The sequence below is a fragment of the Callorhinchus milii genome, unplaced genomic scaffold (assembly GCF_018977255.1).
Source record: "Callorhinchus milii isolate IMCB2004 unplaced genomic scaffold, IMCB_Cmil_1.0 Scaffold8, whole genome shotgun sequence".
Taxonomy (NCBI): Eukaryota; Metazoa; Chordata; class Chondrichthyes; order Chimaeriformes; family Callorhinchidae; genus Callorhinchus; species Callorhinchus milii.
Genome location: NW_024704749.1, coordinates 16,077,211 through 16,220,799, shown reverse-complemented (window position 1 = coordinate 16,220,799; position 143,589 = coordinate 16,077,211). Strand labels below are relative to the sequence as shown.

Here is a 143,589-nt window from a genome sequence, read left to right as displayed (position 1 = left end):
GAGGATCCAGTGTTGCTGAATTTGTGAGCAAGTAGACTGGTTACCGTTCTCCTTGCACCAGTGCTGATGACAAATGATGGCAGGGTATTAGATTGCAGGGGCAGGGACATCATTTCCAGCCCCTATCCTGTCCTTGCCTAACATCTACACACACACACACACACACACAGTTTCCAGCAAAGGGTCTCCAGATAGGAATTGGTAGCAGGATCTCTGGCTCATTTCCTCTTCCGAATCCCAGCGGCATTGAGGCCCAATTGTAGCTCCAACTGAGACTGATATTCTGGGATATTCTGTGTCTGTATTGCTGAGTCTCACTCTGGATACAGTAAACCTCACATATGTCGTCGTATATTTAATATGACTTATGCAAAGCATGAGTTATGTCAAACTTGCAGAGAATATAAAGTCTTGAACGGGACTTGGACAGATAATAATAATGATAATTATCCTTGCAATTGATAATAGTGCCTTATCACGTCTTCGAGATATCTCAAAGTGCTTCACAGAATATACTGTAAAGTGAATCGACTATATTTTTTGGGTGAAGCACGGCAGCCAATTGCACACAGCAGTGCCCCACAAACAGTCGTGGATTGAGTGACCAATTTTTTCTTATTATGCACATGCACAACGATGAATAAAGTAATTTGAAGTTTTCGAAATCAGTTGCTATCAATAACCCGGAACCGACAAAACCCCCTCCCCACCCCTCACCCCTCACCCACTTCTTGTGTCCTGAGTCTGGGACTGGACCTTTCACTTCCTGTTTCATTGAAGCCACAAAAGGGGAACTCGCTCTCTGCTTTTCAATCTGCCCTTGTAAACTGTTCTGACAGTCACAGTGTTACTGCGCAGCGCAGAGTGACTGCAGTGTGTATTAAGCAGTGGAGGTAAGGTTAGGTCACTAACCCAAGGTTAGTGGGGGGTTAAGAATTAGCAAGGGTGCAAGGGTTCCTACTCTGTATCTGCCTGGGGATGGGTGCCTGTGCCCCACCCCTGAAAAGTATCCCAAGACATTACACTGCATGGAGGATGTTAAACTGAAGTCCTGACTGTGACTGTTCTTGTGCATGTTAATGATCCTGTGGCACTGCTTGAAAACAGATGGAATTTCTCCCAGTGTTCTGGCCAACAGCCCTCCACATTATGTCATTCCCTTCATGGTTGTTTGAGGAACATCGCTGGGTGCAAATTGGCTGCCACGTTGGCCTGGAAAATACGCAATCACTACACTTTGCACAAAATCCTGTGAAGCCATCCGAGATGCCCTCTCAACGGGAAAGGCGCCGTCTCCGGGGATCATTTTGTTTAAAAAGATCCCGACTCGTTTGCTCTCGCCGTCTCTCTGCTGGCAACACCTGGATTTGAATGCAAAGGACAAGTCCAGACAGACCGCAGCGCCTCCAACCATCCTCGCATCGCTTTTCACGCCCAATGTAAAGTATTCCTCCCTGGGGCTAATTTAGTGGGGTTTAAGAAGATAAGGACTTCCTCGGCAAAAGAGGACCAAGCTCCATTTCGCTCGCCTTCCACTAGCCCGGCAATCGCTTGGCATGAAGTGTCCAAAACTGTACACTGTGTCCCGAGATATTATAATAATAATAATAACAATCCTTGCATTTGATAGAGCGCTTTTCACGTCGGGAGGACGTCCCAAAGCGCTTCGCAAAACACACTGTAAAGTGAATGGACTGTACATTTGTGGGCGAACGCGGCGGCCAACGGCGCACAGCAATGTCCCACAGACAGTCGTGGATTGAAAATGACCAATTTATTATTGGTTTTTTTGGGGAGGGAATATTATTATTTTCCATAAGTGCATAAGAATTTTCCGCGCAACCGGATAGCTTAAGAGGCAGCATTTTAATTTCAGGGAAGGGTCCCTCTTCCTTACTCTTCCCTTTACTTACTCCTATTTGCTCACTGTTGCATCGCTCTCTTTTGTTTTTTATTGATTCATTTTATTGAATTCCTTTTCGATTCGGATCAATGCAGTCGTTTTTTTTGTGGGTTGTGGGGGAGAGGTGGAGAAAAAGAGAAAGAAATGGGGAGAGAGTGAGAGAGAGAGAGAGAGAGAGAGGGAGAGAGAGAGAGCAATAATCCTTTGCAATTCCTTTTCTGTGTGCCTCGGGCTACATGTTCTTCAAACTTCTGGTGAGTTTCAGTCTCCGCCCTGTTTGGGAGTTTGGAATGAGCTCAAAAAAAAACTCGTCACTGCATTTTTTTCTCTCTAATTCTCTCTCTCTCTTTATTGCATCCTCTCACTCTCTCCGCCTCTGTTCACAGCTGCTGTGCCTTCCCCCAGTAATTCGTCTTGTGCAGCTGATCTCTCTCTCTCTCTCTCTCTCTGTGTGTGTGTGTGTGTGACTGTGTGTGTGTGACTGTGTCTGTGCAACACCCCCCGACAATGCAGTGGAGGGGACAGACGATGTGGATGGCGATGTTCCTGGTTTTCCTGCTCAGACCCTCGGAAATTGCCGCCTACTTCTCGGAGGAGCGACAACCCAACGAGTCCTCTCTGCAGAGCCCCACTGTGCTGATCGCCATCGTGGCCAGAAACACGGCTCACACTCTGCCCTATCACCTCGGGGCCATCGAGAGGCTGGACTACCCCAAACACAGGGTCTCCATATGGTACTCAGGGGGGGGGGGGGGGGTGTGTTGTGTGTGTGTGTTGTATGTGTGTGTGTTGTGTGTGTGTATATGTGTGTATGTTGTATGTGTGTGTTGTATGTGTGTGTATGTGTTGTATGTGTGTGTGTTGTATGTGTGTGTGTGTGTTGTATGTGTGTTGTGTGTGTATGTGTGTGTGTGTGTGTTGTATGTGTGTGTATGTGTGTGTGTGTGTGTGTTGTATGTGTGTATGTGTGTGTGTTGTGTGTGTGTATGTGTGTGTGTTGTATGTGTGTATGTGTGTGTGTGTGTTGTATGTGTGTTGTATGTATGTTGTATGTGTGCGTGTGTGTGTGTGTATGTGTGTGTTGTATGTATGTTGTATGTGTGTTGTATGTGTGTGTGTGTGCCTCGCAAATCCCCTGTTTAAAAAGTCACCTCAAACACACATCAAACCATTAATACACTCCACGTAAGTGTGTGTTAAGTCAAAACGCCATCTGACTGCCAATTGCTGCACAAAACATTTCTTTGTCTCCACATATTAACCGACTCTGTTCCCACACAAGAAAGACACGTTCGATGGTGTGTGTATGTTGGTTGTTTTTTTTTGGGGGGGGGTGGGAGGGGGGGGAGAGAGGTGTGGGTGTTGTTTGTGTGTTGTTTGTTGTTGTTTAGGGGAGAGGGAAATATGCTTTACATTTGCAGATGTGGCAGCCACAGACCATGTAAGCACTGAGTTCCTGTGAGACTCTGGAGTTATCAGTACATGTTACACACCCAGTCAGCCCTGGGGTCCCATTCCTGCACAAAGGGAACAGAATCCACAGGAATTCTCCCTCTCTCCTCCCTCCCTAAGTTTTTTCTTGCTTTGAGAGTTTTCTCCCCCCTGATTTAACTGTTTCCTCATCTCCTTAGGCGTCTGACACTCACCCCCCCACACACACACACACACACAGCACTGAGGGTAGTTCCTTCTTGGCCATTATTCTTGTGTGAGCCTTAATACTGAATGAGCAGCAGATTGAACCTTGTTCGGAAGGAGGTGGCGGAGTTGTGGGGAGTGTTGAAGAGGCTACATTGGTGGCGATTCAAGGTCCTCACCCTCAGCTATAAATCCTTTCATGTCCACGTCCCTCCCGATCTCCTGCCTCACTCGATTGCTTGCCCTAGCCGCTTGGCTAATTTAATAATAAGAATAATAATACTCCTTGCATTTGATGAAGCACCTTTTCACGTCACCGAGACGTCTCAAAGTGTTTCACAAGGTATACTGTCAAGTGGGGTGACTGTGTATTTTGTGGGCAAAATGTGACTGCCTGTCCCCCGCTCTCTTCACACCACCTTCAGTGACTGAACCTTCATCTGCTAAGCCCACCCCCCCCACCGCTGGAACTCCCTCCTCCTCCCCCTCTGCCTCAGACATTTTATGCAGTAGCCAATTACACACACTGCGCAGCCTTTAGGTGTGTGACCAGTTGCTCTGGTGATTATTGGGGTTGAATTCATTCCCATTTTTAGCCTATGTTCATCAGTAATGTGGGTTAAGCTGTTTCATCTTGTCATCGCAAGCTCTGGGTCTGGATCAGGTGAGGGAACGTGCTGAAATCTGCTGGCTTTACCCTGGAGGGGGCTGTGAATAATAATACAGAACATACTGTAAAGTGAATTGATTGTACTTTTTCTGGGCAAAACGTGGCAGTCAATTGCGTACAGCAGCGTCCCACAAACAGTTGTGAATTGAAGTGACCAATTTATTTTTATTATTATTAACGTCTGGCTTTCCCCAGGGCAGTGACTGATCACAACATTGACAACACCACCGCCATCCTGAGAGAATGGCTGACGAATGTGCAGAAACTCTACCACAATGTCGAGTGGCGCCCGATGGACAAACCAGAGTAAGTGTCCGTATCGCCCCCCCCCATCCTTTCCTTCCCTCACCCCCCGAATTCCCTCTTCAGAAGCAAGTTCCTCGGCTCCTCTGATGTCCCAGAGGTAAGGACATCGCACAGGGCAGCACTGAGCCACACGGACCACAATGTCAGTGCCCAGTCTGTGTTGAGCTATTTGAAGTCAACTTGGCTTTGTGTCAGGGAGGGGAAAGATCAGAAGGGGAAAGAGAGATCCTGTTATCATGAGGGTGTGGAAGTGCTCTGGGACACTACCCATGTGGGGGGTGCTATATAAATGCAAGTTATTGTTGACTAAGGATGGCTTAGCTGCGTCGTAGGATCTTCAACCTGTGCCTTGCTTTAACACCTCATTGTAAAGCACAGCAATTCTGACTCTGCAGCACTCCTCCAGTGCTGCACTAAAGGGTCGGTTGAGACTACAAGCTCCCACAACGAGAACGATGAGGAGCTTTGCACATCTGCAGATCACTTTCTCTTGCTGGCAGTTTTCCAGCCTCTAACTCAGAACCACAAGGAAACATTAAACTCTGAATGGAAATCCCCTGTAGCGAAAAGAGATGGGGGGGGAGGGGGGCTGCTTGGAATAATCTACCAGGAATACCTTTTCCATAAAAACTCTTCTTTCCTGACTGGCCACACGTCTGGAGGATGAATGCTGGCTCTGAAATTCTGAAGAGCTCAATTTACCAAGGGCACAGATGTGCTTGATTCATAACTTGCACAATGAAATTAGCAACCAATGAAGTGTATTAAATTCTAATGACAGTTTAATTTGGTGCAAGTGTGGAGTTCATATCTCTCTGTTAAAGCCACCCCATTCCTGTCCCCAACTGAAGACCTGACTCGAGTCAGCAAACTCCATATTCTAGAAAATATCATCTTGTCTGTGTGTATTGTAGAAACAAACTGTGCATCATAGTTGGAGCCTGGAAATGTGTTTGTGTTTCCAGAATGCTGGAACCTATGTGTGTGTGCGTGTACATGTCTGTGTGTCAGAGCAATGGGACACGTGTATTTGCGTGTGGTGTTTTGGGTAGGTTGAGAACAGGTCAGAACATTAGCACGATTGACCATTGACTGTGTCCAATCCTTGATCGCACCTTCCATCTTGGCCCACGTAAGTGAGGTGCTGTTTAACTCCAGTTGTTGCTGCTTGTGTGTAACTCTTGTCCTCGTGCACTGCCCAAACAGGTCCTATCCCAACGAATTGGGCCCCAAACACTGGACTCACGAGAGGTATGAATACGTGATGAAACTGAAGCAAGCTGCCCTCAAAACTGCCAGAAAGCAATGGGCTGATTACATCATGGTGAGTAGAACTGGCCAAAGTCTTCTTTAAAGTCAGTCTAGACTACATGAATTTAAAGCCATGGGGCTTGAGCCTACAACCATTTGACTCAGAAATGAATGTGTTATCAACTGAGCTAGCCTGACACACAACAAAATATCCATTCTGAAAGCAGTTTGACCCACAGGGGTAAAAAGCTACTGTTCTCTTTAAGGTTTTAGAACCCGCACTTCCTATTTGAAATATGTCTCCTTATTTTCTAGTACGTCGACACAGATAACATTCTCAGCAATGACCAGACACTGAAGCTCATGATCGCTGAGAACAAAACTGTTGTAGCTCCGATGCTGGAATCACAGACAGCTTATTCCAATTTCTGGTGTGGGATCACACCCCAGGTGAGGTCCCTCAGGTTTAACACAAGCTCATTTGTGTTTTGATCACAAGATAGGCTGTTTGGCCCATTTGTTCTCCTCCTTCGAGAATTCCCACCTTACTGTCCTACCAGTGACTCCAGTTCCCTGTTGTTGCTGGCTGCCCAGTCCCCCCCGAGGGGAGGCAAAAAAAGCAGTGAAAACCTCATGATCATTTGGGGGAAATCCTTTCTGGAGCTTTGCAATTAGAGTGTGAGCGAGCTCCAAGAGAGGCCAAGCCACTAGCAACTGGAGAGCCTATCTAATGGGCTTGATAGCAGTTGCAGAATGGTGCAGGTCTGCAGTTGCTGAGAGATTCATCTGGAGTCTTGAACGTGCGGGTGCTGTTTGCCTCCCTGGGCGTAACTAATGGATGTGATGTCACCTTGTTTTGTTTTTGCGAAGGGCTATTACCGCAGGACGGCAGAATATTTCCCAACTCGAAACCGTTACCGTTTGGGCTGCTTTCCCGTCCCCATGGTGCACTCTACCTTCCTGATCGACCTTCGGAAAGAGTCATCGCAGGGGCTGGCCTTTTTCCCCCCGCACCCGGACTACTCCTGGCCCTTCGACGATATCATCGTGTTTGCCTTCTCCTGTCGAGCTTCAGGTAAGGGGGCGGAGGATGCGTGTGATTAGGAAAAAAATAGGTTTAAAGGAGTATGTTCGAAAGGACAACTCATTGGGTGTCAAGTGAAATGTCAGGTACCATTAAAGTGAAAGCTTGCCTTCAATGCAGGATTTAAGTTGTATCACAAATTGTCTGGGTGCCTAGAAGACTTGCGGGTCGCTAAACTATCTTTTTGAGGAACATTCTTCATTGAAGTTTCATTTTTGTCTCAGGGAAGCTTCCTTTTCTCACCCCACCCTCTGCTCAACCATCCTGGATTCTGATTCCACAGAGCTCCCTCACAATAACCCAATTTCCATCTCACGCAACAGTCAATAACAACAACTTGCATTTATATAGTGCTCCTCACGCAGGGTAAAGTCCCAGAGCGCTGGACAGTGACGGAGCATGACACTGAGCCGGGGAGGAAGGTTAATGGAATTATTTAATTCACACACGCAAAAATCTTCAGAAAAGATACCCAGATAGCGATTATTCTGGGTACACCGCCTCATTTTTCCCTACCCCTCCTTCACCCAGGAAGCGCTGAAGCCAATTGCAACTCCCTCACAACCCATTTGGTAGACATGATCAGATGTGAGATCCCCCTGTGCATATGTCTCAGTGCACTGAGCTGTGCATGTACTAAGCCTCTCTCCCTAACAGTCCCCATGCCTTTTCTCTATTCACAGATGCTCAGATATACATGTGCAATAAAGAACGTTATGGCTTTGTCAACGTGCCAGCCAAACCACAACACACGCTGGAAGATGACAGTCTGAACTTCATTCATCTGATGCTGGATGCCCTGAGTAAGTGAAGTCATCAATGCGCAGAGATCTCTGCGTAATGGATACCATGGATCTCACACTTGATAGGGGTGGAAGGTGGTGAGGGTGGAAAATGGCTAAGATCGAATATCATAGGTTTGAGCTTTATGAAGATGAACAAACTTGGACGGTCCGATACTCTGGGGTTCTTGTCTTAACGGGATCAATGGCCTGTCGTATGGGAGAGAAGTGGCTAACACCAGAGAATAACGTCAATTGCAAAGCTAGATTGAGGTCTTAATCGTTACGGAGGGATTCCTAGCAATGCTCTGAGGCCTCGTCTTGACAGGATCAAACCATTAAACCTCCGTGTGGGTATGTCTGGGTTTGTAGGCTGTATTCTGCTGGCTGCCTGTGGGTCAGCAATGAATACAGACCGGGGTGTCAGCAACAAACTGAGTCCATTTTCAGCACAATAATTTAATGCAGTAAGAGGGTAATTTCCGCTTTTTAAAGCACAACTAGACATTTACTGCTGTGTTGTAGTGTTTCTTGTGTTTTAGTGACTCATTTGTACTGCCAACTCAGCATTGCTCTGAACTGAGAATAAAGGGAGGGGTCACTTCAGTATTAATAATCACAATTCTTGCATTTAACATAATATTTCACGACATTGCCAAAATGCCTCAAAGCGCTTTGCAGGATTCAACCAGACTTTAACCATTTTGTATTTGTAGGCAACGGCTGTAGCCAGTTTGCTCATCAAAGTGCCACAAACAGCCACAAAGTGAATGATCATTTTCTGTGCTGAAAACATCTGTGAAGATGTCAGGAGGAGTCTGTGTTTCTGTTCTTAAAAAAAATCAATGATAATGTATATGAATATGATTGATGAATGTACGTACAAAGGTGACCAAAAAGTCGTGAAATCATTACAATGTCTAATGAGTCTTAAAGAAACGAGGCGAGAGCGCTAACCACTATGCTATGAGACTCCACTGGCAGTGTTTAGGGTGGACTCAGAGTGTAATATATAGAGGCGTTCAGGAATATATTCCATTCCCCAACACTGACGTTGCTTACTTTGAAAACCGCAGGTGTTCTGCACAGCCCAGCAGTAATAGTGGATATTCTGAGATTTCTTGTTTGCTTCCACGCTAACAGCCGTGTTTTGTCTTCATACTCACAGTTGATGGGCCACCCATGATGCCGTCCCAGTTTGTCCATCTCCCACCAAAACATCCGGATAAAATGAGATTCGATGAGGTAAATAAGGAACAGCTGTCATTTAGTTGGATTTTCAGGATAGCTGGAGTCTTGAACAGGAGAGTCGAACCTGACATGAACGCTGATATAAGATGATTGTGCATGAGACAGAGGAGAAAGTGTGCAGGACTTTTCACTTTTAGGACCTGGATTTAAATCCAGACCAATGCATTGAAAGTCTTTGTCCGTTAATTGTAAGGGTCTTATGTGCGATTGTTTTGGGGGCAATGTTAGCCCAGCTCCCAGTGACAAACCCAGTCCTTGTTCAGATGAACGTTTAAGATCCTGTGGCACTATTCAAAAAGACAAGGAAGTTGCTCCCTTTGTCTTGGCCAACAATCCTCTGGAATGATTGATCATTAACCTTACGTGGAGTCCTGTAGCACAGTGGTTAGAGCCCTCGCCTTGCGAGCAAGAAAACCTGTGTTTTCCCAGAAAATTCCCGGGCAGGGTGAAACCTTAGGTAAGTTTTCTTACTCCACATGCCTCTGTTTACCTAGCAGTAAGTCGGAACCCAGTTGATTGGCGGATCGCTTTCTGGGGGTAATGATCCCTTCAATTTAGTTACTCATTCCATGACTGTGGGACGCTGCTGTGTGCAATTGGCTGCCAAGTTTTGCCCACAAAATATCCAGTCAATTCACTTTACAGTATATTCTGTGAAGTGCTTTGGCACATCTCGAAGATGTAATAATTCGCTACGTCAAATGCAAGGATTATTCTATGGCTGTTTATGGTTGTTAGTTGGCCCGTTGCTGAATCTGTGACTGAGCTGTGTTACCGCGTATATTAGTGGCAGCCTCACTGATGTCCCGCTCTTGTTTTGTGGCAGATTTTTCTGATAAACCTCCGTCGTCGGCCCGAAAGGAGGGAACGAATGCTTCAATCGCTGTATGAGCAGGAGATTGACTGCAAACTGGTGGATGCAGTGGACGGCAGGTGAATCAGGAAGTTTAGTTCTATTGTATCCTGAACCCTCTGTAACCATATTGGCTGCTGCTTTAAACGAAAAGTACACAGCCGCGATAACTCACACTACGGGAACTGATGTGTTTTGAGACTTTCTTGATGTTATAGGTGCTGAATCAAAAGTAAGTGTTATTATGGGTTGAATGGCCTCTTCCTCTTTTGCTGAGAATGCCTGTTTCTCTGAATGACGCATTCCTGCTAGTCTCAGTGTCTGCAGCTTTATCTCTGAATAAATCACATCTTCGTGATTGCATCAACATTCCCCGAGGAGGTCAGGTTTGCTCTTGTTTATGGGCAGATCTGGATCTGTTCATGTAAATGTGGCCTCAATTCTTTTGCAAATTGAGATGTACCTCGGGGGGGTAAAAATGAGCTAAACGAGGCTGAATATAGGAGACTTCAGAAAAATCAGCAGCAGTAACGCGTGTGATCTTTGACTTTGTGTGGGAGAGATGGTTGTTACTACCTCTTCAATTGAACAGGCTCTTCTGAAGCCTGATGAGAGGATACACTGGGAAACTCTATACCTTTTTTAATTGGGACCGATGCATTGTAGATATGGGGTGTATCTCTTTCTCTGTGCATTTGTGCCTCTCTCTGCCTCTCTCTCTCTCTCTCTCTCTATGTCTCATCCACTTTCTGTGCAGCTGTCTATGTGTCTCACTCTCTTTCAGCCTCTCTGCCTTGGTATGCGTGACTCTCTCACTCAGTTTGCCCTTACCTCGATAGGGTTAAGAGTGAGATGAACAGTTAGAGAAAGCTCAGTGTAGGTGCAGAGGAAGAGAAATGTTAATTTTCTACCCCCTCGTGGAAGAAGAGACCTGACCCCCCCACCCCCACCCCATCGATACCATTCTTAACTGGAGAACTTCGGTCAGTCGCCCCCTCCCCTCGGGAAGATGTCCATCTATTGCAAGGTGCTTTTGCGGCTGTGGTCCAGATGTGATTGGGAATTTGGGTCAGAAGGGATGACTCTCACCATTCTAAAGCGGAGCATGTCCTCTCTTAGACAAAATTGCAACCAATCCTCCCATATTTTCTTGCCAACCAGACAACTGGAAACATTGAATACAGATTGGAATGTGGGGTGGAGACAGTCAGTGCCTCACAAAACCGAGCTTCAACTTTGGATGCTCATTTCAGTGTTGTATACAAATGTCATTTTGTTGTTGTTGTTATATCGTTACGTATTTTTCTTAAATGAGCTTTGGGTCCTGACTTCAACCACACTTTCTGGCAATCTTTTCTAGTTGTTGGTTACTCTCTGTGGCAGGTAACGTTTCTCTTAAAATTGCTGTTCGTGACCCTGAATTGATTGTTCTCTCTCTCTCTCTCTCTCTCTACAGTGCTCTGAACAGCAGTACATTAAAAGCCATGGGTATTGACATGCTCCCAGGATACAATGACCCATTCTCCCACAGGACCCTAACCAAGGGGGAGGTGGGCTGTTTCCTCAGTCACTACAACATCTGGAAAGAGGTATGCAGCACACCATTTTATGGCTTTCAATGTATTGGTGCCTGTGTTATCATTTTGCATTTGGAGCATCCGAAAGGGAATCTTGTGCAAAATAGGAGTCCTCCTCGTCTCGTCACATCTGAATGTATCGTTCACCCTGCAAGCCAAAGCCCTAACAGCTAGGGTGGTCCTAGCTGGACAAGTAGCTGGGAATTCTTGGCAGACAGCAATACCAATGGCAAGCTATGCGGTTTTAGCTGGTTAGACTCCAGCAGTTACCCCAACACACACTCTAGGGTCTAACCTACGCCTAATACTTTCCGGAATTAGGTAAGCAGGCTGCATCCCTCCAGGGAGGGAGAGAGAGAGAGAGCCCATTCCATTCCAACAATCTATCTCTGGGATTTCCAGGTGTAGGTGGAATGCATGGAAATCTTAGCTTGATTTGGATATTCTTAAGCACGGTGGTGGGTTTCCGCTTGTGCCAGACACCCAGCCGACCAAAAATAAAAAAAATTGTTCACTGAAGAAAAGTTGAAAATGATGGGAGCATTATTTTGGTTGAGCTGAGAAGATAACAAGGTTTTAATGTGGTCGCAGATTGTGGATCGGAAGCTGAACAATATTCTAGTATTTGAAGACGATGTCAGGTTCGAGGCTTATTTCAAAAGGAAGCTGTTGAAGTTGATGGCAGATATTCGGGCAGCCGGTTTGAAATGGGACCTTATGTGAGTAAATGTTTCGATCCGCAATGCTGTGTTTTTCTGCCTTTTCTTTCCAGCTCTGAAGTTATTTTTTTCAATATGTCGGCAGTGGAGTGTAGCATTAAGGAGTGTAGTGAGAAGCATATTTTATCAGTAGTTATTGGAGCCACTGCGTTAGCCTCCCACGGAAAGTGGAAACTGGTCCATATCAACATTGCAGCTTGCAGTCAGTACCCTTCAACCTGAATTATGTTGTGAGAGGGGGAAGGAATAATGAACTGCAAACGACTGTATCTCCTGCGCTCTCTGCTTCTGCTGTTCATCATCCTGTGCTGATATTACGACTCATCCGGGACATAAAGGAGGCCGAGAGAATTCCAGACAAATGAGGTCAAGGGAATGTATAGACCCGGTGTCAACTTCATTAGATGGAATTAGGTAACTTTCACAGTTCCATCACATCTTCATACTCTGCCAATAGTCTGTGTATGTCTGTCTGTCTCTCTCACACTGTTTCCATCTGTATTGCCTTTGTCTCCTATTTCTCTATTTTTGCCAATAAAAACACACAGTAACTACACTTTGCAGTATATGCTGTGAAGCGCTTTGAGAAGTCCTCCTGATGTGAAAGTCACTATATCAGATGTAAGGATAATGATCATATTTTTACCTGTTTTTTTTTCATTTTGTTTGTCTCTCTTTTTCTCCTCTCAGTCTCTCTTTGTACGTTTGTCTATGGTCTGTATAACCACATCTACATATCAAACACTCATTAAAAAAATTGCCACTGGAAGAGTTGGAGGTGGGGGGGGTGTAGAGAGAGAGAAAATTGGTAGGAAAGAAACAACAACTTGCAGTTATATAGCGCCCTTCACGTGGGGCAGCGTCCGGGAGTGTTCAGCAGTGGTGAGGACTGACCCCGAGCCAGGGGGAGGAAGGAGGTGACGTTAGCGTGGTTGAAGAGGAAGATCTTCAGTCGTAATCTAAGAGAGGGTGAATGGAATGCAAAATATGTAACTTTTGCCTGCATTGCAGCTACCTCGGTCGAAAACTAGTGAACCCCAACCAAGAGACATCTGTGAATAACGTCAAGAACCTGGTGGTCGCTGACTATTCCTACTGGACTCTGGCCTACGCCATGTCACTGCAGGGTGCGAGGAAACTGATCAATGCGCAGCCATTGACCAAAATCCTGCCCGTGGACGAGTTCCTTCCCATCATGTATAACAAACACCCCAAGTGAGTCTACCTTTATTCGTTGTGAACATACTAACTCTCAATACCATTGTGCCCTCACTCCCAAAATGGCCAACCATTGCCATTTAGTCAAGTGAGATGCATGGAATTCTCAGTTTGGTTTGGATACTCTTAAGCACGGTGATGGGTTTCCGCATCTGTTAGACACCCAGCTCCAAATTGTGGAGTCCTGCAGCTCAGTGGTTAAAGCACTAACCTCGCAAGTGAAATGTTGGGCAAGTTTCCTTATTCCACACCCTTCTGTTTACCTGCCAGTGAGTAGGAACCCTGTTGTTAGTCGATTGGCGGTTTGCTTTTCCAGGGGTAATAATTCTTTCAAATAATAATAATAATAAATTGGTCACTTCAATCCACGACTGTTTGTCGGACACTACTGTGTCCAAATGGCTGCCGTGTTTCCCCCACAAAATGTACAGTATATTCTGTGAAGCGCTTTGAGGTGTCTCAAAGATCTGATAAGGTGCTATATCAAATGCAAGGATTATTATCAATAACCTGGTGACACTCATTATCGTGGCTGATGTCTAGGTTTGGCCACTTAAGTGAGGTATCGGGTGGTGTCTGTGGAATTGTATCTCAGGAGACAGAAGGAAGGAGTCGAGAGTTGAAAGCTTTTAGGAGGAAGAGAGTAATTGTTATGAAATGATTTGCCTCTGGGTTTTCAGACACGGTCCAGTAACTGTTCCACACATAATGTCCATATGAAGCGGTTTATGTTCAATCTGTGGGTTGTAAAATAAGAGCGTAGAAAGCAAGGGCAATATGTACATGGAAAGGAATTTGGACCAACCGCCAGTTGTTACTACTGATAAAACCCCAAAATGTCTGGAAATTTTTTGTCAGTGATGACTAATGCAATAAATCATAGCCAGCGTTTAAATTACAGGAGTTCATCCAGGAACAGAAGAGAACAATGTTTATTTCCTCTCAAGATAAACAAGTTCTCCTTCCTTCTTTCTCTCTCCCCCCCACCAGCCCCTCTTTTACCCCACTGCCCTCAAAAAAAAATCCCTCTGTTTATCTGCCTGGTTGTGAGTGTTGCAATCAGCCCAGGATCTAAGTTCTGTGAGTAGTCAGTACCTTAGAGGGTGTTTCTGGCTGCTTCCTTAACTTGTGTGGGACACAGTTATTGGTCGGCTCTTACAGTGATCTCTTGCTCTCCTGAGAGTTTTCTTTATCAGACATTCCGCTTCACATAACTCGGGAGAGTCTCTGGACTTCCAGTCTACACAACAGTTGCTTTCAGCTTACTGTTTCCATATTTGTCTTCAACAGAAAGCTTTTCTTCCTTTCGACATTTTTCTCTCCTCCAATTTTCTCTCATCTTCCCCTCCTCCTATTCCTCCTCTCCTTCAGATATTAGACTCTTTTTTTTTCTTTCTATTGCAGTACAGTCCCATGGGATGCCAAGTTCCCTCCAGGTCCAAATCCTAGAGGGCAATTGGCACCCCATGGAATATCTCAAAGCGCTTCACATTTGCAGTCCATTGCAATGTCTGTCTGTGGGACAATGCTGTGTGCAAATTGGCTACTGCCTTTGCCTACAAACAATCAGTCACTGCATTTGACAGTGTTTACCCGGGAAGCACTTTGAGACATTCTTGATATTACAGGTCCAACGTTAAAGGCAAGGATTGTTAATTATACACCATGACAGCGGGACAAAAGGGGGTCCAGGTTCAGGATTGCAAGGGGTATATTTATGATAGACACCAGGAAGTATGCATCAATTCATGAAGAATCCAGTGCGCAGGTGCCCAGGGAAAGGGTTAAAAAGTTGTACGTTTTTGGCTGAGGTGCAGGATCTTCCTTGCAAACATTGAAAATCAAAGAGTTAAACTGATGAGAAACATGTGTCGTTCGAATGATTCATCCAGATGCATATGGGAAGAAATCTCAGTCATCTGTCCATGTTTTAGCTTGCCGTCAGTTGCAGCTCTCGCCTTCACCTTGAGCCAACACAAACATTGCTGAGCGAAAGAACAGCAAACCCCTGCGCTCATGGTAATAAAGAGTGTGGCCCTGTGAGGTGCTGCTCGATGACATCCCACTGGAGTGAAATTTCCTCTCAAATGTTGTGTGAATCTGAACTGGCAGCAAATACAATAATCTCCAAACTGATGCAGATTTTTGTCTGGTAGTGTGATCATATTTTCTTTGCAAATGATTTTTTTTTTTTTTTTTTTTTGCGCGGCGTTGGAACTGTTCTTATCCAGTCGCAGCTGCTCTGTGAAACATTCCCCCGGGTTTCCAAATGTTCCGCGTTCGAGTGGGCGGCTGTGTGTATAGAGCAGGAGACGAGGTGATCAAAAGGTCAAAGTAAAGATGATTTTCTTCAGTCTCATCCCAGCTGTAACGGGCCTGGTTGTATATAGTATTATATACAGTACACTTATATAGTCGTTACTATATAAATGGATCCCTTTCCACTCACTTTCACACACAAAATGCACAGTCAATTCACTTTACAATATATTCTGTGAAGCGCTTTGAGATGTCTCGAAGGTGTGATAAGGGGCTATATCAAATGCAAGGATTATTTTATCATCATTAATACTGTCCCTTCTTGCACTTAGGTTAGATACACCAGAGAGTAAAGGTCCTTCTTCAATATCTCACCCAGCATACTCTGGGCAAGTTAAGCACATGATAAGTGCAGAGTAAAGCTCTGCCTACATTTCCCACTGTCAGGGTGCAATAAGAATCAGATGGAGAGAAAGCTTCCTCTGTACTGTACTATCCCATCCAGCAGAGAAGGTCAGGGGGATGTTCCAACGGAGGTTGTCAAAATTATGAATAATGGTGAAAGCCTATTTTCACTGACGAGCGAGTCAGTGATCACCAGAAGATGCAAATGGAAGGTTAGAGAAAGAATTTTTATTTATATGAGGTTGTTAGAGTGGGGAATGTTTCCGGCACAAATGGATACCTTTGGTCACCTTCCCCCCTCCCCCGGCTCGGTCCCGGGATCCATTACTGTAAAGCGCTCTGAGACGCCGTCCGGCGTGGAGGGTGCTATATAAACCCAACTTGTTGTTGTTGTTGATGCTTTTTTTTAAAAAAAAAAAGGGAAATAAACGGTGTTTATTTTTCTTCTTTTCCAGTAAGGAATATAAGAAGATTTACTCCAAACGAGATCTGAAAGCTTTCTCGGTGCGCCCTCTGCTGGTGTTTCCCACTCATTACACCGGGGACCCCGAGTGGTTCAGCGACACCGAGACCTCCACCATCTGGGACGACGACTCGATGAAGACGGCTTCGGGAAGTTCTCAAAAAAATGTCAAGGCCCAACAAGCCACCCACGAGTCCATTCGCTCTGCTTCGAGGGAGGACTTGTAGCCGACAGTAAGTGAGTTGAGAACCTCCGTGTGGCATTCCGCAGTCAAAATACACAGTCAGTTGCATTGCAAGTAGTTCCATCCTTCAGATGAGTGGTTAAGCCGAGGTTCCCTCTGCCTGTTAAGGGGGGCAACAAAGATGCCATGAAACTATCCGAAAACAGAAGTGAGTTTCTCCCAGGGTCCTGGCTAACAATCCTCCAGATAAATTCTGTTGTCTGTTGACCTTGACTTGAAGATGAACAAAAGCTAAATCTTTTATTTGTTTTTGTGTTTCAGTTTTCCGAAAGGGAAATTTTCTGTTCCAAGACGAAAGATACAAATGGAAGGTATCGTGATAAACCTCAACTGAAGATTGGTCTGGTAGCAATTTTTTTTTATGTACTTCAGTCAATGCTCCTCTGTCAGATGTGGTCCAGTTGAACCTGAAGCGTTGAAACCGGGACAAATAGCAAATATGCAAAAGTCCATTACATTACTGAGTGCTGCTTTTCCATTGTGAGGACGGTGAAATGTGGGGAATGCCATCCAACACTGGACATTTTGGAAAGGATGGCTTTTCAATAGTGCTCGAATGAGGAATATACCAATGAACTACAGACAAAATGCAACCAAATAAGATGTTTTTCAATAAAAGGGGAAAAGTAGTATTGCTGCAGCTTTGTTCTTTGACCTCAGATAAATTTTAGCCTTGCAGGTTCCAGTGGTGCCCTTAGGTTGACTTTACTTCCTCCACCCTGCGTAAAATCTTTCCCTTCCTCACAACTCTAGTATCATAGCAAATAGGGATAATAAGACCTCTGTAGGGATGTTTCACTTTTGCGGTGGAACTCTGGTTGGAAAAGGTAAAATGATCTTGAGGAAGAGGAGAGGATACGAGCTAAGAACAAGAGAGAGAAAGAGAGAGAATAGTGTGACAATAAGAGTTTGGAACAAGAAACACAGAGCCTGAGATTAAAAAAAAGGGGGGGAAAAAAGGAAACGTGTATTTTCATCCATTGTGTCCCGTAAAAATGTCTCAAAGTGCTTTACAGTAATTATTGTCAAGTGTAGTAACCATTTTGTGCACAGCAAAGTCTCAAAGTCTAAAGTCAGTATATCCTTAACCTCTGGAACTCATTGCCTACATCCCTCCACCTTGCCCGCTCTCTACCTGCCTTTAAATCCTACCTTTAAACCTATCTCTTCGACCGCACTTATGGTCACCTCCCCCTTCACCCTTGCTTGGTGTCCAGCTGCTGTGAAATGCTTCGAGATGTTATCCTATGCGAAGAGTGCGGTCTGAATGCAAGTGGTTGTTTTTGCGTCGGAACAGAAAAAGATCTGATTTGGGTCCAAAAAGTGCTGTAAAAATGCAAGTTCTTTAATTTGTTTACCAAAGATGATTATTTGCTCATCCGGCCATGAGGAGCACTTTGAACGAAGGCCGCCCCCCCCCCCCCTCGTCCTTCCTTCCCCTGTTCAAAGATCTTGCTCTTTTAAACATTGTAATGGAATTGTGGTGTACTTACACTATTGGAGAGCAAGTATCCTGCAAGTCAAAGCCCTAATGGGGTGGTCCTCGCTGGACAAACAGAGGGAAAGCTTGCCCAACCTCGACATCATTGGCAAGCTGTGCCGTTTTAGTTGGTAATCCAGCAGTTTCCTAACGCGCATTCTGGTGTCCCCAAGCCTCGGCTCTTCCCAACCTGCGCCTAATACTTTGGGGAATTAGGTAAGCAGGATACATGTGTGTGTGTGTGTATGTGTGTGTGTCCCAGGGAGAGAATGCGTATTCTAAAAATCTATCTATCTCTAGGATTTCCATGTGTACATGGGATGGTTTGGGTACTCTTAAGCGGGTGATGGGTTTCTGCCTGCGTCAGACACCCAGCTGACCAAAAAGAAAGGCAATAAATCTCAGGAAATGTCAGACTATCATGGGAAGCGTTTAATTGTGAATATGTGTTCTGTATTGTTACACTTTCTGTTTTTTTTTTCCCCCCGAACTCTCATTGTTCAGCTGGTCTGAAATAAATATAAGTTAAATGTTCTCCTGGAGCTTTTCTTCTTTGCGGTCCTTTGATGGACAAGAATATTTTGTTTTTGTTTCCCCGCTCGTCTTAAAGTGCTGCGGCCGTCGTTCCACTATCTCGCACGTAAGTGGCTGTTATTCTCATGCGAGTCCAGACGACGAGCGATGGCGAGGATTAATTCAGGAGGTGAGTTGAACGTGATAATATTTGCTTTATAATCTCCAGCACTGACAGTAATGCCGTGTCTATCTCTCTCGCTCTTGTGTCCGTCTCCCTCTAATCTTAAATTAACTTTTTTTTAAAAAAAAATAAAAATGTGGTCACTCACTCAATCCACGGCTGTTTGCGGGACGCTGCTGCGCGCAACTGGCCGCTGCTTTGCGCCCACAGAATTCACAGTCGCTACACTTGACATTATATTCTGTGAAGCGCTTTGAGACGTCTCGAAGATGTGATAAGGGGCCTATATCAAATGCAAGGAATAATAATAATAATAATAATCCTCGATAGAGCGCTTTTCACGTCTTCTCGACGTCTCAAAGCCCTTCACAGAATAGACTGTAAAGTGAATTGACATTATATTTGTGGGCGAAACGCGGCGGCCGATTGCGCACAACAGTGTCCCACAAACAAACAGCCGTGGATTGAAAACGATCAATTTATTATGGTTTTGTTTCGGAGGGGATTGTTATTAGGGGCTGTGTGCGTGGAGTCAGGAAACCTGCCCCGAGGTCCCCCCCCCCCCCCCCTCCCGTATATGATACGATATATAATAATAATGCAGGGATGGCAGACAGATGTGCGTTGCGTAGATCTGCTGTGTTTTGCCGGTCACTACACTGTGGCCCCCGGTCACTACAGTGCCCCCCGGACATGGTTACACTGTGGCCCCGGCCACTACACTGTGGCCCCCGGTCACTACAGTGCCCCCCGGACATGGTTACACTGTGGCCCCGGTCACTACACTGTGGCCCTGGTCACTACAGTGTCCCCGGACATGGTTACACTGTGGCCCCGGTCACTCCACTGTGGCCCCGGTCACTCCACTGTGGCCCCGGTCACTCCACTGTGGCCCCGGTCACTCCACTGTGGCCCCGGTCACTCCACTGCGGCCCCGGTCACTCCACTGCGGCCCCGGACACGGTTGCGCTTCACGTCTCTTCAAAGGGCTTCGCGGCGCGTACCGTGAAGTGTAGTGACTGTGGACTTCGTTCGCTCAGCTTCGCTGGTAACTGAGCGAGAGCCCCTCCCACCCTCTCTCAGCCACACCCCTCCCCTGTCAGGCCACACCCCCTCCCCCCCACTCCCCCCCCCCTCCCCTCTTGTTGCTATGTACGTGACGCGGAGGGGGGGGAAGCCCTTAGCGACAGGACCGGGCGGTGGGGGCAGAGCTGTGGGAGCGGCACAGGGACCCACATGGCCCCCAAGAAGAAGAAAGACCGCGCCGCCCCCCCCGGGGACACGGAGGCCAAGAAGTCAGAGCCGCTCTCAGAGTTGGACAAAGAGTTCTATCTGATTCAGATCCGGGACCAGGAGAGCAGAGTGGCCAAGTAATCCCCAGTCACTACACTGCGGCCCCGGGCACTACACTGCCCCCCCCCCCCCCCCCCCCCCCCCCCCCCGGTCACTACACTGCCCCCCCCCCCCCCCGGTCACTACACTGCCCCCCCCCCCCCCGGTCACTACACTGCCCCCCCCCCCCCAGTCACTACACTGCCCCCCCCCCCAGTCACTACACTGCGGCCCCGGTCACTACACTGCCCCCCCCCCCCCAGTCACTACACTGCCCCCCACCCCCAGTCACTACACTGCGGCCCCGGTCACTACACTGCCCCCCCCCCCCCCCCACCGGTCACTACACTGAGCAGAGTGGCCAAGTAATCCCCAGTCACTACACTGCCCCCCCCCCCAGTCACTACACTGCGGCCCCGGGCACTACACTGCCCCCCCCCCCCCTCCCCCCGGTCACTACACTGTCCCCCCCCCCCCAGTCACTACACTGCGGCCCTGGACATGGTTACAATGCTCTCCCGTTACTACACTATCGCCGCACCCACCAACGGCGACACTGTTGCAATGTTGTTGCACTGATGTAACGTGTCCCCCTGTGTCACCCCCCAACACCCCCACACCCCCACCACCCCCACACCCTCCCCCAACACCCCCCCAACACCCCCACACCCCCACCACCCCCACACCCGCCCCACACCCCTACCCCCCTCCCAACACCCCCACCCCCCCACCACCCCCACACCCCCCACCCCCACCCCCTCCAACTCCCCCCACACCCTCCCCACCTCCCCCAACACCCCCCCACACCCCCTCCAACTCCCCCCACACCCTCCCCACCTCCCCCAACACCCCCCCACACCCCCTCCAACTCCCCCCACACCCTCCCCACCTCCCCCAACACCCCCCCCCCACCCCCTCCAACTCCCCCACACCCTCCCCACCTCCCCCAACACCCCCCCCACCCCCCCCCCCCAACACCCCCCACCAATGGAGTATTATTGTACACCTAAATAAATACGAAGCAGTAATATTCCACTCACACACACATAAGTTTACAAACTTACAAGTTATATGTTGATAAATATATTTATACATATGTTTGTAAACACTTATAAGCAGATTTATATACTTGTAAACTTATAGACAGATAAACGCTTGTGGATGAATGATTGACTCATTTAAGAGGACTCCGACACCCTCTGAGGGATAGGGAGGTGCAGTCATACAAATAATTAAAGGGGGAGATTGGGGGGGAAAGGGGGTAATGTGGACTTCTCTGATACAAGCAAACCATAGGTGAAGTCGTCCATATCTTTCTAACAAGACAATATGATGGGGTGTTTGAAATAGAGAGAGACTTAAGGGTAAGGGGAGCGTGTGGAAGATTGGGATACCATTAGCTTAGAGTTCACCAGAGGCTGTAACTTGGACCTGACCCTTGAGGTCTTGCTCCATTCACAAAATAATTTGACCGAAAATAAACCGAGCCGCTGTGATTTGTGTGCCAAGGTACCAGCGGCGACTGGACGAGCTGGAAGTACAGAAAAATGAATCGGAGGACAGTCTCACGCGCTTATCCAAGGAAATGGAGGACATCATCTCCTTCCTGAAGAAATGCCTGGATCAGAGGGCAGACGAGATCGCTGACCTGAACGACAAACTGGTGGCCCTGGATCAGGCCAAGGAAGTGGAGAAGGACGCCTATGAGACCCAGCTGTCCCATTTACGTCACGAGTGTCAGGATGCCAAGGATCAGCTCACGACAGAGAATATCGCTCTAGGTGCAGGAAATTGGGATAATTCTTTGCGATTAAATTTCCATTCTTGCGTTCCCTCTGGCGATTGGGTTGATAAAGGCTTGACATTACATTACAATAGCTCATCACAGTTTACATAGAAACTACAGCACATTGCATTTATATAGTGCCTTTCACGTCGGGAGGACATCCCAAGGCACTGGATGCACTAAACAGAGGAAATGGCAGCATTGTGTGCTATCCAGCCCTGTGATTAAGTCTGTACCGATACTTCTCTCCTCTGTGTTAAACAGCGGGAAAGCTGGCTGCAGTGGAGGAATTCCGACTCCAGAAAGAGCAATTAATGGCCAACTTTGCGACCCTTGAAGAAGAACTTAAAAAGATGGACCACGATCACAAAGGAACCATTTACGATCTGGAGAGGAGAGCGGTGATCGACAAAGACAGGTAAAGTAACACTTAAAACAAAATCACGCTTGCTGCCTCTACAGGCAGCTGTACGCTCATGTATGTGTGCGCGTACATTGGTGTGCACATGCGTGCTCACTTGCACCTGTATGCCTGATACTTTTGTATATGCGATGCATGTCTTCTGTGCATCTGTGTGCGTGTGTGTGGGGGGGTGGTATGCATGTGCATGACTCCTTTACACTCATTATCCCTACAGGTTAAAGAAGGAAATGATCTCGCGGCTTAACACGGTGGCGACTGAGTTCCGCAGAGTTTCAAAAACACAGATGTCTCAGACAACCAAGAGGACCATCCGGGAGAACGTGTCCATCAGCATCCAGCTGGGAAAAATGTCGGACAAAAGCCTACAGCTGATCAAGCAGAACGACGAAATGAGGAAAGCCACCATGACCCAGTGGACACATCTTCACATAATGGAGGAAAATGAGCGAAAGCTCATTAAAAAGAACAGCAGCAATAGAAAGGTGGCAATTGTTTCCCATTTTCTCTCCTCTATTGTGGATGCTCTCCCACAAAATTCATTAGCACTCAAGAGGCCATTCACAGAATGTATCAGTAGGATGTTCACTCAGAGGCTATCAGAAGAGCATCGAATAAATCTCAATATGTTTCCCTCTTTGGTCCTTTCTTGGGGTCCATCTCCCAGCAGAGGGTGGGGCACGGGGGAGGAGGTGTGATCTCCAGATAATGAACAAGAACTTTGTCCCATTTTTTTCTCTGCTTAACCTTCCCTCTCTATAATTCTAATAATCCTTGCATTTGATATTATGCTTTTTCATTTCACTGAGACGTCTCAAAGCGCTTCATAAAATATACTGTAAAAGTGAACTGACTGTATGTTTTGTGGGCGAAACAGGGCAGCCAATTGCACACAGCAATGTACTGCAAACAAACATGGATTGCATGAGTACATTTCTATTTAATAATGTATTTCCTAATCTGGGCACTGAGGACAATTATAGTCCCAACTGTGATCGGCTAACCCAGCACAGAGCAGGTTTAGGTATTCAGTCTGACGCAGTTGGAAGCATCGAGTCTGAAGGTTGTTGGACCATATTTTGCTAACCGAGAAAAAAAAATGTTCACAGGATTGAGTAAGAAAGTACAGTTGCATTATTGTGTGTGCGTCCGCTTTGCACTTCAATTGGAGTGAACTGTTTCTTGCTTGGTAGATTATCTCCATGCTGACTGAGAAATGTAAAGAGCAGCAGGTGTTACTAAATAAATACAAAACGGAGGAGGAGGAATACCAAAAACAAAAAATAATGGTCAAAGAACTTCAGGAGCAGAACGAGTCTCTCAGGTAGGTGAGTCACCAGCAAACCAACCCAACCCATCACTGTACCCATCCAGCAACATACCCCATCACTGTACCCAGTCACCACCCATCCTTGGGAATCCCTGTACCTGTGCCCTCCGTTCCACCATTGGTGGTCATGCTTTTGGCCACTATGCTCCAAAACTCTGGAACACTCTCCCACTATCTCACCATCTCGCCCCTTCCTTTCCCATCTTCAGATTGTGACTGAAAACCTTCTTCTTCGACCGTGCCTACGGTCAACTCCACCCAGTTTGGCATTGTGCTCTGTCACTTTAAAATGCTCTGTGACACTACACTGCGTGAGGTGTGCTGTGTAAATGCATGTTGTTGTTGTTATTGTACCTGGCCTGTAAGATAAGCCATCCAGCAACCTAGCCCTGGGTTCCAATTTTCTCCCCTACTTGTTGCACATATGCTCAGGGAGCATCGAATAAATCTCAATATGTTTCCCTTCTAGCATAGCGTTGAGTTATGTTGACGAAGAGCTGAAGAAAACTCAATTGGACCTCAAGAATAAGCTGACGCTTCTGGCGGAGGAGAGTGAGCGCCGGAAAAGGGTGGAAGAGGTCCTGTCCGATGCGGCATATGCACTAAAGGACATCCTGCTGGTAAGATTACAATTCAGATTCACAACTGGTAGCCACATGGCAGCCGTGCAATACAAGGAGCATTTATATAGCGCTTTTCGGATCTCAAAGTTCTTTACCACCCGAGCCAGGGTGTGTCTGTCTGTGTGTGTGTGTGTGGGGGGGGGCGGCAGGGAAGCTGACCCAGGCATGAGGACTTTGTGTGTGTGTGTGATTTGAAAACCTAGGAAGACGAATAGACCATTTAGGCTGTTGAGCTGTCTCTTCCATTTTGTTAGTCCAAGGCAGCCCTTTACATTGTTAGGAGGCTGCCTTGTTGCTGCAATGGGAAGATTATATCCCGCAAAGATGAAATCAAATGGGCTGAAGAGCCTTCCTAGTCCAAACTAATTCCTAAATCTTTCTAATCCCATTTTCTCTGTCTTTTCTCCATTTATACCTTCAATTCCCAAGCGTCTATCTGTCTCCATCTTTTTTAAAAAAAGCTCAGTCAATTCTGTGTCTCCTGAAAAGTGATCCGCCAATTGACTTAACAACCGGGTTCCTATTTACTGCTGGGTAAACAGAAGCGTGTGGAGCAAGGAAACTTGTCCAATGTTGTGCATGCCCACAATTACCACAGCGTCCTGAGCAGCCCACAATTCACATCATGTGAAAGCATAAGTGCAACTCTCCAGTTGCTTCTGTGAGTGTTTTTTCAGCCCTTCCCCCCTCCCTCCCCGCCCCCTCTCTCCTTCCCGTCTTCTTCTCGTGTTGGGACCGACCTGTTTCACATCTGCTTGCTGAGCGGAGCTCTCGCCAGGTTGTAGTGCTGTGCTCCTGGGATCAAATCCAAAACTTGCAGAAAATCAATCGCAGCTGTTTGGAAGTGTCTTGGTTTAGATTTTCCAACCTTTATTATATAAACTTCTGGAGCTGGTGGGAGTGCTGCCTGATTTTTCCCTCCCTGCACTCAATGTACACTCCACTGGGACAGCCCTTTACCCTGCAACGTTTTGACCCTTGAGATTGTCCACTTGAATTATAGGACTGGCTTTGCTTGTGGCTGTGAGCAGACAGACCCTCTGGATGGTGTTATTAACAAAAAAACCTCCTAGATAGTACTTCCTACAACTCTGGGTATGCATTTAAAAAAAATTCAAAACAAAAGGTTTATTTCAGGCACTCTTTCATGAAAACTATTGTGCTGCGTACATGCTATATAATAATAATGATAATCCTTGCATCTGATTTAATGCTTTATCGGGTCATTGAGAGGTCTCAAAGAGCTTCACAGAATTTACTGTGCAGTGAATCGACTGTATATTTTGAGGGCAAAACGTTGGCAACTGGACAGAGCAGAAATCTCCATCATACGTCGTCATAATAATAATAATCCTTGCATTTGATATGCAACTGTATCACATCTTCAAGACTTCTCCAAGCACTTCACAGAATTCACTGTGAAGTGAATTGACTCTGCATTTTGTGGGTGAAACACGGCAGCCAATTGCGCACAACCTCTAGATTTACATCTTGTCATTTATGAGCTGGAGAGTAAAACGTGTCCTGACCATCAGTCCTGCTGATTGTGGCTGCCCATGGAATGGAACCTTACTGTGTGTAAAATACTGCTTCATTTGCCTACAAAACAGTCGAAGCATTTGGCAATAATTACTGTGCAGCATTCTGAGATTGCTTCACAGTAATTATAGCCAATCAATACAGCTGGGTTCAGTATTTTCCCTGCCTAACCCAGAAACACAGCTCGATTGTAGCACAGACTGCTTCCCATTCTGTGCTAACTCAGTACAGATTTGGATTTGGACCTATAAACTTCTTCTGGTCTGGAAAGCCTAGTGCTGCTCCTATCACCACTTATGGAATTGTACCTCCAGTAGTTGTTGGGTGTCTACAAAATTGACGTAGAATTTTGATCGTAGAAGTCATTTATTTGATAGGAGTTCCACACGTGAGACTTTTAAAAGAGGTTGAAGCTCTTTGAAAAGAGTAAGAAATTAAAGATCCGATAAACATCTTATACAGTGCAAGTTATTTTTTCCTTTGATTTACCAACTTTCGATCAAACAACTGAGCTCATAAAAGAAAGTCTTATTAATGCCATCTAGCAGCAGAGCTCAGGACTGCATGCAGACCTGAAAGGCAAACTTTTTACTGTTACATCTCTGGGGTCTGAAATGAAGAAATCACAAAGGGATTTGTGAGGTTCATGATTGCTGATTTAAGATTGCTCATTGACTTCATGGCTTTCTGTGGGTCATTGCATTTCGCCACCAAGTTTAATTTCCTGCTCTCTTTCTAGCTCACTGTTCACAGTCATTATACTTTGCGGTAAACCCTGTGAAGAGTTTTTGAGACGTATCGACAAATACAAAGATTATATTATTATAAATAACACTGGAGGCAGGTGGGGGGTGGAAGCATTTATGCTTGGAGTACTGAGATTACTTTCCTGCATATTGGAAAACTGATCATATTTCCTTAACGGGCTTGGCTTTAACCACAAGTGTCCCGGTGCCTCCACCATGCTTTCCCTCCCAGCCAATGGCCTGACTTTAAGATCTATTGCACTGCCTTTTCCTGCAGAGTGATGATGAACTCCCAGAGACTAGAAAACTACCCAGTGCCATCATAGAGGAGCCCATTGATGCAATAGAGCAGCCCACCACGATCACAGAGCAGCCCACCACGATCACAGAGCAGCCCGTCACTGACACTGTCATCGACACCACCGCTGACACCACCACTGAAACCCCTACGGATGGCCCGGTTACAGAGAAGTCCGACTCCAAAACGTCGGTCCATGTCCAGCGAAGTCAAATGATGCACAAGCTCCTGCTGGTCCTCAACACGGCGGCTTGCATCGGGCTGGGTCCACCCCTCGGGGAGTTCACCAAACAGGAAAAGGCTTCAGTGATGAACAAACTGGAGAACATTTCAAAAAGGTACACTGTGCGTGGAGCTGAGCGAGTGACATGCCCCTCAGATCCCAGTTCCTGCTCTACAGTCCCAAGTACCAAGATCATTTTAGCTTCTGAGCATATGTCAGACCTTGGCACAAGTTGCCAACACGGGACCTTATGTAACTATTGTTCCTCTCCCTTCATCTTTCCACAGATCTGTTCAAATCTGTCAAGACATCAGAGGACCAGGGATTCAGCCTCACTATAGACAAGGAGACCTGGGCTTGGTGCCACGGGCAAAGCATCTGATGCCCAATATCTACGACAAGGTGGGATTCCTGTCAAGGACGACACGCCTGGGTTTGATCAGAACACTTCCAAAACTAAACTGCAGCATGTACAAGGTAAGTTCCCCCATGTGAGAGCCCGAACAGGCAGACAGGAGCTTGGTGTTAACATCTCATCCAAAGTACCATCCACAATGGGCATTATTCTTAAAACAGGAGATAGTTTCTTGGTCTCCAACAATCCTCCAGGTAAACTGGTCTTTACTAATTGGTGACATTCATTGCTATTTATGGGATCCTACTGGTGCAAATGGCTCCTATGTTTACCTACAAAATCAATCCCTACTCTTGACAGTACTTACTTGTGAATGGGATTTGACTTGTGCACAATAGAAAGTTCTTCATGTATCTTCCAGCAGTTGGCCTCAGAGCTATGCTGCAAACGACGATCCTTCACGAGAATACAAAGGGAGTAAAATCCCGCTGTTAATGCTAAGTGCTAGACATGTACATACATTTATCTCTTTCTTCTCTCTGTTATCTCCAGGGTTCACAGGTTTCAGAGCAGGGAGGAAAATTACTGTCGCTCAAGCCTGCATAGCTGCAGAATGCTCAGAATTAGTGTGTGTTGTATTGGAATGGTGAAATCTTCCCTTTTAAACAATAAAGAGATTGAAATTCCACATATGTGCACGAGGATTCAATTATTATCTCGGAGAGAAATGGTAACTGATCACAAATCACTCTTACATTGTGATGGCTCGTAGCAGTGCCAAGCCACCAGTGCATCCAGTTCCACTTTCATTACTTTAATTTCATTAAAATATAAATAAATGTATTTGAAATATTTTTCTTTCAAAAGCGTAGTCACTGCACTTGTAAGATGCTTTGACATTGCAGCTTGATGAGGCACTATAAAAATGGGAGTTATTTATTTCTGTTATGTTCAAATCTTTTCAATTCAATCCATTTTAATCCAGGATTTTTAGCACATTGGGCCAAATTGTTTTTTCTCAGTGAATATTGCCTGACGTATCTAAGAAGAGTTTTTTGACAAGATTACCGAGCGAACAGATGAAGGTAATGCTACGAATGTGGTACATAAACATTTTCAGAAGGCTTTTGATAAGGTGCCAACGTAAACAACAACAACAAATTACATTTGTGTAGCGCCTTTCACGTTGGGAGGATGTCCCAAATGCTGGTTTGATGTTTAAAGACGTTGGTTTGAGAGGTTTGGGAATTGAGTTTGAGCTGTCTCGACCGCTGACCTATTTTTGATACAGCCACTGGATTGGAGGGGGAAAAAAAGCATTCCATTCACTCAAGGTGTTCCTTGCCAGATCCCCCTACAAAGGAATCTTTTTTACTAAAATCTGTAGAGTTAACAGTTAGTCCTTTAAGGACTTGAAAACTCAACAAGTTCAATTTGATTTATTTCAATTCCATAAGACGAACTGCCTTTTTACCCATGTTTTCTCAGCAGAAAATCACAACGTGGTTATTTAAGTGCTAATTGGAAGTTTCATAGCCATCCAGAGAGGTCTGTCGGGGAAAGGGAGGTTGCATGAGGAGAAAAGGCGAGCGATTTCTAAGCGTCGCTCAAAGATATAAGATTAAAACTGAGATTAGATGGGCCAAAGAGTCATCTTCATTGAATCTGATTTTGTGGATTATTTTGTCACAAAGAAACAAGAAAATTACTATTTTGAAACTGTTTTATGATCATTTTTCCCCTCTTTACATGATACAAAAAGGTAACAAAGACAACAGATTGCACTGGACAAAATGACCCACAAACAGCAACTTAAATACCAGTGTCTGCCACAAGTCAATATATTAAATCATATTCCACAGTAATTTACAATACTACTCAACAGGTCTGTACACAATAATAAATAGTGCCCAAAATTATGTATAACAAGACTTTCAATTTTTTTTTACAAAAACAAAATAAAAAAAAAGCTTATTTGGAACAAGCCATAGAAACAATTTCAACACAATTTTGTTCGCAGCCAAAGAATGGCCGAATATCGTACTGTACATTAACAACAGCCCAGCACACCTGCTATTAATAAGGACTGATTGTGTGAGAACTCTTAATATGTAGTGACGTTTCAAATGTGTTTTGGCCATCATTGTGCAGTCACTGTGTTCTGCTAGTTGATAATGTCTTTTTGAGTCTTTGGTTCAATTGCACTGTGGATATTAGCGATTTCAGGAAAAGGTCTTGCTCGTCCAAAAAAATGATGATAATTCAAATCCAACCAGCTTCAAATCAGTTTCTGATACGTTGAGGCCTCTTCATAACAGGAAAAGATGAAGGCCCTTTGGAGAGTCATCCACAACTCGCGAAGCTCGGCTCTGAGATATATCAGACCGGTTTTGCTCAAAGAGTGGAGCTCCAGATCAAAAATGTCTTTTGCTTTTACCACTCCAGAATACCATAGGTCATTTGTGTTTCTGTGCGTCCCTCAGTCAACAGTTGAATTGGCTACTGACCAAAGGCTTCTATCCTCGAAGGACCAAAGGTGAGGCAAAGCCAGCTCGGATCACGAGATCAAGTTTAGGATTGCCATTGGCACTGCGAAATCAAGAGGGGGCAATCTACCGTTTCCTTTTTCTGTGAAGGTCAAAGCTTTCTTCACTGTTTGTTTTCATGATGAATTGCAAGTCTTCCCAACCATTATTTCTAACGATTACTCCTTCCAGCACACAGATGAAGGAACAATGCAATCCTTTAATATTCGCACTCTTCAACCGGCCTAGTCCCCGTTCATCCTGTTCCATTTCGAGAGCAAAAAGAGCACATTGGTTGCTCTCACTCTCTCTAACATTGTGACGAAGCAGTCCAATTGTCTTATGGAGTGCTTCCTTCTCATCCCGCAAATCCAGCCCTGGGCTATTGCCCTGCAGTCTTTCAAACAGAATCGACTGTAAGTGCCATTGAACGCTCCTTCTAGTACTCTCAGCTGCAGATGATATTGCACGTTTATTTCAAATACTGTTTGTTTTGAAAGTTTAGGTTAGTTAATCCAGCCACTGTAAGGAGAATGTCCATCTCGTGGAATTAGAAGATACTTTTAGTGATCTTCAGTCCCTTTGGTTTCATTCTGGGAAGAGTGGAGCTTGAAATATGCTTGCTCTTGCCTGGCTTTGCGTGCCCTCTTTTCTTCAGCATGAAGTCATAGTTGACCGAGGAGTTCATAGCATAGAATACATTTGCGTTATCGGGAATCTTCAGTTCTGCAAGAGCAAAGAAAGAAAATAAAGTCAAACCTTTTATCTTCTCTCCACTTTTGGTGCAAGCAGAATGGAACAGTTTAATCAGTGATAAACTGGAAGAAGGGAGGGAAAAGTGAAGTAAAATAAATCACTGGAAAAAAAACCTTCATCATTTACTAAACAAAATCGGGGATTGGAAACAAAATATTGTTTCTATTCCTGACACCAAGCACCCTCTTCTTGGCAATCCTTCCACACTGTAATTCTCAATCAAATAGCCTTGGATATACTTTATTTACTTTGCTCGTTTCTTGCTGAATCCACATCAACACATCGCCATAGTGATCAATGAATACAACAACAACAACTTGGATTTATATAGCGCCCTCCACGCTGGGCGGCATCTCAGAGCGCTTTACAGTAACGGATAATACAGGGCTTAAAAGTGGAGGGGAAGGGAGAGAATCAACTTATAATAATAATCCTTGCATTTGATATAGCACTTTTCACGTCTTCTAGACGTCTCAAAGCGCCTCACAGAATATACTGTACTTACTCTAAAGGAGACAGGTCTGTCTAACCCACACTTCTCTACAGTTATCCAAGTGACTGAACAACCCATCTGGCTCATCAATAAGTCTTGGGCGTCTTCAACCCTGTGAGCCAAGCCCTAAGAATTTCATCCCACCAATCTGGGCTGTCTTTGAACACATGTCCCAGAAATAACAGGGCATGAGTGCACCACATGCTGTTCCATGGCTCCAGACTTTCAGCACCTGTACGTACCTTTGTCTTCAGCAACTATCTGCATCAGCTCATACTCCTCAGGCCTCTCCCCATCCAGATTGTGCTTTGCCATGGCCTTCCGAATGACAACAGGCGTTTTATCCTGACTGGTTACCTGCAAGTGAAACAACATTTTAACCCCCAAAGTAGCAGAGACCCATTTTAATTCATCTTATTCCTAAACAATAATGTACAGAAATTGCTTTATATATAAAGAATCTACAGCACGGAAACAGGTAATTCAGCCCAATCGGTCCATGCCGTTCTTTATTCATTCACTCCTAACTCCCATAACCTTCTTTTCCCCTCTCCTCATGTGTCAGTCTAACTTTCTCTTAAATGCATCAATACTATCTGACTCAACCACAAACTCACTACCCTCTAAGCAAAATAGTCCTCTTAAATTGTATTTTAGATATTATAATGTATATCATACACATATATGGAAAAATATGGTTTTGTATGCAATATTCTGTACTTCAATTAGCTACCTGGGTCAGAAGGTTGTGGGTTCAAGATTCACTTTGTGATTTGGACTCACAGTTTAGGCTGATTCAATAATGGGAGTAATCAGAAGTGCTGTCCTTTTGAAGAGACATTTAGCTGTGACTGACCAACCCGTCTGGCTCACCAATAAGTCTTGGGATTTGTAGGTTTGTCTTCAACCCTGTGAGCCGTGAGTGTTCCTCACATGGACATGAAAGTTCTCATGATATTATTTGAAAAGAGAAGGGAGTTTCTCCAAGTGTCCTGACCGGCAATCCTTCAAATGAATTGGTTGGCCATTTTGTACATTGTGACAAGACTACATCTCATCCACTCCATCCCTTGGGGAAGAAGTTCTGTAGATATTCTCTTATCCCCAAGGGAATTGGAGAATCTCAAACTCAAGAACATGGATCCATCTCCGTGGTCAACCCTGGTTTCCTTCCCCCTCCTCCCCAAACATATTCGCAACCTCAAGTTGGGGGTTGGGATATATAATAATCATAATAATAATCCTTGCATTTGACATAGTGCTTTTCATGTCTTCGAGATGTTTCAAAGCGCTTCACAGAATATACTGTAAAGTGAATTGACTGTATATTTTGTGGGATCAGGAGGGAGTATAGGGCAGGGTTGATAGGGGTAGGGTGGTGACCGAAGGCACAGTCAAAGAGCAGTGTCTTGAGACAAGCCTTTGTAGGAGACAAGGGAGGGTAAAAATGCTTACAACAACAACTTGCATTTATATAGTGCCCTTCATACCGGGTAGCATCCCGGAGTGCTTAACAGCGGTGGAGTCTGACCCTGAGCCAAAAGGAGTGGGGAGGTGACCGTAAGCACGATCAAAAAGGAAGGTCTTTAGGCAGGATTGGAAAGTGAGGAGGGAGGGGGCGAGGCAGAGGGATTCGGGCAGAGAGCTCCAGAGCTTCGGGGCGTAATGATTGAAAGCTTACCAAAATGCTCTTGTACATGTTGCCGTTGTCCACGTCCAGACTGACTCGAATGATGCAGCAGTCATCCACCTGCTGGTTATAAAGTGGTAGAGAGAGTGTGGAGTAGCTGGATATTCCAGACACCGAGCGCTTGTGCGTCCGGGAGGACGTTATGGGTGTGGAGGAGACTGAGGAAGAGGAGGCACTGCTTGACCCTGAGCCGATTCCAGACGTGTCCAGTGAGGACTGGGACGTCGATTCCCAGAACTAAAAGCGAAAATAAAACGAGGTTTATAACAAACAGGGACAGAACTGGTACAGAAGTCTCCCAGTCCGACCCACTTTTGGGGGAGTGGTAGCTGCCGGTGCAAGCCCAGCACTGGTTACCACTTAAAACAAAGAAAAGGTTTGTGCAAAACTAGGGAACGGAGTTGAGTTTGACAGAAGTCAGGTCACGACTGCAGGGGTTTTACAGTGAACATCTCTCTCTCTCTCTCTCTCTACCTGTGACTCCTACGTTGCCAGTGTGCGCGTGCGTACCAGTATCCGTCACATCTGAACAGTGCCATCCGATCAAGCTTCCAATCAACCCGACGCCATTCACAGCGCCAGAGAAATTACAACACAAAAGGCAGCAATTTGGCCCATCAAGTTCGTCAGTTATCTATTTTAAATCGCGAGCCCCCTGCTCTCTCCCCGTATCTTTTTATATTGTTTATCGTGATTCAACGCAGAAAACTGCTCCAACATGCCATAATCACAAACTCTGGAAACTAGCTCCCCCTCGTGTACACAATATAATATGTCAGCTCCTCTCAGAAGCCATCTTGTGAACATATTCGTGGGAGTGGGCACAAAACTGTCCCAAATGTGGGTCTAATAATTGACTTAAGATCCCCCGCACACCCCACTCACAGATTCATTTCACACAGCGCCCTTTTGACTCCTAGAATCACGTATTGCTTTACCTATTGTGTGTTGGTTGTGGGTTCAAGCCACTTGTTGGGACTTTGAACTGACATGCAGCGCTGGGGTGAGGTGCATTGTTGGATGTGTCACCCTTTGGATCAGAAGTCCTGTCTGCCTGTTCAGGTGGACGTAAAAGATCCCACAATACCATTTGAAAAGAGAAGGGAGTTTCTCCTGGTTGCTCTGGCCAATATAGGTCATTGGTTGTTTGTGGGACACTGCTGTGTGGAAATTGGCTGCTGGGCTGGCCTACAAAATCACTGCACTAATCGTATATCCTGTGAAGGGCTTCGAGAAGTCCTCCTGACACGAGAGCGCTGTATAATTGGGGCCGCGCTGAGCCAGCCTGGTGTCCTACCTTTTTCTCTTGGGAATCTGGTGACTCAGAGATGAAGCTGATGTTGATTTCCTCAACGTCGGAGTTGCTCGAGCCGGCGGACGTGACGCTGACTGAATCCGCCCCGTCTCCCCCGCCCAGGTACGGACCGTACTTGAGCTGCTCACAGGATCGGGACTGGGCTCCAGTGCTCGGGGAATCTGCAGTCGGAGCTTGCCTGCTGTAATAGGCCAACAGCAAAACAAAGAGTTAATAATCCCAAATCATCCGAAACTCAAGAGAGAGTTTTGAAGTGAGCAACGACTGACTGTACATGGGGCAATCCATGCAAGTGCCTGCAAACACACAGTCACTGCTTATCCCTGAAAACCTTGCGAAGCACTTTGAGAGGTTTGCTGTTCCAGGTGCAATGAAATACACGGTCAATTCACTTTACACTATATCCTGTGAAGCGCTTTGAGACGTCTCAGTGACGTAATAAGGCGCTATATCAAATGCAAGGATTATTATTATTATTATCACTATGTAAAATGCGAGGAATATTATTATTTCAGGGACGCACCTCTAGTTATATTTCGGTTATTTTATTCTGACCCAGATCAGCACATGCTAACACCACAGCCTGAAGATTGTCTTTTGCTGCTCTTCACAGATCAATTCCAGACTTGCCGATAGATTCTCTCTGCCCCCCCCCACCCCCCCACCCACACAGCCCCGGACAGGCACACAAAACTCACATCAATACAGCACGAGAATGAACAGGACAAGGATTGCACTCACTCGCTCCAGCGTTTAATGATGCCTGCATTTTTCTTTGCCTTCAAGGTGTTGCTCGCTGACTCTGCCAGAGGCTCGATTTCACAAGACTGATTGTAGCTGTCAGAATAAAATGCAGAGTTGAGGCTACAGTTCAGCGCTGTCTTACCTGGAAACACTATTAAAATCATCCAGAAAGCCAATTACCCTTAATGTCTAATGGTAAACAATGAATTGGAAAGAGCCCAGAAAATAGGAACCTTTCGCAACTCTGGGTATTGCACCACAGAGACTGTAAATGACTTGAATGTCACAGCCAAGACTGATCTGGTCCTTGACCAACATTCTCATGTGATTACTTTCCATCTGGGGGTGATGGGGTGGGGGGGAGGGGGCGGAGGGAGCGAGGGGTGTCAATGGTAAGCAATTGGGAGAGGGAACCCCAGGTGATTTTTTTGCCTTCCCTAATACGGTAGGCTCCGAGGTCAATTGTAGCCCCCTCGCCCCACCCCTCCGCCCGGTCCAGTCCACTCCACACATTCCAAACTCAACGGCTTCTTACCTTTCAGCTTCGCTCAGCCGCTCCACGCTTCGAAACCACTCTAGAAAGCGATGGTCTTGCGTGAAGGAATAGTTATTGCAGGCCGACTGCAGCAGCTTGATCTGGGCAATGACTTCAAACTCCTGTCAATGAAGCAGTTGGAAAACCCATTGAAACCTCCGTAGCATATCGCCGAACTGAAACTCAAACAGGCCATTTGGCCCGACTAGTCCAAACCTCCACTCCTTCCCATTCTGCTATCCTATACCCGCCATTCCCCTTCTCCCTCACATATACATCAAATTCCTTCTTAAATATTCTTTTGATGCTTTCTGCTTAAACCACAGCTTCTGGCAGTGAGTTCCATATTCTCACTACCCTCTGCATAAAGAACTTCCTCCCTTGTAGAGATACAACACCATATACATTTAGTGTCTTTCAAGTTGGGGGGATGTCTCATAGTGCTTTCCAGCATTGTTATGGGCACTGAGGTGTTGGGAGTAAGGAGTACAGGTCTCCCTCCTACTTCCTCACTGAGATCACAGCTCACTGTGCAAATAGACAAGGGTGTGAATACACAACAACAACAACTTGCATTTATATAGCACCCATCATTCAGGGTAGCATCCCAGAGTGCTTGACAATGGCCGAGCATAATGCCGAGTTGGGGAGAGGTGGCCATAGACACTGTCAAAAGAGGAAGCTCTTTAGGCGTGACCTAAAGATGGGGAAAGGCGGAGGGATAGAGGGAGAGTGTTCCAGAGTTTCAGGGCTAAACACAAAAACAAAATAAACACAAAAAAAATAAACACAATATATGTTGGAGCACAACTGCGATGTGCCGAGAGAATACTAATTCCTACTCAGGTTCGGTTTGGACAAGGCGCAAGACAACAAGGTATGAAAACATTCCTCACCTTCCTCCTTTTCTCAAAGTTGATCAAGCCTCCCTGTGAATTAAAAATCCACAGAAATTAGCAAAAATACAATGGACCAAATTATTTAAATACATCTGTTCCAGGGGATGATCTGTCAGTAAGGCATAGGATTTTCATACTTCCCATTTCAGAGTAAAATAATAAACTGCAAAAATAAATTTTAAAAAATTTAAATGTTAAATTGCTGCTTTTTCAAACTAGGTCTAAAAAAAATTGTCGCTGATAAATAGGATTTCTGTTCCCACCCTGGATATTCCCCATTTCAGCTTGCAAGCCAGAAATTCTTGGGTGAACATGGATGGCCCTTTAAGAACACAGCTCCCAACTGCTTGCAGCCCAATGCCTCACTTAATACAATAATGTCTACCATAGAAATCTGCATTGCAATATTCTCTTAACAGCAACCATGGTAATTAGTTCTGCAGAATAACAGCCCTCCGAGTCATGTTTCATCAAACCCATTAATACTTCTGATCCAGAAGAATATTCGATTTGCTTACTTACGTCCAAATGATCCTTCACTGCTGTATCCAACATAACCAGGTCGGTGAGGAACGTGCCCAGATAGGGGATTGTACCCTGCATAACACCCTACAAAAGCACAACAGACCATTACGTACGGATCCGAGTCACTCAGCTCCAACAATGCGCAATTGGCTGCCGCATTTTGCGCACAGAACACAACAGTCCATTCACTTTACAGACGTGATAAGGCGTCGTATCCACTGCGAGAATTATTATTATTATTATCTGCATTGCCACGCTCTCTGTCCAGCACTTACCAGCTCTTTCTGCTGCTGCTGTCGTTTCTGGGCTCTCTTTGGGTTGATATCAAGAGTGGCAAACTTTGACGTCCCTTCCTGGAGTTGGCAAGAGTGGGGGGAGAAGAAAGGGAGAGAGAGCGAGAGAGAGAGTTTAGGAAAAGGATCCATACAGTGCTATCACAAACCCGTTCTCTAACAAGGTTCTGTTGCAGAAAACCATGTCCTCTAGGTGGTGCCATGTGCACAATCTGCGACATTTCCTTTGGGGTGGAAAAGACAACAGGACTGAAGATACATTGGTGTATCCCTGGTAACCGAGCCATCGGGGTAAATATTTGCAGGGGTGACGTGTTGCTGGCTCACAAGCAAAGCGTTATCCTCTGTCGCATCTGGAGGTATGCACATTCCGTTTCAGACATATTTTTTCAATTACGTGTTAAACTTGTTGGAACATTTTTTTTGAATATTGTTAACGTTTTCTAACTGCGATAAACAGTCTCGAAGCCATGCCGAGGATCTCGCCGGCATAACTAAATTATTTTAGCGTATAAAAATGATGTAAGTAAACTTACACACACTCGGGTCTAACTTTGCGATATTTGTTTACTTCCCCCAAAAATTAACCGCCATTTCACACAGGACTGTAATTACTGTGAAGCACTTTGAGGCATTTTGACATTACAGTCAAGTTATTTCAGTCTAGAATGTCAGAAACCAGATCCAATTAAAACAGAGAGAGAGGGTAAAATAGAATATATATATATATATCTACATAATTTTTTAATTTGGATTATTTGGGAATCAGAACCCACAACTAAAATGAAAAAAAATTTTTTTTTGTGCAGTGCATACAGATGTTTGAGATGTTAAGAGCAGAGAGGATTTCCCTTTCCTTTCCCCACTCCATTTTATCTGCTTGAGGAATGCCTGCAGTTGACGTCTATGAGTCACACCTTAGTCAGCTCTGTACAGAGGGAGTTCCTTTTCTCCTTATCAGAGCTGCCAGAGGGAGCTTTTTCAATCCTGCTAGCTGCTGAGAGATTCCAGTGACTAACGTATAGGGGTTAGCCTGGTGCAAAATAATTTGCTTACTACACTTAATGCTGATAAACATTTGCAGCAATAGGCAATTCATACTTAATCCCCGTCCTAATCTGCCCCACCATAGGCGGGTAGGTTTTCCCAACACTCTGCCCCTGTACATTGGAACTCTATCCCGGAGCCCCTCCGACTCACTCCCTCCTTCATTCTCAAGGAACATCTCAAAACACGCCTCTCCCATCCCATGTCAGTCATCTTGCCCCTCTCCCTCCCAATCACCTCCCATCCTCACCCGGCATTGTCAAGTGCTTCGAGACGTCCTCCCGACATACAGCCTGCTGACTATCACTCTCTCTGTCAATCTCCCGTGTTTTGGGGAGAAAAACATTTGGAAGGAGGAACTGGGAAACCCGAATTAGTAATTTAAGGGGACACCAGTGCCGCAACCCAACCTATTTTATCTCACAAGCGCACAAAGTGGAAACTTGCCGTGTGAGATACCATTTGGCTTTGGTGTAGTCAATGAGTGACAGCTCTTCAGCCTCTAATGCATTTGCCAAGCACTTTCTTTTTCTTTTTTTTGGCAGACAATGCTCTTTCCCCACGCCCCCCCACCCCACACCCCTGTCAAATCTGTTTAAAAAAGTAAGAATAAATTGGTCACTTCAATCCACAACTGTTTGTGGGGACGCTGCTGTGCGCAATTGGCTGCCGCGTTTTGCCCACAAAATATACAGTCAGTTCATTTTACAGTGAATTCTGTGAAGTGCTTTGAGACATCTCGAAGATGTGATAAGGCACTATAAAAAAATGCAGGGATTTTTAAGACGGAGGCTCCCCTTTAACTTTCCTCTTCTTTCCCTCTTCCACTCCAAAAAAACCCAAGAGAACACCCACAAACTCTAATCTCTGCAGGCTGGGGGTGGGGCTGGTGGGTGTAAGTGAGCGAGGCTTGTTCAGGTAACCTTTGCTCAGTTGCTGCCTGTCTGTCACCACATCCTCCCCAGAAGCTACGGCCGTTGCACAAGCTAAATCCTGACCTTTTTGGGTAAGTCCTAGAAACCACTGCTCTCTTCGCTGACTCGAACAACACTCTATTACACTGGCTCCTCCTAAAAGTTCCTTTTTAAGTCAGATTCCCCCCTCTGCCCGTTTCCTCTCCCTGTCCCCCCTCATCCCCATCATCCAGGATTCGACTCTCACCTTGATGAGAAGCTCTCGACTCAAGGAGTGGTTGTTGTCATCTGAGAAGATCTCGGACAGCTCTTGGAATATCCGGATGTTTTCCCTGCGCGATTCACAATCCAGAGCAAACACATGTTAAAATATCACCATTTCCAACGTCTCAGGAGACCATCCCATTGCCAGTGGCTCTATGATACCCAAACACAACAACAACAACTTGCATTTATATAGCGCCCCTCATACAGGGTAGAGTCCCAGAACACTTGTCCCTGCTGTGTGAGCAAGGTATTCAGAACCTCACGCTAATGCACATCCGGGGTCCAACCTTCCCATTGAATAGAGTTCAGGAATGGGAATCTGGTCTATTTTACTCCTGCCTAATGCAAGGGAAAAAAGTAGTGGGGGGGGGGATGGAGGGTGGAGCATACTAAAGCCAATTGTAGCCCTTAACCCCAATGGGGTTCCTGTCTGAGTACAGTTAATTCAGCATTCAAACCCATCTGTGCATGCCTCCGTGCTCTGTAAAGTCCAGAGCTGCAGAGAGCAGTAACCATTCCGAAAGCTCGTCGTTAGGAAATTTAACACGGATATTAATCTTGTTTCCCTAACAGCCTGGGGGAACAACGCATTTGGATTCATTCTTCAAACCGGCTGTATCTTAACAAGAGATTTTTTCTAAATAAATCAGCCCAATTAGAAACAATACTCAGCAAGGGGCCTTCCTTATTTTTAACCCACTCGACAGTAAATTGTTGCCAGCTCCTTCCTACCTCGACACTTCATCCCAGCTTCTCCTCAGCCTGTGGACGGAGTTACACTGCAAAGCAGATAGGATGGCTCGCAACGACGAGAAGTTTTTCAGGATTCGGCACTCCTGTGGTGGAGAGAGGAATAGAGGAATTAAGAGATCAAACTGGAACCTTTTAAACTTGCAACAGTAACAGGGAAGTGAACTGAACATAGACAGGGCACTCGTGTGATGTCGTCCAGAGCATTGCATACATTGCTGGTTGTTGTGTTAGTATTCCCCCAGGTCGGCATCAAACACCGCCATTGTTCAGCGCTCCAAGACACTACCCCGTGTGAAAGGTGCAATACAACTTTAAATTGTTGTTATCTTTGCCTCATCAACAGTGATCAAGCCTTCAGCCATTCCTTCCAAAGTCCCTCCCTCAATTCCTCTCTATCCATCTTCAAAAAAACATGCACAGCGCTGTAGTAATACACTATCTTGGGATTGGAGAGAGGACAGTAAAGGACAGCTGGATTGACATCAGGAATTAAGCACTGGAATTACAGGGAGAAGCATGACAAGGAAGTCTGTCTAACAGGCAAAATATACAGTCAATTCACGTTACAGTATATTCTGTGAAGTGCTTTGAGACGTCTCAAAGATGCGATAAGGCGCTATATCAAATGCAAGGATTATAGGTAAGATGTCGCAGACTCAGCTAACTGTTTCCCTCTTAACACAGTTAATGCTGAACCAGAGTTTCAGTGCCTTACCCTGGCCACCTCTATCCACCGCTCGATGATCTTGGCTCTCTGTTGAGGTTTCAGCGTCTTGTCAGACAGGCAGGTTGCGATCACGCAGTTTGTGACACGGTTAAACTGAGTGACGGTGGCGCGGATTGAGGGAGCCAAGTGCTCCTTCCCTTTCTTGTCTCTCTGGGACCAGATGCTCCCGAGACAGTGATATGGAACCACTTTCTTGAACAACTCCTGTGGGGTAGAAGGGGAAGAAAAAATAAAGCTTGGGTCAGTTAGGGGAACATAATTGGAGGTAAAACACAAGCTCTTGAACAAAAAGCAAAGTACTGCACATGCTGAAAATCTGGTATAAACACAGAAGTTGCTGGGAACACACAACAGGTCAGGCAGCATCCACGGAGAGAGGAAAATGAGTCTTAAGCTCTCGAAGCCATTTCCCCGACAAATGTTATGGTCTCCACCCACTTATATGAACTCCTGAGAGAGAGTTCAGTCAGGAATACTGTCCTAGTTCCCAAAGGCTGCTTTGGATTCAACCTCCACCCCGTCTTGTCTAAACATATGAAATTGTTTCATACATTTCTGAAGGGAAGTGGGCGTACTGCAGACTGGAAGCAAGCATTCTGCACCAGCATAAAGTCCTCTGCACAGCATCGAGATGATTGCTTGCAGCAGGCATTGAACCCGTTCAGCGGAAAACTAAGACAACAATAAGCATCACAGTAATGCATTTTGACTGGATTTAGTAATAATAGTTAGTGCATTTTGATAACCGCAGGGGTGGAAGATTTCATATTTTTGTTAAACATTGACTGCTTCCGGGGGTAATAATCCCCTTTAAAAAAAATCACTCATTCCACGACTGTTTGTGGGACACTGCTGTGCACTATTGGCTGCCACATTTCACCCACAAAATGCGCACTCAATCCACTTTACAATATATCCTGTGAAACGCTTTGAGACGTCTCAACGACGTGATAAGGCACTGAGTCAAATGCAAGGATTATTATTATTATTATTTCTCTGCAGACTCACCGCATCCATCAGAGTGAATTGCTCTGCCAGCACACCAGGAAGGAAGGAAAGGAAGTCAGTCTTTCCCTCTTCAAACCCGTTCTCCTCCAACATAGGAAAGGTGCAGCTGCTCTGATCGGCCACTGTAAAGAGACAGGCAGGAGGAATATAAACCCTTTCAATACGTTGCCAGACGTCGTATACCAATCTAGGAGCAGCTCGAATTGCTGTCCATCCAACACGGCAATCCCAAAGGGAAAGAGACTCTACTATCAATTGCTATCACTAGGCGTCTCCACAATTGACCCACTGCCTTAGGGTCCTCACCCCTTTCCTTCTCCTAAAGACGGTGGCTTGTTTTGCAGTGAAGTGGTCACGGGTGTTCACAGCTTCACTGATTGAATGTCAGCGTTCTTCGGATGGGATTCCACACTGCGAATGTGGTGGGTTATTCACAGAGTGTGAACGCGTGGGTGGGTACATGACAAATGAGTCACCAACATCTGCAATTAGATTCGCTACTGGGAAGTGTGTGTGTGTGTGGAGGTCAGGTGAGGACTAGCCTGGTAGCACTCACTGTCAAGCCTCACACATTGGAGAGCCAGCAATGGATTGAACCTAGCAACCAAAAGTGGGTTAGAAGAGTAAATCTAAGAAGTTTAGTTACAAAGTCCTACCTTCCGGGTCCAGCTCAGCTTCGTTATGTGTCTGAAATGCACAGAGCAGGTTGTGGGAGCGGCGCTCAAGGTCTGAGCCTGGAAACATCTGACGGATGTAGGTGGACAGGTGCTTCAAGCAGGAAAAATCTGGTGGTTTTCGGAAATCTTCGGAATACTGATCGAGCCAGGCACCCAGGATTGAGGAGAGGGTGCTGGAGGGGATAAAGAGGGAAAGGGTTAGGAAACAGCCTGCTTCAAATGAGAGGCTTGGCTATTGGGGAACGCATTCCCGGTCAGGCCAGCACAAAACCCAAGTGAAACATCCAGTAGTTATAAGGACATCCCCCCACTCCATTCCTCTCTACCCGCACTTCCTCTTCATCATCATCCTCACTGACTCTGCCCCCCTCCCTCCACACACTCTGCCCCAGATGAAAGTTCATGTTGCAGTTTTGCTTCCTCCCCTCTAAAGTCAATATAACAAAACTTCAGAGCGCACCATAGGGCCCACAGTTTATATCCAGGGTCAGATTACTTTAAGAATGGTGTGGTTTCCCCTTCAGTTCTATTCACTTTTCAGCCCTCCCACCCCCACATGTTTTGGATAGAGATTAGCTGCCACCACAGTAAACCAGTGTTTCAGCATTCTGAGCTTCTTGACACTAGGATTCAGCCATTCTTACTTCTTTATTTCTATTCTGTCTTCTGACGTGAGCTTTGACAAGTCTCCATTCAAGTGATGTAGGTTTCCATACCTAGAAGATACAATACAATACCATATTACATTTATATAGTGCCTTTCACGTCAAGAGGACGTCCCAAGCCACCTTAAGATGACAGAGGAAGGTCAACACAAGGAACAGAGCTGTGCTGTCATCTTAACAGGAGCCTTTTTTTTTACATTGATGCTAAAGTGAAGCAAATGTTTAACTGGGTGGGTTTACGCAATTAGTAGCGCTCTTGCCAGTGGAGCAGAGGGGATGAGGGACAATTTACACCGTGGAATCAAGAGGTGAAAGGCCAGAAATCAACCCACCTCATCACCAAGGCCCCTTTGCTTTTCAGTTCTACCCCTCACCCCTCTCATTCCAGCCCCATAGCCAGACTACACTCAAACCAGCCCGTGGCCATTGCCAGCTTGCCCACACAGCACGGTTACCTGTTGAGCAGCAGGTCCAACACTTGTTTGGTTGTCGCGAAAGCCCGGTACGTGCAGAGGAAGATGGTGACGTAGGTGGAATCGTTGCCTTTAAACGCCGACACCAGGTACTCCACGAGTTTCTCCAGAGTCCCAGCTTTGATGGTCCGCACCTTGCAGGTTTCATACAGGCTCATCGCAGATTCACTCTCGACCTGCACAAGGGGAGAGAGAACTGGTCAGCCAGCAGCAGCTACAGGCACTTCAAAACCAAGCACAGTGCATTCCCTTCAATATAAGGAGGGATGGGCTGGATGGTCCCTGAGAGAGGAGGCAGGCTGGTTGGTCATTATACATCCAACATGGGATAGAGTGCGAGAGAGAGAGAGAGAGAGAGAGAGGAAGAGATATCTTGCTATACACTCCCACATATTGATCACAGAGAAAGACGATCATTGAGAGACGAGATTTCCAGGGAACATCCCAACGGAGGTTAGAATAATAACTATAATCCTTGCATTTGATATAGTGTTTGATCACGGCTGAGAGACTTCTCAAAGTGCTTCACAGAATAGACTGTAAAGTGAATTGACTGTATATTTCGTGGGCGAAATGGTTATGGTGGTGGTGGGAAGGGAGGACAAATATGAATCACCGGAACCCGGGAAGGAATTTTTCATTAGTAATCATTCTCCCTGGGAGAGATGTCACCACCGTCAAGTCCTATTTAACATCAGTGAGTTTTTGCCCACCGCTCAGTTGGAAACGCACGCTACATTGCCTTCTGTTCCAAGACGTGATCATCAGATGTCAAGTGAAGCAAACCACGGTCTGTGCTGGATTCCCTGTGCATTCTACGTGCACCAAGCTGCAGAACGCTGTCAATGAACAGGCCTGACAGGGGGAACAGTGAGGGGGTGGGTGGGGGTGTAGGTCGTCATCTGGCTTAAAGGAACATCCACTGTGGTAAAACACTCCACTGGTTGATTTGACCTGCAATTTTGACATGCAATCACTTAGCTGTCCCTTCTCTCTTCTCCACAACCCCCCCTGCTGTTGCCGATTATCAACTAATTTGACTACAGTTTGTTCAGCTGTATAATCAGCACATCACACATGACGCATTCCATCCCACAGTCTTTTATTTCAAGGTTTTATTGGAAACCTTTTATTTGCACCAGACGAAGGGTACGCCTTGCCATCACACTGCAATGTGTCAGCACCATTATAAAAATATGCAGAGGATCACCCAATGGTAGCAAGCACAATATATGGTCACTGCACACTTATCCCTCTCCAGGTCTCAACCAGTGGCTGCTTAAACCTCAGCAGCCGAGTTCCCACTCCCTCTGCATCTCTCCCCCCACACTCCCATCCCCTCTGCCCGGCCACCAGCTGCCATTTACTGCACAGAAACAGGCCATTTGACCCATGTTGGGTTTGTCCTGGTCCTAGCTACATCACCGGCTTAACCTGCTCTTTCCATTACCCACACCGTTCAATATATTCTTTTTCCACTCAATAATGCGTATTCACTTCCCCTTTAAATACAGTCAATAAATTGCTTTCAAATCGTGCCAAATGATTGCACATTCTAACCCAACACCCCTCAGTCAGCGGAAGGATAACGTTTCCTTCTGGTGATTTTCCTCTCAAGTGATACCCTTCTGTTACTGACGACTGGAAATAGCCTTCCTGTCAAACCAAGCATCATTTTGAGCATTTCTAGGAGGTTCAGCCTTCCCCCAATCTTCTCTGCTCCAGGGAAAAAACAGTCAACATTTCATTTCAGTCTCATTTAAAGTCTCCCCATGTCACTGCTAAAAGCCAAGCTGCTGAATCAGCAGAAACTAACAGGCCAGTTCATTCAGTCTCCTCACCCCTGCATGTAACACTCAGGCTATTTGTGTGCAACATTAAGACTAACCTGCCTGGCTTTCCCATGTAAAGCTTACACTCGCCTCCTTCCTCTCCTGTTTATAATTCATGAAGCACTGAAGCTGAAAATGAGAATTAACCAGGGAGAGCTCGCCCTAGTGGGAGCGCTTTATTCCACTCCGCCAACAATAGAGAGCTAAGCTACACAACAGGATCAGTTTCTGGACTCAGGGCAAAGAGCTGCCAGTCACAGGACCTTGGCTCCCTCAGTGTATGAGCAACCTCATACACTAACAGAACTTTCACCTATAAAATACACAGTGAATCCACTCTACGCTATATCCTGTGAAGCTCTTTGAGACAGCTCAATGATGTGTTATATTACAACAGAGCCAGAGCACCGTGTATACGAAAGAAAAAGGAACAGAAGGGCACGGGGGAGGCTCAAGTGGAGTATAGCACACACTAGTTGGGCTAAATGGCCTGTTTCCGTGCTACAGATTCATTGTAAACCTATGAAGTGGGTGGTGGGACACTGGATGGGTCGCTGTAAAGTGAGATGAGTGGCGTGTCCATGCACAACATTATAGTCCTGGCAAGTCACTTTACCCGACTGCCAGAATATCGTGCAGCACCCTTCATTGCCAGAGACAAGCGGTGTTGGCACAATGTCCCTGGGATAAATTCAGCTGCTTTTCGTGACGGGATGGAATGACAGAGCGGCTTTGCATCGCTTACAGAGAAAATCGGGGCCAAGCAGGGAGCTGTTCAGGAGTACAATTGCACTCCGACTGCTCGCCATCCAAAGGTTACAAGAGTCCTTAGTTACCAGGTAAACAGTGTCTCCCAACAACATGGGTGAAATGGCAACTGGGCAGATTACCAGGAAATGATGTGGTTGTTTGTTTAGACTTTATCCAGTTAAATGAAAATGATTCACCAGCCTCTATTGTTCCCTCGCAAATCGTGCTGGGATACAATTACACAGACACGCCTTCAGCACATCACCTCAGTCGTCACTCTTAACGTACATGGCTGGACAGTGAGGATTCAGTCGTGGGAGGGTGGGTGGGGATGGGGGGGCACGGTAAACACAGATACTGTCCTGAATTGAGGTCCAAACAAGTGCATTCTCCAGCCTGGAGTCTCAGTCTCAAAAAATATGCAGTGATTAATATACAATCAATTCACATTACAGTATATTCTGCGAAGCGCATTGAGATGTATCGACGACTTGATAAGGTGCTGTAGGAAATGCAAGGATTTATTATTGTCATTATTATTATCATCATTATCCTCTCTTCTCACACTAGCCAGGGTGACGATCGAGAAGAAATGTAGCCCAGATTGGCATCCGGGGTGAGATTAGTTCAACGGAGGGTGATAATGGGGTGCGGCAAGGTGGGGAGTGGTGATGCATTCAGGGTTTGGCGGACAGTGATACGAGAGGACGACTTTTCAGGCCAGAAATGCAACGCGATCCACAAGGAGCCCCTACCCCAAGCCATCGCTGTCCTTTGTTTGCTGCCTGATGCACCTGGACTTTTCTGAGTGTTATGGTGTAGATGGCTCCCTCCTCCGCCTCCTCCCCGATGTCCTGTGCAGCGCTCTGAAACAGGAACAACAGGTAAATGGTACGCACACACTCGCACACCAGAAAAACCAGTCAAGATAAGATCCAGCCTGCAATCATCGGACCACAGAATGTTACTGTGCAGGCACTGAGCATCGGGTCACACGTTTGCACAGCCCCTATTTTGGTGAATTCCAGCCTCAAATTCTCCTGCTTGCCTTCTCCAAGCAGCCTCCCCACCCCATCCCCATCCCCCCACACCCCACCCCACTCGGGCTCTCCAACTCGCTGGACTGCATTTAGCTCCGACGTGAGAATTCCGATGTGATGAACCAACAGTTTCACGGACCAAGTCGCCGAGAGTCCGAATCTCACATTGGCATTATTCCGTTTCAGTTCAAAGGGAGGTTACTGAAGTCAGAAGCCTCAATAGCAAAAGGGGAATAAAAAAAAGACACAATTCTCCCACAATATATACAGTCACTTCCACTTTGCAGTAATACTCTGTGAAGCGTGTGTGGGGGAAGAGGAAAAGAGGTGAGGAGAGAGATGTTCTAAAAGGTTTTCTGATGCGTTTTACAAAACAACACCGTGTTACCCCTTGCTCTCCTGGAGGCATCGATTTACGTTGGGGTACACGTGATCGGCTTCAGTCGCCTTCTTATGCCTTGTCCCAAGTTGCTGTTCTTCATGTGAAATCTTTGTCACTGACAAGATGATGTGCCCATGGAGATTACACCTGTGGCCAATTGTAGGGCTTTACTGCCACCCTGGCTGAGATCACCTAAACTCAGCACCCACTTGTTCTGTTTGGGTCAGTCCCACATGAAGCAGAAGCTTCATCTACACAACTGTCAACCTCGACAACAGCAACAAATTGTATTTATATACCGCCTTTCACGTAGGGCGGACGTCCGAAGGGGCTGGAAAAGAGGGGAAGGGGTTTGGATCAGCCGGCAGGTGGCATCCATTATTTAGACACTCAGAAACCTACCCATCGTAAGAGAAGCTGGTTGGTCGCGGTTACAACAGTTTACGAGATTCCAACAATAGGCCGAAAACGAATGATACAGCATTAAAAAAAATTCCAAACTGCACAAAAAAAATCCCTTTTTTCACCACCACCACCAATATCACCAAAATAACGAGTTATTTTTAGATTCGGGTTTCATCACTTTCCCACTTCTCCTTTCCTGTTACTGACTAGATTTGTTCCGATTTGGCCTGTTTTCGTGGGGTTTCCTGTATTGCGTTACCGTGACATGTGAGCTTGAACATCGTTGATTCCTCCTGGTATAATGCGGCTGAGTCATTAAAGCATTTTATGAATTAGACTTTCCCTTTCTACCCTTCCCCGCCCCCCAAGTGAAGAAAATTCCCTCCAACCGCTTCCCTTATTTTTCTGCTTTTCAAAAAAAATCCCATTCAGAGATGATGTCCTTTGTCATCGATTCCCCAAATAATTTATTCCATCAGCCTGGCCAGATATCTTTCAATCCTCTATAATTTCCCTCCTTAATCTTCTCTGCTCCAGTGAAAAAGGGCCCCAATTTAGGCAGGTTCACCATTTGTAGATTGCTTCATTTACCCAGTATGAGAACAATGCATCCCAATGGAGCTAATCATCTTCCTGTGCATCATTAACAGGGCTCCCTCAGATCTGCATGCAATACTCCTGGCTATGTATCAAATCCCTAGACATCCTGCACTAATGGGCTATTTGACATTGGCAAGTCAATCTTCATTAGTCACCAACAGGCCGTTCTAGACTCTGTCCATTAATAACTGCTCTCCGTTTCCCAGTTGCCCAGACAATTGCTGTCCACTCTGTCAATACTGCACTGCGCACTGGAAAGAAGGGTTTCCTCCCTCCTATTAACCTTTCCTGGCATCTTGAGCTTAGAGTCATTGCCCCACATATATGTCCATCCGCAGGCAAGGGAGGCATTTTGGGGGATGAAGTGGAGCTGCGGTGCTATAGGGGTTAACGTGTGCTGATGTGTAGATCTTCTAGGGGTTAACATGGAAATGTGGTCTTCTAGCGGCTAACATGGTCTGAAGTGAAGGTACAGTTCTCTAGGGGTTAACATGGACTGCATATTCTCTGAACAGCCTTTCAAAGGGCTAAAGGGAACTGAATGAGTGCCAGGAAACTAGGTCAGAGTCTGACCCAAAGACTGTAAAGCTTCTAAGCAACAGTATATTACACTTGTCACAAAGACCTTTCCTCTCCCCCTCCCCCCATAATCACGTGCTTATCCACCCACACACATACACACGCACACAGAAACCTTCCTCTATAACATTCCCTTGCAGTCATTTGTACAATGTTCTGTTTGGAGAAGCAGGTGGCAGATAGTGTGCAACAGAGGTGCTTCCTGAACCTTTCTGCACATACGAATAAAAGGCTTCCCTTTTCAAAGCAGCCTTTATTGTTGTGTGTTGAAGGTGAGTGTCAGCAGGGGAAATCACAGCCGAAGCTGACCTTACTCAATCTTCACACACGCGCACACACACACACACAGCCCAAGGAGGTCTCTGGATAGAGATTAGGAGCTGGGAACTCAAGCTGATTTCCTCCTCTCCAACTTGGGGCACTCTGGGGAAATGTAACTGAGTGTAGATCTGGCTGACTCAGCACACTCCCTCCAGGGATTGAAACTGGGAGCTTGAAGGTCTGTACGGCTCACGCACGGGATCATCTTTATTGCAGATCACAATTTACTGGTGTAGCTTTGAGACCAGGGCGCTGGAATCATTCAAGAAATAGCTTGACGCTGTAATGGGAAGACAGTAGGGCGGGTATTCTGGAAGGAGGAGATTATATTAGCCAAGATTATATTTCCCATCTAAATCTCTCTCGTGATTGTTTGACTTCGATGAGCACAGAGAAGAAAATTGATACACCCAAACCATTGGAAAAATATGTCCCGAGGAAGGTAGAAAACATACTGAGGGACAAACCTGCTATAGCGGCCTAGACAACAAGAACAACATTTGTATAGAAGGATAGAAAACTTTCTCGTAACATCTCTCACAAGGAACAGGGTCCTGATCAGAACATGTTTCAATACATACATGAAAGCAATTGTATTCCTTTTAAAATTGGAACGAGTGCAGCCCGAGGCAGGGCTTCTTGCTTCATGTTATTTTTACAGCCTGTCTGACCAGTCGGTGTTCAGTCACCAAAAGAAGTCAGCCGGAGGACTGACTTCATCAGGTACCCACAAGATATGAGGGTTATCCAGTACCCCAGAGACTGCTTAGAGAAGATCATTGAGAACAATCCCCAGTGTTAAGAGGGAATGAGCTGCGAAAAATATACATCCTAGAGGGATTGTTATACAGCAATATAAGGTGCTTAATGAGATTTGAGAAAGTAAACCTCAAACAATACTTTCAGATATGCCAAGGCAGCAAGACAAGAGGTCAGGGTTCCAAAGGACAGAATAAGAAGTACTACTTTTTAACACAGATGATAACGAGTAGCAGAAACTGTTTAGCAGAATGGGTAAAAGAGTCAGGATGTTGATCTCATTTAAGAAAACAGCTCGATGCTGTACTAGGGAGACAGTAGGATGGGTATTATGGAAGTACGAGTTCAAATGGGTCAAGGGCCTTCTTCATCTGAACCACTTGTGTGTTCTAATGAGAGCTAAAACAGTCATGCAACCTTCACCCGGAACTGCTGCATTTAGAAAGTGTCATCTCATCTCAGATTAAATTACCTTGTGTTAATCAGATCAGTATACACTTCCTTGAAGCTCCAGTTAGTAAGAGCTTCTGGCAAGTGTGAGACAGATGTGGAGAGATCCCAGGTTCAATTTCACATCTGTGCTGAGAGAGCTGATCTCAGCTGAGGGAGCAGTGGGAAGATTGCAATTGGCCTCAGTGATTCTGGGCCGCAAAAGGTTTTGCTTGCAAAGGTAAGAGAATAAGCAACCACAATCAAATGACGGTGACACTTTCACTTATGAAACGCAGTTAGGTTCGGTGGTAACACAAATTCTTCTCCTTTGAGATGTTGGCCTGACTTTTGTCATTGCCAGCACAACAAGCTCCATAGGTCATTAAGGGCATCCCTAATGAATGGCAGCTCTGTGTCAATGGCGGATGCACAAAAGGTCTATTAATATACACTATGCTGTGGAATCATCCCCTCTTCTCCATCAGTACAGATTCAGATGGTTTCATTCATAGTGGTCATTGGGCAATTGTTGCCTTGTACAATGGATGGATGTATAAGAGCAGCTTTCTGAATGCATTTGCTCAATGGTGTATTATTAGGCAACTCTACTCAGTGCAACTAAACAGGCCTGGGCTTTCAATGGAGAACAGAGGCGCCGAAAAGAAATAGAGGCACGCTGCAGTTTTCAACACTCACTTTATCAGAAAGACGCAGGCTGGTGTCAATGAGATACAGTGGCTGGGTCAGCCTGTATCACGTGCAAATGTGCCAAACAGAGGAGAGCTTCTCTCTCAAATCCCAGTCAGTTTTGTCGCTAAAATTCCTTTAGCGTTAGGGAACAGCGGACCCTTCCTTTTCCAAGGATTCTAGGGTCAAAGCTGCAGAGATGTCAAATCTCCTTGTTCTCTCACTTAGCCACCTGCACCCAGTGGATCCACCAACTACTTGGAAACATTAACAGTGAGTGGGAGGGCAGGTCTGTCCCATTTACTCCTCTTGCTACCTCTCCCGAGCCATGGAGCACACTGAACCACGCTGCTAACTCTACTCCCATCTGCCATGACTCACCAAGCATCAACTTCCCCTCATATTCAGTGTTCTCCTGGCTTTCTCTGCTCAGTCACACTTATGCTGGATATGAGTCAATGCTTCCTGAGTCATGAGCTGGCTTTTCAAGATGTTTAACATAGAGACACGTCACATAGAGACAGGCTATTTGGCTCAACTAGTCCTTGCTGGGTTCATACTCCACACAAGCTCCCGCCTCTCCCCTCACCGATACCCCTCCATTCCCAGTATAAACCAACACGTTCTTGATCTCGCCTGTGTGGTGGTTACGTGGGGATCTGGATGGTGTTGTTGTTGTGTTTGAGAACCGGAGGGGGAGGAGGGATAGAGGGGACAAACAGCTGCGCCTCATTCTCATCCTCACCCAACAACCATCCACTCTCTTCCTTCCAGCAGCAAGATATGAAATAATAATAACACTTGCCCTATCACATCGTTCAGACGCCTCAAAGCACTTTCACAAAATATATCGTAAAGTGGAGTGTGTATATTTTGGGACTAAATATTTTGAACCCTGCACCTTTCAGGGTTTGTCGGCTCAGCATCACACCAGGCAACGACTTTTTACCCAAAGAGCTACCAGAACTCACTCTCCTTATTTCACCTCAAACCACATGGTATTCAAAAACATTCCTAATCCGAGAATTGCTGATACCTTTCCACTTCACGAGCCAAGTGTCCCCTCGGTTGAGCAGTTGTCATAGAAACTGTGTGCGTGTTGACATATACAGTATTTATGGCGGGAGAGGGCCATATTCAAACTCTTTTACTTACCTATCACCGCAGTGAGTCAGAGAGGAGCACATTCCATTAACTAGAAGAAAGCAAGCTTTATATTGGCCCGTACACACCTTTCATTGTTCACGTCTCCTGCGAAATCCCTTAGAATGGGGGCGCGGGGCTCTCAAGAGTGTGGACTGTTCGATTCTAGCTGTACACTGATCCTGTACTCACCCCGTGCCCGCATACAGCACAAAATGTCCCTGAATCCGAGCCCCCACAGACCCAGAGGTTCTGAGGCTCTGATCAGCCAAGGTAGCTGACCTTACATAGCTGGCTGAAGTGCCTCCTGGATGTGGGGCCATCCAGTGAGTTCCTGATGGAAGGTTGGCACTGAGTGAGGACACGATCAGGCTCGGCTGTGATGTCAGATCACACGCCAACCCTCACCGTATGTGGTCAGCCGTGAATAAATAAGACTTGTCCTGACATTCGATTCGGCGTCTTTCACGTCAGGAGGATGTCACAAAGCATCTTGCGGCAATCACTGTGAAGCATAATGACTGTATTTGGCTTGCAGCAATGTACGCTGGCCTGTGCTGACTGGAGACCAGTGGAATTATACCCCAGCACATTCTGGAGTGGATGGGAGGGAGTGAGGATAATTTTCTTTCTAAAACAAGAGATGTTAAATCCACTATCAATCCATTTTCTGCTTTGTTTTCTATGTGTGAGCTTCAAGCCACTCCCAGTTCTGGTACAGCAAGGGTTACCCGCACTTCTGTTGAAGGGAAACACCCAAACAACGTTAACCCCTTGTTGCCTCTTTCAGATGCAGATTGACCTGCTGTACTTTTCCAGTGTTTCCTGTTTTTAATTCCATTCTATTTGTCACCCGAGACACATCCTCCTTTGATTCCTTGCAAAGATTGGAACGTGGTGCCAGTCACAGCTGAATTCAGAGTGATTTTACTCTAAAATCATAGGGAATAGGATCGAGATTTTCCCCCTCCCCACCGCCCACCCTCCCCCTGTCTCAAATCTCCAGCCCCCCCCCGTCTCCCAGTTTTTCACAGAACTTAAAACTACAAATGTTAACATTTAAAAATTTTAAAGGAAAAAATCAGGTCTCAGTCTATTTGGCTCAGTTGTAAAGATAAGGTTTCTGTCAATCATCGGGGGCGGGTGGGGGGAGGGCGAGCTGTGTAAAGTTCTTTGAGACATCCGCCCAACGAGACAGCTTGCTTCACAAGTGTATTGCATAAGTGTGTTGTTCGGTTGTTATCTATGTGGTGAGCACAAACACAGACACTCTCACTTGATGGTTATTTCTTCCTCACAGCTGCTCAGGGCAATTTCCCTGCGAACGTAGAATCTAACAACTTATCAAAATGTTTCCGAAGCCCCAAGGTTAATACCGTACCTAGGCCCTGCAAAGGTTTAGAGTGACGTTTTATCTTGGAACTGCAAATTTTCCGAGGCAGTGTCGTTTGAGACAGTAAAGAGAAGTCATGCAATTAGAGAACATCAGTAACTGGGAACTTCTTTGGTTGAATTCTTTTGCTGCAGCTCAAATCCAGCAAGTGAGACGGAAAGGAATGTCAACTCACAAAACCCTCAAACAGACTGTAACATCTGGACTGCCCTTCGTTTAAAGGGATGGGATGTAAAATGATTGGCAAAAAAATGTGTGTGTGTGTGTGTGGGGGGGGGGGGGGGGTTGTGGGGGGAGGGTTGAAGAAGAGCAATGTGTCTCTGCTCCTCCTCCCTCCTCCAGTGACTGCTGACGTGCAGGGAGAGAGTTCCAAGGATGTCTCTCTCGCGCGGGAGTGAACCTTGTGATGTGGGGAGGGACACTGCAGCCGGACCCCATTGCTGTCCTCTTTCGATATTCACCCACATTCATCTTTCAGCTGGGCAATGGGGATGGGTGTGAAATCTCTGAATGATTTACCTCTCTCTAGCCCAGGGGGCTCTTATTGTCACCCCAGGAAGTTCACCTACCTCGCACAAATCAGGGACCTTCTGTCATACACCAGCCAGTGCGTTTACTTAGTGAGCCATCTGGGGGTCAAATCTCATCTCATCAACAACAACAACAACAAATTACGTTGGTAGTGCACAATGACATTCACACCCATGTCATACAGTAATAACGTTTAGCCCAGTGGCTTTGTAATTGTGAAAGATCAAAGGGAAATTGATCCCCTTCATTGAAGCTCTTACATGAACAATTTGAAGCTGGATATAAATCCAGTTGTAATACAGTGTGCAATTTCATCACGACGACAAGTCTTCACTCAAGAGTCACATCTCCAGTTGCCAACTATATCCGGAGATCAACTATATACTTTATTAAAATAATAATCTGGTCACTCGATCCATGACTGTTTGTGGGGACGCTGCTGTGCGTAATTGGCTGCCACGTTTCGCCCACAAAATACACAGTCAATCCACTTTACAATATATCCTGTGAAGCGTTTGAGACGTCTCAACGATGTGATAAGGCGCTGTATCAAAATGCAAGGATTGTTATTATTGTTATTAGTTGCCAAGCCAGAGTACCGATGCTGACGTCACGTCAACACGTTTGCTCAAATGCAAACCCGAGCTAAATTTATTCACGATGCGGAATAATCCCAGCGGGAATTGCGAAATAAACAGGATCCAGATTCGCGATTCTGGAAACTCCGAGAGAGAGAGACTGCCTCGAAGTCATAAACGTCTGCAACGACGTCAATCGATAGAAGCTTGAACGTACACAAAGAGCCACGTTTTCATAAAAGCTATAGAGTAGGCCGTCTCCAGAGGTTTTATAAAAGCATCACTCTTTGACTGCAGAGCGCCTTCCCCCCCCCTCCACCGTGAACCACGATGTAGTAGTATTCTCAGGAAATGCTGTGGGTGTGTCCCACTTCTTGTATTGTATCAGCTTATCTAACCAACGTTGGAAACAACCGCAGCGATAATAAGTTTTCTGACTTGCCATCACACAAATTTAACCACTCTGGTGCACTCAAAAGAAGCCCCTTCTATTCAGTATTAATCCTAGAATTTGATAAAGCACCTGTTTTCAAAACATCTTGAAAGCACTTCACAGGATTCACAGCAATGTTCCACAAACAGCCATAAAGTTAAAGGACCCAGGTTTATCCTGGGGATTGTTTGGCCAGGACGCTGCGAGAAACTCTCTTCTCTTTTCATGCAGTTCAATGAGATCTTTAACATCCACCTGAACAGGCAGACTGAACCTCGATTTAATGTCTCATCTGAAGGACGGCACCTCTGACAATAATAATAATAATAATAATCCTTGCATTTGATATAGCGCTTTTCACGTCGGGAGGACGTCCCAAAGCGCTTCACAGAACACACTGTAAAGTGAATTGACTGTATATTTGTGGGCGAACGCGGCAGCCAATTGCACACAGCAATGTCCCACAAAGTGCCACAATACTAAATAGTCACGTGAGCTATTAGCCCTCCAAATAGCTAAGTAACATTCAAACCAATCACGCCAAAACCACTGCTTACCCGAATTTGCGCACACATCTTAAAAAGAGCAAGGTTCTTTCAAGCACTTAAGACAGCGAATAAGGAGGTTAAAATTAGATCGGGCAGGATTGTCATTGAGTGACTCTCGTCTGTTGAGGACGGGATTAATTTTGTCTGAAATAGCCTCCCGGCCCCCTCCCCCAGCCTAACAGCCTGCTGATCCTCACCGTCTGCTTCCCACGTACGTAACAGCAGCAGCCACCAGTGCCCATGGAACCTTATCCCAGCTTGAACCTGAAACAGGAGACGGCTCCTCATTGATTGATGTCACTCGCAGTGACAAAACCCTGTGATATACGCAGCTGAGAGAGTCAAACGGTTAATACAGAGCAGCACCGAGCAAGAGAGAAGTGGGTTTGAGTCCTGATTAGTGCTGAGGGAGCAGATATATTGGTGTAAAATCAACCTTCTCTTCGATTTCATCGGCAAAGTTTAATTGACTAGTTTGATTGATGGAATAATAAATAAATCTGGTCAATCAATCCACGACTGTTTTGTGGGACACTGCTGTCGCGTTTTGCACACAAAATACACAAGTCAATCCACTTTACGCTATATTCTGTGAAGCGCTTTGAGACGTCTCAACGAAGTGAAAAGGCGCTATATCAAATGCAAAGATTATTAGTATTATTAACTGTCCTTAGTGTCTCTGGGTCAGGCAGGCAGGGAGAGAGAGGGGGAGGGAAGGTGGGAGGGGAATAAAATTCAGTCTCGACCTGCGAACAAAGGTGATCCAGTATTGTTGGAACCTGTGCATTAATAGCCATTTAAAGGTGGGTGGGGGAAGTGCTCTCTGGGCATAGCTGGGCAAAATAGCGCTGCCATCAGCTGGTTTCAACCACATCTGCAGCAAATCCCCAGCCACTCAATGGAACAATATACTCGTCAGGCAAACGTATCAACTGGCTCATTTTGGAGCACTTTAAACCAGTTCAGAGTAAACACACTGCAATCTAAATCTCCAAATCCCATTTCCCCGTCCATATCTTTTGATCACATCCTTTTAGAAGGTAAACATCAGAGAAGGGCAGACATGAGTTTTCCCCTACAGAACATAATCAATACAGCAATAATCCTTGCACTTGATACAGCGCCTTATCATGTCGTTGAGATGTCTTAAAGTGCTTCACAGAATGTACTGTAAAGTGCAGTGACCTTATATTTTGTGGGCGAAACGTGCAGTCAATTGCGTACAGCAGTGCCCCACAGACATCGTGGATATACAGTCACTACACTGTGCAACAAATCCGGTAAAGGGGTTTTGAAGAGTCCTCCTGACTTGAATGCAAGGATTATTATTATTACTGCTATTTTAATAATTATTATTATCTCTAAACTGGATCAAATGCAAATTCAATCACGGTCCCTTCAGCTCTGCCAAGCTGAGTATGGAAGTTTCTAATAATAATAATAATATTATTTATTATTGTCTATATAATAACAACAATAATAGAACGCAAATGTAATGGATTATGAAGTTTTTGTACGGATCATTTCTGCGTTGCAAATGCCCAAGAGCGACAGAGACAGAGTAAGGGAGAATCACAACTGCATTGCAAAGTGCCAGAGAGAGAGAGAGAGAGAGAGAAAGAGTGAGTTAGGGAGACCTTCCTACCTCGGAGTGGGGCAGATCGGGATCCAGTTGTGTGAAGCTACTGAGTAGCACGGGGCAGCGATTGCTACCTGCCACCTCCAGCCTGACATTGTCCCACACATTCCTCATCCGCCTCGAACTGTCAAACAGCTTGTGCCGGGCAGCCGGGCTCCCCTGCACGGCATTATGCAGCTCCGGCCACATCAGGTAAACCATAGGAAGCAGGTAACACGTGAAATAACGCCAACAAGAATCCCCCACTTCCCGTCCTCTTTAGAACAGCAGGAAAAGACCCATTGCTCCCACTGTTGCTCGCGACTCAAGGGCACCTCGTCTCGGGGAAGCCGCAGCGTATCAGCATTGCACGTTGACAAAACTGCTTCACTTAAGAGTGGGAGTCTTAAAGAGACCACGCCTGCCACTCAACGCAGCTCCCCTCCCTCTCCCCCTCCCCGCGGGCCGGGGCATGATGTCACCGCCAGGCTTCCTCTAAACACAGCACTGGATTTCCAGACAGCCGGACCAAGTTGAATACAGGAGCTCAAATTGTACCGGAGCTTTCCTTTCTGAGTCACGATAATAAATCAGAAATTCAACTGCGCTTTTGTTTTGCGGGCACCGACCAGTCTCCGAGAGATTCCCCGGGGAAATGCTGCGGAGGACTGCTTTGTGGGCAAGTGCAGTAATGTCCCCAAACACGGACATCCACCCGGTGAGTGGCCGTTCTATCTGGACGACTGCTGTCCTGGGCGCTGGACGCTGGGAGGAAGCTCCTTCTCTTTCCCAATAAGGTCGTGCCATCTTTCGCACTTTGACATCCACCCAAACAGCCAGACGGGGACCCCAGTTTAATGTCTCAACCGAAGGGTGGCATCTTCATCAATGCAGCATTGCCCCCCACCCCCGCCCCGGCAAAGCACTTGATTCTCAGCCAAGCCTCTTGAGTTTAAGTTCTGGTACCAGAGACTGTGTCCACAGTCCTCCTGGGTGCCAAGTTTCCAATTGTAGCCACCTTTCTAGAGGAAGGTTGTGGTAAGTGGCAAATCTCAGTTGCCATAGGTGTTGCTCTTGTGCAGCAACTAATGGACAGAGCAACAACGACCACAACAACAGCTTGCATTTATACAGCACCCTTCACATGGAGTAGAGTCTTGGAGTGCTTAACAGCGGCAGGCCTGACTCCGAGCCCTCACTGTGGGCAGAAAATGAGGAGGAGGAAAAATCAGCGAGTTTATTTCAATTAAAATTAAGTGTTTTTTTTCAAACTAAGTTGACAACTCTTCATAGTGCTCGTTTTCATTTACTGTTGTGTTCAGCTGCAGACTCTCCTCTTGGAACATATTTTGTTTGGAACAGTAAATGGCTGGAGACCAAAGATTACACCATGTCCCTGGCTTCTCACCACAGTCACATGCTTTCCTTTTCTGCAGATATACATTTCATCTTGAACTCCTCTTTTAAAGAGCTCCAGTTAGGCGTCAGCAGTCTCGCCTCTGAGCCGGAAGGTTGTGGATTCAATTCCCTTCCAGGTTGGGCCTATGAAATCGTACAGTCTAGGCTGACGCTCCAATGCAGTGCTGGGGGAGTGCTGTAGTATTGGAAGGTGCCATCCTTTTAATGTGGTTAAACTGAGGTCTGCCAGTTAACAACAACAACTTACATTTATATAGCCCCCTTCACGCGGGGTAACGCCCCAGAGTGCTTCGGGGCGCTACCCCATTAAGGTGGGTGTTAAACCAGTTAAGGTAGGCGTTAAACATCTGTCTGTTCAGGTGGATTTTAAAGCTCTAAGGGGTTCCCACTCATGATCCCTATCAAACTATAGTCGGGATTCCTGCACTTGGTCGCGTGTCCCGAGGAGAGAGCAATGCCACGACTTGATGTAATTGCTGACCTCATAACTGAACCTTCCTCTATTGACCAATCTAAACAATAAACCAGACACGTTAGCACAGGCAACAAAGACCCGTACGTTGCTTTGGGAGCTGGGTACCGATCAGAGCGGAGCCGGATGCCAGGGACTGGGTAGAAAATAAACCAGCCAGGATTCCCACTCCTGAACAAGATCCAGAGACTGCCCTGCTGGATGGCGCACAAGTGGGTGAGGGGTGTGGTAACTGGGGGATGACAGCGAAAATTCATGCTCGGCTAGAGTAGGAGTCACGGTCGAAAAATTGCAGCAACCCTCCCAGACCAGGTGTAGATTTTGTGAAGAGTGGCCACTTGTGCTGACAGCACAGGACAAGGCAGCACCGGAGAGAGTAAAACAAGTGCAACAGCGACCACTGCTATCACAAGCATTCCTGGCATTCAGGGAGCACGCAGCGTGACAGCTGAGTGAAGACCACAATATTTGGCAACAAGAGTCTGTATCAATACAACAGCTCATTCCAGGCCGCCTTATTCCGGGGAGGAGAAGGGTGAGTAAGGGGGTTCAGCTGCTACTTAGAACTATGCAGCAGTGAGAGAGAAAGAGAGAGAGAGCAGATGGGATCTTTAACAGGGACGTTCGTCAGCCAACTAGGAATGTGTAGGATCTGCCAGTGTTCACCATCTACCCAGGGAGTCACAGCTCTCAGTAGAGCATTAACCGGGACAATGTTTTGTGCTTCAGATAGAAGGCAAGGCACCGAATCGACTGTACTTGAAATGACTCTCATGCAATTGTAATGGATAAGGGTCGCTCTGCAGGTTTCTCTCTCATCCGTTCATCCTTAAAATAATACTTTGCACACGGCATCAATGACCTGCAGTAGTTACAACGGACGGTTTAGGGGGAAACGTTTCAATAAACCTCCTGAGAGGTTTGCACTTGTTTGTAGTTGTGGCTAGGCCACATCATCTGCAGTCCAAGTTGAAACACTGGTGAAGTATTCCCCTAAACACAAAGAGTTTATATAAAAAACAAACGAAAATCTGCCCGCAAGTTTGAGTGGGGAATTGCCACACAATGTTATGTGGAACTGAACAGGAAAGTCCCCCAAGTTCACATCCCCTTCTGTACTGAATTAGATATGTTTTTCATTTGTTTATTTTGCAACTCCCTCTGTTTAGGGGAATCCCTCACTTGTGCATCCATTTCTACTATAGTTGTTGTAGCCACAACTGCAAGTGCAAACCTCTCTGACGGCTTATCGAGACTTTTTCCCCTGAGCCATCCACTCTAAGCTCCGCACGCCCATCACACCAGTCCTCGCCAAACTTTGGAACTCTCTCCCTCAATTCCTGTGCCTTGCTGCCTCCTTCTCCATTTACAGATCACTGCCGAAGACCTTACACTTTGACCATTCTTAGGGCCACCTCCTCCCTCTCCCGGCTCGGCATCAGGCACTCTTAGCACTCCGAGACGCTACATAAATGCAAATTGCTAGTGTGGCTCTGGCTATTGTGGAAAGCGGATAATCAATGAGCCAAACACCCTTCTTCACCCAAACTTCTCATGATCTCTTGTGTAGGCAATACTGCCCCCCTTTCGGATCTCCTCCCCCGAACCCTCCCAATACACCAGCTCCACTGCTCTCATTCTGCAATGCAGTTGACACCAATTAAACCTGAACCCACTCCTCCAGATTCAGTGTGGAACAAGGGCCGAGACTCAATGGAATTACAGAATTAGAACTATAGTACCATTAGATACAATAGGATCAAAGTAGCTCAAATACATTACGAACCAGCATTACAATGGGACACTTACATTTCCTTTATAAATCCTCAGACAGCTTATAATACTCATGATTAGATCAAGGTAGCGCGAGATCAAGGTAATGCAGTGTCAGCACGTCCATATAGCTTCGGTTTGCTACAGTAGTGAAGGTCACCTTTCAGTCCCTGACAGCTGTTAAGAGCTGGCAGATAAATGGGTTTCCCATTTACGGGCCAGCCCAGCCTAGGGTCATCATAAGCTAATTCTTATTTGACAGCGTTACATCTTCAGAGTGGTGGGTTGGTGGTGAGGATATCCAAAGCACTCTTCCTCCATTCAGTAACAATAACGGCAGCTTGCACTTACACATGAAAATGAATGTCTAGACTCTTGTGCAAAATATAATCAATTGGAAGCAAAAGTGGATTTTGCTTATATAAGCAAATGCGATGGCTAATCTGTGCCGACATCAACCCATAAAGAACAGGATGAATGGAATTCTTAAGAAAGAGACATTTTTAAGGAATTAAAGCATTGAAGATGCAATCAGAACAGAGTACGGGGCAAGTGAAAGAAATCCATCGACCTTGGGGCCGCTCTGCACATTGGGGAAAGGACAAACCTTTATTGTTTGAGTTGCCGGTGTAGTACCGCAGCCAAGGACATAAATCATTAAAAATAAAAAAGGCCATTTGCTAAGTGCTGGATCTATTTTCTCCTATATAGAAATCATTTCAAATTAGTTTTGCTTTTCTCCCTCCATATCTTCCCGCTTCCTTCCGCCTCTCCTCCCCGTTCCCGGACAATAGCTGATAGTTTCACAGTAACATCTGGCATTTGTGAAGCGTGTTCAAAATCCTATACAAATGACCAGGATCTCTGTCTCTGTCGTTGCTTCCCTTCTCCTTCCCCCGTCAGTGAGTGTATTTGGCAGGCTGAACTGATGTTGGCCCCCGAAGCAGAGAGGAATTACGTTGAAACTTCAGGTTTCCATTCCGATAATTGGGATTTGTTGTTGTTGGAGGGATTGGTGAGAGTCTCGGACGGATCCCAGAAAACAATAGTTTGTGACACTTCTTCCCCTCCCGTCATTTAACTCTTGATTATACTCTTTTTCCCTCGCATAGCCTGGTGAGTCCTGCAGGCTATTCAATCACCTAACTAGTCCCAATTCAGCATTCCTGTCTCAATAGGTTCTGGCAAAACTGTGATGATTCACTTTCTGTGACAAGGAATTAGATGGGGAGAAATTCCACAAGGTTTACTATATCTGCAAAGTTTACTATAATGCAAGGATCTGTTGTTAATTATGTAGCTTTCAGAGCGTGTGTAATTCAGCAAATTCTTAAATACAGCCGAACCCACAACCTTCTGATCCAAGAGTGCTATCAACTGGGCCACGTTGATGCACAACCTCAAAATTTGGGGGGTGTCAGCTGGGTATCTGACATGCGGAAACCCATCACCACGCTTAAGAGAACTTCAAAAGATAAACTAAATCTACCCCCAATTAGAATGGCTTCCCACGGTTTCCCGCTAAACTCTTCAGACTCTGGCAATCACGGATAATTGATTCCCACTGACAGCCATCAGACCAATATCTGTTATTATGCAGCCTCCCTGGTGTGATCTGAAATCAGATTTATCCCATTACTGAGACCAATAAGCCAAGCTTCCTCTCAATGCCTCAGCTGGAAGTCCAGTTAATAATATTTCCTGCCTGCAGTGGGGTTCTCACAAGGAATGTCAACATGGCAGGACTTAGTAACAAGCTCCTTGTGTTTTATAACCTGCCATTTGAAGTGCAATCTCTGTGGAATGACATAGAGCAGGTTTAGCTCTGGCCCCAGGTCACCACTCAGGGTACATTAAGAGATGGTGATCGCACGCACAAGGGCTTGGCTGCATTGCCATTCAGTTGTTTTGTCGAACTTTGCTGTTGCAAAAATAACTTTCGAGTTTGCCTAAAAGATTACTGTAAAAGCCCTTGAAGATGTTTCGACGGGATAAGGCGCAATCTTTCACTGTACAGAGACACCCTGCTGCAAAGGGTAAAGATAGGGGCAAAACTAGTCTCTGAGCTCCCCCATCCACAACAACAACAACAACAAGATCCCATCCATCCCCAAACCTTAATGTGTGAGCTCAGAGATGGGCGAGGGTGAGCGGATACCTGTGGAATGGCTCCCCCCAGTGTCAGATGGGAGAGTCAACGAAAAAGGCCACTTACCTTATTTTTGATGCAGGACACAAGGGGAGGAGTTGCGAGACACAAGGTGAGGGTTAATGTGGAAGATGGGGCGGAGCACAGGAAATAATTCAAAGAGCTAGATTTTCAGAGGGTACGCCCTATGATACACTCAGTAAAAATCTGTGAAATTGGAAACTCCTTATCTCAGATTACGTGATAAAATGTGATTCATGCCAAAGAAATGCATTATCCATCAGAGAATCTGACTGCCTCAGGCCATGAATAGGACCTCATCACACGTCCATCACACACCTCACCAAAAAGCCACACCTGATGGTTGCTAGGTTCAGGAACAACAACAGATTACATTTGTATAGCACCTTTATTATAATAATAATAATAATAATCCTTGTAATTGATATAGAGCCTTATCACGTCTTCGAGACGTCTCAAAGAGCCTCACAGAAAATACTGTAAAGTCAACTGACTATATATTTTGGGGGCAACTGTATATTTTGTTTCACGTTGGGAGGATGTCCCAAGGCGTTGGACGGTCAGGGATTTGGACCCAAGCTGGGAGTTGGGATCAGGGTGAGTGGAGGGCAGGGCAGGTAGGGGTAGGAGGGTGAGGATTGCACTTCAAATGGCAGGTCAAAGAGGAGGGTCTTGAAACGGCCTTGAAGAAGGCAAGGGAGGGAGTGAGGTGAAAGGTCTGTGGAATGGGTTGGGAGAAGAGAGGCTAAAGGCTCGACCACAATGGAACCACTAATTGACCAGCCAAGACCACGAACCAAGACACTCTTTATTACCAATTCTCCACTTTGAAGTAGAGCAGGAACCCCCTCACCCCATCCCACCCTATTCAATCCCTTTAGCTGTTGATGAGAGTTTCACCAAGGAGGAAATGTTTCTGTTCTGAAAAGGTAGAAAAAGAAATAAGGGAAAGGGTGGGGACAATTGAAACAAATCATCCTGTGCGCTCTGGTGATCAATACTCAATGTTAACTCAGCCTGAAATTCTACACAGCCTTACTGTCATCATCGTCTTCAGTTCTAAGACCATGCAGAATTTACAACAACTAGCACTTACATTGCAAGGATTATTATGATGATGATGATTATTATTATTATTACATAGCGCTCTTGACTCATTCAGGGCAGCGTCTCGGGAGTACTTCTCAGTTTAGTCTCAATATGTAAACTAGTTTTCTGCCAGGCTTTTTAAGGCTTATTGGAAAACAATTACGGTCACTGCACAGCATAAGCAGTGAGTGTTTCTCGAAATTACCAACCCACACAATGTTAATTCCCAAAAAATTCCCAGATTAGGAGGAGGCTAATTCGTTCCAGAGTCCCTGGCGCTATTGCCCTGGAATCAGATTCAACAGCAAAGCAGCAGGAGAGGGAATTTCTTACAAATTTTGTTAGCAGACAAGGAATGAACTTCCAAGAAGAGGTTTTGTCGATGGTATTATATTCCCTTCCGACATCAGTCCGTGTGGCAGCACAGAGAGTTTGGTTGATCCTGTCAGTCTGTCTCCTGTTTATCCTATTATTCTGTTAGTTGGTAGCACTCTTGCCTCCGGCTCAAAGGTTGTGGTTTTAAGTCCCAAGTGGAGACTTTGAGTCATCCACTCCAACATAGTGGTGGAGGAGTGCTGCTATGTTGCACCCGCCGTAATTCAGGTGAGATGTTAAATCAAGGTTCCGTCTGCCCATTCAGGTAGACATCGAAGATCTCCAGACACTGGGAGAAACTCCCTCCTCAATATATCCAGAGTCCCTAACCGGGAGTCAGAGCTTTCTAATAATAATAATAATTCTTGCGTTCGATATCGCGCCTTATCACATTGTTGTGACGTCTGAAAGCGCTTCACAGAATATGTTGTAATGTAGATTGACTATGTATTTTGTGGGCAAAAGAGATTCAGAGAGAATTTTCTTCGGGGGGGGGGGGGGAGAAGAGACCATTGAAGGAACATATATTGAGTAAAAGCGGGTACCCGCTCCTCATCTGACCCAGCCCCCTCCTCACCCCCCCACCCCACCCGCAAACCAGCATCCTCTTCCTTCCACAGGCCGAACACTGGCCTCACTTTCTCGCCCACTCGATGACCCCCTTTCTCTGTCAAAGCACTTTAGTTAATCACCGCATGTGCAGCACTTGTTTACTACCAGGTCCTACATTCCTGTCACAGGCCGCTCCATAAATCCCAGTTGTCAAGTCCGCATATTTTCTCTCACCGGAATTTCTGAGACTGCAGACAGCCCGGTCGGAGGTAAAGTCCATTGTTTTGTTGCCCGTGAACATCACATGATTCCACCAGCTCCGAATTTCCACTATCAAATATCACAGCAGCCTAACTACCAGACAAAGACTTAACTCTTTTGGGTCTGCTGCAGCTCAAGTCCCACGCACACTAATGATACTCGATTTCTGACGAGCTTTTACTTAAATCTGTTTTTCTCTAACAATCCCCCAAATAAGACTGGTCGTTTGTTTCACAGCTGTTTATGGAACATTGTTGTGCGTAAATTGGCTACCGTGTTTGTGTATGAAATACAGTGAGACACTATCCTGGACAGTAAAATCTTGTGAAGCGCTTTGAGACGTCTTGATGATGTGATGACGCTGTATCAAATGCAAGGTGCTTTATTACTGAGAGGGTCACTCAAGCCCAAGTGGCCACTGATCACGCGTGAGCCTTGACAGAGAATGTCAGTGGGTTATTCAACCACGGAAATCTCACAAATGAGACCTAATTATAAAACCAGCTTTTACAAAAAACCACAATCGCTTTTAAATGAAGAAAATCTCAATTTATAGAAAAAGAGAAAAAATAGTGGCTGGTCCAGAAAAGCAAACGTCGCTTCTTAAAGCGCGAGGACTGATCCGGGCCGAGCAGAACCAGCTCCAATTCAGAAAGCCTCCGTTTCTCACTTGGCGTCCATTCACACAGGAGGAGGCCATTCAGCCCGTCATGTCTGTGCCTCGCTAACTCTCTCACTGGATCCATCTGCTCCATTTCCATTCCCCTGCTCTTTCTGCCAAACCCTTTGAACGTCTTCAACCCTCAAGTGTTTTAATCAATCAAAATTCCTGTGAAGTGATGGAGCTGACTTGCCACTGCATTGACAGCTGCTGTCCTCAAGGACCAGGCGTTGAACAGAGGTACTGTCTACATGCACAGGCGGACGTTAAAAGATTAAAAGGTTCAGTGACCCTATTTGTAAAGACAAGGCGACTTCTCTCTCCCAGTGTCCTGGCCAACAATCTTCCTGATAAACTGGCTATCACTTCCAGGCTGTTTGTGGGCATCTGCATATATGTGGAGAAGGGAATAGGAGGTTGCGGAAGAGAGAGATAGGGAAAGCAGATTTGCTTGGGTAGAGGCTTATGCAACATGACTTGAAGCATAAATGACCCAGGGAGAAAATTCGCATCCCTTGTGTAATTTTACAATTCTGTAGCACGTGTCCCACTGGATTTGTTTTGACGGCTTCTCACAGATTTTATTATCAGATTTTGTTATCAGTAGTAGCAGTAATAATTATCCTAGAACTTGGTACGGTTGGGAGGGAGTCTCAACAGCGCTTCATCGGATTTCCTGGAAAGCGTAGTAACTGTGAATTTTGTACTTTGCAGGTGAACTCGGCAGCCGAATTTTGCACAGCAACATCCCACAGAAAACTAGGAGGTTAAGCTGCAACATAAGGCGAGCGGCAATTCTGAAGCTTAATTCGGTGGTGGCGGAGGGGGGGGGGGGTGGGGGGGGAAGCATTATATTCAGAACAATGACATTTTCCTGTTGATTCAACAGTACTGAACAAAATCCAGTATTTTGCTGGAAAACATAACTCGTAACTGAGAGAGAAGAAACCTTCTGCAGAGAAACCTTCCATATACAGTAGGGAGGAGTGGTACATTTAAAACATTTTTTTCATACAGACACACACACACACACACACACAGGAAATCCTTGGGCATGTTGGATTGACTTTGAGCTGTGGTTTGTCACCTTGCCTTACAGCCACTGCGCATCGCTGGCTCTGTTGCAGTGAGAGCTCCCTGCTCTGTATGCAAGGAGCGTAGCAGAAGCTGATAGGAGGGTCTACCGATGCAATACCTCCTGTGCTGCTTCATTCAGCCAACGCTGGCATCGATCCAGCTATGACCTCACCCACCCACCCACCCACCCACCCATCCTAGGGGAACAGCTGCTTTTCCGTGAAGCCTGGGATTCAGAGGGTGGACTTAATGTTTCTACTAATATTCCCGAGTACCAAGCAGCAAGTGTGTCTTTTAAATGAAATAGTAATAATAATAATAATCCTTGCATTCGGTATGGTGCCTTTAGCGTCGGGACGACATCTCAAAACACTTCACGGGATTTATTGTAAAGTGTAGTCGCTGTGCGTATTGCGGGCGAATGTGGCAGCCAAAAATACGCATATGTGAAGCATTCATTTCTCCCCCTCCCTCTCCTACCACACCACCCCCCCCCAACCGTAGAGGCTGATAATTCGCAGGTTCAATCCCAGATTTTAGCTGATCTCAGCCCGGACAGCAGGTGGAGCTAGAATTTCTCTCACTGCCGCTGGGCTGGGAAGAGTAAGAAAATTCAGGCAGAGTTACCACAGTTGATACCGTGGTTACCACCTTTCTCTGAGAAGGTGGGTGGGTCGGTGGAGGGTGGGGGAGATAGAAAGAAATACAAACCTTGCCGACACCCAGTGTCAGTTAAGGGAGGAAGCAGAGGGCACCTGTGGAAATGCCCCTCTGTACCCCAATGTAAATTGAACTCCCTCCCCACCCCCTCAACCACCCACCACAGGAGCGAAAAATAGCGTCACCTCTTCAACAAGGAATGTGCTGCTAAACATAATCTATAATACACAGTCAATACAATTTCTGAAACACACAGAATTATTTTGATGTAAACAGTTGCTATATCAAGTGCGAGAAGCACTTTACTTCGACACTTTGAGACGTCCTGCCGACGTATTCTATTACTTTTATCTCCAGCCCTACACAGCCATTCTAATTCCTTAAATTAAGGTGGGATTCCCCACAAAGCGTGCATTATTTAGCAGCAATTAAGCTCTGAGCTCAGTTACAGAGAAGAACCATTTCACTCCCAACTTATTACACTTTCACATGGCTCAAGTCATTGCCACTTAATGCAAATAAATGTGAATGTTACTGTCACTTAATACAGATAAATACAAGGTACTATTTATAGGAAATAATAATAATAATCCCTGCATTTGATATAGCACCTTATCGCACCTTTGAGATGTCTCAAAGCGCTTCGCAGAACATACTGTAAAGTGAATTGTTCTGTAAAGTGAATTGACTGTATATTTTGTGGGCAAAAGGCAGCAGCCAATTGCACACAGCAGCGTCCCACACACAGTCGTGGATTGAGTGACCAAATTATTATTATCATTATTTATTTTTGAAGGGATTATAGTAAGACTAGGAAACACGAGTACTAACACGGATGCGGTAGAACCTGTCAAAAGGGGGAAGCTGAAAGAGATCCTGGGGTGTTAGCTAATTCATCACTCACTATGACAAAACCATGTGTGGCAGCAATAAACAGGATACTGGGCTATATTGCATAAGTCAGTTGAGTTTAGATTCCCAGACATCATACTCAGGCTGTACTGTGCTCTGGCCATACCACACCTAGAGTACTGCATACAATTCTGATTATTGCAACATAAGCGGCTGCCCAGGTCCTTGCGATATCACAAAGAAAAGCAACGAGGCTGATCCAGTGTAGGAGGAATCAGCTATGAGCAACATTTAGACAAGCTAGGACTCTTCAGTCATGAGGAATATGACTCAGAGGATACCACATAGAGGTGTATAACAATAGTCATAATCCTTGCATTTGGTATAACGCTTTATCACGTCTTCGAGGCGTCTCAAAGCGCTTCACAGAATATACTGTAAAGTGAATTGACTGTATAATAATAATCCTTGCATTTGATATAGCGCTTTTCACGTCGGGAGGACATCCCAAAGCGCAGAACGGTATATTCTGTGGATGAAACGCAGCAGCCAATTGAGCACAGAAGCATCCCCACAAACAGTCGTGGATTGAAGTGACCAATTAATTTTTTTTAGAAGGAATTATTACCCTGGGAAAAGCGATCCACTGACCGACTAACAAATGCAACAACTTGCATTTATATAGTGCCCTTCACGCTGGGTAGCATCCCAGAGTGCTTCACAGTGGCGGAGTCTGACAACTGCGATCGAAAAAGTAAATTCAGAACTTTAGGTTGTACCAAGACAGTAGAAAAAGAGGATGTAGGTTTAGAGCTACAAAGGGGTCAATGTTTTGAGGACAGATACAAGAACGTTTTTCTTCTCAGATGGTAATTAATGACTGGAACAAATTGCCAGGAAGGGTGGTTTAGACCAAGACATTGTTTTAAAAAAAATCACTTGATGCTGTGATGGGAGGACGGTTGGATGGGTATTATAGAGGGATGAGCCAAAGGGCTTTTTTCATGCAAACTAATCTTGTGATCTTGTGATTTCCAGAACCTTGCTGTTTCCACAGCTCATGTTCCTCTCCTAGCGCAAGATCAGGCACTACAAAAACAAGTAGAACAAGACCCTGTGACCCATGAGAGGCTCAGTTCAAATCATAATCCCTGGGGGGTTTAATATCATCTCAACTTTTGCAGCTTTGAAATCACTCCTCAGAAAGGGGAGAGATAACTACACATTCACACACACGAGAGAGAGAATGGAAAGGAAGGACACACAACACACACCCACGCACAGTTAGAAAGAGAAAAAAGGGAAGAGACACAGTCGAGGGCGACTAAGAGGAAGGAAAAGAGAAAGTTCTATATGCAGAAATATGTGGCTATTTGCATAGTGCCTTACAAATAACCCTTGTATCTGATATAGTGCCTATCAGCTCATATTATCTGAAAGCACTTCATACTGTAATACTCACCGACAGATGCTCAATACTAGGCTGAGATTTCTGAATCCCTCCACTCTACTCGGATCCATTCACAGGCATAGGATTGTCTTTCATTAGCCACTGTTATTGTGAGGGTATTTTACCACTTGTGATTCATGCCACAGGGAAAAGTGATTCAAATGTGCTTTTCAACCAAGATAACAACTTTGAACCAGAGTCAGGAGTTCTCCTCCTCCTCCTCCTCAGCCCCTGCCCTCACTAGGCTCCTCACCTGAAGGTGTTGACTTGGGCTGGGGTTCGGTCCTGCTGTAAATCACCCCAAGTGGCCACATTCACCAATAATAATAATAATAATCCTTACATTTGATATAGCGCTTTTCACGTCGGGAGGACGTCCCAAAGCGCTTCACAGAACACACTGTAAAGTGAATTGACTGTATATTTGTGGGCGAACGCGGCAGCCAATTGCGCACAGCAATGTCCCACAAACAGTCGTGGGTTGAACATGACCAATTTATTATTGTTTTTGTTTTTGGAGGGATTATTATCTTGCCCTCAGCTGACATCCACACACTCTCTACAGGAGTCAGACCTTGGCTTAGTATGCAGCATACTATTAGAGTCACTCAATTCCACCTGACCTCATTTTCAGCACTCTCTGTACCACAACCACGACCTCTCATCCGATATCCATCGGTAATTCGTCTCCCCCACTAAAAACCTGATAAATCATTCACCCACCCCATTCCCATAGCCCTGTGTGCAGTGACAGTGAGCTTCCCACGTCACTTGGCCTCGGAGTCACAAGCGTTGGAATATGGGGGAGTTTAGGAAATATTTCTATTTTCCACCAATTTCAGTTGTTTTTTTTTGCCTCTTGCCCCACTCCACCCACTTTCCCAAGGACCACTTGTCAATCAGGTTGGGTGAAATGAAATGAGCAGTTTCATGTGTTCTCTTCTGTGAGTTCAGCACAAAAAATTGGCACAAATAGCCTCTCCTCCTGTGGGGAGGGCAGACAGCACCTTACCCTGGTTTATCACAGCCAGAGTGAGAGAGAAAAAGAAAATGAGAGAGAGAGAGAGACACACACACATACTGGTGCCTGTAGAGATGGCCCAATCCAACGGTTGTCAAAGGATAGTTTAACTAACCAGAGAACAGAAAAAGTGACAGCGATAACACACACACACAGTGACAGACAGACACATCACACACAGTGACAGACAGACACATCACACACAGTGAGACAGACACATCACACAGTGACAGACAGACACATCACACACATACAGTGACAGACAGACACATCACACACACACACAGTGAGACAGACATATCACACACAGTGACAGACACATCACACATAGTGACAGACAGACACATCACACACACACACAGTGATAGACACATTACACACAATGACTGACAGACACATCACACACACAGTGACAGACACATCACACACAGTGATAGACAGACACATCACACACACAGTGACAGAGAAACACACACACAGTAACACACAGAGAAATACATATAGTGACAGAGAGAGAGAGACAGAGACACACACACACACCCACAGTGTCAGAGAATGAGAGGGTCAGCGAGAAACAGAGAGATCGGGCAAAGAGGAGTGACTGAGTGGGTGAGTGGGTGAGTGAGTGAGTGGGTGAGTGAGTGAGTGGGTGCGAGAGAATGAGAGAGAAAGAGAGGAGAAAGAAAGAAAGAAAGAGAGAGAGAGAACAGACCCACAAAATGTCCGCACTTCCTAATTTACACACACACGAGAATGTAACTACAGCTGTAGCTTTGGGCTGTAGTGCAGGTGGTGACCCCCCGAGAGACACAGGGAAACAGCGACATGTCAACAGCACAGACCCGACCCCCCCCCCACACCCCCACACACCGCATACACCCCCACACACCCCATACACCCCCCCTACACACACACCCCCACACACCCACCCCATACACACACACCACCCCCACACCACCCACCCCATACACACACACACCATAAACACACTCCCCACACACAACCCCCGCCCACACCCCCCCATACACCCCCCCCCCCACACCCACCCCCATCGTACACACACACACACCCATACACACACCCCCCACCTCCCGGCGTTGGGAAAATCCCCAAGTGAACGAATGCAACAAGGAGAGGAATTCCCCCCTCCCCACACCCCCCCTCCCCACACCCTCCCCCACCCCCACACCCCTCCCCTCACCCCACACCCCCTCCCTCACCCCCCCCCCCCCCCTCCCCACCCCCCCCCTCACCCCCCTCCCCACACCCCTCCCCCCACCCCTTCCCCCTCCCCCTCCCCACACCCCCCCCTCCCCCCCCCCTCTCCGCCTGTGAGCGGAGCAGTGAAACCTGTCTGTGCTCTCACCAACGCCCCCCCAACCCCCACTCACCCACTCAGTCCGCAAACTCGGTCCCCCTTTTATTTACCACCTTCTCGGATTACAAGAGCCGCTGTGCAGCGTTCACTCCCAACTCCAACTGCACTCACCGTCTCCAGGAGATCAAACACACAGATCTTCACAGACTGCACCAGAGCAGTTTGCAAACTGAACATGGATTTGGTCTCCATTTCCCTTCGCTGGTGGGTGTGTGCGGACACACAGTCACTCGCACACACACTCACTCACTCACTCACTCACGAGAGTTGTGTCTCAATTCCGGCCAAGGGTCAGGGTGTGGGGGTGTGTGTGTGGGTGGGGGTGTGGGGGTGTGTGTGTGTGAGGGGGTGTGTGTGTGTGGGGGGGGGTGTGAGGGTGTGTGTGTGTGGGTGGGTGTATGTGAGGGTGTGTGTGTGGGGGGTGTATGTATGTGTCTGTATGTGTGGGTGGGTGTGTGTGGGGGGGGGGGGGTGTGAGGGTGTGTGTGTGGGTGTATGTGAGGGTGTGTGTGTGGGGGATGTATGTGTGTGTGTGTCTGTATGTGTGTGCGAATGAATTGCACGTCCAGAGCCAATCCCTCTGTGGCTCCAACTCTCCTCTCACACAATGCGACACTTCTCCTCGGAAAGCGGTTCCCGACAGCAAACCTGTCGGCTCCGGGCGGTCTGTCAGGGCTTCCCCGGAACAGCGCCCCCCCAGCACTGCCCCCCCCCCAGCACTGCCCCCCCCCCAGCACTGCCCCCCCCCAGCACTGCCCCCCCCCAGCACCCCCACCCCCCCCAGCACCGCCTCCCCCCCAGCACCGCCCCCACCCCCCAGCACTGCCCCCACCCACCCCAGCACACCCCCCCAGCACCGCCTCCCCCCCAGCACCGCCCCCACCCCAGCACCGCCTCCCCCCCAGCACCCCCCCCCCCAGCACCCCCCCTCCCCCAGCACCGCCTCCCCCCCCAGCACCGCTCCCCCCCCAGCACCCCACCCCCCCAGCACCGCCTCCCCCCCCAGCACCCCCCAGCACCGCCTCCCCCCCCCAGCACCGCCTCCCCCCCAGCACCCCACCCCTCCCCAGCACCCCCCTCCCCAGCACGCCTCCCCCACCCCCAGCACCCCACCCAGCACCGCCTCCCCCCCCAGCACCCCACCCCCCCTCCAGCACCCCCACCCCCCCCAGCACCGCCTCCCCCCCAGCACCCCCCCCCCCCCAGCACCCCCACCCCCCCTCCAGCACCGCCTCCCCCCCCCACCCCACACGCCCCGTCGCGTATTTGCATTTCCTCTGCAATTCCCTGTGGCAACTCATTGCTGTTCCCGAAAACTCGCCAACATCCCTCCTCGGGACGAGCCATCTCCACTGAGGGTGGGTGGATGGTGCATTTTTAGTCTTTGGGGTCAGACACTTCACCCGAGTTTCTTCTCAAACATCACCCCCCCACCCATCCCTTTAGACCACGTTTACACTGGGAGAGAGAGAGAGAGAGAGAAGGAGGGGCACCACCAATTATTATTAATAATGGTCATCACTATTAATAATCATTATTCATTACCACTAATCATTGTTATCATAAGAAAATATTCGGTAAATGCATCGAATAGACACACACCGGCTGCGTATTTTGCGGGCGAAACGCGGCGCTCCCGAGGGGGCGCGGTGGGGGGGGGGGGGGAAAGGGTTCGGTGACGGGTTATCGGAAGTGTCGCGTTAGGCGGGTGTGCGCCAACAGGTAAGTAAACACGGCCAGAGATACTGGCCGCACGAAGACTGAAGTGGTCCCGATCAGTTAAGCCAGGAGTTGCGCTGTCAGCCGGAACGTTTCGGCCACAAAATATAGTCAATTCACTTTACAGTATATTCTGTGAAGGGCTTTATGAGACGTCTCGATGACCTGATCAGTCGCTATATGAAATGCATGGATTAGTATTATTGCTATCAGGAGTTTACCATATTGAAGGCAATGAGAGAAAAGGTGTGTGTGGGGTGTGTGGTTCGGGGGGTAAGCAGGACTATATATATATGGCTCTATTGGAGAGTTGGTGGATCTGAGAGCCTTGGACATGATGGACATGACTGTAAGACTGTATGATTGTACAAGCTTCTGGAAATGGCATCACGACTGTTTAGTTTGGACCAACTCTTAGTTAGTTACAGTTGGCTACAGCAACAACAAAATTACATTTACGCAGTCAGAAGGACTTCCTAAAGCGCCGGACAGCTACGATATTGCAACCAAGCTGGGGTTGGGGATCACGATCGGGGAGGGTAAAACACATCCTTTTACACACTGACCCAATGTTTTCACGTGGCTATGTTCTCACACCCGATGGTTGTGAGATTACATTTCGGCACTGTACCTCAGCTGCTGGCGGAACCTAGAACGTGCACCAGACTTCGATTGCTCAGACAACTGGGCTGGTCACCACACACCCACAAAAGCCCTAACGGAACAGACTCTGTTACTCGGCTACTCTTGAAGAAGATTACTGAATATTGGCCAAGAGCCGCTCTTTGGCTCGAATTTCAATCTGAGTCCTGCAGACCTCGTCTGGCTCAGTCAGTCATATCCATTGCCTCTGCAACAGCAGGTTGTGGGCCTCAAGCCAAGTCTGACACCAGCTCTCGATTCCTGAGCTCAGTGTAGGCTCACACACACACACACACACACACACACACAAAGTGCAGTACTGGGGGAAGCGCTGATTTGTCATTCGGATGAGCCACTAAAAGTGAGACTGGATTTTTATAATGTTTGTCGGGTGGACGACTTTTTAAATTGATGTTGCTGGGGGGGAAAAAAAAAAAGCAGTGAGAAACGGGACTTGAAAAATGTGACATCGCTGCATCATCCCCTGGGAGCGAGGACTGCAGTAAGTTGGAATCTTCCAATTAAAACTTCACCCTGTTTTGCTTAAAATTAGATATTTTTGGTCATTGCCAAAGAACTCTTTGGGGATCACCGAGCACCTCCAAAATTGTTCTCACTTGCGAGTCAGCGAGTCTTTCTAAACAGAAGATAAGACATCCTTTCAAATGGATGTTCGGTAATTTTTTTCAAAAAAACAACATTGATTGCATCTGCAAAGGTCACAGCCATCGGGTGTGAGTCGGGATCAGAACATAGCCACGTGAAGACATTGGGTCAGTGTGTGAAAGGGAGTGCCATTTAAAGGGTTTAACAGGGCACACCAACCACAACAACTCTGTCATTTATATATAATCCTTGCATTTGATATAGCGCTTTTCACGTCGGGAGGACGTCCCAAAGCGCTTCACAGAACACACTGTAAAGTGAATTGACTGTATATTTGTGGGCGAACGCGGCAGCCAATTGCGCACAGCAATGTCCCACAAACAGTCATATGGATTGAAAATGACCAATTTCTTATTGTTTTGGGTTTTGGAGGGATTATTAACACAAGCTAACTAGCCAATTGTTTGACACAGGATTTCAATGCCACGCACACAAATGTCCCCGGCTGCCGCCAGCGCTGGACAGAGAAAGAGCATATTTCACGAGACTTGCAGAGAAATGCGATAGGAGTTTTCTATCAGCCTCTGGGGGAGCCCGGGATAGTAGCACATAAGCTGAGCTATCAATAAACAAAGCCTAGTGATGGGCTTCCCCACACACCTACTACCACTGTCTCTCAGTTTGTGCAGCAGCGACAGAGGAATACCCACTCTGTGAAAACACAGAGAAAGAGGCCGCAACAGCAGTCATCTACTCTTCTGGGACATAGACATATAAAGAACATTTAAAAAAAAACATACCTTTGACATCCTCTTCTCTGGAAGTTATAGATTCTGTGTTTATTGGAAAAGAGAAGGGAGTTTCTTGGCCAACAATTCCTCCCGGATCAATTGATCCATGTTTGTGTGGGGCACAAATCTTTTTGTTAAAAAGATTTCAAGCAACAAAGGGGAAAATTGTATTAAACGGTCAGTCTTTAATAATAATGCTTGCATTTGATTTCGCACCCTATCATGTCGCTGAGGCTTCTCAAAGCGCTTCACAGCGCTTTACTGTAAAGTAAATTGACTGTAATAATAATAATAATATTTATATTTTAAGCTACAAATACTCTCAGTTGTAACATTTTACGTGGAACAATAAAGTTACAGTGTTACATGAATAAAATAATGTTAGAACTGTATTCAAATGTTTTGTATTGAAATCTACATTTGTAACATTAGAGCACTGTTTTGCTGAGTTTTGTATATTATGATTTACAATTGCAACATCGTAATGATGATACTGGTTTTGTACGGTATTGCAATCTACCTTTGTTTAACATTGTAAGGTGCTGTTGCTGAATTTTCTGTTACAATCTACATTTGGTAGGTTCCCTCTAGCGTCAAATGGCAGTACTGATGGATTCCTCAATTAGTGTTGCTTACAACCAAAAAAATAATTCTTGCATTTGAAAAAAAACGCCCTCTCACATCAACGAGGCATCTCAAAGCGCTTCACAGAATAAACTGTCAAGTGGATTGACTGTACACGGCATTTTGTGGGTGAATATAAAATATATAAATAAGCAAACTATATATGTGTAACAAAAAGAACAGACAAATTATGTTATCATGCTGCAACATAAAAATATAACATGATTGTAATGTTACAGCTGGAGGTATCTGTAACTTAAAGATTGTGACCATGAATTACACTGCCCTTTGCTCTTTGAAATCTTTTAACAAAAATAAAATAATGTGTATATATATATATTATAACTAAGCATTCTGAGATGCTACCCTGTGTGGAGGGTACTATTATAAGTGCGCTGTTGCTGTTGAACTGAAAAGGTAACGCTTTCAGCAACGATCTATGGACAGTGCTCAGTACCAGGAGACCTGGACAATTTTCAACTGTCTTAGCAAAGATTCGGGGCCAAACCTGAAACTTCCTGGTCTGTATGAACCAGTTTCACCCTAAACACTGGCAGGGAGGAAATAGTTAATAATTATTAATAATAATCCTTACATTTGATACGTGCCCCTTTCGCATTGGGCAGATGGCCCAAAGTGTTTCACAGGATATACAGTAACATGTAGCGACTGTGTTTTATGGGTGAATGTGGCAGCCAATTTGTACACAACAATGTCCCGCAAACATGATCAATTTTATTTGGAGGAATCCAAGAGAAAATCCCTTCTCTTTTTGAATATTGCCACAAGATCTTTAATATCCACCTGGACAAGGAGACTGGACCTTGTTTTAATGTCTCATCCAAAGGATGGCACCTTCAACGATACCCCCAGGACTGCATTGGAGTGTCCCCATGTGAGTTCCAAATCCCAATTTGGGGCTTGAACCCGTAACCTTCTAACTCAGAGACAAGCGTACTACCAACAGCATTACAATGTTATAAAGGTAGATTGTAACACTGTGCAAAACTCAGTAACAGCATTACAATGTTATTTCTGCAGTCCTGTAGCTCAGTGGTTAGAGCACTCGCTTTCCAAGTGAGAGACCTGAGTTTAATTCCAGGCAGAGGGCGAAACCTTGGGCAAGTTTCCTTACTCCACACAGAGCCCTAATAATAATCCCTCCAAAACCAAAAAAAACAATAATAAAATTGGCATTTTCAATCTACGACTGTTTGTGGGACATTGCTGTGCGCAATTGGCTGCCGCGTTCGCCCACAAATATACAGTCAATTCACTTTACAGTGTGTTCTGTGAAGCGCTTTGGAACGTCCTCCCGACGTGAAAAGCGCTATATCAAATGCAAGGATTATTATTATTATTATTATAACAAGGTGCAAAACTCAGTAACAGCATTACAATGTTGCAAAGGTCAATTACAATATACTAAACTCAGTGACAGTGTTGTAAGGAATCAGGCTGACACAGTTTGGAATCCATCCCGTATCGGAATGAAAGTCTCTTCCATCAGATTGCGGTAAAAGGACGTCTGCAAGAGGGGTTTGGGAGCCAGTCTCAGTAACTAGTAGGCGTGAACCCAAAGTGCAAAAGTGAGTTAAAATCAAGTATTCTTAGAAGCCGCAAACTTACAAGTCTAGTAGGGGCGCTGTTTTGGCATTGCTGCTGCAGGGGCCGCTGTTCCAACGCTGTCCCCAGTCAGGGAGGAGTATGGTTCCAGCGTTGCTCCAGCAGGGCTCTTGCTCTCACATTACACTGCCGGTAGTATAGAGGGAGCTCCAACCTCCACCCAAGATATTCTCAAGCCAAAGTTTGATACCAAAATCGGTTCCCATGATACAAATGATTCATTGTCCGGGACTAGTCATCCATTATTTGAGCCCTAAACATGTCTTTGAAGCACTAAAGTAATAAATTAAATTGAATGTGCCTTGTTCTTGTTGTATGGATGTCTGGTAGATTGGATTGGCCTCTCTTGTGAGGCCTCACTTCTTGGCGTATCACACAAAGGAATGGCCACTTGAGTAGGAACTAATAATCCTAATAGTCATTGGATTTGATATAGCACCTTATCATGTCATCAAGACATCTCAAAGTGTTTCACAGGATTTACTGTAAATTGTAGTGACTCTGTATTTGTAGGCAAATGCTGAGACTAATTTGCACACAGGGTTATGCCACAAACAGCCATAAAGGCTGAAACCAAAACCTGAAGGTGTGTTAATAATTCAAACGAGTAACGTTTTATTCCACTAATATCAACTACATATATATATGGAAAATGGTAAAGTTTAACAATCTACATTCAAACCATATAACAACACAATAGTCCGCAACGTACAATGACATGGATATACAATAACAGTTTTGTACTCCAAACAAAACAATAAGTTCGAGAATCACTCGTGCTGCCTACCCTGACTTCTGGATTTCAAATGACCACATACTATTATTACTTCTATATATGGCAGACAGAACCAAAAACACTACTTCTCCTTTTTCACTTCTAACGGTCACTTCTTTGCTGGAAGTAAATTCGCACTGAGTTGAGCAAGAATTTCTTCACTCAAAATGTGGTGAATGTATGGAGCGCCCTACCCCAAAGGTCTGTTGATGCTCAGTCCTTGAACATATTCAAGACTGAGATAGATAGATTTCTTATTGCAGAAGGGATTAAGCGATATGGGGATAAGGCAGGGTTAGGTTATTAGCTGGAGTTAGATTAGAAGATCAGCCATGATTGAATGGCGGGGCAGGCTCGAAGGGCCGAATGGCCTACTCCTGCTCCTACATGTTATGTTATGTTAAATTTCCTCACCCCCTGTACACATAGATAGATACAGTAGAATCAATATCGATTCCACTGGGAAGTGTGCTGACCCTCTACACAACTCCAACTGTTCCAAAGTTACATCTTTCTTTTATGTGTTTTTAATTCCACGTCCTCTTGTCACAGAGATAGCCCCCGCCCTTTGCAGGCTGCTTTGCACAGAGAGGGATATGGACAACTTCTGGCCAGCCTTCCATAGCCTGCTTGTTTCTCAGCCTTGAGATAAGCAGGTGTCTGACGCTGCAGCCTTTTCTTCCTGTGGTTCATTGTTTTTACATCTCTGCTCAAAAATACATTTGCTCATTATCTCAGAGAAGTGAACATCTTTCCAGGAAAATACGAAATGTAATCAAAAGTTAACCTCAACCCGTCCAGCAAAGCTACTTTCAACTATTTAACTATCAAACCTTCTAGAACATTTGATTGCTGTTTGAAATACACCAAAGCACCCTGAGGTGATACTAATAATAATAATAATCCTCGCATTTGATATAGCGCTTTTCACGTCGGGAGGACGTCCCAAAGCGCTTCACAGAACACACTGTAAAGTGAATTGACTGTATATTTGTGGGCGAACCCGGCAGCCAATTGCGCACAGCAATGTCCTACAAACAGTCGTAGATTGAAAATAACCAATTTATTATTGTTTTTGGTTTTGGAGGGATTGTTATTAGGCTCTGTGTGGGTGGAGTAAGGAAACTTGCCCAAGGTTTCGCCCTCTGCCTGGAACTGAACTCAGGTCTCTCGCTATGCAAAGCGAGTGCTCTAACCACTGAGCTACAGGACTCTACAAGTCAGTCAGTGTAATTCAACAAATGAGTAATCAGCTTCAGGAAATATCAGAGAAAACTGAGAGGGAGGAGAATGAGACAGTTGGAATCATCTCAACAGAAGAAAATCTACAACAACAAGTTGCATCCTGTAGCTGGAGTTATTATTATTATTATTATTGCATTTATATAGCGCCTTTCAGACAAAACATCAATATGCTGCCCCCCCTCCTAACTCCTTAGAAGTTTGATAGCTTTAGCTTCAACATAGAGAGATGAATTTATCTTAATATGCCTAAAGGCCCTCCCCAGTGCTAGAACACAAGAGTCACTGCAATTCCTCCCATCTCAATTGAATTAACTGAAGGGTTAAAAAAAACAATTCACTTCTCTCAGAAATCTGCTGCCTAGGCAACTATTTAGTTTCCCTATAAATAGAGCCACTTTGGATTTAAGTATGTGCTTAAAAGAATGAACCCACCGGCCCGCAAAATATACAGTCTCAACACTTTACAATATATCCTGTGAAGTACTTTCAAGTGTCCCCCCAATGTGAAAGGTGCAATATTAAATGCCAGGATTATTATTAATTGAACAGCATACCACAGGTAGGGTCTAATGACATACCTGAGCATTGTTGACTTGGACACTGGAAGAAACTTCTCTTTTCTTTTCAAATAATGTTATGGGGATGTTCAACATCCACCTGAATTGGCTGAGGCGACCATAGTTTAACATCTCATCTGCAGGACGGAATTCCAAAAAGGCAGTACTCCCCAATACTACACTACAGTCTCAGCCTATTCTGTATTCTATCCAATAGCTAGGCCTCAACTATCCTTCCAGAAACCCTTCTAAAACTAGGCATCTGATTCACTATTGCCCTGTTGTCCATTCTTTCAGTTCAGATCTAACCCCAAATGGCCAACAACAACAAATTACATTTGTATAGCGCCTGTCACGTCAGTAATTGTACATTAGACTTCTTACCCTCACCCTAACCTGGCCCCAGTATTTGCTTGATCTAAGAATGGATTTGAGATTTGTCACACTCTGTTAGCTCCAATGTCCTACTGCAATTGGGTCCTCAGAACTACTCACAGTACTCCAAGCGTGGGCTAGCCCGTGTTCTGCCAGAAGAACATGATGGTCGATGTCTGGAATTCCATTCCAGAGTCCCTCCAACTTGCTCGCTCTCCTCATTCAAGGCACATCTCAAAATGTACCTATTTGACCACGCTTTTGATCATCTTTCCCCTCTCCACCCTCCCTCGGTCCCAGTCCTCGGTTCCTCTGGCTTGGGTGCCCACCCAGCACTGTTAACCGCCTTAAGATGCCCTTCGATGCCCTTCGATGTGTAAAATGTAATTCGTACTGTACTGTAAATTTAATATCACTTTGTTTTTGTATTTACTCTCACCGTGTTATCAACCCAAGAATCCCCCTTTCCTTTTCTATCTGTCCTTCCACCCATTAATATTCACTGAGTGAACAGCACCCTCACAACATTCAGCGTCTTCAAGGCAGGAGCGTGTTATTAGATATTTTTCTTGTGAAATAAATAAATGATGCTTTGTTTTTTTCAACGACTGGGTGCAGGGTACCGTGCATCAAACCGAAAGAAAATTATGAATCAACAGGATTTTTCGCCCTCCCCCCCCCCACCCACCCCCAAAAAAAAAAATCAAAGCCACCAACAAAAAATCCAGGTCCAAATCGTGCATTTTTATTTCAAAGGGACCATCGCACCTGCAGTTGAATGGTCGCCAGTAAAATGGTCAGGAAGTGCGGAATGGGTTTGCATTTGAAATGCACCGACTATTGTGTGTCAGGAACCATATGACCTCATTGGGCACTGTGGATCCTCCACACGATTTCACGGGGAGTGGGAGGCGCTGAGCACCAAACACAACAGGGCTCCGGCTTTACACTGTACCCGCTCAACCGCACACCCCAAAGAGCGCAGAGGTGACACCCTTTACCATAACCACTGGGCATTCTGTTATGCAACAGCATCTATCTATCTATCTATCTATCTATCTATCTATCTATCTATCTATCTATCTATCTATCTATCTATCTATCTATCTATCTATCTATCTATCTATCTATCTATCTATCTATCTATCTATCTATCTATCTATCTATCTATCTATCTATCTATCTATCTATCTATCTATCTATCTATCTATCTATCTATCTATCTATCTATCTATCTATCTATCTATCTATCTATCTATCTATCTATCTATCTATCTATCTATCTATCTATCTATCTATCTATCTATCTATCTATCTATCTATCTATCTACCTGTATATATATATATGTTAAAAATGATGTTGCTTTGCAAAACCTCCTTTTTTATATAGATATATATCTATATAAAGCTATTTCCAACCATTAGCAACAACACAATCACAAATAAGGCACAAACTATAAAGGCGGCGACTAATGCCAACCCCCGAAGTGGTTTCAGTAGCATTTTAAACGCGAGGCAAAGCTTTGCATTTGCTGCAAATCAAATCCAATAGCAGAGTCGACAGCTTTTGGGTGAGTGTGTACGTGTGTGTGTGTGTGTGTTTTTTTAAAAAAAAACATGAGAGGTCCGCAATTTTCGGTACATTTAGCAATTTTGTGTAAAAACGGGGGAAGGGGAAAAAAATCACACTTACCCGAGGATCCCATCTCATCATTTCCTCACCATATCTCCCTCTGGTTTACGCAATGCCGATGGCTGATTCCTTTCAAACGTGTAATTGATTGAATTGGCAAATGAATGGTGGTCGGAATTTCTCTCTCTGTGTTTTATACACAAACAAAACAAGAGACTGGGGGTGGGGGGGGGAAGGGGAGAGAGGAGAACTCGTCCCTTTTACACGGTTTGCATTGGGTGAGGATTGCTGTACAGCAACTGAAACACAGCTCATAAGAGTCTCCAAATCCAATGGCTGTGGTGGGGGGAGAAAAGCTCCAGTCAGTCAGTTTCTCGTGAATACAACTAAAATGGCCATGTTGCATATGATGGAGGCGGGCACAAGCTGGGGGGGGGGATTGCGTTTAGGAATGGACTTTATTCCTCGTTTTATGCACACAGATCCAACATTTAAAACGGGGGGGAAGGAGGGGGAGAGTAAATGGTTACTGAGTATTGGACAACAAGCTGCACAGTTTCTGCGTCTTTCTTGGATTATTTCTGCTCAGACGGCTGCAGATTGTGTGAGTGACACAAACCATCATCACGACAAATGTTGCTTCTCTCCCTCCTCTCTCTCTCCCTCTCTCTCTCTCCTCTGCCCCCCCCCCCCCCCTTCACCCTCCCCTCCCGGGGGGGGGGGGGGGGTCTCACAGGTGGAATGATCCCGACTCTCCCTGGCACCCTCTCCACCCCGATCCAAAGCAGGAAAACTGGGATCAAGGTCAGACACACATGTCGCAATGAATATTTTAACAAAGAAATAAATATATATATATATATATGTGTGTGTGTGTGTGTGTGTATTCAAAAGCCTGAGTGTCTTTCTCCAGTGTTTTGGTGGATGATGTGCCAAAAATAGAACCCCCCACGTTACGTAAACAAATTGGGTCTGAGAAGACCCATCTGTTCACAGGAAAGAGGGAAGTACAGTGTGTGTGTGTGTGTGTGGGTGGGTGGAGAGGGGGGGAGGGGGGTGCGGTGTATTTTATGGGGGAAATATTTCATGCAAATACGAGGCTGATATCATTGAAAAGCAGCGCCTGTATTGAGGGGTTTGCACTTTTGGCAAATTTCGACTCTCAGGAAGTGGTGTCGGTTACTGTAGTCGTAAGTGCAAAGGAAACGTTTTGCGATTGAGATCGGGAGGGAGACTGAGTGTATTGGTCGATAACCATAAGAGCTTTTAGTTGTACTTTCCAGACTGTCCCCCCCCCAAATAAAAGAAGATCAGAGCTGAACGTTGCGGCACTGATGGGGAACCATCCCTGAGCTCCAAACCCAGACATCTCCAGTTATTCCAGTTTCTCCTTTGAGGCTTTTATAGTTCCTCGAACCCGTTGTTACTCAGTTCTGTTTCTTTGGGGGGAATCATCACTCGCGGGGGAGGGGGAGAGGGAGAGGGAGGAACGTTTGATTAACTGCTGAGCAGAGCTTCGTGACCGATCTATTTTCAGAAGGAAACACAGGTGAGTTGAGGTCTCGCAGTCAGTCGCTTCAGTGCACTGCGAGTCGGGGTTTTTTTTTCGGGGTTGAAACATTTTGGGTGAAGAAATGCAAGTTTCTGGCGAGTATCTGGTGTCCTCTTTCTCTTCCTTTCTATTTCTTTTTCTTTTTTTCTTTCTCTCTCCCTCTCCCTCCCTCCCTCCCTCCCTCCCTCCTCGAGAGACAGAAAGGGTGAGTTCTAAATGAGAAGGTGTTTTGGAGGAGCAATGTTCATGGCTAATAATAATAATAATAATAATAATAATAATAATAATAATAACCTATTTGCATTGGGGAATCGATAAAGTCCGCAGCAGATTCGGGTGCGGCGGCGGTGGCGTTAAACGAGGAAGAGAAGGTGCGGCGTCCGGAGGGTAATGGAGGGATGTTGTTTGCATCGAATTATCGGCCGCACCCGACACCCAAACAGCGGGTATGGAGGCCCTGCTCTCGGCTCTCTGCCCCGGGGGGTGGGGGGTGGGTGGGGGGGATGTTTAGGCGATGGTTCCAAGTGATGGAGAGGTGGTTTGTGGGCTGAGAGGAGATGAATGCACGGATTGCTGAGCTGATACCTCCACTCCAACACCCCCCCCCCCAACAGGGAGGGAGGGAGTGGGGGGGGAAGGGGTTGGGGGTTTGGGGGAATGCCCCGTGACCCAACCGTGGCTGGTGTTGTGTCCCCCATCTCCAGGTCTTCACTGGGTCTATCCGCTTACTCCTCTGGTTCCTTCTACGCCTCACCCCTTCTCTTGCTTCCTTCAAGTCCCGTCAAAGACCTTCCTCCTCGACCGTGCCTTCGGTCAACCCCCCCCACCCCTATCCCACCCTCCCTGAACCCAACCTCAAGTTTGGGTCAAACCCAACCTCCAGCTTGGGTCCAAACCCCCCCCCGATTGTCCAGCGCCCTGGGACGTCTTTCCTGCACGCAGGACACTATAAAAGTGTAATTTGTTGTTGTTTTCAAATCTGGTCTCGAACCAACAGTCAAATCTTGCTCTCACTCGGGAGTGATATTAGGGGTCAGTGCAAATAAATGGTCCTCATCATTGGATTTGTGGCAAACATGGGAAGCACGTGTCCGCCTGTCCTGGAAGCGAATTCTCCTTCCTTAACAACATCCGCAGCCTTGCTGACCCCAGACCCTTGCTATGTGGCCGATGCAGCGGCGTGGGTGCCTCTAGGGTAGGGTCTGAGATGCAATGGGAGCTTCACCGAATGCGGACTTCAGTCCATCAGCTACACATGGATTGGTGTTGAGCCGTCTGCATTCTATCGATAAGATCTGTGAGGGAGCAAGCGCTGGTCTGTTTACTCAGCTCAGGACCCATCAGTGAGGTGGATTTTTAGTAAAATGGGAATAGTGGATGTTGGAAGTCAGTGAGGGGGAGTTCACACCAATGCTAATGTGCTGCTGCACAATGTGGAAGTGGGTTCAAATTCATTTCAGGCATGTTTATTTACCCAAGTCTCTTACATGATTAAACTGGCACCTGGTATTGGACTGGGATACCTAGAAGCTTAAGATATTTGACTTTTGTAGGTTTTGGAATCAAATCGAAAGCTTATTTGCATTTGACCGAATGGATCTATTTTGATCTTTCAAAACTGCAATGGATTTTTGCTTAGAGGAAAACCCACTGACCAATGGCCATTGATCAAACCAGAAAACCTTCTGTTTGTCACAGATCAATTCACAGAATACGTGGCAGAAACAGCACAAAAGAACCGGGAGCGTATATAATGGGTCGGCTCGCGTTTGCAGCAAGACTCTTATCAATTAGTAAGTAGACTTTTGAACTTTCAATCAATGATAGTGTTTTGTGGGTGGGTAATGCAAGCATGAAATGAATTTTAAAGTATACGAGATTATTATTAATTATTAACTGAATGCCTTTCATTTTACCAAATATTATTCTATTTGCTCGTCACACCACACCCTGCTCCTTACCACAACAATAAAATTGTTTATATAGTTTATGGACGGGAGGACGTCTCAAGAAACAGGGAGCAGTATAAAATGGTAACCAATCGGAGCAGTAACTTTGGTGAAAGAACTCATTCCTTTGAATCCATGATGCAGATCAGCCATGATCATATAAAATGAATATTTATCATCTGCACCCATGCATATTGATACTGAACCTCCCTGCTCTGTTAATTATCTTCCTATATAATGTTTTTTGTAGCGGTCAGCCAAAAGGCAGAATAGGATTGAGGGGTTTAATGGTTAATTACTATTTCTACATGTCTGTCTCATCCTACTCGTAGGCATTTCCAACAAGTTGCTCAGTCACTACAATTTCCAGACTATCCTCTGAAGCACTTTGAGATATTCTCCAATCTTGAAAAGCACTACATCGAATATAAGGATAACTTTTAGTATTATTATTATTCTCAAAGTGTGAGGTAGTACACATGAAATGGATGTTTAGTAGTTGAGATTAAGTTATAAATGGGGAATCACTAGGAGGAGTAGATGAGCAAAGAGATCCGTGCAGTTCAAATCTGTAGGTTTTTAGAATTTAATTTACAGGTAGAGAAAGTAGACACAAAGGCAAATGTTCAGTTTGGGAACCCAATTGTAGGAAGGATGAACTTGGAGGGTGTCCAGCGAAAGTTTCTAAGATTAGTATCTAGGCTGAATGGAATCAATGGGGTCGTTTTGGGTTTAGTTTTTCAACCCCATTCAAAATATTATATATCTCTTTAAGGACTGAGATGTCTCCTTTCACGTCTGAAGAACCTTAGCTTGTATAATTGCTTCAATGGGCAGGTAACTGAAAGCCTAGGAAATAGGAACTTTGTTTCACATCAACAACATTACCGTACACAACAACAACTTAGATTGCACCCTGAAAACTTTCCTATTCGACCATGCATAAAGTTGTCTGCCCTTTCTCTCTAGCTCAGGGGTTGGCAATTATTTTGGCTGGCGGGCCACTTCTCCACTCCTAGTTTTAAGATACACTTATTTACTGCCTCCAAAAAGTCTTCTCCAGTTTTCATATCTTTAATTGACTGCATTGATGCCAATTCTTCTGTGAGCTCAAAATGTTTGGAGATACCTCAAATAAAAATTATCAACCGAGCTGTGTCTTTGACATCACAACTCTCATCGAGTGCCAGTGAAAAACATGCAAAATTCCTTACTTTATTTTGTAACTGCACATACAGTTTCTCAGAGATAGTCTCGACACGGCTCACAGTAGTTCACCTTGACAAGCTAATGTTCTCGAACTGGTTTTTCTTGTCTAAGGCAGAGTCAACCACATATTCCTTTGTAACTTCCCCTTCAGAGAATGGTTTGCTGGTTTTGAAGATTTTGTGTGCAATCACCTAACTCACTGTTGTAATCTCAGCCTGGGCGTGTGTTTGAAAATTTGCCAATCCGTACATTTCTGACGTCAGCCTGATTCAACACTTAAGAGAGCGGGTGCACAACTAAGCCGTGCGACTGGCTGATGTTCCCAGTCAGATTCAAATGCAAAATTTGTGCGACTTTCTGGGACTGAACGAACTATAATTTTTTCTATTGCTAGACACAATGACGGGCCAGATAGAATCATTTGGGTGGGCCGGATATGACCCGTGGGCCGTATTTTGTCCACCCCTGCTCCAGCTCGACATCAAACTCCACCATTGTTAAGACGCTATTCCCAGTGAAGGCCGTTATGTAAATGCAAGTTGTTATTATTAGAACCTTGGGTCTGACTCTTACACAAAGTATTCATCCATTTCAATCCTCTGGCTCTAACTTGCCTATCAACCCTGTGCTTCATAGGTTTCAAAGGCTCTTGAGCCTCAGCAAGGCAACTAATAAAATAGATTTTGTGCTAAATCAGCCTCTACTTCTTACTTCACCAAAGAGGATGTGTAATGAAAGACATCCTGGCCTCCTTCTGTGATTTATATGAACCCCCAAAAGGATGAAGCTGTGAGGACAACTCATACCCAGATTCATACCCATAACTTTCTGCCCCAAATACACATTGATTGAGTTATTTAGGATGTGTTTTGATACTGTACCATATAATGTGGGATAATGAATTATTAACACATTATAATTCTACTGAGCCAACTTCCTTTTATTTTACAGTAATGGCTGCCATCATTCTATTACTTTTGTCACTGTCTTATTTACGGTAGGTGTGTTTAAAGTGTCAATGATTAAACAATAATCCTTGCATTTGATGCTCGTTGTTTGCTCCTCGCCCGTGCAGCACCCTCTACCCACTAAAGCCAGGAAAGGTAACTGTCTTTGGGAACATGGCTGTTTGGAAATTGTCTGCCATGTTTAACAACAAAACAGAGTTTGAGTGGGAGTCTGAGAAGGCTGGGAGATGGGCGGGGAGGGTGGCAAGGGGGGAGGAGAGAGATATCTAAAGACACCGTCTGGTAGATCTTTAGAAAGGTTTGAGAGTGGAGTGGAGAGGGAGGAGAGTTCAAAGAGGACTCAAAGAGAAAGACATCCAAGGAGAAAGTTTGTGAAAGTTGAGGCAAGGTGGCTGAAAGCTCACCCAAAAAAACAACATCTTTTCTTTCTTTGGTATCTTAACAGATATTTTGAAGAGTACAGTTTTTGGAAACTATTTCAGTAAATATAACGCAAGTCAGTAATTGGGAAGAGTCGTTTGTTAACTTTGGGTTTTTAACTCCCTCCTTGGCTTCAGTCAGTGAAGGAATTAATCAGCATTAACAATGATTTGTATTGATTGGGAAAGTTCCAGGTAGGATCTTGGGAGGTGCTAAGTTAATAGGCTTCAGTGCTGCTGGATTTCGGAGAGTGAGTGGGGCAAGTGGTTGAGCAAATCAGGTCAGTGATCCCCATTCTTGATGGAATGGAGGCAGTGGAGACTTTCATCCAATCAGTCTGGGCTGGAACTGAACCCAGGTCCCAGAGGTGAAAAGTCAGTGCTAAACCACTGCCCTGCTCACTCTCCTAACCTTTTAGTTAATGGGTTCCTTTACTGTGAATATAAGGTGACATTTCCAAAGTAATTTTGCATCTCAATGCAGTTCATACTGTAGCTCATGTTAGGATAGAATTGTGGAGAATTAGGCAGACCCTTATCAACCTGTCCCCTCCCTCCGCTCATCAGGCTCCGGTCTGCTCCATGTCCCTTGCCTGGCTTGCCCCACCATCAGAAGTCGGGCCTTCAACCTCTGCCCCCACCCTTTGGAACTCCATTCCACAGTCCCTTTGCCTCCCTCCCTCCCTCCCTCCCTCCCTCCCTCCCTCGCCTCCTTCAAGGCACACTTCCTCGACCGTGCCTTCAGCCACCTTCCTACCCTCCCTGCCCTCCACGCTCCCTGATCCCAACCCCCACCCGCTTGGGCCCTAGTCCCTTATCCCTGCCTGTTCAGCGCCTTGGGATGTCCTCCCAATAATAAAGGAGTGTAATAAATGTATTTTTGTATTGCATTGTATTGTAGACATGGCCCAAGACACACTCTTGACTATATTGTTAGTAAAATTCTAATTTGTTTTTTACCTTTTGATTCAGGAATACCGAACCAGCACTGTGAGTATCTGATCCTGTCCGAATGGCTTACTCCTGCTCCTATTTCTTATGTTCTTATGTTCTTATCAGGCTCCGCCCTGCTCCATGTCCCCCACCATCAGCATTCCAGCCTTCAGCCTCTCTGCCCCCAACCTCTGGAACTCCATCCCACAGACCCTTTGCCTCACTCCCTCCCTTGCCTCCTTCAAGGCACATCTAAAGTCCCTCCTCCTCAACCGTGCCTTTGGCCACGCTCCTACCCTCCCTGTCCTCCAACCTCCCTGATCCCAACCCCCCCAACCTGCTTGGGTCCTAAACCTAATCCCTAATCCCTGACTGTTCACTGTCTTGGGATGTCCGCCCAACGTGAAAGGAATTTAACAAATGCAAGTTTATATTGTAGACATGGCTCAAGACACACTCTGACTATATTGTTAGTAAAATTCTAATTTGTTTTTTACCTTTTGATTCAGGAATACCGAACACAATAGACCACCGGCACTGTGAGTATCTGATCCTGTCTGTCTGCTACAAACCATAGGGGTTACAACTTTTCACCAATAATGGTTAAGATTACTTACTCCAAATCCCCCATTACTCTCATTGTCCACTGTCTGGTATTGAGGGGAACTGAGGCCAACAATGCCAGCAACAACACCGTGACCAGTGGGCAAGTCAGTGACTTCATTGAACAGGCATTGCACAAGCCATGTGTCAGAGAGGAGAAAGCAGTCAAGGATCCTGCTTCTGATCAACATCAAGAGACCCCCCACCACCCCCTAATCCTCTCCACTGCATAAGTCTGGATGTAGGTATTGGTGGATAGATTTTTATTAGGTAAGGATATCAAGGGATTTGGGGCAAAGGCGGGTTATTGGAATTGAGATACAGATCAACCACGCTCTTAATAGAATGATGAAACAGGCAGAATGGCCTACTCCTGTTCCTATGTTCCTATAATAGAATTATGTGTAGAATTATAGAATTATAATAGAAATACTCTATGTGTTTTTATCTTTAAGAGTCAGGAAAATCCAACGAAATGGACCGCAGACACCGTGAGTATCTGTGCCTGCCAAAACCACACAGTGGATTTCAGGTTTTCCATATTAATTACTCCAAATCCTCTGCTACCCATATTGTCCACTCTCTGATATTGAGGGAAATTGAAGCCCACGCCAGCAACAACACCATGATAATAATAATGATAATAATCCTTGCATTTGATATATAGTGCCTGATCACGTCATTGAGAGTCTCAAAACACTTCACAGAATATACTGTGAAGTGAATTTGACTGTATATGTTGTGGGCGAAGTGATCAGCAATGATCTGGCATTGAACATGCCTTGTGTTAGAGCGGAAAAAGCAGCCAGGGCTCCTGCTCTTGATCGATCAACATCCAGAGACCCTTGAATTGTGGAGAATCAACTAAATGCTGTACAGGAAGTACAATATTTGTCTTATGTTTCAGAATCGAGGTAGAACAACCCTTCGCATTGAAGGCACCGTGAGTATCAGAGCCTTTCTTTTTGCCATAAACCATAGCTTTTCAGCACCTGATAGCATATGAGCCTGACTCAGCTGTTGGCTGTTGCACCTTCGAGTCAAGCCTGACATTATATTGCATTGCTGACACTCAGCGGCTGAGCCAGGTTTTGCTACCGAGGAGATGATGGGTAATTAATGGCGCCACTTTCCCATCACTCTTCACACTGCCTCATACCTCCCACTCAAGCTCTCTTACCGTCGCTCTCGTTTCTCATAATACGCTTGAAAAGCCGCCATATGTACACCTAAAGGTCATTCCCTTATTACCTCCACCGCAACTGACACTGGGGAGTCTTTTTAATATCTTTCTCTTCCTCTAATTTTCTCTCTCTCTCTCCCTCTCACAGACAGTCACTTTGATTCTCTGCATGTCTCTAACTCTACATTGTACAAATAAACTTGTACAAGTACAAGAATAAAAACACTTAAATCATGCTACTGATCACAGTTTTTCTTATTCAATTTAGGAGGACAGACGTAATGTTAGTGACCCCCTGGCTGGCACCAATAATTTGGGAAGGTTCCTTTGATCAGAAACTTTTGGATGCAACATACAAGCCCCTAAACTTTACCATCGGAATGACTCTCTTTGCTGTTGCAAAGTAAGTAGAAATTGGTGTATCATTTGCCCACAAAATATATAGTCAATTCACTTTACAGTATATTCTGTGGAGCATTTTGAGACGTTCTCGAAGACGTGATAACAGCAACAACAAAATTACATTTCTAAAGGGCCTTTCACGGGAGGAGGACATCCAAAGGCTGGACAGTCAGTGTTTCAGACCTGAGCTGGGGGTCGGGATTAGGGAGGGTGGAGGGCAGGGGTGAACCAAGGTGATTGAAAGCACGGTTAAGGAGGAGGGTCTTAAGATGGGTCTTGAAGGAGGCAAGGGAGGTGGCTAGTATCCTTACTCCACACAGAGCCTAATAATAATCCCTCCAAAAACAATAATAAATTGGTCATTTTCAATCCACGACTGTTTGTGGGACATTGCTGTACGCAATTGGCTGCCGCGTTCGCCCACAAGTATACAGTCAATTCACTTTACAGTGTGTTCTGTGAAGCGCTTTGGGACGTCCTCCCGACGTGAAAAGCGCTATATCAAATGCAAGGATTATTATTATTATTTGGCTTGCAGGGTTAACTGTAGCTGTGTAGAAAGAATCCATGACCCCAGCTCCACTATTAACAAGGTCCAAATGGTTTAAAACTTTGCCGCTCATGTACTCACCTATATCAGGCAATCACATCACCTCCAGTGGCTCCCTATTGCTCACTTTACCCCTTTGCTCAGCTGCCACAGGTCCACTGCATGTCCCGAGTCCCTCCTGTACACATTTGGTTGCCGTGCTTTCGGCCACTTTGCCCTGAATCTCTGGCACTGCTTGTCTTAATCCCTCTATCTTGCCCCCCTCTTTGCCCATCTTCAAATCACATCTGAAGGCATTCTTCTAAGACAGTGCCTTTGGTGATTCTCCCATCCCCCTTCCAGCTCGGAGACAAACTACCCAGCGGTTACATGCTCCGAGGCACTATCCACGTGAAGGGTGCTTTACCCATGCAAATTGTTACTGTCACTTTCTTCAGCTCAACGTTTCGAAAAACCGAGGCCCTCCTGATTGGCTCACGTCAGCGCCTCCGCACCTCAGGCGCTGACACCATCAGCATCCAAGGCTGCACTCTCCACCTCTCAAAGCCAGTCAGGAACCTCGGCGTTTTGTTCGACCCTGAGCTGTCCTTTCTCCCTCACATCCGCACCACAACCGGCACCGCCTTCCATCACCTCCGGAATATCGCCAGACTACGGCACTACCTCACCCCTCACGCCGCTGAAACTCTGGTTCACGCCTTTGTCACCTCAAGGCTGGACTACGGGAACTCTCTCCTCGCCGGCCTTCCCGGCACCTCCCTCCACAAGCTGCAGGTCATTCAGAACTCTGCAGCTCGTGTACTGTCCCGCACCAGACACCGCGACCACATCACTCCCACCCTCGCTCGCCTCCACTGGCTCCCCATCCCCCAGAGGATTGATTTCAAGATCCTCATCCTCTCCTACAAGGCCATTCACGGCCTTGCTCCCTCCTACGTCTCCAACCTACTATCCCCCTACCTACCTGCCCGTACCCTCCGTTCCTCTGGCTCCGGTCTGCTCCACGTCCCCCGCCCCAACCGCCCTACCATCGGTGGTCGGGCCTTCAGCCTCTCAGCCCCCAGGCTCTGGAACTCCATCCCCCAGTGCCTTCGCCGCTTCCTCCCTTTCCTCCTTCAAGGCCGGTCTCAAGACCTTTCTCTTTGACCGTGCCTTCAGCTCCCCTCTCGACTCTCTTCCCCCTCCTCGTTCCCTCCCTTCCCTCCCCTCACCCTGACCATTTCCCCGCTCCTCGCTCCCTCCCTTCCCTCCCCTCACCCTGACCATTTCCCCCCTGCTCGGGTCATGACCCAACTGTGCAGCGCCTTGGGACGTCCTCCTGACGTGAAAGGCGCTTTATAAATGGAATCTTGTTGTTGTTGTTGTTGTTAATGCCCATTTTGTTCCGCAGGTACACCCGGTTTCTCAAGCCATTCTTGGAGTCTGCAGAGAAACACTTCATGCAAGGTTACAGAGTAAATTATTACATCTTCACAGATATCCCTGAACAGGTTCCTCGGGTTGAACTCAAGCCAGGTCGATCCGTGGTTGTTTTTAACACAGTCAAATATTCCCGCTGGCAGGAGATCTCCCTGCGGAGAATGGAAATCATCAACAAGCACATCATGAACAAATCAATTCGGGAGGTGGATTACCTCTACTGTTTAGATGTAGACTTAATATTTACCAACCACTATGGTGCAGAGACATTTGCGCCATTAGTTGCTGTATTGCATCCTGGATACTTTAACATCCTTCGGAACAAATTTCCATATGAACGCAGACCAGAATCTCAAGCCTATGTGCCGAAAGATCATGGACACTTCTATTATATTGCAGCGATGTTTGGTGGAACGCTGAATAACATTGTCGATGTCACAGCTGCGTGCCATCAGGCGCTTCAGGTGGACAAAGTAAATGGTATTGAAGCAGCCTGGCAGGAAGAGAGCCACCTCAACAAGTACTTGGTGACCAATATGCCGCACAAGATTCTTTCCATGGAATATCTGTGCAACAGTGAGGCTCCCACGCCTGCTTCGGTTAAGGTCTGCCGATTCTCCACAGTCAAGAAAAACCATGCAGAAATTAGGGCGCAGAAGTAATGGGAAAGCTACTGCATGTACTGTGATTACCAAATTGGATCTTATAAGGAATCACCAGAAATGCAATTCAGGGAAAAACACTTTTTGTTTAGGTTGGTTTGTAAAGAGCTTTGGAGATTAGCTTGGGTGTTATCAGTGCAGAAGGCATAATACTAAATAGCTGGGGGAGATTGTAATAGGATTGATTTTGCACACTCTGGGAACAGTGCACTACCAGGAGCTGAATGACTTTTTTACTTTTTATAATAATAATAATAATAATCATCCTTGCATTTGATATGGCTTGTATTCTTCTAGTTATTTGTCGTCATTCCACCAATTATTGGATGAAATGTGGGTGTTAGTGGGGTTGGATGCTGGTGTTCAAGCCTGGAATTTTGTGCTTTGGAATAAAATAAAATTAAAATAAATTGTGTCATGGGTCATAATTATTACACCTACAAAAATCACTACTTTACAACAACTTGCATTTATATAGCACCCAACAGGCCGGGTAGCATCCCGGAGCGCTTGACAGTGGTGGAGTCTGAGGCCGAGCCAGGGGGAGGTGATTACAAACATGATCAAAAAGGAAGGTCTTTAGGCAGGATTTGAAGGTAGGGAGGCAGAGGGATTGAGGGAGAGAGTTCCAGAGTTTCAGGACATAATGACTGAAGGCACCGGCGCCGATGCTGGAGCAGAGGGTACGAGGGACAAACAGGAGGCTGGAGCTAGCCGAGCTGACGCAGTAGGTCGTGGAGACGGGTACGCAGATTGGATAGGTAGGGAAGTGCGAGGGCATAAAGGGATTTGAAAACAAGTGAAATTGTTCCGTTTGGTAATTGGGAGCCAGTGGAGCCTTGCAAGGACTGGTGTGATGAGGTTACAGAGTTTTGCGCGGGTGAGTATATGGGTAGTGAAGTTTTGGATTAATTGAATTTTGTGTGTGGTGGAGCTGGGGTGACCATCGAGGAGGGTATTGGAATAGTCTATTCTCTTTGACCGTGCCTTCAGCTCCCCTCTCGACTCACTTCCTCCTCCTCGCTCCCTCCCTTCCCTCCCCTCACCCTGACCATTTCCCCCCTCCTCTCTCCCTCCCTTCCCTCCCCTCACCCTGACCATTTCCCCCCTGCTCGGGTCATGACCCAACTGTGCAGCGCCTTGGGACGTCCTCCTGACGTGAAAGGCGCTCTATAAATGGAATCTTGTTGTTGTTGTTGTTGTTGTTGTAGTCTAGCCGACAAAGGCGTGGACCACTTTCCACGCTTTACAAGGCAGAAATGGCATTCAGGTGCTGTAAAGCACTTTGAGATGTCCTCGTGACATGAAAGGCAAATGCAAAAATTATTATTTATTCGTTATCTCCATCAATGCAACTTTTGCCTTGAATCTAAGTGCAAAGGCTTGGGGACCACCAACTGCACATTGAGCACTGCTGGATACTAATCTGCTGAAACAAAGCAATCTATGATTGCAGAGCGCTGGTGAGCTTCCTGCAGCTTGTCTAATTACAACAAGCAGCATGAAGCTTGCCAGTCAGTTTGAAATGCCAAGCTGTTTTTGCTGGTAAACTCCTGCAGTAACACAACGCACTTCTCTGGGTCTTTCTCTGAGCCTTTGCCAATCTACACCTAAAACATTCCAGAATTATGTGACCAAGGTTTCTTACCTCTGGGAGAAAGCGCACACCTCATTCCAGAAAAGCAGAAACTTACCAAGGCGCAGAGGAGTATGAGTTGTTTGATTTGGATACTCTTAATCAGAGTGCTGACTTTTCCAGTTTGTCAGAGAACCTAGAAAAAAACAACTAGAACCACTCTACCAATTAGTGAGGGAAACAGGAACCAAATTAAAAAAAAATAAAATAAAAAAAAAATAGGAAGTATCCCGGCCACCAGTGACTGCCCTTGCCTCTGCTAAATCATTGTTCTACTCCAAGACAATCTTGGAGGCTAAGGACAACCCTAGGCTCCTCTTCGCAGTTTAAGATCCTGGTCCTCACCTTCAAAGCCCTCCATGGTCTTGCTCCCCCCTTACCTCTCGGACCTCCTAACCCTCCTACCATCCTGTCCGCTCCCTCCGCTCAGTGGGCTCTGGCCTGCTTCACATCCCCCGCCTTGCTCGCCCCACTATCGGCGGGCGGGCCTTCCGCCACTCTGCCCCCACCCTCTGCAACTCCATCCCACAGGCCCTCTGTCTCTCCCTCGCCACCTCAAGACCCTCCTCTTCGACTGTGTTTTCAATTTCCCTGCTCCCCCACCCCGACCCCCAGCTCGGGTCTGAAACTCTGTCCGTCCAGCGCCTTGGGACGTCCTCCCGATGTGAAAGGCGCTATACAAATGTAATTTAGTTGTTGTTGTTATAGGACTTGGTTATAAGTCTTCTGATTAGTTATTAGGCAGGGGTTTGATCCCTCACGAAGTGGATGCAAGGTTTGAGAAACTCTTCACGGTGAACAAAATCATTCAGTTCATATTTTTTCCTCTTACCGAGTCAGGCTGGGGAACATTTTTGAAAGGAAACAATATTAGGTTTGCCAGCTTTGTCAGTTCAACAAAACTGGTTGTGCTGAACATTTGATTTGCCTTTCATGTCACGAAGATGTCAGAAACGGCTTCACTGCACATGATTGTGCAAGGCGAAACCTTGGGCAAGTTTCCTTACTCCACATGCCTTTTACTGAAACGTTTACTACAGTACAGTGTAGAGTTAGAGACATGCAGAGAATCAAAGTGACTGTCTGAGAGAGAGAGAATGAGAGTTAGAGAAAAGAAGACAGAAAATGTGTCAGCAGAAGATAGAAAATGTCTCACGCCGAGTAATAATCCCTCCAAAAACAATAATAAATTGGTCATTTCCAATCCACGACTGTTTGTGCGACATTGCTGTGCGCAATTGGCTGCCGTGTTTCGCCCACAAATATACAGTCAATTCACTTTACAGTCTATTCTGCGAAGCGCTTTGAGACGTCGAGAAGACGTGAAAAGCGCTACATCAAATGCAAGCATTATTATTATATTATTATTATGAATGCCATTTCTGCCTTGTGAAGTGTAGTGATTTGACTGTTGTAGATGAAATAATTATGACCCTTGACACAATTTATTTGAGTTCAATTACATTTCAAAGCTCGATTTCCAGTGCATCCAACTTCAATGCCGTAATATTGTGTTTCATTGTTGCTCAGTTGACAGCCCTCTCACCTCAGAGTCAGAAGGTTTGGGGTCCAAGCCCATGGTCTAGGCTGACTATAGTGCAATGCTGGAGGTGCACTGTATTGGTTCAGGGGCTACTCTTCAGATGAGACTTTTCTGCCTGCCTGTTCGGACGGATATTAAGGATCCCATGGCACTATTCCAGGCAGCGCGAAACCTTGGGCAAGTTTCCTTACTCCACACAGAGCCTAATAATAATCCCTCCAAAAAACCAAAAACAATAATAAATTGGTCATTTTCAATCTACGACTGTTTGTGGGACATTGCTGTGCGCAATTGGCTGCCGCGTTCGCCCACAAATATACAGTCAATTCACTTTACAGTGTGTTCTGTGAAGCGCTTTGGGACGTCCTCCCGACGTGAAAAGCGCTATATCAAATGCAAGGATTATTATTATTATTATTATTTGAAAAGAGAAGGGGGTTTTCTTCGGGTGTCTTGGCCAACAATCCCCCAGATAAACAAAACACAAAATACTGCAGATGCTGGAAATCTGAAAAGAAAAACAGACGTGGTTGAGAACTCTCAGCAGGTCAGGCAGCATCTGTGGAGGAAGCATTTGAGTCAATGTTTTGGTTCCACGACCCTTCGTCAGAACTAGACATTGACTCACTTTTCTTTCGCCATAGATGCTGCTGAGTGTTCCTAGCTACTTCTGTTTTTGTTCCAATCCGCCAGATAAAAGTAATCATTCACTTAATGGCTGTGGTGGGACAATGCTGTGTGGAAATGGGCTCCCTCTAGTGTTTACCTGCAAATATAGTGAATTCTACGAAGGGCTTTGAGATACCTCCCCCTGGTGAGAAGCGATATATCAAATGCTACGATTATTTTTATAATCCTTATATCAAATATAGTACTTTTTCTCATCAAAATCCCACAAACAGCCAGAATGTGAATGATCAGTTTAATCAGGGGCATGGTAGCCCAGGACACCGGGAGAAACTCACTTCTCTTTTCAAACAGTCCTTTAATGTCCACCCGAACAGTCCTCCCTTCCCTCTTCCCCTCTTTCAGGTCACGACTGCAGACCTTCCTCTTCGACTGGGCTTCTGGTCACCTCCTCCCTCCCCTTTGCTCAGGGTTAAGCTCCGGCACTGTTAAGTGCTCCGAGACGCTGCCCACTACATAAATGTAAGGTATTGTTGTTGTTATTGTAGGGTTTTTTCTTTGGGGTGAACAGCAACCAAATAGGAGGTTTCCCAGCCACCAATAACTGGCCTGCCCCTCTAATCTACTGTTGATGAGAGACCAGCTAGCCTGGCCACCAATGACTGGCCAGGCTAGCTGGTCTCTCATCAACAGTACACTGAAGAACTGAAGGTTTCCTTGCCTCGAGAACTGGACTACCAAGACTTGCCAGTCTCGTCACCTTGGAGACAACTCAGCCCCAAAGAGAACCTACAAGTATGGTCACTAATTGGATATTAGACATTTACATGGTTATAAGTCTTCTAATCAATAATACTGCCACCAATAATAATCCTTGCATTTTAATATAGCGCTTTCACATCTCAAAGCACCTCACAGAATATACTGTAAAGTGAATTAACTGTATATTTGTGGGCGAAACGCGGCAGCCAATTGCGCACAGCAGTGTCCCACAAACAGTCATGAATTGAAGCGACCAATTTCATTATTGTCTTTGTTTCTTGAGGGACTATTATCAGACATGTGGATTAAGGAAACTTGCCCAAGGTTTCGCCCTGCCGGGAATCAAACCCAGGTCTCTCACTTGCAAGGCGAGTGCTCTAACCACTGAGCTACAGGACTCTTATAATTAATTATTAGGCAGGATGTTGATCCTTCGCGAGGTGGATACAAGTTTGAGAATTCCATACAAACCCCCTGATACCCAAAGCTATTCAAGGTGTACTTGGAAAATAGTTTGCCTCCCCTATTATTCAACCCACACCTGCAACCCTCTGATTAAAGCTCCATTCAATAGCCACCCCACACACCATTTTCTAAAAGGAAATAATAACACATGTCCAGCTTTGTCATCAGCACTCACACAATACTTAAAAGAAGCAAAAGGTTTGTCATATAATATCACACTCCCTATGGAGCTCAATTTTCCCATTGCTCTCTGCTGCTTCAATACCATTTGCTTTGTCCACTTGAAGTGCCTGATGACCTCAGATGTGACATCTACAATAATAATAATAATAATCCTTGCATTTGATATAGTGCTTTTTTACGTCTTCTAGACGTCTCAAAGCGCTTCACAGATAAACAATATTATCCAATGTCCCACTAAACACCATTGCTATATAATGGAAATGACCCCGATCTTTTGGAACATAGGCTTGAGAGTTTGGTCTGTGCTAATAAGGAAATTTGTTCCGGGGTGTTGTGTAGAACCAAGGCTGTAGAGCAGCAACCAATTCCCCAAATGTTTCTGCACTCCAGGGAAGATAAAATACCATATTCATGTCTAAACAGTAGAGATAATCAACCTTCCCAATTGATCTGATTATGATGTGGTTGTGGATGGTTTCCATTCTTTGCAGGGAGATCTCCTGCCAACGGGAATATTTGTTGGTGTTAAAGACAACCAGGGATTGCTCTGGCTTGAGTCCAACCTAAGGAACCTTTTCAGGGATATCTGTGAAGATGTAATAATTTACTCTGTAACCTTCAAGACCCACCTCAAGACCCTCCTCTTCGACTGTGCTTTCGATCTCCATACTTTCCCCCNTGCCCTCCATCCTCCCCCACCCCAACTCTGTCTGTCCAGCACCTTGGGACGTTCTCCTGATGTGAAAGGCGCTATTCAAATGTAATTTTATTGTTGTTGTTGTTGCATGAAGTATTTCTCTGTAGATTCCAGGAAAGCCTTCAGAAACCGGGTGTATCTGCGGAACAAAGTGGGCTTCAGCAACAATTTGCGTTTGAAGTGCAAAACAGTTGCTTCGGGAAATTTGAGGTGAGAGACAAAAGGATCAATGAGAATTTCAGCACTGTTTGATGTAAGATAGAGGTGAGGATGGGCGATGTGGCAGAGGTGGACGAAGGCAGTGAGATAGGAAGTATAACTGAGGGTTGAATATGAAGCCAAGATAGTGTACAAGTTCGGTGAGTTTTAAGAGTTAAATATTAATAATCATGCAGATGTCAAAAAATTAATAGCTTGATTTTTCTTCAACCTGAGGCAGTGGTATAATGAGGCCGGCATCTTCTGATTTATTGCAAGAGGTCATTCTTTATTTGTGAAGCTAAGCATCGAGTTGGCAAGGTATTCGATACGCCCCAATTCTCTCCTTTCATCATAGCAAACACACACACAAGCACACATTTGCATTTGTTGTACAGGGTTACTGGATAACAATTGATGGCACCACCTCTGGTTGACTTTTACTCTCCTTAATCCAGGACTAATTGCTGCCGCAGCCAAGACCGATTAACCTGTATTTTTCATTCTGTAGGGCTCACCACCACAACACACCACCACAGCACGTGTCTGGCAACAACAAAATGTCAAACAGGTTGAATAAAATTCTTGTACGCCACCAGTGCATTAACTGTACCATTGTTCTGACTACCTTGTGTACTGTGATAGCACAATGTGATTTTCCTCCTTTGGGGTGAGTTGAGGGGGTGAGGAGGGGTGGTATGGGGTCTCCTTGGAGTTGAACTGGCTCCAAGGTCATGTGTTTGGCAACGGAATGTCAGAATCAAGCCAACCCTCTGTGGCGGTCTTGGTAGTCCAGTTCCTGAGCCACATAGTCCACATTATTCCAGGAAACTGCTGATGACAGCAAAGCCAGTCTTCGAGACGTTCAAAAGGCTTCACAGAATATACTGTAAAGTGAATTGGCTGTATATTTTGTGGGCAAATGATACACCAATTTCTACTTACTTTGCAACAGCAAAGAGAGTCATTCCGATGGTAGCCGCTTGTATGTTGCATCCAAAAGTTTCTTAATCAAAGGAACCTTCCCAAATTATTGGTGCCATCCAGGGGGTTACTAACATTATGTCTGTCCTCCTAGATTGAATAACTAGATTGAATAACTTTCATCAAGCAAACAAGCACACATTTGCATTTGTTGTACAGGGTTACTGGATAACAATTGATGGCACCACCCCTGGTTGACTTTTACTCTCCTTAATCCAGGACGATTTGGCTAATTGTGGCCACTAATTGCTGCCTCAGCCAAGACCAATTAACCTGTATTTTTCACTCCGTAGGGCTCACCACCACAACGATCAGCAACATGATTTAAGTGTTTTTTTTACTCAAAAGTTTACTACAGTACAGTGTAGAGTTAGAGACACGCAGAGAATCAAAGTGACTGTCTGAGAGAGAGAGAGAGAGAGAGGGAGAGAGAGAATGAAAGTTAGAGTAAGAGAAAGATAGAAAATGTGTCAGCAGAAAATAGAAATTGTAATAATAATCCCTCCAAAAACAAAAACAATAATAAATTGGTTATTTTCAATCCACGACTGTTTGTGGGCACCGCTGTGCGCAATTGGCTGCTGCGCTTTGCCCACAAATATACTGTCAATTCACTGTACAGCATATTCTGTGAAGCGCTTTGAGACGTCGAGAAGACGTGAAAAGCACTATATCAAATGCAAGGATTATTATTATTATTATATAGCAGTGTCCCTCCCAGTAGCCTTTAGGTGGCAGCTTTTCAAGCATATTATGAGAGAGGAGAACGACGGTAAGAGAGTTTGAGTGGGAGGTATAAGGCAGTGTGAAAAATGATAGGAAGGTGGTGCCACTAATTACCCATCGTCTCCCCGGTAGCAAAACCTGGCTCCATCACCGAGTGTCCTTCCAGTGTGATACGGCGCTATATCAAATGCAAGGATTATTGTTAATCTCTCTCATGTGTATATCTAGCTTCCTCTTAAACATATCAACACTATGGGTCTCCAACCGACCGATCACTGCAAGGTGACAACTGGTGCATGCTCAACGAAAGCAAGAGGCAGGAACTGTATTTACCACAGTTTTAATGTTAAAGTTTATATTTTTAAACTGAGGTCCCGTCTGCCTGTTCAAGTGGATGATAAAAATCCCATGGCACTATTTGAAAAGAGAAGGGAGTTTCTTCCGGTGCCCTGGCCATCGATCCACTTAATAAAAGTGGTCACTCACTCTATGGCTATTTGTGGGACATTACTGTGTTCAATTATGCTTCTGGTTGGTCTACTTTCTTTGAGGGATTATTATCCCCAGATAGCGATCTGCCAATCGACTAACAACCGGATTCCTTCTTACTGCTAGGTGTAAGAGGCGTGCGGAGTAAGGAAACTTGCCTAAAGTTTTGCCCTGCCCCGAAATCAAACCCTCTTGGCTTGCGTGGCGAGTGCTCTAAACAATATGCTAGAGAACTCCACAAATGATCAACTGATCAAACCCCTGTTCACGCCACGCCCGTACTTTACTTTGCCCTGAGGCTTGCAGTGATTTTCGCCGTTTGAGATCATTTTCTGTATCACCCAATTTCAGGTAGTGCTGAATTGCTCAAGGGGTAGTGCTTAGTTGTTGTGTGGAAAAAGTGGCTGGTCATTATCTGCTCACAGCCATCTTAACATTCCACTGAGAGAGGGGTCAGAAATGTTATCCAATCTCCATTAGCAGCAGTTTCCACCTACCACACCCCGATGATGTGTTGATTCTCCTTTTAATAAATCGTTAATTCCTGTAGCCTGTTTTTGGAGAGGAAAAAGGAACCTACGCTTTTAGTTTAATGTGCCAAGGTCTGCAAGGAGGGAGACTTCCTGCAACGGCTTTGTTGATTAGAATTTTTTTTGCCAACAAAGAACATCCCACGTTCCAGTCTTCTTACAGAAAAAGATCAAACAGCCTTTACGGATCACAGGAGTTGCAGTTTTCATTTAATAATGTTGACGGATGTGAGCCGAGTTGGTCTGATTCATTAAAAACATTTAAGGAGAAATGTAAAAGGGTGGAGGTGGGGACAGGAGAATGGGATTGAATAGATAGCTCCTTCAGAGAGCTAGCAGAATGGTAAGTGTTGTAAATTTGTAAGTTTCAATCTGAGGGAATGGCGTTAATGTGCTATTTTTTTAACTACACGCTTTAAAGCGGTTTTAGTAGTGGGTAGTTTATTATTCAGTAGTTTTTTTTTTAAACCACATTTCACTTTTCAAATTTTTTTTATCCACGCTCTTTTCTCATTGCCTGTGAACTCTTTTGTTCCTGCTGTTGGTGCACTTCCTCACACTTACCAGCACGCGACTGCAGGTTACCTCAGCACGTTTTTGCACATTAAAATGATAGATCTGGGCAAATTAAGACAAGGAGTAAAACATGGAATCATAGGAATTCGGAGCGTCAGAGCATTAAGGTAATGGGAGGTGCAGAAAGACTGAAAAAAGCTCAGCTCACTAACACATGAACCCTTTCATTAGAATGAGAACAGGAACTCTTTTAAATGGAGTGTGAACTTACTGTGTTGTATAGTACAGCATATAGTAGTACAGTCAATTCACTTTACAGTATATTCTGTGAAGCGTTTTGAGACGTCTCGAAGACATGACAAGGCGCTATATCAAATGCAAGAATTATTACTAATGATTATTGTTCTTATATCCTTCAATGAGATCCGTTTACCATGGTGTTTTATTCCTATCCGCTCCCCCCCGACTTTTGGTGGACCTGACTTAAAAATGCTCAATCACAGCAAACAACTTCTGCCGAATAAGGAAGGCAACAGACTGTGCCATCGGGGTCAATTTCTCTTCTTCTAATGGGCTGTCGCCCATTTGCTTGCTCAGCACAGCATTGTGCTGCACAAAGAATCGGGGGATAGCAGTACTTATATGGTCAAAGCTCATGAAGTTACCATCAAACCATGTGAATAGGGAAGTTCGGAAGGAAAAACAGAGATGAATGAGCTCTCTGTGTACACAAGGATTGTGTGGAGTCCTGTAGCTCAGTGGTTAGAGCACTCGCTTTGCAAGTGAGAGACCTGAGTTCAGTTCCAGGCAGAGGGCGAAACCTTGGGCCAGTTTCCTTACTCCACACAGAGCCCTAATAATATTCCCTCCAAAACCAAAAACAATAATAAATTGGTCATTTTCAATCCCCAACTCGCCCACAAATATACAGTCAATTCACTTTACAGTGTGTTCTGTGAAGCGCTTTGGGACGTCCTCCCGACGTGAAAAGCGCTATATCAAATGCAAGGATTATTATTATTATTATTATTAAGGATGGGAAAGCTATCTCAATTTTGGTTCATGTGCCTTCCTAGCATTGACTCTATTGCAACCAGAACCACCAAAGAGATGATAATGGACATTAAAGATATTCCAACAAAACTATCTGAGGTACATGGCTGAACCTACAGTTTCTCCTGGAAGTATCGAGCTCTAGTCTTCTTCCAGCCAGCCATTTGTGTGTCGTTCAGGCTCACCTCTTGATCAGAAGGTTGTGGGTTCAAGCTCCATGTCGGGACTTGAACTTACATTGAGATGACACACCAATGTAGCACTGGGGCGATGTTGCCTCGTCGGAGGTGCAGTCCTTCGGATGAGACGTTAAACTGAGGTCCTGTCTGCCTGTACAGATGGTTTTGAAGATCCCATGGCACTATATGAAAAGGGAAGCGAGTTTCTCCCAGTGTCCTGGCAATCAGTCCCTCAAATAAAATTGGCCATTCACTTCATGGCTGGTTGTGGGACATTGCTGTGCACAAATTGGTTGCCGAGTTCACCCACAAATAGACAATCACTCCAATTCACAGTACATCCTATGAAGCTCTTCGGGACGTCCTCCTGACATGAAAGGCGCGATACCAAATGCAAGGATTATTATTTCTCGTTCAAAATCAGTTTATGGTTATTCCAGACGCACACTGAGTACAATCAGCACCTTATTGCTAGTTGAAATGCTCATTAATGTTTAACAAGACCTTCCTCTTCGACCATACCTTTGGTCACCCTCCTTCCCTCAGCCCCTCCTGATCCCAACCCTCAGCTTGACTGCCCAGCAGCTTGAGACATTCCCGACATGAAGGGCGTTTATACAAATGTAATTTATTGTTGTTGTTTAAGGCTCTATCTTCCCTTCAGCTCTGCTGTTGACCCACAAAGATACAGTTGCCAGAAACAAACACGAACATTGAGGAACACCTCACTATCTCACTAACTGCCCACTCGTTTATTTTCACAATATATCACTTATGCAGCCGTGCGTTCAAACAACTTGCAGTTTCGGCTCTCTTAATACAAAAGTCAGATCATAGCTGTTATTTGAAACTTCTTTGATACTTTTTTTTAATATGTATTATCATACATGAATATTGTAGCGGCCCCTGATCCACCCAATAATAAATCCCACACAGGTCATAGCACTCATATTTACCAGGGCTCCACAAGAGATGGGGGCTAACATTCTCAAAATCAGCCAACAAGGGTTTGCAGAGGTTAATGAGCTTTCTGCATGTACAAGGAATGAAAACCAATCTCAATTTTGGTGTAAAACTCAGGAAAGTTTCAAAGTTGTGAAACAAAAGGTGGAAGTAATGTGTACGATTCCCTGGGTTATCTCTACTTTGCAGTCACAAATCTACTGACTGAGAGCTTTTTTTATGCCAGAGAAAGGAAACATACATCTCCGTCTGGGCATTTCCTGTCTCAACTAAAAGTGGTTCTGCACTGAGGAATGGAATAAGCTTTGGGGATTTTATTGAAGACCAGGTCAGGTGACAACTGAGCTGAAACAGCCTGCACTCCAGTTTTAGTTAACCCTAGGCTGGCCTCTTTGATTGATGCAAAATGCAAAATGTACTTAAAATGCTTAAAGCTACTACCGAGGGTGATACAATGGCACAGAACTTTGAATCTTCCACCGGTTGCCCTGTCGTGGGGACATCACAGAAGGAAATGTAGGTGAATCCTCAAGATGCTGACATTAGACGCAGAGTAGAAATTATTTTTATTGAACCCTAAGATCAGTCGTAAGATTTCATTGTGAACCACGTGATTGTCTTGGTTTAACAGCATTACTGTTAAGACTACCTGTCAAGAATCCAGCAATCCTGGAGTTAAGGATAGATGTAGTAGCCAAAAAGTTTGGTTGTCAATGGTGGTGTGGAGGAGTTGGGTGACATGCAGCAGCCTTACTTTTGCAGAGGGAGTTGGGGTGGAGAAAATTGCCGAGGTCGATTGGGGCCATGCACTTAAGCGTGGTCAGATACCCGAGGACCAAAAAAGAACGGGACATGGATGTTATGCACCGAGGAAATTCCTATTCATTACTTAAGGATTCTGAATTCAGATTGTGTTTCAATCCCAGTCTAAAGGCATTCAGTATCTACATCAGTGTGCCACTATCTTACATTAGGTCACTCTTTATTTAATAGTTTAATCACCAGTGAGTCACATCAGTCATGTTCCAGAGGAGGATAGTGTGTCCTTGAAACTTGATACAGGATATGATCCTGCACAGGGTATCCTCTTTGGCTGTCTGAGATGGAAATGTTGTTTGCTTTACTCAAACCACCTTTACACACAAACTTAAATGGTACCAAAGAAAATCAGCCTTTTCAAAAGTATTTGTAGGTCATTGATCTGTTGGCATTGTGCTGGCTGTACAACTGTTCATATCCTCATATCCTATTCATCTTTTACCCTGACGTACTCAAAATGAAACTTCCAACTTAAAAATATACAGAATCTATTTATTGGTGGTTTTGCTCAAAAAGAACAGGGAGTGTCCTGGTCAACAATCCCCAAGAAAAAATAATCACTTTATGGCTGTTTGTGGGACATAGCTGTGCACATATTGGCAGCTGGATCTGCCTACAAAGTACGCAATCACTACACTTTACACTAAAACCTGTAAAGCACCTTGAGATGTCCCCGTGAAGTGAAACATGCTATAACAAATGCAAGGATTATTATCGTTAACTATTGCAGTTTGAAGATTCTGCTTGTGGCCTCTGTATATTTTGCATTAAGGACTTTATGGCAAGACGTAGTTTATAAAGATTATGTAGCCATGGGATACAAGAATGAAATAGATTAGGAAAATGGGACATTTTCTCAAAAATTCCTTGCAAATCAGTTTTAATCTATCCGGATTCCACAAATGAAGGTCAACCCTCCCCCTCCAAAGCTCAGCCGTTTGACACATTTCCGTTTCCCATTTGAACCAGATTTTAATTGTTCTTTAAAAAATAATACTGTGCCCCCGACTCATATCCTGTTTGTTGCCGGTAAAAAGACAAATGCTGGATTCTTAATTGTGAGGTTCAACATAGAATTCAATCTGCATCTTTAAACTTGTTTTCCGACTCTTAAAATCGAAATTAATCCATGCGTGAGCTAGGAATGCCTGATTTTTTTTCATCAAATGGACGTATAGTATAACAACAGTAACTTGCAGTTATGTAGTGCCCTTCACCTGGGCTAGCGTCTCAGAGTGCCTAATAGTGCTTAATAGTGGTGGAGCTTGATGCCAAGTCAGGGAGAAGAGGCTGGTGATCATAGCCATGGTCAAAGAGGAAAGTCTTCAGATCTGAAGACAGGCAAGGAGGGGGCAAGGTGGAGAGATTTAGGCTGAATTATGGAATGAGGGACATGTAGAAGGCCAGAACCAGTTGAGTGAAGGGAGCGGGTAGAGGAGTGAGGTGCAAGCAGGTCGGAAAAAGTATGGAGGAGCTGAGGTGTGACTTGATTTGTAAGTAAGTGTGAAGTTCTTGAAATCGGAGAGTGTATCAAACGAGATGTGCACTTAGGCTGGCAAATTAAGTTTAATAGAGATTAGTGCAAAGCACCACATAGAGTGAGTACGAATAGGAGCACGTGCACTCTCCACGGGGGTAGATTCGATCAAGGGGGAAAGTGAAACGAGAAGTAGGCGTATTACAGTAGTTGGGTCATTGCTTAGCAACATGTCGAAATAGTATGAGCCAGCAATGTAAAAAGGCATACTAGGTTATACTGTCAAATGAGTTCAGTTCATATCTGCTCAAATCATGGAATGTTGCATCCAGCTCTGGTTACTGTGATAGAAGCGGTTTAACCAGAGTCTAAATTCAGTACTGGTGAAAGCAGTGATCCTCAGTACTATAGGGGTGAGTTATATGGAAAGATTAGATACGGGGGTGGGGGGGTAGGGGGAGGTGCTGCAGCTTTTAGAAGAGGGGACTTTCTGGAGTTTATAGTGAATGGAATTAACAAAGCAAACCCAGGCAATAGTTTGAAATGTATCAAGGAAACTAGGAAAAGTCTTTTTGCTCAGACGGGTGTCTGGCAAATGCGGAAATCCATCACCGCGCTTAAGAGTATCCAAACCAAACTGAGAATTCCATACATCCCCACCTACACATGGAAATTCCAGATATGTTTGTTAGAATGGAATGCGCGCTCTCTCCCCGGAGGGATGCTTACCTAATTCCGGCAAGTATTAGGCGCAGGTTGGTAAGGCTTTGTGACCCCATAGTGTGCGTTGGGGTAACTGCTAGAGTCTAACCAGCTAAAACCACACGGCTTGTCTTTGAGGGCACTGCCTGGCAAACTTTGCAGCTGCTTGACTGGTTAGAACCAACTCTATTCGTTAGGGTTTGGGCTTGTGGGGCTCAGTCTCAGGGCGTACTAATCTGAAACACAGCGATATCTTCACACACACACAAAATTAGTATCGGGACCAACTTTATATTCCTGTTTTATTCCAGCCAGTTTCTCCCGCTGTCTCAATTTTGCTTGCAGAATCAATGTATTGACGGGCTTGAGTTGACTTGGGTTGGAAGAGGAGCGAGTCTGATGGGAGAGTAGTAATGTTCTGAGCCCAGATAGACGGCTGATTCCTCAGATTTAATGATAATAATCATCCTTGCATTAGATACCGTACCTTGTCACGTCGTTGAGACGTCTCAAAGCGCTTCACAGAATACTGTAAACTGGATTGACTGTGTATTTGAAAGCAGTGTCAGAGCCAGTGTCAAAGCTTTTAAAACAATCTCATCGAAGAATATCTCGACCACCCACCCACCCACCCCTGCCTTACCTCACATTGCCCACTTTTTGTCCTTTCAAATTTTGCAACGAATCATTAACGTGTATCAAGTCCATGAATTTACCAAACACATCTGTAGCGGTTTAGAAATCGTTTCTTTTTTTATATACAAAAAGAAACCGTAGCAAAGCGGAAAGGAGTGTAAAAAAGTTGCTGAATTACTAGTTACGTGTTTGGACTGTGTGTGTGTGTGTGAGATTAGCAGCTAACAGGATGGCTGTTTGTTATAACAAGCCTTTATCAGCCAAGAGCAGGTAACAGGAATTCCGGCCCCAATTGTCTCTCGTTTCTGATTTATAAACCATCCGTCACCGGATGGAAAGCATAAAAATCAGGGGCTGAAAGTTGTTTTCAATCATTCCCAGTCCTGGCATCCAAGAGGCGAGAAAAAAAAGATCTGATCGTCTTAAATTCAAACTGAAAGGGGAAGGGAGGAGAGACACACACACACACACACGCACAGAGAAGAAATGTGGCTCAAAGTGATAAGAAAGATGGCTGTTTGGAACCAAAGAAGCTCTCCTGGCCTGAGAACTAAGGTTAGTTGAAAAGCTGCAAAAAGCAACGCAAAATATCTTGTCTTTTTCTTTGATACTTTGTTCTAATGAATAAGAGATGATCCTCGAAATTGACGTAGCGCCTCAAAACGCTCCTCGATTACAACTAACCCAAGGGCGTAGTTTATCTAAACCTGAACTGCAAGTTGTGTAACGTGGAGAGGAAATCAGTAGCAAAAAAGGAGCCTTGGGGTAAAAGGAGCCTAACGCTCGTTGTGTGTTTAGTTTGATGACTTTACCATAACTTTATTTTTTTTGAATAACATCGTAAGCCTCAACGAAATCCATTTTCCAAACCGATGGGTTTTGAATCCGCAGGTCAATGTGTAGAATTCCAGTGGGAGTCTCAAATGGCTTTGATGGTAGATGTAATTGTTTTTGGACTGATTTCAATATTAGTTTCCAATTCCCGCAGCAGTCAATTCTTGACTTGTAACCAGTCTAAATGGTTTGATTCAATAAACTCTTTAAGCACTGAGGTGTAAGGTCCACTGGTTGGACTCTGGCGCCTCTGTTTGACGGATCGCGCTTGCTTTTCTTGCAGATTGATGGCCAGACCTGACCCATTCACAGCACCGACCAGAGCAAAGGAGAAGAGAGAGACCCAAGCCCTACCAGTGCTTTCATCCCCTTAAAAAAAAGGACTTCGCACACTGTGACTGTCGAGGTAACAACTTAGCATAACACTGTGTAAGAGAATTAAATAATAATGTAGTATTATAAATAATAACAAGGTACAAGTTGTCAACAAGTACAGATTTCCCTTCACTCCGACTAGCAATTTTTTCTACTATCTTCCACCCGCTTGTGCATTTGTACCATAGCTCAATGTCCACGCCCTAATGTCCAAGCCCAGCCCTGGCACACGAGCCACCCTTTGGCAAACTCCTTTGTTCCTTTCCTTTGATTCCTAAGTAACTCTTAACTGGGGAGAAATTCCACCTGGGTTTAGATTTTACTCTTGATATGTGTCCAGAGTGTCAGGAATCTGGGAAATTCTGAAAGGCAGCTGTAATTTTGAAGCTGTTTCACACCCCCACCCCCACCGTATGTTTCATTTAAGATCTACAGAGAACCGACTTCACAGTCTTAGATTTTGAACCTGCTGAGATCCAATTCCCATCTGTCGTTCTTGAAGCGTTCTCAGCCTTCCCAGCTCTGTGACCTCCGCAAACCCTGGCCACTCCTTTCGCTTAGACACCGACCTGCCTCATGTTCCCAGTCCCACCCATCCTGCCATCGGCGGACGGGCCTTCCTGCCCCCACTCTTTGGAATTCCAGCCTGGCGTCCCCCCGACCCCCTCCCTCCCTTATCTCGTTGAAGGTTCATCTCAACACCCACCTCTTTACCCACCCCCCAGTTCAGATGCAGAGCCAGTATTGTTAAGCACCTTGGGATGTCCTCATGTGAAAGGCATTGTATAAATATATATTTGTGTTCTATTTTGAATAGAGGTTTTATCAGCTGATTTCCTCTTCTAATGTATTATGACTGAAATGTTTGAGTGGGAATTTCCCATTGTTGTAGGGGAGGGGGAAGAGAGGAAATACCACAAGGAACACTTGATGAATTGCCTTAAATTATATTAAAAGATACAGGGAAAATGGGATTAATGTTCAGACAATTTAGAGACAAAGAGCAGTGGTGCAGACATGACTGATTGAATTCTGGTCTAAAATATTAAATGGGGCAAAAAAATTGCAAAACTTGTAAATGGTTCTTTTAATTGGAACACCAGCTGTGAACATCCCTCTGGTCTACTCTGAAATGATCTTTTGCTGATCATCCTGGAGGCTACAAAGAATTATCTGCCCCGTTGAGAATTATTTTGTTACAACTGGGAAACTAATTAATTTACAAATGTACAGATTTCGGGAGCCCGACACTCACAAAACAAGATTGCTTGCCTCGATGGCCCTAAGAATATAATAATCCTATAATACTAATCCTTGCATTTGATATAACGCCTTATCACGTCTTCGAGAAGTCTGAAAGCGCTTCGCAGAATATACTGTAAAGTGAATTGACTGTATATTTTGAATAAGGTATTCGAAGGAACATCATGCTTACTGTGAAGTAAGCCACTGTGAAGCAGGAAGACGAACACACTCGGGAACTGAGTTCAGCTCATCAACTCAGGAGTGATCCAGATTCAAGAATTCAAAATGTCTTGAGAACATCATCACACTCGGTAATCCTTGAAATCTAAGATTGAAATCTTAACTCGTGCATTTTAAACCGGGTTAGCATCATTTGAAAGCACAAACTGTCCTGTCTTCACATCTTCAGGCTATTTTGGCACAGTTCCCGTGGAACCATTAGAACGGCATCTGCTTTTTTTTTGTTAAGCATTAAACTCCCACTGCTAATAGATTAAATGGAAATATGTTTCTAATAACTACTTTATGGAAGCTAACCAGGCAGAAAGTAATGGAGATCAGACAACTCAGCAGACAGTATGCTCAGTGTCTCTCTCTTGAAATCCCGAGCAGAGGGGGAAGGGGCGTAGCAGCTTTGTGGATTCAATTTCACAGATGCAAAGAGTCATTGACGAAATGGAAAGTGGGGGTTCACAGCTGGAGGGTAAGAACTTAAAAGTATTGTTACGGCTCTATGGTGGTTGCGGGGGGAGAAACGACGACCACACTGGTGGGATCACACTTGAAATTGGGGGAAATCTCAGTAACGTAGACCATGAATGGTCTATGTGGAAAGGACACTATCATTGCTGCTGCTTTCTGAATCTTCTCCTGTTGCATCCAATCCTGGCCTTCTCCAGACAGGACAGTGAAGCCAACGTTGGTGACAGCCCATTATTACTTTTGGTACGCGCTGTGACACTTCAAACTCGTACCGTGAGTAATAATGCACAGTGGCCAACATCTTCAACGCTCAGGACTTCAGCCCTTGCACAAACCGAGTGCCATGATTCGTGGTTCTGCCTGGAAACGGGCCCAAGTCACGATGTCTCTTTCCGCTGCACTGCTTTACAAAATGACGCTTTCAGTAAGTTCCGCGCACCAGGCCAATTGGAATAGTTTGTTAAGCTGTCAACCTTCTCAGGAAAGGAAACTCAGGGAGTGGTGGAAGAACAAAATTTGCTTGTAAAAAAAAAATCTTTTGTGAAGCAAGATCTGATAAGGATCTTAATCCTTGAATTTCAAATAGTACCTACAGCACTGAGTGCCTCAAACCACTTCACAAAGCTTTTTGTAAAGTGCAGTGACTATATACTTAAAGGTGAATACAGTAGCCAATTTATGTCTACAGTCAAGAGGGATCTGTTGCCCGGGACACTGGGAGAGAAACTTCCTTTGCTTTTCTTTAAAATAATAGCGCCGCATGATCTTTGTCATCCACATGAACAGGCAGAGGGGGGGACTCAAATTACCGTCTCATTTCAAGGATGGCTGCCACCTGCTCCAACACACCGCTCTCCCAACGCTGTATTCGAGTGACAGACCCGGGGATTTCCAAACCATCAATCATCTCTGGGTGGCGCTTTTCGCACACGATCAAAAAACGACAAGCGGAAGGAGCGATCGCACTGCGACGCTGCTCCAGTCAAATTGGGAAAAAACCGAGCCAGGCGCCAGGAAATATCTCTCGCACCTGGAAATAAAACTATTATCTTTCATGGTAAAACTGCGGTTAATAGCACACCGGCCTCTCCTCTTTTTTGATCGTGTGTAACAGCGCCGCCTGGTGGCGACCGACTGGCCAGAGCGCCCCGCCCCAGACCGCAGCTCAAAGTTCCCAAATGCGGAGGGTGAACATCTTTCACGTTATAATAATAATAATAATCCTCGCATTTGATATAGCGCTGTTCACGTCGGGAGGACGTCCCAAAGCGCTTCACAGAACACACTGTAAAGTGAATTGACTGTATATTTGTGGGCGAACGCGGCAGCCAATTGCGCACAGCAATGTCCCACAAACAGTCGTAGATTGAAATGACCAATTTATTATTGTTTTTGGTTTTGGAGGGATTATTATTAGGCTCTGTGTGGAGTAAGGAAACTTGCCCAAGGTTTCGCCCTCTGCCTGGAATTGAACTCAGGTCCAATGTCACGTCAGGAGGACGTCCCAAGGCGTTGGACAGTCAGGGATCGGCACCCGAGCTGGTGGTTGGGATCAGGAGGGGTGGAGGGCGGGGAGGGGAGGGGTAATACAACATAGAGACCTGGGTTTGATTCCCGGCAGAACGAAACATTGGGCAAGAAATAGCTTGAAACTACACTGCAGCCTCCCTGTACCTCTAAATATCTTTCCTATATTGTGGCATCAAACTGGTGCCTACCTAATGCCTTGTAATTCATTAATTTCTTTTAATTTGAATTCAATATTTCTGCATATAAAACCCGATTCCTAATTTTTCTCTGCTTTAACATTATATTTGTATAGCGCCTTTCACGTCAGGAGGACGTCCCAAGGCGCTGGACACAGTACAGCATTTCAGACCCGAGCTGAGGTAGGGTGTCGGAAGGGGGGGGGGAGGGTGATGGCATGGTCGAAAAGGAGGGACTTGAAGGAAGCTAAGGAGGGGGCGAGGCGGAGTGACTGGGGGTGGAATTCCAGAGGTTGGGGGCAGAGTGGCTGAAGGCTCTCCCGCCAATGGTGGGGCGGGTGGGTCGGGGGACAATCTCGGTCCTCGCACTCCCCATTCGGGACACATTTCCATTTTCTCTAAAGTGTACTTCACATTTTTCGGTATTGTATTCCATTTGTTGGTACCCATGCACTCTGCTAACCTGTCCATATATCTCCTCTCCTGCCTCACTTTCTGTTAGATCAGAGATTTTGGTGCATCTCACCCGGCGCAGAGAAGCAATCAACACCCTCCTCTCAATTCCAGATGTGGGCCAAGTTTCCTTGTTGACAGAACAACTCCCAAGATCTCAGAAGCTCAGGAAAGGCTTTTAAAGCCCAGTAACTATCGTTGCCTTTACTGGAAGCATGCTCAAGACCTAATAGAAACCTGTCCCTTGTTCCCTATAGTTGAACAATTCTGGCTGAGTTAAGAGTGGGTTGGAACAGAGTGGGTTGTACAACAGTTTGGTAATTGTCATGACCTGACTATTATTACTGAACATTCTGACTTGAGGCAGCAAGCACAAATTACCAGGTTACGGAAAAAATATTCTTTATTAGTTTAAGTCAAAAACGAGGTAGCTTAAACATATGAACTGCTCGAAACAATTTACAACAGAATTTGTGGAAGTCCACTAATTATATAACGCGTAGAATTAATTCAGTCTCAACGATCTCCACAAGCAGTAAGTTATCTTCTGCAGCAGGAAGCACCCTGTTTAAACAAAAACTCTGGAGCTCATGTTAAGTGCAAAGAGAGCCTTAAAACTCGACTGGCACCGGCCTCCTGCTCGTCCCTATCACCCTCCGCCCCACCATTGGAGGTCATGCTTTTAGCCACTACGCCCCAAAACTCTGGAACACTCTTCCTCAATCCCTCCGCCTTGCCACCCCCTCCGCCCCGTCAAGTCCTGCCTAAAGACTTTCCTGTTCGACCGTGCTTACGGCCTCCTCCCTCCCCCCGGCTCGGAGTCAGGCTCCGCCACTGTTAAGCGCTTTGAGACGCAACCCTCCGTGGAGGGCACTATATAAGTGCAAGTTGCTGTTGTTGTTTACTGTTTCCATGGGGAAAATCTAATTGGATAACAACATTAAAATCCTCAATGTCAAATAAATTGTAAAAGAATGCCTATACCATTAAATAAACTCCTGCAGTTTACACTATATAATAGAATTTATGTTTATATGGTGCCTCACATCGTGAGGCTGTCTAAAGCCCTTCATGGCATTATTTGGACACCTGAGCGGGGCATGGGATGGGAAAAGATGACAAAGAGCGTCAACTGGGTACATTTTGAGACATGCATTGAAAGAAATGTGCAGTGTTGATCACCCTAAATTAGCTATCTATGGGGTACCCAAGGTGGTGGGACAGTTGTTTAAATCGTACAAAACATCGAAGAGGTTATCCAAACACAAAAACAATTAACTCACCTCCGTCTTCTGTTTAGTTTTCCTTCTCCTGCACAAGAATGGCATGCACAGTATCGTTTGGGTCTCCCTAAAAACAAATCAATGTTTCAGCGGGAAAAGGACAAAGTTGTAGACATTATCTTACCTTGATTTGATACCATCCCATACAGTGATATCCTTCAAGCAAGGACCCATTGCTTAAAAAAAATCGCTACGTGTTGTGGGAATAGCTTTCCCTTCCATAGGAATATATTCTATGATGAGACGCTGACAAGAACATTGAGTTAGTGAGCTCGAGGCTTATGGAAAGGTTTGTTCCTTCATTTCATAACACTTTAAACATGCTATTTCACTACTGGCTGTGCCCAATTGATCAGGTGTGACATGCTATTGTATTGTATATTCATTTTTGCAAAACAACCTGTCATTTTCAGGACTTACATTTCTAAACTATCGTCATCTTCATCGAGGTCAAACATTTCTTGTGAATATTTAAGGTCTGTGTCCAATTCCTAAAGGAATAAGAGTTACACTATTGAAGCTGAAAATTTATAATGAGCTGTTTTTCTCCCTCTCCTCCCCACTTGCTCAGTCCTCTGCCAATATCACATAATTCAGAGTGAGAGGTACAGACTCTTATCCCTATTTAGTTATTACAAGAGGCTCAGAAAGCACGACCCCTTTCCCCCCACCCTTGTTTACAACCACAAACTACATCTCACTACACTGTATTGTACCACTTTCAGCCTTTCCGCCCCCACCCTATGGAACTCCATCCCACATTCCCTTCACCTCGCTCCCTCCCTTGACTCCTTCAAAGCACGTCAGAAAACCCTCCTCTTTAACCGAGCCTTCGGCCACCCTCATACCCTCCCCGACCCCCAGCTCGGGTCCAAATCGCTGACTGCACAGCGCCTTGGGACGTCCTCCTGACGTGATGTAATTTTGCGTTGCATTGCAATCTTAAGAATACAACAGTTGATTTTTGTCTCGGAGTAATCAGGTTTGACTCAGCTCTAGCACTCCTGCATTCGTTGTGGACCACGTCAGAAGCAGCAGCCACTTTTGACCTGATTTTGTTTAAATGGCACAAGTGAAATATTCATATTTCTCCAATTTGTTTTAAACAAAAAGTAATAGATTTGGAGCCCGCTGTTAGCCAGAGATCCAGTTATCTGCAGGGCTCCCACTTTCTAAGATAGACAAAAAATAAATATTTTCAATACAAATTACAGAATAGGTAGAATATGAATTAAGATCTCCAGCCAAAAGAACTTGAAATTCTCCATGCTGCTATTACATAAAGAAATAAACTACTCGTGTCAAACACAGCAGTTAAAAAAAACACAACAAATTAAAATCATAAATGCACCCAAACCTTCCATTTGTGAAATTTACCTGATAATCTTCCAGAAAAAATTGAGTTATTTTGTTCTTGCAGCGAACCTATATATACACATATATATAAAAAAAATTCTGAAATTGAGATGTTTCTTTGTATTCGTTTTTAACAGTTATTAACATTTTACATTGATTGATTTCTTTTCACTAATTCCTCTCTCCTCCATCTATAAAAAAATTATATTTTGGAAATCATATTTTCGTGTCACCATACAATGTTAGGGAAAAAAAGACTCAATAGTTATTTTTCCCTCAATCCTTGGGCTCGGGAGTGTGAGTGCGCACACGTGCGCGAGAGAAAGAGATACCCATTTCAGGCCTCTCCTCTCCAACCGTGCTTTCGATCCTCCTGCTTCCCCCCCTGCCCTCCACCCAATCCCGACCCCCAGCTCGGGTCCGAAACATTGACTGTCCACCTCCTTAGGAAGTCATCCCGACGTGAAAGGCGCTGTACAAATGTAATTTTGTTGTTGTATGGGGTGTGTGTGTGTGTGGGGGAACGTTCCCACTCCAATGTCAGACGGCAATGAGACTACAGACTTTGAGGATAATGATCATGTAAGCTCACTTAGGAAAGATTAAAGAGAGCAACTCAATTAAATTGGGAAACTGCACCCACTCACAGCAGAAGGAAGAAAAATAAAGGAATGCAACACGTTCTGAGAAGGGAATAGGATGAAAAGTTGCAGAATAACCCAATTCATTACCTCAGTCTTATCCTTTACGAGTTTAACTTCCTCCTCTCCTTGTTTACACTATAAAAAAAATTAAGTTGATATGAACAGTGTCTCTTCAACTACATTTTTCAAGTTAAAATTTTGCAAATTACAGTAAAATACATAAGGCCTGGACGAGATTCTGATATAGTGAAGAAACAGTGCAGGGACACAACCTGCTCCAAGAGTTACTACAAGATTATAAGAGAATATTATAGTAGAATAACAGAATTTTAAAAAAATTACACATTTGGAATTCCACCTGGTCTCAGCCAATAGGACTATTTCAACAGCAATAAATTACATTTGTATAGCGCTTTCCACCTGGAGAGGACGTCCCAAGGAGCCACCAAATAGTGAAGAAACTTTCAGCCTATAATTTAAGATTGCACAGAATTGTGCAACTGTGGTCAGCACGAAGCAAAATATTAAAAATGTGTCATTGGGCAGATTCCATGTTGTCACACCATTCATGGTTCTCCAGATTGAAATTCACGATAGGTTGAAGCAAGGCAGAATTATTAGCAAATAATGACAAGCAGCACAAGCACAGACTGTACTCTTTAGGATCAGTCCTAAATAAAGATAAATTCATTGCATAGAAAAAAGGTGCATCAGAGTGAGCGAATTGAGCTAATTTTACATTCATTTACTCCCAATCAAATATTACCAAAGTAATATTTGGTGTTGGATGAAATTCTGTGGAAGCCAGGGGTAGCAAGACTCTTGGTGATAGAGGTATAGTATATTTATTTTCGCTATCAGCATTGTTTACTGAATGCAGTGTTTAAAAGTGGCCGGCCAAAATGCCAATCATAGGGCAAAAAAGAGTTGAAAAGCATGCAGTTAGCACCATCTGTATTTACAGGGTTGCCCTTACATACGGCATCATAAGCAAAACAAAACTTTGTACCGTCTCACATACCATTTGCGAACTCCAGCTAGTTATTATAATGTATGTTCCAAGTGTGTATAAACAGAACATGGACTAGATTGATTAGATATCAAATAAAGTAGTTGGGACCATCCTCTTCAACCCAGTTGAAGATTATGATCAAAGTAAGCACTTACTGGCATTTTCTCTTCAAATTTATCCATTAGTTCAGTGGTTACGTTCATCTGCACAAACATAAACAACTTATTAAATCCATCATAGGACACAATTTATTAACTGGAATTTTCCAATAGATTAAAACCCTCTGAGAGTTGGTGTTCTTCTACCCATTCGACTGCGTAAACAATGTTCTGAAGACTTGAGGGTTAAAGCAGTAACTTAAGTTAACAGCATGCACCATGCCCAATGAATAAAATAAAGAAATTACAACACACTTCTGACTGTCCATCTTGGTACTATTGTAATACACACTATTCATATGAAATCTTACATAACTGTGTGGAAAGAAATGGACACAAAATAGTTAGATTTCATACTCTATTTACCTGATACAAATTATGCACTGCAAAAACTTCTGTCTCTTTTTGTATATTTTTTTTATAGGAAACACACGTTTCCTATAAAAAAAATAAACTGCTTGGCAATTTTCAGTTTAAACTGAGCATAGAGTTGAACATAATGTTTCAGGGAACAACACAGAACAGTAATCAAAAGTGGCTTCAGTCAGGCAGGAGGAACCCAAAGTAAATGATAGTAAGAAACCAATTCAGAGGGTTCAGACGAAAACCTTCTCAAAGCAGATCAAAGCATTTTGGGCTCATAGCACTGAACATAAGGCCTGCTGTTTACTAGACTTGCATATCTGATATTGTCAAACAGATTTCAATGCACTTGGACATAGGTATGAACAAACATAAAAAAATGAATGCTGGATATTTCACAACATCTAAAAAAAATAAGGTAATTATCTGGTGATGAGTTTTCAATCAGAACACCTAAATGTTAAACAATCTCTCACTTTCAGATCTGAAAGACCTGTATTCAAGTGCGTCAAAATCTTTTATTGGTGCTTCTGCTCTGCAAACTGACTCCTAGAGGACCCATTTTTTCTTCTTGGGTTGTTTCCCCCCCAATATTGGCCACATTAACTGGTGCACAGATGGAGTTACCTGAATTTAGCATCCAATTGGTGAATACCTACCTCTTTAATGGCCATGTCCTTTATAGTACATTCATTCACCACTTCTGTGAAATTGATCTGGGGACAAAATAATAATAGTATTCGTTGCATTTCATAGCGGCTACAAGATATACCATTTTACCACAGTCTGGGTCCATGCAGGCTTAGTAACATAATAACAACAACAATAATCCTTGCACTTGATATAGCGCCTTATCATGTCTTTGAGACATCTCAAAGTGCTTCGCAGAACATACTTTAAATTGAATATATATTTACTAATCAGCGTGTTCTTTAACTGCTGCCCCTACTGCAGAGAATGGGAAATAACCCTGAATCAGTGAATATTCACCTCGATACTTAAATCCTTTATTGGAAGCTCCTTCACCATCTCAGTCAGGTTAACCTAAAAGTAAACAAAGTTTTTTTTTATTCAAAGTATTATTATCTTTGATAATAGAGCCATATCCGGTTCACTTTAAGCCATTTTGGAACATTTCAGAAAAGCAAACTTGAAAGCATAGTTCAGGAAAACATATCTTCGCAGTAATTCTAGAATGTGCAGGAAATGTTGTGAAGGGTTTACGTTACACAATTGAACTGAACCATCTTCTGAAAACCAGAAAAAAATTAACCATCAACAATATATCACTTGCATAAAAATGAGCAGATGACTTCAATCAAGCAAATGGAGAAAATGTTTCTTCACACATAGGCACCGTCAAAGTGATAGGTTTCTTGGAGGCTTTTAAAGACCGAGAGGGGACAAGGCAGAGGGATTTAAGAAGGGAGTTCAGAGGATAGAGACAATAATAGTGGTTGAAAGATTAGTTGCCAATGGTGGTGTAGGCTAGGCTGACACAGAAAGAAAGACCACTTCAAAGAGGTAATTGCATCCATTGATCTGCATCTCAGGATGAGTCAATGTATCTGAAGGAAGACAAATTATATTCCTCACCATTTTGTCAGTGTTCACTGACAGGCTTAGAAAACTGTTTTCCAAATGTTGTGCTCCTTTTATTTCCTCCCTTAAGTCTGCATAAAGTTGATGGTCATAAGCTTGGAATTGAGTGGTTGACACACTGGCACTGGAAACAGAAGTGATCATCTTTACATATACCCTTTACAACTCAATATTTTAATTCACAGCCGTACACTCTCATATGGTACATTAGTTGCACATCAAATTACATTACTTTAGTGTAGTATCTGACATAGCTATGTAAATTCACCCCAATATTATGATGGAAATGACTCATCCTAGGTGATGGTTCCAGTTATCAGTTGTCCTCTGGTACCTAAACCAATTTGTTCCATGTCAGATATATGTAGGCGTTTGAGTGGACGGGAAAGGAAGAAAATCAGTTAAGCTTTGATCCATTTTTACCCAACATGTACCTACACATGTATTCTAGCAGGGTCCCTGGATTGTAATGGAAGCAGGAACCCAAGCTCCGTCAACCCATGAATGCTCTAGCAAATTGCATCAATTCAGCGACCAACCTGGCTGAGATCAATCAAGTCAGGACAGACCAAGAATTGAACCCAAATCATTTCTGATCTGGTCCCTAAACCCGTTTAATTCATTCAGCTAATCTGGGTCAATTTTCCTTTTAAAAAGGTTAAACTGTTGCATTGTAAATATTGTCTTTTACAAGTGTTAAGCTTGTGTTTCTCAGGATACTTGCAACCACAATGGGTTATCACACAACCATAAATTATTCAGACCTCAGCAAAAGTAAAGCAAATTTTAATGCAGGGGCATGATAATGAGAAGCATCTACATGTAGAGCTCTTATGTGACATTACCTTTCAACAGCTCTTTGAAGCAAGACTAGTTCCTCGTGACTTGCATCCTCTGGTGTTCTGTTATTATTTGTATAACTAGCTTGCTTCACATCACCTGGCTCAGCAGCAAACCTGGAGATATAAACACATGAGAAACGTCTGCTGCCAACTACATGTTAAAGGCGAAGCTGATGCAAACGCACGATTTCATCTGACTAGTCCACTTCCCGTTAATATATTATTAACTCCCAACATTTATACAGGCATGCTGACTATCTGCATATATAATACCACAATTTGATTTTAAATTGTACAAGTGCATGAAGTTACAAACTAACTGCCCACTCTGTCTGATTCAGCATTGCAAGGTTAAGTATTAATCAATATATATTTTTTAAAAAAGGTATAGTGCAGGGTTATAGATGAAGATTGAAAAAGTCAGAGAGATGGAAATAAAAACATCAGAGCAATAGAAAGTCACAACAGAGAATAATTTCTCAAAGTTAAATGGTAATACAGCAGTAATACCCTCAGCTTATATAGCCATTACAATAAGTATTTGCGAAAGTTGCATAACTATCTAAAAGTTTCTATTCTACTTACTGATTTGCTTCCTCACCGGAAACATTTCCTGTTCGAATGGTAGCACTCAAACTTTCTGTAAATTCAAACAGAGTTAAATTCCACTATTAACACCCTAATTCAGAGTCTTTTAGATGCCTTAATCTGCTGGTTTCAGTGCAGTTAGCTTGGAATACAGTATGCATAAACACTAGAGAGAGGGTTCCAAAAGACCTAAAGAAAGGAAGATTAAGCACATCTACTGTCTAGTACTAACACTGAACTACCAGGTTGTGCCATATCCAGCGCTGATGAACCATATTTATCTGCACAAGCAGGCCTGACAAAAATAGTGATGCGAAAGTGCGCCCACATCTCCAGGATGGTTATAATACAACAAAATAACAACAAAAATTATCTTTGTATAGTGCCTTTCACGTCAAGCGGACGTCCCAAGGCGCTACATTGCAACCTAGTAACCAAATATGCAGATACACAACTTCAAACATATGTACAACTTCTAACATACATCTTGTAGGCCAACCAAAACGTTTGGTCCCCACTGGCCTAGACTATGTGAATTTAAATAATAATAATCCTTGCATTTTGATATAGCGCTTTTCACATCTTCTGGACGTCTCAAAGTGCTTCACAGAATATACTGTAAAGTGAATTGACCTTATGTTTACACACATGCTGACTTGGGGCTTGAACCTACAATCTTCTGACGCAGAAGAGAGAGTGATACCTGAGCCAGGTTGACCTAGTGACAGAGATGGGCTTGAGGCACAGATTGCATTTAAGTACTTATATACCCTGCCAAAATAATTAGCGAGGACCGATTCTTACCTTCACTGACGGACTGGATGGCATTACCCACTGTAAAGCTTAGAGTATCTTCTGAGCTGTTTGGGAAATATTCTTCTGGCCTGTACGGCAGAGATGGGCAGCTCCTACTAGATGTGTAGTCTCTCATAGGCAAAAAAAATCCAGCTTCCATATAGTGCTGGAGCAGAACCTCCCATTTACTAAGAGGTACTGTAGGTAAATTCAAAGGGAGGAAGAGCCTATTCTTTTCATAATGAGGGATATCTCTCAGTATCCAGTTTTTGGAATCTGGCAGAGTATCCATGCTTTTACTTTTTCGCAGTGATTTCACAACACTACTCGATGATTCCTCGTGAAATCTATTCCACATGGAACTGTGGCCTCGATCTTCAGGCGCTTCCATGTTGGTACCTACTTCCCTGTTAAGGCAGGAGACGGCAAACGTTAACACGCAACCCTGTTCACGTCGGGCATTACGACAGGTTGGCAAAAACCTCACTTAATACTTCAACGCTGCCGTAACATTCAGGGAGGGCGGGGATTTAAGATAGTTGTCAAAGGAACCATTGGGGAGGGAGACGATAAGAGGTTTTTTTTCTGGAACGCGCGGCCTGAAAGGGCAGCGGAAGTAGATTCGACAGCAACTTTCAGGGGGGCAGCGGATAGGTATTCGGAGGACAAGTTTGCAGGGCCGTGGGGAGAGCGGGGGGTGGGTGGGGTGGGGGGGGGGAGTGGGACTAATTTGGACGGTCCATTCGAAGAGCTAACACGGGCGCGACGGCCCGCATGGCCTCCTGCTGTGCTGTACCATGCCACCACGCGAACGTGTGGGGGAGGGCGGGGGGCTTCCGTTTACAAATGCCTCCACATAAACCAAAGCAGACGCTCCCATCTCCCCCCCCCACCCCCCACTGCCATCACCCCACTGCCCCCCCACCCCCCACTGCCATCACCCCACTGCCCCCCCACCCCCCACTGCCATCACCCCACTGCCCCCCCACCCCCCACTGCCATCACCCCACTGCCCCCCACTCCCTCCCTCCAATACCGCTGTGTGTGTCGACATTCTTCTACGTGTCAAACACTTTGCCAGAATTATTAAGCAAACCCGAGCCCTAACTAACTAACTAACTAATCGACTAACTAACTGACTAACTAACCGACTAACTAACTGACTAACTAACCGACTAACTAGCTAACTGACTAACTAATCGACTAACTAACTGACTAACTAACCGACTAACTAACTGACTAACTAACCGACTAACTAACTGACTAACTAACCGACTAACTAGCTAACTGACTAACTAACTAACTAACTAACTGACTGACTGACATCCCCCTCCTCACTGGGCACCACACATGGCGGCGGCGGCGGTTTGACCCCCTTTTAATAACCGCCCAATTCGAAGCTTCCCGACACCCACCGACCCACCGCGCCTCGAGCCCGTGTTAATAATCCCCGGGGGGGGGGGGGGCGAGCGGCTGCCGGCGGCCAAACTAACCGCTCGCTCCCTCGCTCCCGCCGCCTCTAATCGACAAGCGACCTCGAGGCACCGCCGCCGACCGCCCCGGCCATGCGCTCGGCTTTCCCGCCGGGCACCGCGTTCAATGGCGCCCAACCGGCGGCCCTCGCGACGTCAGGCGGGCGAGTCGGTGGCGTCACGCACGCACGCACGCACGTGAGCGGACGAAGGCGGGCGCGGTGACGTCACGCACCCGGCTGGGCGGGCTCGCGGGGGGCGGGGGGCGGGGGGGAGTGACGGCACACACCGGGTGGGCAGGGGGAACTGATGTCACACACCAAATGGGCAGGGGGAAGTGACATCACACACCCGGGTGGGCAGGGGGAAGTGACGTCACACACCGAGTTGGCAGGGGGAAGTGATGTCACACACTGAGTGGGCAGGGGGACGTGATGTCACACACCGGGTGGGCAGGGGGAAGTGACGTCACACACCGGGTGGGCAGGGGGAAGTGATGTCACACACCGGGTGGGCAGGGGAAGTGACGTCACACACCGGGTGGGCAGGGGAAGTGACATCACACACCTGGTGGGAGGAGGAAGTGACCTGCAGGGAGGGTTGATGTCACACACCCGGAGAGGGATAGCGAGCCATTCGTTCCCCTGGATGGTGGGTGATGTCACGCACCTGGAGGGAGGCCGCCACCACATACCTGATACAACTCGGGCTCCGATCGCAGTGGAAGCAGGAACGTGGCGCGACGTTACACCCGGGTCCCGCGTCTGTTCAGGCGAACGTTAAGGATTCCACGGCCACTGCTCGGACAGAGAGGGGACTTTCTGCCGGTATCCTGGCCGGCGATACACCTGGATAACCAAAACAAAATTAGTCGCTTCACTCCGTGTCTGTCCGGGCGACGTTGCTGTGACCGACGTTGGTTGCCATGTCTGCACCTACGAAACCCACAGTCGCTCTACTTTGCATTTTGTATATTCTGTGAAGCCTTTGAGACATCCTCCTGATGTGAAATGTGCTGTGGCAAATATAAGGATGTATTATTATTATTATTATTATTATTATTATTTCCAATGCACGTTTTATGGAAATTTAAAGCGTCAGAGTGACTCTTCCCAAGTCTAGGTGAGAGCTCAATGAAACAAACACAAGGCTAGCACAGTTCAAAGTCAAGAGATATAATTTATGTGCTTCAATTGCTGATCCCATCGATCGCTAACTTCTAAAGAACCCGTGGGTTGACCACACAATCCATACATTCTTTAAATTGATATACAACTGCAAAACATACATTCATACCTTCCCTTCTCCCTCATCTCTTCCTCTTTCATTCTCACCATGAGCTCCTCGTGGATGAAGGGGAAGAATTAACTCCTCAGCCTCAATGAGTTTCCGCTTTTCCACCACCAGTTGCCTTTCTTGGGGTTTTATTACCAGCACTCAGATATTTAATTATAAATAATAATAATAATCCTTGCATTTGACACAGTGCCTTATCATAACATTCAGACGTCTCAATGTTCCTGAAGCTATGGAACTCCCTCCCTTAATCCTTTCGCCTTCCCCCCCCTTTCCCCATTTTCAGGTTGCGCCTGAAGTCCTTCTTTTTCGACCTTGCCAATGGTACCTTCCACCCCACCCCCCGCCTACTGGCTCAGCATCGGGCTGTACCATTGTTAAGCACTCTGGGATGCTGCCCAGCATGGAGGGCGCTATAAAAATGCAAGTTGTTGTAGTGAGGGTGATCCTAATATTCTTTTTGGCCAAGGTGGTTATCTCAGTAATTAGAGCGTGTATGAATTGTATGTTTGCTTGGCACTCTTCGAGATAGTTGCACTGTTTCATGTCTTCCAAGAGCATCCTCTGACCACTGCTGGATGCAGTAACTCTCCTTGCTATTTCTTTCCAAGCTTCTTTTCACAAGTTGGGTTTCTACAATGTGACAAGCAATGTTGAAGAGATACCATCTCGGCTCTTTGTCTGGTTTCACAGTCTGTCATTGTACATAACACCCTTTCCAATGAGTTCTGCTGTTGGTTCTGATTCTGTATCCAACTTTGTGGGACATTCAACGTGAATGGTAATAATAATCATAACAATAATAATCCTTGCATTTGATATAGCGCCTTATCACGTCTTTGAGACATCTCAAAGCGCTTCACAAAATATACTGTAAAGTGAATCGACTGTATATTTTGTGGGCGAAACGTGTGATTTTGTAATCCTCCCAGTTGATATAGCATCTATAATATATATAAAATAGACGTTATATCAAATGTAAGGAAACGTTTCTTCTCAAAGTTTCTGTAAACTGCAGTGACTGTACTTGTAGGCAAACAAAACAGCCTATTTGTGTGTGGAGCATTGTCCCATAAACAGCTGTTGAAGTGGCTTCTGAGGCCAGAAGAGGGCAGGCCAGCACAATACAACGTAAGGCAGTGCAAGGCAGATAGGCTCTGTGACTTGCAGGATCGAATTGAATGTCAGTAAGACAGCAGACTCAAAAGAAGCCAAAACCTCAAAGAGTTTGAGGAGGGTGAGTATTGAGAGCGATTCAAGGTTTGCGACTCATCTCACTTACCCCCGTTTACACCCTCTGGATTTTTATCAGGATATTCCATTCCAATGATAATCCAATAATAATCCTTGCATTTGGTATATCACCGCATCACATCGTTGAGACATCCCAAAGTGTTTTACAGGATTCTACCGTGAATTGAAGGGTAGTGTATATTTGTAGGTAATGAATTTACTTATGATGAATTTCCTTTCCCAAGATGGTGTTACTTCAACCTATAGTCAATGTAACTATTGTATATATAAAGTTGTGCATAAACAGGACTGTATGCAAAGTGGTAAATTGCCAATAGGGGTCAATCTTGTAACTCAATTGGTATTTTAGTCAAATCTATGAAAATGGAACAAATTAATGTCTGTATAGAGATGCTGTCTAAATAGGAAAAAAAAACCTTGAGCATTCTTGCCTGAAGGCAATTTTCACAGGTTCCAAAACAACATAGCTTACATAGTCGAAAGATATGACTGGTCTTGTCTGCTTTGACAGATATTTTTTAGACTTTAATGAAAAATGAATCTGATGGAATTTCAGCTGAGGTTTCAGGATAATGTATTATTGGCAATTATCTGCCTTGAAAAAACGCCAGTATAATCGATCCCTTTAAACATCCACATGCTCAAAGGAGGGTCTGAAGGAGGCAGAGAAACCGAACAGCTTGGTATTCATTCTCATTAGCATTGTGTACTGAACTATGACTCCATGATTTCAATAGTGTCGTGTGGTATTGGGTTGAGAATTTAGCAAATACCTTTTGAATAAGACACTAAAATGCCCAGATGAGTGAGCTGAGGAGATTGTCTCAATTGCTCTTGACTCACTTATCCATGCTGATTTGGACTTTTAACACAGATCCTGTCCTAGGATTCGTACCCATTGACTTAAAACAGGAGTTACTAATTGAGTAGGTTTATCAAGAGGTTCATCATCGCTCTTCATCAGATGAGCAACGCTGCAGACATGAGATGTGAGGTGAAACACCAAACCGGTGGAGCATTTAGGATGCAACAATGAAACAACGAAAATAAAGTGATTGGAGTTTCTTTTCCAGTCTAGGCCAGGCCGATGGAAAAGGTGGAAACACCTATACTCGAGTCAGAGTAAGGCAAAACTCACAGAAACGAACAAAATTCTCAAAACCTGCCTCTTTGATCGTGCTGTGGGTCATCTTTCCCCTACCCACTCCCCTCGGCTCCCACCCCCAGCTCAGGTGCCCATCCAGCACTTTGAGATGTCCCTCTCGATGTGAAAGATACTGTGTAAATGTAAAATTGCATTGTATAAAATTCCCATGTAATTCACACGATCTGTGAACAAAAACAAAACAATAATAAATTGATCATTTTCAATCCATGACTGTTTGTGGGACGCTGCTGTGCGCAATTGGCTGCTGCATTTCGCCCACAAATATACAGTCAATTCACTTTACAGCATATTCTGTGAAGTGCTTTGAGACGTCGAGAAAACGTGAAAAGCACTATATCAAATGCAAGGATTATTATTATTATTATGAATGTCACATTGTTATAATGTGGGACTGTGGAGTCCTGTAGCTCAGTGGTTAGAGCACTCGCTTTGTAAGTGAGAGACCTGGGTTCAATTCCAGACAGGGCGAAACCTTGGGCAAGTTTCCTTACTCCACACAGACCCTAATAATAATCCCTCCAAAACCCAAAACAATAATAAATTGGTCATTTTCAATCTACGACTGTTTGTGGGACATTGCTGTGCGCAATTGGCTGCCGCGTTCGCCCACAGATATACAGTCAATTCACTTTACAGTGTGTTCTGTGAAGCGCTTTGGGACGTCCTCCCGACGTGAAAAGCGCTATATCAAATGCAAGGATTATTATTATTATTATGAATGTCACATTGTTATAATGAAATTACCAACTGCAGGGAAAGTCTGAGTGCTAATCTTGTATTGTTTTTAGTCCTTAATTGAAATGTTCCTTTGTCATCAAATGGGGTGGCGCCTCCAGTAAATAAAGCCAATTATCTGCGAAGGCACCAACTGAATTTATGATACACTTGTTGAACAGTTTTAAATCCTATAACTTTCTGCAACAGGAAACGTTTCCAAGTCTGCAGTGCGTTCTCACAAAGTATGCAGTCAATTTCAGGTTGGACTCAGAACACAGAAGCTGAATTTACAGAGAATGCAACACCTTGATCAGATTAGTCTGAATCAAAGAGCAAGAATGCAGCGCTTTTAAGAAAGGCTGTCTCAGAGCTGTAACCAAAGCCAACCTGAACCTGTTGCTTTCTCTTGCTCACCAAACTGTTGCTCGGCATCATTAACCTAACTGATAATGTGGGTTAAATGTGTTTGTGGCAAATGATATCTGACTACAAGAGGTTCTTGTTCAACCAAGCTAGTCTCAACACCTCACTAGGCTTCAATGCTACATCACTGTATTGGAATCCTTGACATTTCAGGATTTTCTCCTACTTAAACATACCGATTTATTCATTTCGGTGCGATGACCATTTCGATCTGTGGTGTAAAATCATAAGGTATGTACAATTGAGCCCGGGTTTTTTTTACTTAACCACGGAAGAAAAATAACCTTGGCTTGACATCATTGGAGTTGACATCAATGCTCCCTATAACAGATGGCATCTAAAGTGGACCTTGACTTTACAGAAATGGAATTCACTGTGTGTTGGTATGACTGTTGTGGTATTGATGGAATATGTGGATGAATCAGAGTGATGTGTAAAAAAAACACACTTCACCAAAATGGAAGTCTGTTTTGTGAATACTCTGAACATATGGACAGCAATGAAACATTTAATAAAGAACAGTGACGTGCACGTGAAATGTGCAGCATAAAAGGATTTTAATCATCTAACCACAGAGCTAATATAATAAACAGTGTGGCGAGCGCAGGAAATATTGGGCAAAATCAAAACATCTGAGTGAGGTTCAACTAGAAGGTGTGATATGGGTAAAGAGGGAACAGTAAACAGGGCAAGATGTCATTATTGATTTGGACACCCAACTAGGATGGAGTACATTTCCGGTGGTGGATTATTATTGTTGTTAATCTTTTCTTGAAGTATAAATCGCAAAGAAGGCATTGTGGATTTTTTAATAGTAATAATAATCCTTGCATTCGATATAGTGCCTTATCACATTGCTGAGACGTCTCAAAGTGCTTCACAGCATATATTGTAACGTGAATTGACTGTGTACCTGTATTTTATGGGTGAAACACAGCTGCCAATTGCACACAGCAGTAGGTCCCACAAACAGTTGTGGATTGAGTGACCACATTTATTTTTATTGTGGTATTATTACTGCTGGAAAGCGATCCACCAACTAACAACTGGGTTCCTATTTACTGCTAAGTAAACAGAGGCGAGTGGAGTAAGGAAACTTGCCTAAGATTTCTCCCCACCCAGGAATCGAACCTGGGTCCTCTCGCTTGCGAGTGCTCTAACCACCATGCTCCAGGACTCCACAAATTTTCAGTGGACATTCTCGCACGTGGGCTATAGTAGGTCTGAGAGAACTTGCGAAGTTAGTGCTGTAACCAATACAATGGCCCTGTTGGTCGCATTTAGTACATGTATGTTAATTATCACCCATGATAATTAACACATCACACGTTGCGATTTTCATTCCCAACCCCAGCAAAGATGTAAAAGATTGAAGCAGAGACAGAAGTTCAGAATAGAAGTGGAGAAGAGTGGCAAAACGAACGGATAAATTGTAAACATTTTGCTGTAGCCTCAGATTGAGAATGTTCTTGGATAAACATGAGTGAGACAAAACCACAAACAGAATGGAACATTTTTTATTATTTCCGTGCTTTTGCTTGTTTTGTTGGTCTTCGCGTTTGTGTTTGTGTAAATGAAAATCTGTAAGCGATTTAACTGAAAGGCAGAGTACAGGGAACATCAGAAAGAAAGCAAAAAATCTGGGTTTAAGCTTTGTGTTAAGTGGACTCAGGCTTGCAATGTTTCTTTGCTTGCAAAAACATTTCAGTGTGTCTACTTTTCTAATTTTCTCCCCATTGGCATATACCTCGCCTCCTGCTCCCTTAACTCCTCTTGCGAGAGAGTGCTTTCATGGTTGCTGGTTGCCCTCTGTTTTCCCAGCCCAAGTGGTCATTGCGCAAGTCTGAGTCTTGGCAGTGAGTATTGGGCAGACACTCAATTGTAGAGGGCATCACAGTCGAGGATGATTTCTCCTCACCTTCACCTCACCTCTCCAGATACACACACATACACACAACACAACTGCACTACCAGTAGAAGGTATTGTAGCGTTTTTTGTAGCAGGAAGCCTGACTGTGTTTTGTCTTCCTAACCTTGGGAAGACCAGGGCCAATTTAACCTCCTCGGCGCTTAGACCAGCAAATTCAACATCGACCAGAGTGCAAGCTAGTGAGCAACCGGTCTGTAAACCACAGCCCTATTTAGTGAACCATTAGCCTTTATAACAACAACAATAACTTGCATTTATATACCGCCGTTCACACTGGGTAGCGTCCCGGAGGCGCTTTACTGTTTAATGCCTTGTAAGAAGGCTGATAAGAGTTTGGTGAGGTCAGAATTGGACTTGGCTGTGATTCATTCCCCCCTCCTCCTCCCGCCCGCCTCCGCCAACTCCAGGAGTGGAGGCCGACGTCAGCTGAGATGAGCCAGGAGAGGGCGTCACAGTCGAGGATGATTTCATGGAAGCAACGTTTCACCTTTCTTCTATTTATTGTGCAATTCATGCTTATTACTAGTGCGCTGCATGTTTTGCAATAGATGACATACTGGTGCTTGAGCTAAATCAAATCCACATTTATTTCCCCCCTCCTTTTATTCAATGAGCACCTTTTGCACTCACAGTTGAGTCACAGAACAAGCACGCCAGGGGAACAGCGAGGAAGCCGAAGCGCAATTTGTTACATTACATTAGGACCGATTTCTCTCATTATTTGCAATTATCGCAGATAAATAGTTCAGTCTCAGGCCTTGCTCTCCCTCCCTCCAGTCTGCTCCCAGTATTTTGTAATGTGCTTTTGTTTTGTGTGCCATTATGTACAGACTTAAGCCTCTGGGTACTAAATGTTCTTTTCAGCTTTTCAAATCTGTCACATGATATCTGTGTGAGTTATTGTCATTCCTTAAGGTTCTTGTGATAAATGCTTCAGAATGGCAATCATGGCCAATCATAAAGCATATCCAAACAGGCACAGTACCTCTGCTGTCTACAGCTGTCCCGAGGACATGTGATCAAACTCGCAGTGTAGCATGGGGGTGGCGGGGGGGGGGGGGGGTGGGGGGGTGGGGGTGGGTTGCAATGCCGAGAAGATTGAAGGATTTGCAATTTGACAATTTGTGCATTATCTACACTGGAATAGACCAGCAATAAGAGATAAGAGAGCCACTTCCCCCACCACCACCCCCCCCCCCCCACCCACCCCAAGCCCCACACACACCCCCTGCCCCTACCGGTCAAGATTTACTCTAGTTTCGTACCATTTTAGGCCATCCCCAATTTGCTTAGATCTGCAGCTTGTGGAGGGAAGAGTTGGGAAATCTGATGAATAGAGGAGTTGGTGTACTCAAGCTTGGACATGATAATAGCAAGGATAAAGAGTCCCGGTGGCCTGAGGGTGATTTTGTATTGGCCTCACCAATACCAACTTGGCATAGCCGCACGTTCCAGCTCCAATATCACAGACACAGCTTCCTCAACTTTCACGTGTCAGTTTTCAAAGTTCAACTTGTCCCTTTCCTGCTCTACTGTTTGACTGTAATTTCAACGTAGCTTGTGCTGCTCTGACATAACGGCTCCGACATCTTGCAGACAGCTTGATCCATTGACAAACGCCAGTTCATTTGCTAAAAAGGGCAAACAGTGCAGCAGTCTTACAAATGTCACACCGGAGTTAGCACTGGCACTTACACTAACCATGCAGGGCACAGATAACAACAACAACTTGTGCCCCTCACCTCACGCAAGATAGCGTCTCAGATGCCTCTAATCTGTAGCAGTTGCCAATGTTCGATAAGATTTTACCCCAAGAGAAGACATCACTTCCCATAAAATAAACATTTCACTCGGCATTTCACTCATTTGTTAGGTGAAACGTTTAGGTCTTTCGAAAATGAATCATATCTAGAACATTTAAATGTACTACTGTGGTTTGAGTTGCTAATTCTACACTGTCACACTGCATTCTTTGAATGTTACTGTCAGCAGCCTCTCTGTATTTTGTTACTGTTAGATTGATCATCGGATCTCATTCACAGATGCGCTATTTATATGATACCTCTTGTAATTCACAGAGACTCATGATGGATTGAACAGTTTGTCTTCATAACTGCATTCTTCTCTTTCCGACTATAATGTAATTTGGCAGCAAATGGGAGGACTGTTGCTCCAGAACATTGCATTCCACTCTTTAAGTGAGTTTCCAATGACACTGAGAAATGTGGTAGATATAAATATGGACCTTTGATAGAGTACCACAGAAGAGATTAATATCCAAACTTAAGAGGCAGGGTATTAAAGGTGAAGTGGTAGAATGAATAGGAAAACGGCTGAGAGACAAAGCACAGAGAATCAGTATCAATGGGTATTTCGCAGATTGGCAAGGTATGTCTAGTGCTGTGCAGTAGGATGCGTACTAGGACCATTGCTTTTTGCAATATAAATTAATGACGTACACGTGGATTTAGAAAGGGCTGTGTCCAAGTTTGCTGCTGACTCTAAATTGTAAGAAGGATTGTGTAAGGTGTTAGGAGGACATTGCTAGATTAGACAAATGGTCAGACAAGTAGCACATGCAGCTGAATGCAGGTAAAATAACAACAATTGATATTGCACCTTTCAGGTCAGGAGGACGTCTCAAAGGGCTTCCCAGGATTCACTGCAAAATGTAGTGACTGTATTTTGTAGGCAAACAATAAACGTGACGTACATTTTAGAAAAACAGAATATGGAGAGGAAGTTTAGCTTAAAAGGGCCTAAATGGAGTGGAGGAGCAGAGGGATCTGGAAGTAGAAATGCTTAAATTACTTACAGGTATACAAAGTTATCAATTGCATAGGACGTTAGATAGGTTGCAGTTGGAATGTTGATTTTAGGGTTAGGGTTAGATATAACCCTAATGTCATAATGTCATATAAATGGAGAGAGGAGAGAGGCGCAGATTCACAGCTGGGTATGAGACAATATACACATGGAAAGCTGATAAAATTGATTTATTTCAGAGTCCTATAACGTATTGGTTAGAGCACTCGCTTCGCAAGTGAGAGGACCTGGGTTCGATTCCCAGACGGGGCGAAACATTAGGCAAGTTTCCTTACTCCTCACACCTCTGTTTACCTAGCAGTAAGTAGGAACACAGTTGTTAGTTGATTGGCAGATCACTTTTCCAGGGGTAATGATCCCTTCAAAAATAAATAAATTAATTAAATCATAAAAATAATAATAATTTGGTCACTCAGTCCACGACTATTTGTGGGACACTGCTGTGTGCAATTGGTTGGAAACCGGCTATTCAGCTCACTAGACCATGCTGGTGTTTACAGATTGCATGAGCCTCCACACCTCCTAATCCCCTCTCCCAAACCCGTCTATTTCGTTGTCTCTCACTGTGCGGAGCTCTGAGGGGCTAACCCAGCAGTTGTGTAGGTCAGAGAGTTGTTGGGTTCCACAATATACACATAGGGAAGTAATTGTAACTCACTATCAATGTAATTCAGGAACTACTTGAGGAACTCAAGTCAACCAGTTAAATATTTATCTTCTCAAAACCGACTGGGTGGCCTACTCAAATAGAAGACGATACTAATACTTTTACGACTTGCATGTTTGAATGCAACCCACCAATGGGATGGAAATCTTCGCAACATGGAAAGGTCCTATGGGTTTGAAATAACTTTAAGTAAATCTCAGCCTAGTTCTAATGGACAGACTCCAGTGCGCATTATATGGTACAAATTGGCCATTATATTGCGAGTTTGCTGGTGGAAGCCACAAGATGCACGAATGCAGGAGAGGGAAATATCACACTTTACAGTAAACCCTGACGTGAAATGTAATGCTGTATCAAACGCAAGGATTATTACTATTAGTGCAGTTTGCAAACGCAAACTATTAAAACGTTACATCATTCACAATAACAACAAAATTACATTTGTAAAGTACCTTTTACGTCGGGAGGACGTATCATTAAACACAGGTAAGAACAAAACAAATCACTTTAACATGCTTGAGCAATCCAAATAAGAGAGGGAAAGAATGATATTTTCCAGTGGTGAGAAGGTCATACCCCCCACCCACATACACACACACACACATACACATACTCCATGTCTGTCAAACAAAGCAAGACCCAGAATTAGAGACAGACACTAAGGATATAATTAGCTTTGTGAGTTAATGGGTTTAATTTTTTTCTGGTACAGTATATTGTAAATTGGGATTTACGTGTTTATTTTAAAATTAGTCACTGTGGAAAAGGTGAGCGTATGATCTATGGTCAGAGGAACCGCTGTTGGATAATTATGCTATTTATAGTGATTGTACATTTACAGCTATGTTTGGATGAAGATGCGTTTATCACTTCACTCTTGCTAGCTCTTTAACTCCAAGCACTGTCTCCTGAACCAGCTCCAAGGTGACATGCCTGGCAATGGAATGTCGGAATCAAGCCCACCCTTTGTGGCTGTCTGGATAGTCCAGTTCCTGAGCAGTTCCTGGTGGTTCCGCAGTATTCCAGGCACTTCCCATGACAGCACGGTGAAGCTGGGGACACAGACTCACTGGGGACAAGGATCCTTCCAACTTAGCTCCTGTTAAACCAAAGCCCTAACGGGTAGGGTGGTCCTACCTGGATAAGCAGCGGGAAAGCTTGCCAGACAGTGATATCAATGGCAAGCTATGCAGTTATTAGCTGGTTGGACTCCAGCAGTATCCTAACAGACACTCTGGGGGCCCCAAGCCTTGGCTCTTGCCCACCTGCCCCTAATACTTTCTGGAATTAGGGAAGCAGGATTGAGTCCCACCAGGGAGAGAGTGCACATTCCACTCCAGCAAATATCTCTGGAATTTCCATCTATCGGTGGGATGTATGGAATTCTCAGTGTGGGTTGGATACTCTTAAGCATGGTGATGGGTTCCCTGTGTGTGTCAGACACCTGGCTGACCAAAAAAAACTCTTTGACACAGTGACTCTCAATGTAAACACATTGTAAGAGGGACCTGACCTTTTGATACTGTGCCTTTGGAGCAGGGGGTGGTGGGGGCTGAATAAAAGTCCAGGTTGAACACATAAAATGAACAGGTAATTCCTGTTTTGTGAAATACTGTATGTCCAATCTGTCATTGGATTGTTTAAACTTCAAATAGTGATCTCTCTCTATAGTTTTAGTGGGTCTGTTGGTTTATTTTTGGTATTTGCGAGTTCTTTATGTTGTTGTGTTGTGTTTTCCTGCAGTGTTTTGTCATCTCTACTGGTGTACTGCATGCTGCTGTGTTTTGCAATGTTTGCTTGTGTGCCTAGCACACTTTGTTGTAATTACTAGTGCATTTAGCCACAGTGTCAGGTTATTTTTTGATGTGGATGTGTTAAATAGATTTTGCACATTGCTTTTGTAAACGAAGACTGATCCCTTTTCAAAGTCAGTTATTTTTGGCTGGGGAAACATTAACGCAAATAGATATACATAGAGATATGGAGTAAAGTTGATGGTGTTCCCTTGCATCAATTAAGACGAGAACTGGCTTCCAAAACCCTGTGGCTTTCTGCTTTCAAAACCTGTCTAAAGAACCATCTCTATGATTGCTCCTTCAGACGTTGCCCCCTATGTCTTCTGTCTCTCTCCTTGCTCAGCTCCCACTCAGTATTTGTAAAGCGCTTTGGCACATTCTCCCGACCCGAAAGATATAAGTGCAAATTGATATTATTATTGGCCTGTCTTTAACTCAGTTCACCCTCATAGATGCCATCATTCCTCATACTTAACTCTATTACAGCCAGAATTTCCACTGATTCCAAACTGCTTTTTTTTTAAAAAAACTTGAGCTGCTTATAAATGACTGAGAACCAGCAATATTAATACACAAAATATAATTTCCATTGACTACACTGAGTTTCGAGCCAGCCCTTTGTTTAATATATGAGTTATTTCAAGGTATTGCTGACATGTTTAAGACTCACTGAAAATAAACTTTTGAGAGATTATGGTTAGCCTCATCATTCCTCATCTATTTTATTTATGCAACACTTGGGAGAGAAATTCCACCTGGGTCGAGATTTACTCTATTGATGTAGCACTTCAGTGCATCCAGAATTTGGCAAATTCTTAAACTACAGCCTTAACTTTAAAGCTTTTCAAACTTCTTTTTGAAGCAACTGGAGAAAACCGGCTTCACGGTTAAGACTGAATTCAACAATTTGCCAATTTCTGTACTCTGTAAAATGAATACAATGAAACTATAGGCCCAAGTGGAATTTTTCCCCGACTATTAGTCGTGTTTTGCATGCCAAAATGTGTCCTGTTAAGTGCTTCAAGCATTTTAATTGAAACAATTGTGTTTAACTCAAGCCCATCCATTCTTAAATTCAAGGGGATTCCTTGTACCAACAAGGGTGTGCGCTAGCAATCTTGTACTGTCCATAAACCTTTGTCCACCCAGTACTGATCCTAAACCACTAGCAATGGACATATATCCTATAGCACTAGTTATAAGCAAGAAACTAAAAATATTGGCAAACTACATTACCCAGTTCGTATTTGGTCACATTCATTCAGCTTCATTCAGAACGGCGGAAAACTGATTTCCGAATTGAGACTGAGTTTAAGAATTTTCCACAATTTTGAGCGATGTTAAAATTTTAAGACAAGATTTCCTTACCGGCTGACACTTGGTGGGATTTCAGCCTTCTGTTGCGTGCTAATTATCATCAGTTCTGATCGTTCTGGCAGCCTCAGCTGATTGAACCAGATACCAGTGCTGTGACTCTTCTTGTACTTACCTGACTTGGCCAGAGTGTGTCATCAGGAGATTGAATTAACCTCAACTTAAATTGGGGAATCTAGAAAGCGGAGGTCAGAAAGATATAAGGTTTGGATCGGTTAGTATGTGGGAACTCAGCCCAACACATGAACGTTCCAACTGTATTTTAATCTGTACTGCAGATGAGGGACAAAAAGTGTGGTTGATTGAATGTGTGTAAAAGAAATGAAGGGATCAGCCTGGTTCAATTGGGAGCACTCTCGCTTCTGAGCTAGAAGGTCGTTGATTTAAGTTAGGACATTGAACTCATGTAACCTAAGGTGACACTCCAGTGCAATGTTGCACTGTTGCAGGTGGCATTCTTCTGATGAGACATTAAACTGAGGTCCTGTCTGCCTGTTCAGGTGGGAGATAAAAATCCCATGGTACTGCTTGAAAAGAGAAGCTAGTTTGTCCCAATGTCAAGGCCAATAATTTGCCAAAATAAAACTGGAAATTGGTCATTCACTTCATGGCTGCTTGTGGGACATTGCCGTGCGTACATGGTTTGGCCATTAAAAGTTGTGGAGTCCTGTAGTGTAGTGGTTAGAGCGCTCTCCTGGCAAGCAAGCCAACCCAGGTTCGATTCCTGAGCAGGGCAAAATCTTAGCCAAGTTTCCTTACTCCACATGCCTTTGTTTACCTAGTAATAAGTGGGAACCCATTAGTTGTCAGTTGATTGATAGATTGCTTTTCGGAGGTAAAATTTCCCCTTTCCCCCTCAAAAAAAGTACATAGTCAATCCACTTTACATTTAATACTGTGAAGCACTTTGAGACATCTCAACAATGTAATAAGGCGCTGTATCAAATCAAGGATTATTATTATCTTCTTATTACAGTTATTGAGCCTGACAGGTTGAGGGAGCTACGGGATGCACAGGTTTTCCCCAATCGATTTTAAAAAAATCCAAAAATTGACCAAAAACAAAGTACTTAAACATCATCAGAAGTGCAGAGAACAAAGAATACAAATTTTTGCTCAGACACGGTGGGGTGAATGGAATTCTTCTGCACAGAAGAAGTCTAAATTTCTATAGTTTTACCAGTGTTCAACCTACTCGTGTTGGTTTACACTCTTATTAATCATATGATTCTACAGGGAGTTCAATCCCTGACAAAGAACCTGAACATTCCAGGTCAATCCAACCTCATCTTTAGGAGGACGTTTCCAATGAGGATGGAACATGAGCAAATGTGCTTCAATGGGAGTTGAAGGAGTTCCCCTCCGAATTTCTCTTCGGAATCTTTGGCACCCAATTTCCTGGCAGTAATGTATGACAGTAGCTGATGATATGAACGAGCGCTCCTATTGTAACCAGAGATTCTGTGTTTCTTCTGCAATTAGATGCTGTGTCGCTTTTCTCACTTGCTACTGTTCTGATATAAAAGTGTTGGGCTTTTGAAGTGCAACTGCTTGTCAAGGCCAATAAACCACAGGACAAACATTGGGAACAGATTAGAAACTCAAATCCTTCCACACATCCAAGGAATGCAACCACCCGCCTGGTACGCCATAGAGAAGAGAATTTATTTTACATAAAACTATCAAGTCCTTGAGAAAGAACATTGAGAATAAATGATCGACGCTGGACTTAATCCCACTTCGTAAAATGGAGCGACCATCAATTGGTCTGATAAGACCTGATCTAGGTCTTGTTAGGATCAACCGTAGTCTAATTTTAATTGCCACCCACAATTTGAAAACCTGACTTAATGTGAGCTGACTGTCCCCCTGCCCTAAATTTCCCTTCTGCTCTATTATATTTGAAGCAATCCAGATGTTGGGTTTCTGTAACATTTATTCAATGGAGCGTTGCAAAATAGCATTTGTGATCTCATTTGGGGCATAAATAAATGTGCTCTTTTTAAGACTCGCATTTAGAAAGGCAAAGCAATAATGACCCCCCATTTAATTCCCACATGCTGGGCGAACCTTCCCATCATGTACCAAATAGCCTACACAAATACAGTCGCTGCAATTGCCTGCGAAGCGCTTTGAGAAGTTTTGATTTGATGGGTATGACATCAAATACAGGATTACGATTAAAGCAGTCATCTCTGATAATCCCATTGGTAATGTGACCTGATTCGATGACAAGATAATCAATTACCGTAACAAAGCCTGTTTCAGAGAGCCTGTTATCTGTGTACTTCCATCCTGTGGCATCTGACTGCATTTTTCAAACACCTTTCAGACACAATGGAGAGCGGTTGAAATTGAACAAAGCACGTTATTCATGATCAAGTCCCAAATGCTTGAATAGTGGCCAGGCTATGGATTGTAACAGGACTGCTTGTACTAGGATTATTGAAGGAATCCTACCAAACATTCTGCTCTCAGTGCTTCCTTTACTGACATCTGAACCTCTTGCATGTAAGGATAGCCCTGTCACTCAGCAAACACTCATCCAGTACTATCACATCCTTTAATGCTCCCAATAAATTGTTCCACTGGTTGAAAACCAAACCAAAAAGAAAAATTGGCTTATAATAATATGATTATTATCTACCTCAATTATCCAACTGTGGAGCTGAAATTCCCTTCAAATTGGCCAACTATTCAGATTTTACTCCAATATCAGAACACCGAACATTCTTGCCTTTCACTGCCTAAAATTTGGAACGTGCTCCATATGTGTATTCGTGTCTGGCCACAATGAGCTATTTGTTTATAGAGTGTTTCTTTCTTGTGTGTCGAGTAGATTGAGTAAGTCATCTTAGTCACAATAAAAGGCCTGCTTTTTGCTTTGTACTAAATAGCAGCATGCATTGTATAGTGCCCTTCATGTCGGAAAGACGTTCCATAAGGAGTAAAGCAGCGGAGCGGTTGGAAAGAGTGTGGTTATTCCTGAATCATGGAATACTCCTCTTACGTTGGCTGAGAAACGTCTGGATTCCTATTGGTAATTTTTCTCATTTTACTCAGAACCCTTAAAACTGACAGAGAAAGGAGACTTTCATCCTAACAGTCTGGGCTGGATTCAAAAGCAGGTTCCAAGTGGTGTCCTCATCCAATCCCCTTTGTTCTTGGGTTTGCTCATTCAATGAAACCGGATGAGTGTGGTGCTAATATTAGGCTTAAATATAAGCAATCCGAGGTACTGTTGCAATCTTCAACTTGCTCAGTGGTTTAAGGAGATGTGGTTAAGCATGACAACGGATGTTGTGTAGATGTATTGGAGGCTGTGAAAGTTACTTGGCAGTAAACCGTCGCTTTGAAAATGGCTTGTTTGCTTTGAGTGGCAGACCCGATATTATATCAGTTATTGACTGTCCAGACTCATTTGAAGATTTGCTACTTGAGTGAGGGAACAATAATAATAATTCTTGCATTTGGTATAGCGCCTTATCATGTCGCAGAGACATCTCAAAGCATCTACTTGGAGGACTGATAATAATAATAATGATCATTGCACTTGATATAGCGCCTTATCATGTCATTGAGACATCTCAAAGCGCTTCACAGAAGACTGTAAAAATGGATTGACTGTGTGTTTTATGGTGGAAACAGATACTCGCACCAAAGGAACTGTATCCAGCCTTCTACTGGGAGAAAACTGGGGTGAACGTGTTGGTGTTGATCAGTACATGGAGATATAACACATGAATTGATCAACTGTCTGGACTGCCTATATTCCAGCTTGTTCTTCATTCTTAACATGTTTACTGATTGCCTCAGGCAGTTCTGAAGGCTGAATGCCAATGTGAGGAGTCTACTGGAGACTTGAGAAGCCTCCAGTAGATATGCACTGACAAAATATTGACGAGCAATAAGACTGGACATTCTGAACCCAAGGATTTGTGTGGGTTTCTTTTGTGCAATTTTGGGTTAAAGCAAAGAATAAACACATTTGCACCAAATTCCTTGTCAATGCTTCTTACCCTCACTTCAAAACTCATGGAATGCTTTGGATGATTGAATTCCCTGTGACGTTATAAACTTC

At 44.8% G+C, this 143,589-nt stretch overlaps 5 protein-coding genes, 1 long non-coding RNA gene and 1 pseudogene across 18 annotated transcripts; 4 read left to right on the top strand and 3 right to left on the bottom strand.

Annotated features, from left to right (window-relative positions):
- The first annotated feature begins 2,269 nt into the window (after window positions 1-2,269).
- Window positions 2,270-17,852, top strand: cercam (cerebral endothelial cell adhesion molecule). Of its 2 annotated transcripts, none has more exons than XM_042337574.1 (13): window positions 2,270-2,637; window positions 4,407-4,517; window positions 5,724-5,841; window positions 6,084-6,218; window positions 6,639-6,843; window positions 7,536-7,655; window positions 8,803-8,879; window positions 9,712-9,818; window positions 11,195-11,327; window positions 11,907-12,034; window positions 13,046-13,249; window positions 16,372-16,612; window positions 16,885-17,852. In XM_042337574.1, exons 1-12 carry the CDS (start codon window positions 2,411-2,413, stop codon window positions 16,604-16,606), a joined length of 1,800 nt encoding a protein of 599 aa, XP_042193508.1. In that variant the 5' UTR covers window positions 2,270-2,410; the 3' UTR covers window positions 16,607-16,612; window positions 16,885-17,852. The 2 variants fall into 2 exon arrangements, with proteins under 2 accessions (XP_042193508.1, XP_042193509.1); XM_042337575.1 differs by having other exon boundaries at window positions 16,372-16,616.
- A 2,115-nt stretch (window positions 17,853-19,967) lies between these two features.
- On the top strand, window positions 19,968-28,141 carry cfap157 (cilia and flagella associated protein 157). The gene is made up of 9 exons (XM_007900329.2): window positions 19,968-20,170; window positions 21,642-21,913; window positions 22,183-22,336; window positions 22,557-22,824; window positions 23,533-23,663; window positions 24,139-24,289; window positions 26,855-27,213; window positions 27,386-27,575; window positions 28,006-28,141. The coding sequence occupies exons 1-9, from the start codon at window positions 20,037-20,039 to the stop codon at window positions 28,057-28,059; spliced, it is 1,713 nt and encodes a 570-aa protein (XP_007898520.2). The 5' UTR covers window positions 19,968-20,036; the 3' UTR covers window positions 28,060-28,141.
- A 1,017-nt stretch (window positions 28,142-29,158) lies between these two features.
- LOC103183072 (ral guanine nucleotide dissociation stimulator) lies at window positions 29,159-73,272 on the bottom strand. 4 transcript variants are annotated; one of them, XM_042337733.1, is made up of 18 exons: window positions 73,112-73,272; window positions 47,097-47,207; window positions 43,742-43,935; window positions 43,266-43,337; window positions 42,601-42,794; window positions 41,945-42,066; window positions 40,925-41,140; window positions 40,189-40,292; window positions 39,437-39,521; window positions 37,211-37,288; window positions 36,933-37,019; window positions 36,408-36,440; window positions 35,512-35,633; window positions 34,974-35,069; window positions 34,215-34,413; window positions 32,909-33,154; window positions 31,470-31,584; window positions 29,159-30,704 (listed from the first exon to the last, which is right to left on the bottom strand). In XM_042337733.1, exons 1-18 carry the CDS (start codon window positions 73,190-73,192, stop codon window positions 30,529-30,531), a joined length of 2,331 nt encoding a protein of 776 aa, XP_042193667.1. In that variant the 5' UTR covers window positions 73,193-73,272; the 3' UTR covers window positions 29,159-30,528. The 4 variants fall into 4 exon arrangements, with proteins under 4 accessions (XP_042193667.1, XP_007898521.1, XP_007898524.1 ...); XM_007900330.2 differs by lacking the exon at window positions 73,112-73,272 and adding an exon at window positions 57,818-58,177; XM_007900333.2 differs by lacking the exon at window positions 73,112-73,272 and adding an exon at window positions 57,818-58,176 and having other exon boundaries at window positions 32,909-32,980.
- Window positions 73,273-84,086: 10,814 nt separating this feature from the next.
- Window positions 84,087-95,852, top strand: gbgt1l5 (globoside alpha-1,3-N-acetylgalactosaminyltransferase 1, like 5). Of its 8 annotated transcripts, none has more exon segments than NM_001292935.1 (9): window positions 84,087-84,197; window positions 86,844-86,938; window positions 89,255-89,300; window positions 90,663-90,680; window positions 91,133-91,162; window positions 91,682-91,717; window positions 92,134-92,169; window positions 92,678-92,812; window positions 94,752-95,844. In NM_001292935.1, coding segments are annotated over 8 exon segments (1,032 nt in total). In that variant the 5' UTR covers window positions 84,087-84,197; window positions 86,844-86,898; the 3' UTR covers window positions 95,443-95,844.
- Window positions 95,853-100,963: 5,111 nt separating this feature from the next.
- LOC103183107 lies at window positions 100,964-105,455 on the bottom strand (annotated as a pseudogene).
- A 5,525-nt stretch (window positions 105,456-110,980) lies between these two features.
- On the top strand, window positions 110,981-116,608 carry LOC103183075. Its single transcript, XR_488384.2, has 4 exons — window positions 110,981-111,182; window positions 111,745-111,867; window positions 113,247-113,392; window positions 115,992-116,608. It is a non-coding gene; the product is annotated as an uncharacterized LOC103183075 (long non-coding RNA).
- On the bottom strand, window positions 116,328-126,202 carry LOC103183074. 2 transcript variants are annotated; one of them, XM_007900338.2, is made up of 13 exons: window positions 126,079-126,202; window positions 124,595-124,992; window positions 123,788-123,842; window positions 123,206-123,316; window positions 122,355-122,484; window positions 121,749-121,802; window positions 121,418-121,474; window positions 120,393-120,440; window positions 119,313-119,360; window positions 118,603-118,650; window positions 117,646-117,716; window positions 117,226-117,292; window positions 116,328-116,506 (listed from the first exon to the last, which is right to left on the bottom strand). In XM_007900338.2, the coding sequence occupies exons 2-13, from the start codon at window positions 124,974-124,976 to the stop codon at window positions 116,483-116,485; spliced, it is 1,095 nt and encodes a 364-aa protein (XP_007898529.2). In that variant the 5' UTR covers window positions 124,977-124,992; window positions 126,079-126,202; the 3' UTR covers window positions 116,328-116,482. The 2 variants fall into 2 exon arrangements, with proteins under 2 accessions (XP_007898529.2, XP_042193551.1); XM_042337617.1 differs by lacking the exon at window positions 118,603-118,650 and having other exon boundaries at window positions 116,446-116,506.
- Window positions 126,203-143,589: the final 17,387 nt, after the last annotated feature.

Excerpts from the sequence above, each read along its gene's own strand:
- cercam (XM_042337574.1), top strand. The coding sequence starts at position 2,411 with ATGCAGTGGAGGGGACAGACGATGTGGATGGCGATGTTCCTGGTTTTC. Across the intron at positions 6,219-6,638 it reads GGTGTGGGATCACACCCCAG|GGCTATTACCGCAGGACGGC; the intron begins GTGAGGTCCCTC and ends GTTTTTGCGAAG. Across the intron at positions 6,844-7,535 it reads CTTCTCCTGTCGAGCTTCAG|ATGCTCAGATATACATGTGC; the intron begins GTAAGGGGGCGG and ends CTCTATTCACAG.
- cfap157 (XM_007900329.2), top strand. The coding sequence starts at position 20,037 with ATGGCCCCCAAGAAGAAGAAAGACCGCGCCGCCCCCCCCGGGGACACG. Across the intron at positions 22,337-22,556 it reads GCGGTGATCGACAAAGACAG|GTTAAAGAAGGAAATGATCT; the intron begins GTAAAGTAACAC and ends TTATCCCTACAG. Across the intron at positions 27,576-28,005 it reads TAAACTGCAGCATGTACAAG|GGTTCACAGGTTTCAGAGCA; the intron begins GTAAGTTCCCCC and ends TGTTATCTCCAG.
- LOC103183072 (XM_007900330.2), bottom strand. The coding sequence starts at position 58,012 with ATGGTTTACCTGATGTGGCCGGAGCTGCATAATGCCGTGCAGGGGAGC. Across the intron at positions 43,338-43,741 it reads TTGGACCTGCTGCTCAACAG|GTATGGAAACCTACATCACT; the intron begins GTAACCGTGCTG and ends TGTATCTTCTAG. Across the intron at positions 31,585-32,908 it reads ACATGTACAAGAGCATTTTG|GTAACCAGTCAGGATAAAAC; the intron begins GTAAGCTTTCAA and ends TTTCACTTGCAG.
- gbgt1l5 (XM_042337128.1), top strand. The coding sequence starts at position 85,536 with ATGGAGGGATGTTGTTTGCATCGAATTATCGGCCGCACCCGACACCCA. Across the intron at positions 85,592-86,843 it reads ACCCGACACCCAAACAGCGG|ATCAATTCACAGAATACGTG; the intron begins GTATGGAGGCCC and ends TGTTTGTCACAG. Across the intron at positions 92,813-94,751 it reads ACTCTCTTTGCTGTTGCAAA|GTACACCCGGTTTCTCAAGC; the intron begins GTAAGTAGAAAT and ends TTTGTTCCGCAG.
- LOC103183074 (XM_007900338.2), bottom strand. The coding sequence starts at position 124,976 with ATGGAAGCGCCTGAAGATCGAGGCCACAGTTCCATGTGGAATAGATTT. Across the intron at positions 123,843-124,594 it reads CATCCAGTCCGTCAGTGAAG|AAAGTTTGAGTGCTACCATT; the intron begins GTAAGAATCGGT and ends TTGAATTTACAG. Across the intron at positions 118,651-119,312 it reads TCGTAAAGGATAAGACTGAG|GTTCGCTGCAAGAACAAAAT; the intron begins GTAATGAATTGG and ends GTGTATATATAG.